At 36.2% G+C, this 144,179-nt stretch overlaps 5 protein-coding genes across 10 annotated transcripts; 2 read left to right on the forward strand and 3 right to left on the reverse strand.

Moving 5' to 3' along the window:
* Positions 1 to 3,816: 3,816 nt before the first annotated feature.
* LOC140148565 (protein O-mannose kinase-like) lies at positions 3,817 to 15,787 on the reverse strand. The gene is made up of 4 exons (XM_072170560.1): positions 15,669 to 15,787; positions 6,380 to 6,569; positions 5,868 to 6,028; positions 3,817 to 5,022 (listed from the first exon to the last, which is right to left on the reverse strand). Exons 2-4 carry the CDS (start codon positions 6,552 to 6,554, stop codon positions 4,291 to 4,293), a joined length of 1,068 nt encoding a protein of 355 aa, XP_072026661.1. The 5' UTR covers positions 6,555 to 6,569; positions 15,669 to 15,787; the 3' UTR covers positions 3,817 to 4,290.
* A 36-nt stretch (positions 15,788 to 15,823) lies between these two features.
* LOC140148566 (glutamine amidotransferase-like class 1 domain-containing protein 3, mitochondrial) lies at positions 15,824 to 23,602 on the forward strand. The gene is made up of 7 exons (XM_072170561.1): positions 15,824 to 15,994; positions 18,627 to 18,679; positions 19,541 to 19,651; positions 19,838 to 19,957; positions 21,117 to 21,209; positions 21,595 to 21,751; positions 22,639 to 23,602. Exons 1-7 carry the CDS (start codon positions 15,896 to 15,898, stop codon positions 22,762 to 22,764), a joined length of 759 nt encoding a protein of 252 aa, XP_072026662.1. The 5' UTR covers positions 15,824 to 15,895; the 3' UTR covers positions 22,765 to 23,602.
* An 11,309-nt stretch (positions 23,603 to 34,911) lies between these two features.
* On the forward strand, positions 34,912 to 53,623 carry LOC140148567 (ciliary-associated calcium-binding coiled-coil protein 1-like). 5 transcript variants are annotated; one of them, XM_072170562.1, is made up of 11 exons: positions 34,912 to 35,018; positions 36,280 to 36,348; positions 37,391 to 37,426; positions 44,855 to 44,961; positions 45,716 to 45,885; positions 47,512 to 47,656; positions 48,179 to 48,251; positions 49,793 to 49,810; positions 51,502 to 51,703; positions 52,386 to 52,477; positions 53,162 to 53,623. In XM_072170562.1, the coding sequence occupies exons 1-11, from the start codon at positions 34,947 to 34,949 to the stop codon at positions 53,243 to 53,245; spliced, it is 1,068 nt and encodes a 355-aa protein (XP_072026663.1). In that variant the 5' UTR covers positions 34,912 to 34,946; the 3' UTR covers positions 53,246 to 53,623. The 5 variants fall into 5 exon arrangements, with proteins under 5 accessions (XP_072026663.1, XP_072026664.1, XP_072026666.1 ...); XM_072170563.1 differs by lacking the exon at positions 49,793 to 49,810; XM_072170565.1 differs by lacking the exon at positions 37,391 to 37,426.
* A 6,970-nt stretch (positions 53,624 to 60,593) lies between these two features.
* LOC140148568 (solute carrier family 49 member A3-like) lies at positions 60,594 to 74,339 on the reverse strand. 2 transcript variants are annotated; one of them, XM_072170569.1, is made up of 9 exons: positions 73,944 to 74,339; positions 70,291 to 70,446; positions 67,054 to 67,350; positions 66,256 to 66,390; positions 65,364 to 65,480; positions 64,793 to 64,945; positions 63,663 to 63,820; positions 62,871 to 63,073; positions 60,594 to 61,821 (listed from the first exon to the last, which is right to left on the reverse strand). In XM_072170569.1, exons 1-9 carry the CDS (start codon positions 74,115 to 74,117, stop codon positions 61,652 to 61,654), a joined length of 1,563 nt encoding a protein of 520 aa, XP_072026670.1. In that variant the 5' UTR covers positions 74,118 to 74,339; the 3' UTR covers positions 60,594 to 61,651. The 2 variants fall into 2 exon arrangements, with proteins under 2 accessions (XP_072026670.1, XP_072026669.1); XM_072170568.1 differs by lacking the exon at positions 70,291 to 70,446 and adding an exon at positions 70,519 to 70,677 and having other exon boundaries at positions 73,944 to 74,330.
* Positions 74,340 to 85,558: 11,219 nt separating this feature from the next.
* Positions 85,559 to 96,762, reverse strand: LOC140148569 (mannosyl-oligosaccharide glucosidase-like). The gene is made up of 3 exons (XM_072170570.1): positions 96,131 to 96,762; positions 91,573 to 91,838; positions 85,559 to 87,812 (listed from the first exon to the last, which is right to left on the reverse strand). The coding sequence occupies exons 1-3, from the start codon at positions 96,687 to 96,689 to the stop codon at positions 85,896 to 85,898; spliced, it is 2,742 nt and encodes a 913-aa protein (XP_072026671.1). The 5' UTR covers positions 96,690 to 96,762; the 3' UTR covers positions 85,559 to 85,895.
* Positions 96,763 to 144,179: the final 47,417 nt, after the last annotated feature.

Raw genomic sequence — 144,179 nt, forward strand, 5'->3', positions numbered from 1 at the left:
AAGATGTATGACAGGACCGTTTTGGATGAAAAAAATGGGAATGAAGCTTTCGTGTCAATTTGCGATTATGTGGGGTGGGGAAAAATTCAGTTTTTGGGAACTATTATAGTGAGGATATTGCTTTGGATATTGAATATTGTTGAATTTCGTTATGCAGGGGTATATGATGAATAGTATAGAAGACACAAATAAGTAAGCTCCCCTGGCAAAATAGGGGGGTTATCCCCACCCGGGATCTACGCCTATGTTGACCAATAGAAAACGTTAAGTTTTTATAAATGTATAACGTCTGTGATACATATACATCATCTACTTGCTAATACACTGAAAATCAAATAGAGATGAAGGATAAAGAGGAAGAGTCTTTCAAAATGACGCAGTTCACGAATCAGGTGTATAGTCATTTGTTGTAACTTTCCATTTTCATATCTAACCTACTCTGCACTAAATCTTACAATAATTTGTGATTTGAGGCATAATGATACCTACATCCTGACTCTGACATATCATATAGGCCTATAACTCCCCAGCAAACAAACTTTCCAAGTCAATTATACCATGCAAATAATAACATTTGGCCTACTAGAGCTCTAATTAAGATAACATCTAATTAAGCAAACATTACTGGGTAGCATCAAGGTTTAAGAACTGTTCCCATGATAGATAAGCATGTTGTGGATCCTAGTGTATGGTCAAAGTATATGCCGTGTTGTTTCCATACAGTTTGCCGCCCAATTGTGCCACCATATTACAACTCTGGCAATAACCGCTGTATAGATTTGTTTATGGTAATTGGCAAACAAAGGCCATTGATCTTATGGTCAAATGTCATCGTCTATCGGGTTTTAAGACAAACGGTGGTCAGGTTGAAGGCATACAAAGGTCGCGGATTATTTGGTGTTTTTACAAATCCATTAATTTTGTCTTTTAAACAAAGAATATACACACACCATTTTATCCTGTGCATAACAGAAAACAATAATAAAATAAAATCCAAACATATTGTGGTTTTATTTCTGAGCAAGGGCATAATTTTAGCAAAACAATTGCGGAGTAAATCTAGTAAGAGTGAAATTAGAAGCTTCTCACAAACACATGCCTATATTGTGGGACACCTCCGTAGAGGGCGCCCCAAAAACAGGCAAGGTAAAGACCTAGCAAACACAAGACGTTTTAAAGAAACTGTTTAAACAGCGGGGTATATAAAGGGTATAAAACTTCAGAAACTGTTTTTGAAAACTTATAGTGCAAAACATTTCAAACCCAAGTGTTGACAAAGTACATGTATTTTTTTTAAATGTTTGCCAAAAATATTTTGTAATAACATTTTGACAACTTGCATTTTGAAAGGTTGTTGCAGTGTTTTGTTTTGTTTTATGTAATCCGACATTTAAAGTCATAATGTACGATCTTATAATATGAATTTGGTTCATTTTTTTCAAACCTGATTTTTTGGCATATTTGTCATGTTTACACATGTCACAACTTGCATCTAAATGGAATCAGCCAAATTTGTTGTGTTTGTAGGTAAACAGAGCAAAGTTCGACATAAAGTCATAATTCAAGAAATTATGACTTTATGTCCGCCCATGGAACTGCGTGTTAAACAGCCAAAATAACAAACAGTGTTTCTTTCACGTTACCTCGTTATTTCAGCTCAAAATGGACAGAAACCATTCCCGATCATTATTACTAATATTATTTCAGCATTTTGAGTATATAATGACAAATTTAAAATTTGGAAAGGAAATCGTACATTAAGCCTTTAAGTGTAATTGTTATTAAAATGTTTTTAACAAAACTACAACGCATTCATACTTTATAATACATTTATAACATTAGCATAGGCATACTGGGGAGTATGTCACCGATGCCTGGTGGATGCCTGACTGAAATAAGCTTGGAATGGTTGACAGAGTCAAAAGCCTTTGAGAAGTCAAGGAGACATACCACATCACTGACACAACCCGTCATAATTTGGACTAAGATCACAGGTAAGAACAGAGAAATCAAATCTTCACAAGCTTTTATCTACAGAAATTAACAATATCCAGCTCTGAGCAATATCTTGAGTAAGTGAAAATATTAACCAACTCTTTGACAGACCCATCTGACAGGCAGTGGAAAATAATAAATAATAGAGAATAATATACATTTAGTAAAAGAGCTGCAATGTCTACAGACAAACCACTTCATTGCCATTGGTGGAGTTTGGCTTTGCTAACTCCAATTTAGCGGAGCAGAAAACTGAAAGTGAGGCCAAAGATTTAATTACATACTCCCAATTATGCAAAATTAATTTGCTAAATAACTATAAGAACTATCTAGCTGAGACTTGGTACATATGTAGTACAAGTAAAATAGAAGTATATTACGTTTAGCATTTGCTAATTTTAATCTGCATAATTAATTTTAGTTCATTTTATTTTGTCAAGAAATTAACCCTAATTAATTATGCAGATTAAAATGAACAAAATGCTAAACACAATATACTTCTATTGCAGAGCCAAACACCGCCAACGGCGACGAAGTGGTCAATTACAAAAATTGTCTATAAATTTGACATCACGTTTCAATTTAGCCTCTTATCCACATCACATTGGTTTCACTTTCAGCATGTGTTGTAGCTCTACCTGACATTGATAAGCTTGTGCAAGTTATTGCTCACAGAATCAACTAATTTACATTTAATAAAAATGAATTCTATGCCTACTCCCAATTCAAGAAACTTATGCAACTACTTTCCAAGTGACAAAACAACAACACGATGCTGTCTGCACACACAAGAGGAAATCACATAAACAAATAAATAAATATCTAAAAAATTATGGCAATAGCATGTTATTTACCCCAATCTTTAATTTGGATTTGACAGGGAATACAACAATAAACGTGAACCATGCCCAGATTTCCAAGTGCCAAAGGAAGGCCTGTTACATGCAGATTCCTAATCACAGTTACACATTTTGCAAATGCTAGATTCTGTCCATACTACTTTGGTTACGAATATTAATGCATATATTGCATACAAATTAAACAAAACTTTCATTTTGCATACAACAAGGCCTTCAAATTAGCCCCTTGCATATTATGCAGGTGTAATGCCTTTGTCTATTAAAAGATATATACAAAGATGGGTCGATCCTTCATGCAATTATTTGGTGTCAGCTAATCCCGGCTAATCCTAATCCTAATTTTCTGTATAATTACATAAGGAGTAACCCAAACATGACTTTTGGAACTATCCAAAACAGCTGCGAATTCATGAAAAATTACATACCATCCCAGTTATGGGTAGATGCGGTATTGTTGGTCGAAGCTAAGGGTGTCTACGTTTAAACATTTCACGTGTAACCGCCCATTTAAACCAGTGCCCTTACCCCCATAAGGGAATTAGGGGAGAAATTTATTTCACCTGAAAATCTGACCTATATTTAATGTTTTTAAACGCATGAATGTGTTAATAATGTTTTAATTACTTTATTTTCCCTCATTTCATCGAAATTGTTATTTTTATTGCTAACAAAATAAAAGAGAAACCTCTCACATAATTTTGGAAATTTAAAAAAAAATGTCTAAAATTCTAAAAATACCAAAAAAATACATTAGAGTGCAAAAGCTTTTTTTGATTTTTTTTTACATACGTTTACACGGTTAACCGACCTGATTATGGTCCGTTTAAACAGTTAGACAAATAACCGTGAATTTACACCCCTAGTCGAAGCACCCAAAATATTGATTTTCATTATCTAAATCAATATATTATTGAAAAATTATACTTTGATGCTTTGTAAAAGTTCATTCTACAAATCATACACTTTGAAAACTTGCATGATTTATTGTTTTTAATGAGTTATGTACGTTTTACAAAAGTGTTGTTGTTCAGCCCTCTTTACAACATAACTCAAGAACCACAGGACATACAAAAGAATATCTGTGAAAGAATCCTTCTACACACTTGCTATGAAATGATCAATGCAATTTTTGTGAAAGCTCACTACCAAATCGCAACAGTTTAAAATAGTTGTAACCTTAAATCACACTGTATGATTATGATTGTGTATGTCATCCCAATACAACGTAAAAGAACATTAAGTTCCAATCCATAATCTGAAATTGGCATCTAGCCAATTACTATGCAATCACACAAACGTATGTCATTGCTATACATAATTATTGCTATACAAATAAAACTTTGTCACAATTTTGCTATGCAAAATGCCCTACTTTTATGTAATGTCAAATGTTAGTATAAATAAATAAAAATAATTAAGCTGGAGACATATTTTGTTATAACTTCAATGTTTGTTGTACATCTAGGTATCCTTTTAAAACTTCAGCTGCAGTAGGTCTTAGTGTTGGATCCTTAATACTACACTTCTGGTGAAGTTTGAACAAATTGAACCTAACCACGTCTCCATGGACGTCTTCTCCTAACAAATAATCCACTACTGCTGGAATCTTCCAGATGTCTGTCTTCTCATCATAACCTGGCATCTGTGCATCATTGAATTCAACCCCAGAGTAAGGCCACAACTGTTCTGGAGCAACAAAATCTCCAACTATTTCTCTGTGTCCGCATTTGATTGAACTTCCCTTGGACGAATCGACCACAGGAAGTGCATCTAGATCATTAATAACTAGATGTAGATCAGATGTTACTAAAAACTGTGAGAGTGTTTTAGTTAAGTCATTGCTATCGCACATGACATGAGTACCAGTTGGACTAGAATGAAGAAAATTAATTATTTTGACATAATCAAGACAAAGTTTGAATCTAGTCACCACATTGTCTTCATCTTTTTCCTTTAAGATGCTGTTGATGTTTTCTAACGACCCAAAACTGTGATACTCTGTGACTATGGCAGGTATTGACAAACAAAAGCCAAGAAGTCGAGTTACAAAAGGATTTGGTTGAAACTGTTGCAGCATTTCAGCACCATATAAAAAGTCATCGGTGAAAGACGGATGAGACAAATTGGACAGAATTACTTGGTATTTCTTCCATCTGGCAAGATAAACCTGAGTAAAAAGCAAAGAACAACATTATGTTTCATAAAATTTCAATATATAAATTTAATATCAATAAAGAAAGTGAAAATGATATTGTGAACCTGTTTACTTGATAAACCTGAGTAAAACAAAGAATAAAATTGTGTTTCATAAAAGAAATCATAAAATAATTATGCACATTTTAAGACTTTAAGATTAATTAGAGTGAAGCAAGAAGCGAAACAAAACTTTCGAAAAAAGAAGTTATAGACCCTAAATTACTTGTTATTCAAGGTTGGAAAAAGTTTAAATTTTTTTTTTTTTAATTAAATTTTTTTTTTCTAATAATTAAAAAAAAAAAGTTATTGGCAACTTTAGAGAACCACTGGACCTATTCTGAAGTGCTAAGATCAGGTAATTTGAAAAAATTTGAAAAAAAAATTACGAAAAAATTACAGTTTGTTATCCTTAATATGTAAACCATTAACTAGTGTTTACCTCTTCATGTATCACATATTATAGATGCATTGGTATTCCATGCATTTATAATATGTGCTACATGAAGAGGTAAATATTGGTTTAATGGTTTTCGTATTAAAAATAACAAACTGTAATTTGTTCGTAATTTTTTCCAATTTTTGTAAAAATTAACTGTGAATGATCCTTATGATCCTAACACATCAGAATAGGTCCAGTGCTTCTCAAAAGTCGCCAAAAACAAATATTAAAAAAAAAAAAAAAATTCCCCGATTTTTATTACATTTGACCTCAAAAAGGAACGGTTGACAGGCGTGTTTATGCAGTGAAGTAAACATTTGGCACCTGATTTGAATAAAAAATACCAAGCAAAAATAGTAGGAAAATTACCAACTTACTTGCTTGACTGCTCCACCACCAATGTGTTGAATGGCATTGACATTATCCTGAATGTCCTTACAGGTTAACATGGGATGACAAATACCATCATTATTCAGTTGAAAACTTCCTGGACTGCAATGTTTGTTGGCATCATCAAATTGGTGTTTATCCCTGGCTCCTGCACATAAATATTTAGATTGTAAATCTAATCTATTGTACCTAGAATTGGATCAAAACCAAACTGGCTTTTTAAAACAAGTTAACAAAGACAATGCTCCTGATGCCAGAAAAATACACAACAACATTTGTTGCACTAAAAAATGATATTCTGTTTTTCATATAAGTATATATTTTGGCACACTGATGACATTTTTAAGGGAATCTGCAGCTTTTCATGATTATGATGATAGCACTAGCAACCAAAGCACACACCAATTTATCATGGTTATTCTCAGTTTGTTTTGAAGTATATCGGACTAAGTTCAAATAATTACCTATATTGTACCTGACCAGGAAAATTTTTCCTTACCTGAATCCAATGGTTGGTCACTCTGACCACCTGTAGTCAAACTGTGGAAGATATCAATTTCATCCAAAATATCACTTGTCTTCATCAGTAATGACATAAGCAGTTGAGAGCCAAGGAATGCTAGTGATATTATCAAGACGAAATACAAATATGTTGGTGTTCTTTGTCGAGGCATTTTGAATCATCACATCTGTGGAGTATAAAAACATACAAAGAAGTTAAAATGCATGTCAACTTTGGTTTTGGGTACCGGTACAAGCCCCATCCCCCTAAAGTTTTGGGCTTATGCACATATGCACCCAATCCCCAGGAGTGCCAATCTACGATTAACTCTTTGAAAAACTATACACTTTTTAAGAGTCATCAACTTTCAAACATAGTAAAGACCTCCGCATTTCATACATGCAAGAATTTAGTCACAAAGGTTGCTCCAAAATTAGTTTTCCCTGGCTTGAAAAGGTCACTTTTTGTGTAAAAAAAATAGGTGATGCATAATGGCCATTTCATTAGGGCAAGACAACCCCTTGTTCCTGTTTATGAACTCTGGAAGTTGTTGTCTGTAGTATTTAACCTATAAAAATGTTTGTGGATTTGTTCAGCTTGAGATTTTGTGCGTTTCTGAAAGCTTGACATACCAGTATTAGTATACATCTTGTCAAAGATTGACTTTCATCAAAAAGATTCAGCTAACAAAACAGCATTTCTGTGGTGTTTTTAGATCTTAGTCTCATGATGATAGCAGCTTTTCTATGTGGACCTGCCATCAAAATCCCTCCAAAATTCCATGTGCGAGTGTCTCATCACCATAAAAAATCATATATTTGGGTCAAGTGAAGTATAGACAACATATTTATGTAGGTTTCCTTGACCTACCTGTTCTTTTAAATTTCTATGTAAATATGTATTGTGTTCTAGGCGAATTTGGCTGACTAGCAAATGTATTAATTAAGGTTTGCCTGGCATACCTAACTACTACAGTAGTGAGTAGAATTTTATTTTAGAAAAGCTTAAAGTATAAAATATTCCCAATCAATCAATCAATCAATCAATCTTTATTTCATTCAAAATACAACAATACAATAACAGCAAAACAACACATTTGAATGAGGAGATGCTCAGAAGGCCAAAAAGGCCTGAACAAGCACCCCCTTAACCTTAGCCTAAGTTTCTTAATTACTAATAAAATACAATTACATACATACAAACACCCCCACCCTCTTTTATACATTCATGTAGAACGAACTTAGCAGGAAAAAAAATGATGAATAAAGAACATGCAGAATATAAGTGTAAGACAAATTAGGATTTCATAACATTTGCTCACGTATATCGCACAAGAAAGCTGACATTTAGTGAATATAGTATAAACTAGACTTAGCTGTGGTCTAAGACCACGAACACAGCTGTGTTGTTACCCCTCAATGACCCTTGACCCCAAAACATATGAAAACCCCACAGACATCGGCCAATGTCAATATACGTGTGCACGTGGCATCACTCCGCCACGTTACCTGTGGCAGAAGGGGCATTTTGAAGGTTTTTTGTCTCAGACCGGAAGCGACCCCCCAATGACCTTTTACCCTAAATAAAAAAAATACCATGTATATACTGAGTAACATCAATTCATGTGTGAATGTACCGTCTCTGTGCTACATTTTTCTTGGCTGATAAAGTTTTTTGAAGTTATTTCGTCTCATACCGGAAGTGACCCCCCAATGACCCCCGACCCCAAATCCGTGCACACCCCACAGACACCGGGCAACAACAATGCATGTGTGTAAGTGGCATCGCTGTCCCACGCAATTTGTGGGAGAAGATGCATTTTAAAGGCATTTCGTTTTATACCGGAAATGACCCCTTAATGACCCCTGACCCCAAATAAAAAAATATCACATACACACTGGGTAAACACAATTCATGTGTAAACATACCATCACTCTCCTATGTTTCCCCCAGCTAACGAAATTTTTGAAGATACTTCGACTCATACCGGAAGTGACCCCCCAATGACCCCCGACCCCAAATCTGTGTACACCCCATAGACACTAGTTAATAACAATGCATGTGTGAAAGTGGCGTCACCGTCCCACACAATCTGTGGAAGAAGACACATTTCAAAGGTATTTCGCCCTATACCGGAAGTGACCCCCCAACGAGATCCGACCCCAAACAAAAAAAACACCACACACACATTGGGTGACCGAAGATCACATGTGAACATACCGTCACTGTCCCACGTCTTACTTAGCTAATAAAAATTTTTAAAGGTTTTCCGTCCCATACCGGAAGTGACCCTCAATGACCCCTGACCCCAAATCTGTGTACACCACACAGACACTGGGCAATAACAATCCATGTGCGCAAGCGGCGTCGCCGTCATACGCAAGTCGCGGGAGAAGATGCATCTCCAGCCGAAACCACGCCCTTGACCCCTATGACCCCTGCGCGACCTTTGACCCCACAAGCCTCACGCGACATGTAGGGGCACGGTCAATGACCATTGTGACCAAGTCAGGCCAAAGCCGATGCAAGCGTGTGAGTGCTAGAGCAAATGTAATGGTTGACAGAAGAAGAAAGAACTAGACTTAGCTGTGGTCTAAGACCACGAACACAGCCGTGTTGTGGCCCCTTAATGACCTTTGACCCCAAAATATATGAAAACCCCATAGACATTGGCTAATGTCAATGTATGTGTGCACATGGCATCACTTTGCCATGTTATTTGTGGCAGAAGGGGCATTTTGAAGTGTTTTTTTTGTCTCAGACCGGAAATAACCTTTCACCGCAAATAAAAAAAATACCACGTATACACTGAGTAACATCAATTCATGTGTGAATGTACCGTATCTGTGCTATATTTTTCTTGGCTGATAATTTTTTTGAAGTTATTTCGTTTTATACCGGAAGTGACCCTTAATGACCTTTGACCCCAAATCTGTGTACACCCCATAGACACTGGGTAATAACAATGCATGTGTGCAAGTGGCATCACTGTCCTACGTAATTTGTGGGAGAAGATGCATTTTAAAGGTATTTCGTTTTATACTGGAAATGACCCCTTAATGACCTTTGACCCCAAATAAAAAAATATCATATATACATTGGGTAAACACAATTCATGTGTGAGCACACCATCACTCTCCTATGTATTTCTTAGCTAATAAAATTTTTTGAAGTTATTTCGTTTTATACCGGAAGTGACCCCTTAATGACCTTTGACCCCAAATCTGTGTACACCCCATAGACACTGGGTAATAACAATGCATGTGTGCAAGTGGCGTCACTGTCCTACAGAATCTGTGGAAGAAGATGCATTTTAAAGGTATTTCGTTTTATACCGGAAGTGACCCCTTAATGAGCTTTGACCCCAAATAAAAAAATACCACATATACATTGGGTGAATGCAGATCATATGTGAACATACCGTTACTGTGCTATGTTTTATTTAGCTAATAAAAATTTTGAAGGTTTTTCGTTTTATACCGGAAGTGACCCTTAATGACCTTTGACCACAAATCTGTGTACACCACATAGACACTGGGTAATAACAATGCATGTGTGCAAGTGGGGTCGCTGTCCTACGTAAGTTGTAGGAGAAGATGCATTTTAGTTGAAATCACGTTTGTGACCCCTGCGTGACCTTTGACCCCGCGAGTTTCATATGACATGTAGGGGCATGGTCAATGATCATTGTGACCAAGTTAGGTCAAAATCGATGTAAGCATGTGAGTGCTAGAGCAAATGTAATGGTTGACAGAAGAAGAAGAAGATCCTGTAAGAAAAAAGACACAGCCGTGACTAACGTCACGGCTGTGTAACTAGACTTAGCTGTGGTCTAAGACCACGAACACAGCCGTGTTGTGACCCCTTATTGACCTTTGACCCCAAAATATATGAAAGTCCCATAGACATTGGCTAGTGTCAATGTATATTTGCATGTGGCATCACTATGCCATGTTACTTGTGGCAGAAGGGGCATTTTGAAGGTTTTTCGTCTCAGACTGGAAGTGACCTCTTGATGACCTTTGACCCAAAATAAAAAAATACCACATATACACTGGGTAACCACAATTCATATATGAACATACCTTTACTGTCCTTTGTTTTTCTTAGCTAATAACAAATTTTTGAAGGTATTTCATTTTATACCGGAAGTGACCCCTTAATGACCTTTGACCCCAAATCTGTGTACACCCCATATACACTGGGTAACACCAATGCATGTGTGCAAGTGGTATCACTGTCCTACGTAATTTGTGGAAGAAGATGCATTTTATAAGTATTTCGTTTTATACCGAAAGTGACCCCTTAATGACCTTTGACCCCAAATTAAAAAATACCACATATACACTGGGCAACCACAATTTATGTGTGCATATACCCTTACTGTCCTACGTTTTTCTTAGCTAATAAAAATTTTTGAAGATATTTCGTTTTATACCGGAAGTGACCCCTTAATGACCTTTGACCCCAAATCTGTGTACACCCTATAGACACTAGGTAATTACAATACATGTGTGCAAGTGGCGTCACTGTCCTACGTAATTTGTGGGAGAAGATGCATTTTAAAGGTTATTTCGTTTTATACCGGAAGTGACCCCTTAATGACCTTTGACCCATATAAAAAAATATCACATATACACTAGGTAACTGCAAATCAGATGTGAACATTCCGTTACTGCCCTATATTTGGTTTAGCTAATAAAAATTTTTGAAGGTATTTCGTTTTATACCGGAAGTGACCCCTTAATGACCTTTGACCCCAAATCTGTGTACACCATATAGACACTGGATAATAACAATGCATGTGTGCTAGTGGCGTCACTGTCCTACGTAAGTTGTGGGAGAAGATGCATTTTTAGTTGAAATCACGTTTTTTTTTTTTATGACCCCTGCGTGACCTTTGACCCCACAAGTTTCATGTGACATGTAGGGGCATGGTCAATGATCATTGTGACCAAGTTAGGTCAAAATAGATGTAAGTGTGTGAGTGCTAGAGCAAATGTAATGGTTGACAGAAGAAGAAAGAAGAAAGAACTAGAGCTACTGTGGCTCACGAGCCACGAATGTCAGGCGATGACTTCTGATTGACCTCATTTGACCTTTGACCTCGGGTAAACGTGAGTTGACTACTCATGCTATCTCAAATCAAGGATAATTTGCATCACATTTAAGCCCAATCGGGCCTATTTTAACATTTGACCTCATTTGACCTTTCCTGTCCTGTAACCTTGGATGACCTTTACGGTTTTATACTCCCCAAGTGTCAGGGATCATTTCCGCAAGTTGTTACAGCCTGATCGGAGCAATATTTATTTTGACCTGACCTTTGACCTCAGATGACCTTTATGGTTTCATACTCCCCAAGTGTCCGGGATCATTTTCCCTAAGTTACAGCCCAATCGGAGCAACTTTAAATTTGACCTGACCTTTGACCTTGCATGACCTTTTTAGTTTTATACTCATGAAGTGTCAGAAATTGGTTTCCCTGAGTTACAGGCCAATCGGAGCAACTTTAAATTTGACCTGACCTTTGACCTCAGTTGACCTTTTGCGGTTTTATACTCCTCAAGTGTCAGGGATCATTTACCCCGAGTTACAGCCCAATCGAAGCAACTTTAAATTTGACCTGACCTTTGACCTCACATGACCTTTGCGGTTTTATACTCCCCAATTGTCAGGGATCATTTTTCCAAGTTACAGCCCGATCGGAGCAACTTTAAATTTGACCTGACCTTTGACCTCACATGACCTTTGCGGTTTCATACTCCCCAATTGCCAGGGATCATTTTTTCCAAGTTACAGCCCGATCAGAGCAACTTTAAATTTGACCTGACCTTTGACCTCGCATGACCTTTGTGGTTTCATACTCACCAATTGTCAGGGATCATTTTCCCGAAGTTACAGCACTATCGGAGCAACTTAAAATTTGACCTGACCTTTGACCTCACATGACCTTTGCGGTTACATACTCATTTCCCCAGAGTTACTGCCCCATTGGAGCAGCTGTAACATTTGACCTTGGATGACCATAGCTGATGTTTCATGATCCCCTTATGATTATTATATATATCTTCAAATTTCAAAATTTGCCCCCCCCCACAAACCCGAGTACTGGTATTCACCATTATTGCTATATAGCATTTACCATATAGCCTTAGTGTGTATGTATTGATTTTCATAAATGCATCATGGGAAGGAATATAATTTGACCACCATCCCCACCGCACAATTTATCACATACCTTTAGTGTGTATTTTCATAAATGCAACATGGGATAGCATCATTTCCAAACCTTTAGTGTGTATTTTCATAAATGCATCATGGGATAGCATAATTTCCAAACCTAACAACTCTTACCTCTTATTATCAAAATAGCAGCACAATATTTACTGTTAATTTTCCTGGAAACTTAAAACCACACCAGTAGACATGCCCAAGCATGCAACGAAACTATATGCTTATCTCTTGTTATCAAATAGCTGTTTCCCTGCACAAGGTTGCTGCCTCTAATGATAGCTGCTTCATTACATTTCACGCAAATATTTTCACAAAATGACCCTATTAAGCCTTACATGAACTTTGACCCCAATCTGTGGTACAACTTATTTGAAGCTTGGGCCAGCGGTTCTTGCTGACCATGTTTGGTGGTCATAGCATGTCATTTAAAGGAGCAGTAGCATTTTTAAGATTTTCACAAAATGACCCCTAATAACCCTTACATGACCTTTGACCCCTATCTGTGTAGAAGTTATATTAAGCTTGGGTCAGTGCTTCTTGTGGCCAAGTTTGGTCAACATTGGTCAAAGCGTCTGGCACTAGTAGCAATTTTTGGTTCTACTAAAGAAGAAAGAAAGAAGAAGATTTAGGAGCTTCACAGTATATCAGGCGGATAAATCCGCCTGACATAAAGAACCTGTAAGAAAAAAGACACAGCCGTGACTAACGTCACGGCTGTGTAAGAACCTGTAAGAAAAAAGACACAGCCGTGACTAACGTCACGGCTGTGTAATGCTAAGAGATCAGTTAACTTTAATCGATTTTTTGTTTTAAAAGGAGAAAAATAAAAATAAGTAAATCCAAACTAAGAGGTATTAAGTGTACATTTCTATAAGGTTTGTTTTAATTTGGGATCTAAAGAGTTTTACTGATGTAGCCGTTTTGGCGCATCTGTCAATCGAATGCCATTTTCTTGGCCCGGCGGTTCTTATTGTTTTGTTAGCAAACTCTGTTTTTGTAAGACAGATCTTGTAATCTTCAGCGTTTCTTGTGTGATACCTGATGTGATTCCTCTGCTCAACAAAATAACTATTGAAGGCCTTTGGTAACTGATTGGTATTATACTTGTACATAAAAGTGCTTAGTTCGAGATCATAACTATCATAAACATTAAGCAAATTGTAATTCTTGAAAATAGGGGCTGAGTGACTTAAAAAGTGACTATTCGATATCATTCTAAGGGCTTTTTTTTGATGTTTGAAAATCTTTTCCAAATATTTTTGACAAGTATTTCCCCATGCTAAGATACCATAGTTTATGTAAGGAAGTATTAAAGTACAATATAGTGAATACATTATTCGCTCGGGACAAAATGTTTCAGTTGGTTTATTACACCAACACCTCTAGATATATTCTTTGAGATGTTGGTAATATGAAATTTCCAAGTTAAATTCTCATCAATTGTCACTCCAAGAAATTTGGTCTTATTCAACCTTTCCAGGATTACATTATCTAATATAATATTTTTAGTAACATTGTAGGCCTACAATACGCGTGATGTTTTGTGATTTGTACCAAGCACCATATAATTAGTCTTGCTTGCATTCACTGATAGCTTATTAGCCTTAAACCAATTGTTTACTTCTTTTAATTCATTGTTGATAAGATTGTATTTGGACACAATGTCCTTATGTGAATAAGTTATAGTAGTATCATCGGCAAACAAGACAAATTTTAGAATGGTGGAAGTATTTATAATATCATTAACATACAAAATGAACAATAATGGGCCTAGGATGGAGCCTTGAGGTACTCCACATATTATCTATATAATAATACTGGTAGTCTGTGACTCTGTGCCTCTGTCTGTGCCTCTGTCTGTCTGTCTGTCCGCCTATTTTCTCGGAGACTGGGGGTCGCACGTTCCCCTAACTTGGTGGGTGGGTGCAGCTTGACCCCATACAGAACAAGTTTGCATTGGTTAGTGGGTCAAGGTCACCCAAGGTCATCCAGGGGTCAAATTAGTAAAAACTGTTTTTCTCATAGACTGGGGGTCGCACGTTCCTCAAACTTGAAGGGTGGTTGCGTCTTGACCCAGGACAGAACAAGTTTGTATTGGTTAGTGGGTCAAGGTCACCAGAGGTCATCTAGGGGTCAAATTAGTAAAATTGTCATATGGGCATGCAAATTGGTGGGTAGGTGCATCTTGACATAAGACGGAACAAGTTTGTATTGGTTAGTGGGTCAAGGTCACCCAGGGGTCATCTGAGGTCAAATTAGTAAAAACTGTCGTACGGGCATGACACTTGGTGGGTACAGTCACCTTTTAGAGTCAAATTTTTGGAAGGTCATTTTGGGGTCATCCAGGGTCACCCAGGGGTCAGCTGAGGTCAAATTAGTAAAAAATGTTGTATGGGCATGAAACTTGGTGGGTACAGTCAACTTTTAGAGTCAAATTTTTGGACGGTCATTTTGGGGTCATCCAAGGTCAAATTCCTAAAAACTGTCTTATGGGCATGAAACATGGTGGGTACAGTCAACATTTAGAGCCAAATTTTGGAATGTCATTTTGAGGTCACAAGGGGTAATCTGAGGTCAAATTAGTAAAAACTGTCCTATGGGCATAAAACTTAACCAGGTAATCGCGACAGCTGAGAACCGCCAAATACGGGTACCGCCTAGTATCTTTATATTCAGATTTACAAGAATTGTAATACACATACTGTTTTCTATTATGTAAGTAATCTTTAAACCATTTTAAAACGTTTCCTCTAAAACCATAATGTTCCAGTTTATGTAATAAAATACTATGGTCGATAGTGTCAAAGGCTTTTGACAAATCTAAGAAAATCCCAACAGTTGTCTCATTGTTTTCGACAGCATTACTAATTTTGTCAATAAATTCCAAGATAGCCATATAGGTAGAATGTTTAGATCTAAAGCCAAATTGCTTATCATTTAGAATTTCATATTTATCAATGATCCCAAATCCAATCCTTACCACATGTTTAATTACTAAAAAAGTACGCTATAACCATCTTCATACAAAAATTTAATTATTCAAGCTTACATTTTCAGAAAATCTCAACTGGAAACCTGTGGAAACACAACAACAAATAGTGATCCAAACCCACAGAATTAAATTTCTGTGTCCAAACCAGATCAAAACAGACCCAACATGACCCAGTAAAAGCAGCTCGTAGTCCATTACGCATGCGCGCTTAATTCAGTGTGTTTCGCGAAAAACACTACAAAACACTACAACTTTCGTTCCTTGTTTCTTCATAGGCTAGTACCATGTTTAGTTTTCGAGTTATAAGGACGAGGTGCTTGCACAATTTAGGATCTCGGTTTTTTCACACTACAAACTATGCAGGGAGTAGCAAAGTAGCTGTGGTAAGTTCAATGTTTGACATTGTGACAATCCATGAATCATGTCATTGCATTGCGTGGCCATGCATGCATGATGATTGTCACAATGACAATCTTTACTTTAGATTTTGAATATTATTGGAGTATATACGTACACAGGGCGGCTTTACAGGGGGTAGGAGCGATTCCCTATGTTTTGCTAAAAGAGATCAAAAGGAGGAAAAAGAGCAAGAGAAGAGGGAGCTGGCTGCATGGAGGCATAGCCTTGATCAAGGCTTCCTCCTTACTTTTTCTCTATTCATGCTCTTCATAGGACCCATGTATAATCAGTGGTAGAAGTAGGCCTATCATATACTGGACTCTCTAACATTTTTAGCAGGACGCTGGCAACATGAACTAGGGAGGAAGTGTGCCTTGTGGGGTGGGCGTGGTGGGCATTTTGCTCAAACACTACCCCTGCAGTGCACAGTATGCCTGGAGTAAAGTAAGGTTAGTAAGATAAGAAAGTCCACTTTCTGGCATCAACAATTCAAATGTCAAATAAATTTTTACAAAGTTATGATGGTAAATAATTATTTCGAAAGAATAACTTTTGAAACATAAATTTTTGGAAGATGTTGCAAAGCTTCCATTAATTTTACATTCACTAACTATGGACACCAAAGGACTTGAAGCAAGTCTAATGGAGGCAGTGAGAGGAGAGCAAAAAAGACACCGAGAGAAAGTAGGGTATATTGCTCGAGAAGTCAAGCCAAGAATTTGCTCACCGATAGCTTCACATTCTAGGCTAGAGACCGCGCATTCAAAATCTAGTCGGAATCACTGCAGCATGACACTGTATAAAGCAATGGAAGTTCAGAAGTAAACACAGTCGATCACGACAGGCGATTGCCGGGACGATTGCATCAAAAATGTTGCTAAAATTACACTTCAGCGAAATTTTAGACTGTCCAAAATAGGCAAATCTTGCTCAAAAGATACAGTTGACTCATCGAAATAACTTTCATCCAAATTTCAATATTAACAGAATAAATAACCTTTGGTGCAAAAATTGCACCACTGTCCGACCGAAAAACAATAGCAAAGCATTCTAGCATCGAATGCGTAACTATCGTGTGCAAATTCGAAGCTAGAGTTTTCGAGTAAAGGGTAAAGTAATTAGGCAAATTCAAATTTGTCATCAATCCATCAAATTAAAGCCATTGAGTAAAGAAAGCCAACACTGAAAACAGTTTTGTCCTAGCGCTTTCCGTTTTACAGAACTGCATCTTGCCCGTTTTGTCAAAGATTGACTTCCGTCAAAAATGTTCAGCAAACAAAATGCGTCAATTGCAAACAAAACAGCATTGTCTCATTGATAGACCAAAGTTCTGCTATTAAAATCCCTCTAAAATTATGTGCAATTCTCTCATCACAAAAATAAATCATATATTTGGTTCAAGTGAAGTTTTGACAACATATTTAAATGTAGGTTTCCTTGATCTAATTTTTTTTTTTTAATTTCTATGCAAAATATAAAGTATTGTGTTTGAGCGAATTTGGCTGATTAGCAAATGTGCTAAGGTTTGCCTTTTGTACCGAGAGAGAGAGAGAGAGAGAGAGATGGGAAGACTAAAAGGAAGCCATTCCCCTCCCTGGCCATGGATAGCTGAAGGGGTAGAGCTCCCCATCTCTTTCCCCCACTGTGGAATGCTGACGGACACAGTTTTAATTTTTTTTTGTATTTTGGGCCCATTATGTTACGTACCTTGCCTCGCCAGCCTTTTCTCCCAACCCTTTGGAAAAATTCTGGCTATGCCACTGTACTGACGCAACAACAATCGCAAGAGTATGCCAGCAATTTAATCATTAAGGGGGTACTACACCCCTGCCCAAATTTGTACCTATATTTGCATTTTTCTTTAAAATTATAGCGCATTGGGGACAAGTAAGATATGTATATTATAGGGGCAAGGACTACAACTACTGCACTGTAAATTTTATTTCAGCACAGACAACAGTTGTGGGGTTACAGTCAAAAATGAGGGAAAACCAGTATTTGATCAATAAATCAATAACTACTTGCCTTTAAGTGCTGAATTTTCAGTGCAGTAGTTGTAGTCTTTGCCCCTTTAATATACATATCTTACTTGTCCCAAATGCGCTATAATTTTTGAGAAAAATGCAAAATTGGCATAAAATTGACCAGGGTGTAGTACCCCTAAGTAAGTACCGTAAGTTTACTTTCAGTCGGATATCTATTCAGAACAAAATAAATCGATTATTTTTTATTTTTAAGTAAAATATTGCCCAAGCCTGATGTCATGATGCATTGGCATTTGTTATCCCCTGCCCATTTGTTTAGTTTTGTTTTGTTTTTCCTTCATTGTCAAGCAGCCCTGAGATGCAGTGAACCATTTGTTGATTGGCCCATCAGATCAGAGAGCTCATCCTAAAGGTTATTAGTTCCGATTCCATATCATTCTGTTTGTTCATTGGCCTTGTCAATGTATGTCTGGTGTTCACAGTGCACTTTATATACACAATATGTCACTCTCATATCATTGGTTTGTAAAGTTGATATTGACTCCCAATCTGTAACTTATAGTCACAGTGAATAGCAATACAACTTCCAAAAGACTAAAACTTCTGAATCTTTTTGCATCCATGCTTCCAGGTACTTTCAGGTTCTGGAGTTTATGATGGGTCCGAAATACATGAAGCATCAGCGTAAGTACATGTGATAATTTAATAGTTTTGAGCATCAAGCTAAATTGTTTGTAAATCATCAAATTTATAAATTGTGATTCTGCAAAATTTCATCGCTACAGTCTTACTTGCATTGTTCCAACAGTACTTAAAAATAAACACAGTGGCGTAGCTGCCGGAGGGCAGGGGGGGGGCAATTTCCCCCCAGCAATGCCTATTTAGCGCAGGGCAAAATAATAAAGGAGTGAGAGAGGTGGAAAAAGGGGAAAAGAAAGAGAAAGAGAGAATCCATAGGCCAACGATATTAGAATTTGAACAATTTTAAAATTTTGTTAAAAAATGGAACTATATTATATCAAAATGAAGTCGCTATCCCTTGTATTTGTTTTCTTTTTTTTTGTGCTCTTCACTTTTTCAAACCACCGGAAAAAAATTGGGTCAACCTTTTTGAGGAAGGGGCGGCAAAATTTTTGTTTGGTGGATTTGAGCCCCCGCCCCATACAGGCTTGCCCCCCTGGACAAAAATCCCAGCTACGCCACTGAATAAACATTATATTCAGGTGCAGGTAGGGGTGTATCTCGTGGATCAGTTGTCATAGGGGCTCAGATAAAATGTTTTCAGTGTGCATTATGTTGACCTGTTGTGGTTAGTAGGGTATACAGACCTACTGAACTGCTCCAAAAATAACCTGACCAGGAGAGTATTGGGCACAAAGCATGCAAACATTTACAATTTAACATTTAGACTTAGATTGTCAGGTTTGGAATCACATGCAAACTATAAATGATTTCATCAAGCTGAAATGTTTGGAGAAAACACTTATTGTTTTTCAAACATCCTTTTAATTTATTACATCTCTCTCTGTCTTCCCCACCACACAGAATCTTGGTAAATCTAAGCAGAGGAGGTGCTGATGTATCCATATATGCACCTGATGTAGAGCAAATGCATGTTATTGATCACACAAAAGGAGAGCCTATGGAACAAACAAGGTAAGCTAGAACATAAGGAAGTGGTTGTAAAAAGTATACAAATCCAAGTACATAATTCCGTTTGAATGTTTTTAATCCCATGTGACACTTCACACATGGGAATTCCCATAACATATCTCTGCTTCACCCACTAACATAGTCTCTTTCCCATCTGAATCATGTTATATTTGTTTGATATTTTACTAGGAATGTTTTGGTAGAATCAGCCCGGATAGCAAGAGGCAAAATTGCTGCACTCTCAACTCTAAATTCAAGCAATTATGATGCTGTGGTGTTCCCTGGTGGCTTTGGAGCTGCCAAAAATTTGTAAGTGCTATTTTATTCTGTGTGAGAAAGGATGAAAGCTATTTTTTTGTGTAAATTTCAAAATGATTTTGTGGTTCTTCAAACTGTTATTTTTTTCTGTCATATGGATATCAAATTTGCAAGTTACAGTATCAACTTTATTGTGATTTTGGTTTTGCAATATTTGAGATTCTTTGCTTTTGAATCTCTTCTCGAATAGTGTATTTGTTACTTTTCACTACATGAAAGACCCAATCAGTGATCTCAGTGAAAGTGTAAATGTGTAATTATAATTGTGTATAGATTATTTCAAAGAGAAGGACAAGTCATTAAAATTGTAATTGGGTATTTTTGAAATGTAAAAATCGACAAAAAACAATGAAAACACAGTATTGATACAGTTGAAACCCTCTTCAAATACATGTAGCTAATTTCTTTACTTAACAGGGGTGTGAAATCTCCTTTTTTAAGCTGAATTCCTCTTTTTTGGAAATTTCTTTGAGGCAAAATTTGATCTGTTTCTTTCATTTTCAGCCCATTTTGAGCATATTTCAGTTCTTTTTTTCCTCTTTTTTTTACAAAGTTCCTCTTTTTTCAATAGAGGTCACTCACACCCCAGACTTAAGTAGAGTTATTATAGTTTTATGTAAAATGTCCTATTTTGTCTCCCGGTTTTGCCTTTAATATATGGTTTTCAGCGTAACCAGTAGCAGGCTGTATTAATAGCACATCTAGACTACTAAGGGCTCATATTGAAATTCCCTTACACAGGAAGGTGTGCGCCATCCTGCAGCTTTCCTGTGCTAGCCTTCTTTTGTTAAAATCCTGGGCAGGGTGTATCACTGATGTATATAATCCATCCGTTTCATGACCGAGCTTTCCTGAGGCGTGCGCTTAGCGAGGGGAATCCTGCCTTCTTTCTGTGTGAAAACGTGGTAGGGTATTTCAATATGAGCCCTAACAAAGATGCAAAAACAGAATATTGATGATTTTTCTGAATGCGCAAATGGGCCTTTAATGTTAATTAATTAAATTAATGTTGGTTTTGGGAGGAATTTCAATTCATGCATGACAGTTACATACAAAACCAATAACTTATGTATCATCACCTGTAACTTGATTATTCCTGTCAATAGACACAGCACATTGTATTTTACAATATCTTTTATCTTTTGTGCAGATCTAGTTTTGCAGTTGATGGAGTGAATTGCAAAGTGAACGGTGATGTTGAAAGGGTATTAAAGGAATTCCATCAGGCCAAGAAGCCAATTGGGTAAGAAAGGCAATACGTTTGTGACCAATTATAGTTAAAAAGTTAAACAAAATTGTGGGATTTTTTTTTCATTCAATCTATCTTTATTCTGGTAAGCTCTTTCAATACATAAGTACTGATCTCCCAAGAGGTCCAGATAAAAGTGTTGAATTTGTAAAGTGCAGTATTTAGTGTGCCAAAATAATGTAATGACAATTTCATTGTGAATGCGATACCACCTAACAGTGGGGTAAAAAGCTGGGGCCAGGAATTTTATGTAAGAGTAATATAAATGCATTTTCATGTAATCCTACTAAACTCAACTTTAATACACACACAAAGGTAAGATAATCTTTTCAGATCGTCCCTCATTAAGACCTCTCATTTTTTTTTTTTTTTTTTTTAGATTATGCTGCATATCACCAGTCTTGGCAGCAAAGGTCATACCAGGATGTGAGGTCACTGTGGGTCAAGACAAAGAAGAAGGGGGCAAATACCCGTATAGTGGCACTGCTGGAGCTATTCAAGAGATGGGAGCCAAACATATCAACAAGACAGTCGCTATATCCTTTTCAATATTATATACATGTATACATTTCAGGGGTATGTCCAGAAACTTTCAAATCAGAGTTATTTTAGCTCACCCACAGGGAATGAATGGCTAAAATGTGTCCAATATTGCCTGAATTTGTTGTCATGCTTGGGGTGGGGGTCAGCCCCAAAGCTTTCCAGTATGTAATCCAATGTGATGCAGGATAAATTGCAACACTGGAATACATTTTGGCAATAGGGTATTCTTATCATGAGGACTGAGTGACTAAAATTTGTCCAATATTGCTTGTTTTAGGTGTCAAACTGGGGGGGGGGGGTGGGTATTCAGATTGCCAAAGCTTGGCAACAGGGTACTCTTACCAAGGTTTGTAAATTAAAGGCATCTTTAAGACTGCTACATAAAGTGGTCTTTTGTTTTAGTGCATTATGATAACTGAAATGTGAGATGTGTACCTTGCTTTCCTTTTAGTTGTTCACATATTCAAGGTACCCTCTTGTATCATATACTGATCCTTTATTTATTTTTTGTGTGTGTATAGCCAGAACTTTTTCAGAGGAGGGGGATGATACGCCACTCTTCATCATTACCTACTTTTTGCATTATGACAGTTTAATATAAAAAATTTATACCAAAGATATTATGTATTCATGTTTAATATCCATTTAACTCCTGAATGGAATTATTGTTGCATGATCTTGTTGTTTTTATTTATTTGTTTGTTTGCATGTTTTTCTTTAGTTAAAATTTCAGGTCTGGTGTATTGATAATCTTCACATAACCTTTCTATAATTTATTAATAAAAAGATATGTTTAGGAAAAATCTTTATTGTTTTGTTCAATATTATTGATACCAACCAGCATCATGATCATGACATATTCCTTAACTATCTGTTATACGAAACCCATGTTGATGAAGCCAACCTGATTGTGACCACACCAGCATTCATGTGTGAAACAAGACTACATGAGATATTTGATGGCGTTCAGAAGATGATAAACCAAGTTTTAGCAATGACAAAGTAAATGACATCACAGATGTTGGAATATCTGTGATGACTACAAATATTTCAATTGTGTTTTTATCAAATTTTAGAACAGCAACAACACACAAACACATTCATTAGGGTGTGAAATGATGTTTGTTGTGAATTATGCAAGATAATCATGTTTCTTAGATTTTCTAGAAACAGTGTTGGCAATGACAAACTAAAGAACATAACAATATTATATAAATATTTGTGCTTTTTCAAACCAAGCACACTAGTAGACAAAAATTATACAACTATATAAAATTGCAGTGTGCAGTGTTCTCTTGTCACTTTATGCAAGCTAATCATAATCATGTTTCTTAAGATTCTCTTTGAACAAAATCACTGTTCAAGTTAATGTAGACCGTATATATTTCAGTTTGAACAAGGGATTCTTGCCTTGGTGTAAAATTCTTTACCCATACTTTGTACAAGGTATCCCAAAGTGACCCCCTATGAAATATCCCCAAATTCCGTGCACCCCAACACAAAGGGTAAACCCAAAAAGGAGTCAAAATGACCCTCATTTCTTAATCTGTCAAATGAGGTCTGAAGAAAACAAAATATGAATTACATGTGCATGAATTTTACCTAGATTATCATAGATGGATATGATTATAATTACACATACTGGGATTTTGCAAAGTAGGCCTATAAAATTATTAGAATATACATTAAGTATGCTCTCTTTCCCAGAGTTTTCAAGAACAAGTTACCGATGGGAAATTTTCTCATTACAAATTTCCACACTTATGTTTGCTTTTAGACCACTTTGGGACATGACCCTGTTTCTTTTCTTTTCTTTTTTTCTTCTAAATTTGAAAATTCCAAAAGGCGCATAGCAAAATCAAGGTTAAGCGCTTCAGACTCCGGTATTGTATTACAATATTGTATGTACAATATGTACGTTATTTAATCTATTGCCATTCTATTTCCAGTAATGTTTAAGTTCTAACGAATGTTTGATGACGAAAAATCGATAATATGTTACATACAATACCTAGCAGAAATATATTATCGATTTTACATCATCAAACATTCGTTAGAACTTAAACAGTACTGGAAATAGAATGGCAATAGATTAAATAACGTACATATTGTACATACAATATTGTACGTACAATAAAAAGTCTGTATACTGCTTTAATAAGTTACTGATTTGTGCATTTTTGCTTCAAATAAAAGGATTTCGATTCAATTGTAACACAACGCTTTCTTTGTTCATTCAAGTTCAAATGGATTTGGCAATGACTTCTTACAATATGCATTTTTCATTTTTGGTTGATTATAACATATCATCATACAGGGAAATCTTTTCACTTAAATTTCAAAGTTTTTAACTTTGAAATCGCTTGACTTTTATGTAATAAGTAAAACAAAAATTAAAGATGTTCAAAGAACATAATATATATTTTATGATGTTGTTTCTTTTAATATGGAAATGTATAGATAAGAACATTGGTTTAGTTCTAATAAATACAATGATGTCTACATTTAATGCATGGTTCATCCGTATTTGTTTTTGTCGACCCCTGCAATTGTTTTCTTTTGAAGGGGAAATATGTTTTCTTTCTGCTTCGTTTGCATGGAGTCGAAAACGCAAATTGATAAACATATATTCCATATAATTATATTATTAAATAGACATAGTTACACAGGGCAGCAAAATTTAATTAAGAATAGTTTTCCCAAGTAAAGTGTGGGATACGTGCCGTTAGACCATTAGGCCTAAAATAAATGCCGTGTCGGACAAAAGTCTTTCTGATGGTATCAAAATCTCAACTTTTTTTTAGAAAAGTAGAGGGATGAGACTGGATCACGAAATACCCCTATAGCGAGCCGTCAGTATGCAGAGTTATGTAGTCTACCCCACCCCACTCATCAAGACAGAATTTGAATTACCTGGCCTATTTAACTCAAGACCCCAAACACGGTTGCGTAAAAGTTTCAACACCTCGCGTCTCCTCAAATACCTATGCCCTGCCACACCCTTCCAGTATAGTCGGCCCACAACTTCAGAAGTTCTGCCTTTCAGAATTAGGTTCTACTCCTGTGCAATAATACTGCAGGTACACAGCAAAAAAATAATTGCTCAAAGTTGATCAAAATCTTACTCTTTCTGATAGTAAAAAGGGGAAAGCGCCATTTTTGAGTAAATTGTACTCCATCAAGGTTGAGTAACCAATTACTCAACTTGCTGATTAGAAATTTACTCAGAATTGGGTAAGACTTTTACTCAACTTATTTTACTCAATAATTACTCTGGGAAAGCGCTTTCCCCTTTTTGACTCAACAGAAGAGTAAAACTGTACTCAACTAAGGTTGAGTAAGATTTACCACAAGATTGAGCAATTATTTTACTCAATATTTACTCTGCATGGAGTATAATATTTTGACTCATTATGGATTGAGTAAAAGTTACTACTAAAGGTGAGTAAATATTTTGCTCAAATTAGATGCAAAAATACCGTCTTACTCAGTTTAATGAGTAGATTGAAACTGACATCTGTAATATCCAGAATCAATGAAGCTGTTGTCATTCAATTTCACTCTCTGTTCTAATAAAAACATGACATTATTTACACATCACACCAATTAATCAAACAATGACTGGCAAGAAAATTATTTTTTGAACAGTATTATTCAAACTTCAAACTTCAAAAAAAAAAAAAAAAAAAAGGTTTTAACAGCAATTAACTCTATAACAGTACAATCAATCCACAAAATCAGTACAGTGTTACATCAGCAAAGCAAATGTAAAGTTGCCTTTGCTTACCCAACAAAAATCATCCAGAACAAACCTGGTGTAAAGTAGGGCCTTTTAAGTGATAAAGCCCTATCTAATCTAACCCAAAGAAATATGACTCAAAATATGATACAAGTTGAGTGAAGACCCATAAAGGTCCCTCCCTAAAGGATATTATAAGAAAACTATAAAAACAGATACATAAAATTTGTTAAATGTAGCAATTTTGCACCAGGTTTGTAGTGGATGGTCAGAAATGCAGCATACCTCTCAGAGTTTTAAATTAAACTACAGGTGGTATAAACCACTGCTTTTAGTTTTATGTCAACTATTTCTCAATGTTCTCCATTACATGTTTGTTGTCTGATGCCACAATATTTCACAAATCAGAAGTCCTCTGACAGTCTGATGTTTATTGTCAAGGGTACAAAATAAAATTGCTCCAAAACGGTCTTACAAATGGTTACGAATATTTCTTCATCATATATCAGAATTAAGGTAGGAAAGTAGTTAGCACTATTATTTGCAATATTAAGTTACCAGAATATGAAATGATAAAGATCAATTAGCCATTGGCTCTCATGTGACATTTAGATCATAAAGCACACTAAGAACCAGGCATCATCGATAGTTCAAAATTTTCCTTCTTTCTTTTTCCTCTTGGGAAGAGAACGATTTGCATCATTTTCTATTCAAATCACAGCAATTTTATTTTCTGACCTTTGTACAATTTGGTTATTTACTTTTCATTTAAGTATATACAATTGATAATGTTCATCATGTCCTTTACACCACAGATACCAGGCAGTTCACTTGGTCCCCTCAGATCCCATGTCCAACTTGAGTATCTCTCATCCAAGCTATAGTTGTAAAACTCTCTGCCTGTATCAAAAAGGATAAAACAAAAAACTCATTGTGAGAACATGGCTCTTGAGAGAAATTACTTGCCCTCCCCTTTGACTGGTCAAAAAATGCTTGCCCCTCCCCCTCCTTGTTGGTTAGCCAAAAAAATCAAAACCCCTCCATTTCTCAGCCCCTGTAATTATTGCACAACCCAACACATGTAGGTACTACATGGGCATAATTGGCTTGCCAAAGAATCAAAGCATGGGGGAGGGGGGCAACACAGCCCCTTGCCACATGTGCATGGCCTATATAGAGGGTATGCAGTATGACGTCACTCATCATAACAGAGTCATCATCATTTAAATAAAATTCTGTCCTCCATAACTTGATGTACCATTTTGCATAATAAATAAACACAATAAAACAGGTGATAGGTTGGTTTATTGCATATATATCAGCATGATCGTTTGCAGGGCAGGATACTACATTCAGAGCATAAGCATACTCATGATACTGAACCGAGTAAGCTTAAATTCATTTGCATTACGTTTACCAACTTCATGCCCCGCTTCATGCCAAACATGAAATGTTTATTGCATCACACAATGACACAATTATTGCATAACCTGCGGGTCAAAATAATCAGCTCTTACCTTCAAGAATGGGGAAAATTTCCACTAAACCTCAGGCAGTCGCCACTCAACACCACACATATTTTTCCAGGGGTACTTCTTCTATCTTCCGCAACACACTTATAGGCTTGCAATGGCGTCGCGTCGTCGAACTCCGCACTTGTACCGACTAAACTTTACTCCAATGCAACCTAAATCGGTAGCGAACTCCGAACTTGTAGCATATATTACTACGCTGCCGAGTAAACTTTACTCAAGTAAAACTTATCAGATTTTACTTTAGGGAGGAGTAATCAAAATTTCGCGGTTCGCACTTTCTTTAGTAAATTATTACTCGTTTTTTACTCAAAATGTTTTACTCGGGAGCAAATTACTCCCATTTTTTGCTGTGTATTAATTATTTTCTTCGTAGGCCCTACATACTTCGTAGGCCCTAAATACTATCTTCAAAAGATAGCTAGCAAAGCAAGAACATGAAAAATAATAATGTTCTAAGAACATTGCCTAACACGCGTTTTAGATGATGATTCAGTACGCAACGTAGATGATGATTCAGTACGCAAAGAAAAGATGATTCAGTTCGGCGCAAGAAATTATCCGTTGCCTTATATAAACCCGCCGTAATTGCTATCTTCAGTAGATACCGTAGTCAAAATTAAACAAAAAATAAACATAAAGAAAAAGATATATTCGAAAAGATTTTTAATAACAGATTTCGGCTGGAGGTATTAATTATTTTCTTCGTAGGACCTAAATGCTAGCTTCAGAAGATAGCAAGCAAAGACAAAATATGAAACTCATAATGTCAGTTCCAAAAACATTGCCTAGCACGCGTTTAGATGATGATTTAGTGCGCTACGTAGATAATGATTCAGGGGCTATTAATAATTGACCGCGTTCTTAGGGTAAAATAGCATAGAAATCTGTAAGCGCTCTTTAGCAAAGTCATAGTTCATTGAATTTACAACCGTATGACAAAACAGGCGAAAATAGTAACTTTTTGCACAAGATTTGCAATTTATAGAGAATTGGCCATTGCTCATACCAGTGACGCTAGTATATGGACAATATAAGTGTGCTTATTCATTTAATGACATAAAATTTGAAAAATATTGTAAGGAACACTTGAGGTTTTGACTTTAAAACCTACATTTCTGTCAAAAAATGTGCTTGGATAGGTAGTTTTCAACAGATTTTTCACATTCGCCTTGCTATGACATTGAATTGCGTTATCTGATGACCTAGTGACGAAAATTGTTTTTTGGGGGAAGTGTTAGCGTTTGTTTGATATAAAAAATTCTGATTGGATGAAGGGAACACTTGAGGATTCGACAGAAACCAAGCAAAAAGGCAAATTTTTCAGCTAGAAGCTCCATAGCTCTTACATTGCTATCACGCAACAGTGTAATCAAAGACTGTGCGGAGACAATTCACTTCTTGCTTGAGAGCTCTTGGACGAAAATGTGTGCTCAGGTGTATCGAGGTGGAAACTGTACGCATGATGGTTTATAAGATAATTGTTTTTGTATAGAAACCTTTCCATGCCAATATAGGCCGAATGCAAAGCTACGAAGAAATGCCAAAATTACGAAGCTGACCAAAATTTAAAACGGCACTTATACGCGTAGGCTATTAGCAGAGATTATCAGGAACATGAAGCAAAACAATTGAGAAACAAAAATGCAAAACATGAATGATATTCAATTAAAAAAATGATGATTCAGTATGGCGCAAGAAATTATCCGTTGTCTTAAACCCGCCATAATCTGATAATAGTTATCTTCAGTAGATAGTCGAAATTTAAAAAAAATCATTAAACATGAACAAAAAATACCAAAAAAAAAATATATAGGCTTGTATACGAAATGATTTTTTAACAGATTCCGCTGGAGGTATTAATTATTTTCTTCGTATGCCCTAAATGCTATCTTTAGAAGATAGCAAGCAAAGCAAAAACATGAAACTCATAATGTTCCAAAATACATTGCCTAGCACGCGTTTTAGATGATGATTCAGTACGCAACGTAGATGATGATTCAGTACGCATCGGGCTATTGACCGCACTCTTAGTCTTAGGACAAAGAAATGCTAAAATGACGAAGCTGACCAAAATTTAAAACGGGACTTGTATAGCAGAGATTATCAGGAACATGAAGGAAAAAAATTAAGAAACAAAAATGCAAAACATGGCTGATTAAAAAAAAAGATGATTCAGCATTGTTCAGTACGGCGCAAGAAATTATCCGTTGTCTTTAGTAAAAGCTTATCCGTTGTCTTACGAAACTTATAATAATTATGCAAATATTGCTCCACTTGGGTCCCCTAGCATCAGATGTTGGCACGGGGAGGAGGGCGGATTTATGAAAATCGAGGGGTGGGGGATCAGCCAGACAGACCATAGCAAAAAATCACCCACGATGGCCATGCACAATTGTTGGCAACTCCTTACAGAACATCGATTGGTTAAACATCGGACTTCACACCTGTTTTTCAAAGATGCCTTTGTTGGTTGCTTAACTGAACATCGGCCAAATATACAGCTAAGGAAGAGCTTGCCAACAACAGAAAAGAATATGCCACTAAATCAATGGAAATAGTAACGTTAAGTCAATACCTTATTATGAATTATATTTAGACACTCTTAATAGATCCACTTTCAAGTGTGTCTGATATGTCATTCTGATTTCGATTGGTTGAAGAGTGAGTACATGAGTTAGTTGACTTGAATTATTTTGGACTGATGTATAATCGTAAAGGTGCAGCTGTTAAAACGCCAGTAAGAAGCGACTGAATTTTACAGGCAAGTAATATTTTTCTTGTTGCTAATGCTGTACATAACAATTTTGTAGTATAACTAATCAGTATATATAGGTGTGTGTGTATAATTTTTAAATTAAGACAAAGAGGTTGCGATTCAATCTCTCACCTATGACGTGACTTTGAATGCGGTCCGGCGTAAGTACCAAGACGTAATGAATCGCATCTACTCAAAATGTCAGATTTATGAACGCATTGACTTCCGATTCCGTTTGTCTGTTTAAAAAGCTTGTACCGTATCCAATATTTCACTTCACTGATAGGCCTATATTTTTTGGCAGTCAGACTGACAAAGCAAATTTTTTCATCAAAAATATGAATTTAAAAATAAAATACTAACACGAACGGATCTAGTGTATGTTATTTCACAGTGTTGAACCCATGGTTGTAACAAGTCAAACCTTTTCTCGAGTCAAGTCATATTTGGCATATTTTTTAGCTCAAGTCAAGTCGTCACTGTACAAAGTCAATGGATCAAGTCAGCTGAATATCATTTGAGTCAGTCGCCTCATTTTACCTCAATCACAAGTGAAGTCATGACACATCAGCTTAGTATGGTGACATCCCGCTATCTCTAAGGTTCGCTATCTCTAAGGTTCGCTATCACTAACGTGTAAAGTCTATGGAGACAAAATCCCGCTATCTCTAATAGAGAAAAAGGTTCGCTATACCTAAAAAAAGGTCCGCTACTTCTAAGGTTCGATATCACTAATTTAAAATAAGGTTCGCTAGTTCTAAGGTTCGATATCACTAATTTTAAATAAGGTTCGCTATCACTAATTTAAAATAAGGTTCGCTATCACTAATTTTGAATAAGGTCCGCTATCACTAATTTATTGAAGGTTCGCTATCTCTAAGGTTCGTTATCACTAATTCAAATAAAGGTTCGCTATACCTAAGGTTCGCTATCACTAATTTTAAATAAGGTTCGCTATCACTAATTAATTAAGGTTCGCTATCTCTAAGGTTCGTTATCACTAATTTCGATTAGAGTTCGCTATACCTAAGGTTCGTTATCACTAATTTTAAATAAGGTCCGCTATCTCTAATTTTAAAAAAGGTCCGCTATCTCTAATGTTAAAAAAGGTCCGCTATCTCTAATTTTAAAAAAGGTCCGCTATCTCTAATTTCAAATAAGGTCCGCTATCTCTAATTTTAAATAAGGTCCGCTATCTCTAATTTCAAACAAGGTCCGCTATCTCTAATTTCAAATAAGGTCCGCTATCTCTAATTTTAAATAGCGCCCGCTATTCCTAATTTTATATAAAGCCCACTATACATCTCTAATTTTCAATAAAGTTCGCTCTTTCTAATTTAAATTAGCCCACTATCTCTGACTTAAAAGTTATTTTAAATAAAGCGGAAAGGCGCCCTCGAGTTGAATAGTTTATACGGGTGAAAATATACACATAAAGTACACGAACTCTTAAAAAAAAAGCCGTTTCTTAAACACACTAAAACTAAATTACAAGATAAAGTAGTCAATAGATAGAGAATTTTGTCATGCATATTTTCATGGCCTGCTACTATAAACTTGATGTGGGAGTTACCACCTGTTGATGGAAGCAGGAGGCTGCGGTCTTCGGATGGCTGGTAAAACTGCCGATCTGAAGCCTGATGTGTTATTGATGTAACTGCTTTATGGTAGGATGTTCCAAATGACACTGACCCCAAAGTGACCCCTTTTGTTGGGAAACAATCCTTGTTTTCCTTTCCATCACATGTTGTTTGGAAGATATAAATTGCATAAAGGACCCCCTGTTCTAATTTTGATGATATCAATGATATATTTAAAGATGGAAGTAACTCGACGTATGGCCTAAAAATGCGACGACCCCTATTTAGCACCTAAAGTCTGTGGAAAGTTTTTTTTTGGGTGGTATGTACATTTAAGGAGCATTTCCATGCGTTTTCGTGTCTTTATCTATTTAAAATGCACGTGAAAAAATGAGGACATCCACAAGCGCGTGCATGGACGCCACCAAGTTTTTCGCTGTACGTGCGTTTGCCGGGAATAGGCCTACATTCATTTCCAATTTAATAACAGCTCCGATTTTGGAAGAAGCTAGAAACCTTTTAATATGAGTAAAGAAGGGTTTAAAAATATAGAAAACAATGTTTATTGGTGTTTAAATTACAAAGAGACTTTTCAATGTTATTGTTAGCTGTTTTAACTATTTTTTTTGTAATTTAAACTCAAGTTTTGGCCTTCAATTTTGATTAAATTGCATAAAAATTAAGGTTTTTTTAAATAATTCATATAGGTTTCTAGTTTGCTCTATCTATACCAATGTTTAGTGTGTTCCAAATTATTACTAATAATCAAAGTTGAATTTATATTAAAAATTTAATTTCAAATAGTCAATCATCACATTTGCTTATTGGGTTAAATCCGATGCTGGATGGGTGGGATAGGCCTGTTTGTGTTTCAATTTTTGATGATAGTACTTGTAAAAGATGTTCAAACGACTTTTATTCCTAACATCTATTGATATCTTCATGAAAATTGCAAATCAGCAACTATAATGCGTTGAATTCGCCAGCGTGTCTAAAGTATATATAAAAGAAAATAACCCAAAAATTAATGATTGTGAAGCAGTTTCCGGCAAAAGTTTATCACGCCTATAGTCCCAACTTTGCATAAAATCGTGTTTTACAGCTCTTGTGAATGTGATCTCTATAAATTTGAAAATAAAATGCGAAAATTTGAGCAATGTTTACGATTATGTGCGCATGAACATACGAGTTCAAAACGTGGTTAGCAGTCAGATGTAGGGTCTAAATACGGGAAAATCTGTCGCTAATTTTCTTAAAAAGTAGGCCTAAACCTAAAAATGTGGTGTCATTTTCAGATATGCGGAATTTTGTTCTGATTTATGATATCAACAATATTATTATAAAGTTGGAGGTAACTCGACTAATGTCCTAAAACGCGACCCCCTATTTAGCACGTAGATTTAGGGAAAACAGTCTGAAATTAATTGGCAACTTCTGTAGATTAAATTCAGACTTCCACTCTCCCCATGGTTCATTTAGAATTGGTAAATGAATCATGAAAGTACTCCGTCCTTCGGAGGGGACGTTAAGCCGTCAGTCCCGTGTGCAGAGAGCCATACCTGTATATGTATTTCGCAGCCAGTTTCGAAAAGAGTAGGGTGTTAACCCCTGACTGTTCCCAACCCGTCCCGGTGTTCAAATGGAACCCAATGGAAATAAGCTTCAATAGAGGCTTTCTTGGGTTATCCAGGGTTGTCAAAAACCCGAACAAATCAAATCAAATAAAAAAATTAGCATAGATTATCGTAGAGGGCAGTACACAGCCCACTGTTTTTGCCAGGCTTATTGACAATAATCGTATGGTATTGCATATCGTATGGATTCCCCATCTCTTTTCCCCTCCTCTCCCTATCTCCCCCGCGCTCTCCGCCATCTCTTCTCTCCCCCCACACGACGCTCTTCGACCTTCCGGTGTGGGGCGGGGCCCAAATAGCGCTAGGGGCGCAGGGTCTGAGGGGCGGGGGCCCAAATAGGCAATTTTGTCAGGGGGGGGCAATTGCCCCACCTGCCCCCCCCCACCGCCCCCACCACCCGCCAGGCAGCTACGCCACTGGATCAGAGAAGATATTCTCTGGTTTGATCAAGTAAAATAGGGTGAATAAATTATGATGCATCAAATGGCTTCAATTGGAATTAATTTCCTTAATTTTGGAAAATTTTCCAATTTCCAACTTCCTCAGACACCTCCCCCTGCATAGACAATAGTGGATAAACAAGTCGCCGATTTCGTTTTTGTCACCCGGTACTTTATGTTTAACACAATTATTTTATAGGCCTACAATTATAACAGAAAAAGACCTTATTTAAAATTAGTGATAACGAACCTTAGGTATAGCGAACCCTAATCGAAATTAGTGATAACGAACCTTAGAGATAGCGGACCTTTTTCGTAATTAGTGATAACGAACCTTAGAGATAGCGAACCTTAGAGATAGCGAACCTTAGAGATAGCGAACCGTAACCAATAGGCCTATAGCAACAACTTTCATACTTCTATATGTATAGTCAGCATTTTGCTCTGAGTTTGATGTGGTTTTAACGCTTATGAACTTATGTCATCAGTTTCCCTTCCTTTCGATCGCCTTTTAAAGGCCCATTCAGTGATTTGCTCATTCGGACGATCGTAAAAATCATCAAAATTCAGATTTTGGTACCTTTGTCATTGTCATAGATGTGCTAACATAGCCTGCGAGTGGTTCAGCCAAAAGCTGTGTATTTAAGACAAAATAAGACATACGAATCTGTAATTTAGATATTAGCTATGCATTTGAATGGGGCTTCAACTTTGTCAGTACTGTGGCTGTTTTCTTCGTTTTTTGCCAAATTTGTCATTTCAAAAATACCAAAGGACAATTTGAATGACTTATCCTTCACTTTTAAGCAATTTATAAACTATTTTAATTTTTTTACACTTGCCATGCTTGCGCTGAGATCACTAATGGGTCTTTAATATTGAATAATTCTAAAATAATGTAAGTAATTTTCATGCATATCAAAATGATTATAAATTAATGAAAAGTCGCGCACGTTTTTTAAAAAATATCACCTCATTATCACTCGTCTTTATCGAATATCCGTGTGTGGTGGTTCTGATTAACATTGATCAAACTACGGTAGCATTTGAACAGTTTTCTCTATCTCTTTATACAAATAGCTATACAAATACATCCCTGGCAGCGTTTTTGCATCTTTAGTATCAGAAATACTACACAAAAGAATCCCAGTCCTCGGTCTTCTAGCTTTATCAAATGTCTTTGAATTAGATAGGATGCCTTTTCTATGGCAACATTTCCGTTGTCTTTAATCATAACCAAGGCGTTTCAAATGAGTTTAATTGTTCATCTTACAGGGTTGAAAAAAAGAAACAGTGTTGATCACTCGGATAGTTGGAGGCATAAAAACACCTGCTACTGTGCTACGACGAATCATTGCAGAATTATTGTCTTATAAAAGACTTATAAACTCTATTCTCCCGGTTCATACCTGATCCGTAAATTTTGAAAGAAAAACAACACGTGAGTAAGTTGTTTAAAATTAAAGCTTTTGGAGGAGGAACCAGATTTATCACTTCAAACTCAAATGGCTGACAGACGAGCACAGTTAAGCAGACGTTCTTCATCTATTAATATTTCTAAATCACCAGCAGCAGCGGTAAGTTGGGTTTTTCTTTATTTTGATCTGAAGGTGGGGGTGGGTGCATGTGCACTTATAACTTTAGATACATTGTTAATGTTGCCGGATAATTTGCTACACCATTGTGAAATTAGGGGAATTTTCAGTGTTCTCGTCATGGAAGAAATTGCTTGTTTATAACGGCCTGAATAATATTATGCATGTACCCAATATTTAATTGAGTCTTATGATGATGACGAATGATTAGTAGGCCTACGGTTTTGTATATATTAAGACCCCTTTAACTTCTTCGTAGATTCAGTTGGTATATACATACAGTAAGTATATAGCCAGAAAAATTCATGCGTTCATCGGCAAATTGCAATTCGACTGCTCAGTGCCAGAAATGTGTAAGTGCAATAGCTGCTTTGTGTAGCTGCCATGTGTATATGAGTACAATAATACTGTGCAAATGGCTTGCTATTGCACTTAACCCACTTCTGGCACTGAGCAGAATTATTAGTAGTTGAAATGTGCGTTCTTGGGCGCATGAGACATAATTGCAGTAGCAATTTGGATAAACATTTAAGTTACAAATTGTGTCTCCCCTTTAAAAAGTTCTCTATGCCCAAGTAGGCCTATATAGGTAGTTGTAATTATCTCAAAAACGAACGTAATTTAATTAATTGCTTTCAGTTTCCGTCATATTTTGTTAATTTCTGAAAAGAAAGTGGTTTAAAAAGAAGTGGGACAACAGAAGCCATTTATGTTTTTCAAAAGCCGCGGTATATTTTTTAATATTAATACATTGATATGAAATGAGTCACGAAACCAATATCAGCATTTCCATGGGGTTCTTGAGTTAATATATTAAAACAAAGTTTTGGACGTTTTCGCGCCCCTTCCAAGAAAGATCATGCACATGGGGCGGAAATGACACCCCTTATATTAACTTAAGCCTTGTGATCTCCTTTATAGAACCCGTACCATTCCTCTTGTGTGTCAGCTTTAGTGTTTCAATATTTGAGTGCAAACACCGTTATTAGGTCATGCTCCTCTCCAAACTGCCTTGAGTGTATATTTTCACAATTTATAAACCATTTTAAGCGAAATCAGACAAGTTTATAGAAATTACTGTATAGTCCTCGTCAGATCTCCGAAGTCTCTATAAAGGACGTCATTTTGTCAGTGAGATGATCTAGGCTATATATTATAGTCATTTTAGTGATTAGTAGGGCCTACTAGTTTGAAACCTTTTTATACTTTTTGTCATCAAAATAATTAATCTCTATTCTCATAGAGTCCGGCCTCATCCAATCCAGGTAGTCGAAGATCATCCATTGCCAGTCTTCCTACAGCTCAACAAAGGGTAAGCGTTCATTCTGGTTTTATCACCTTCTTAAATCTTATCATGCTTATTGGATGATGATTTGATGCCGAATAACCCGCGAACTATACTATTTAAGACCTAAAGATTCGACCACCATATGTATACCGATAAAAGATCTTGACAATACTATAGGCCAAAATTCGTTCAAATCTGTTTCAACAACTCCTCGGTGTGTAGTGCGTCGAGTTTATCGTGCACTTAATTGTCTGTTTATAATAACTATTATATAAATCGGGCTTATTATTTTGATTGTTTTCAAGCACTTTTATTATAAAATTAAAAGGCGATGAAAAAACTGTTCTACGGACGAGTGGATTTGTTGTATAGTGTCGGTGGTCATGGTGATCGGGATTTTGATTTTGTTTTGATTTTATTTTCTGCAAGTCTCTAAAAAGTCACCGAAAGCTTACACATTTTTGGCATATACATTTTGAAAAATGTCAGAATTGTTTTCGTAAAATTTCAGTCAAAACCAATCTACTTCGGTTTAAAAAAAAAACCAGCTGTTTTTAATTTCATAGGCCTACAGCTAAAAATAACGCCGAAATGAAGAACAGGGTTTTATTTCGTCGCTTTATATTCATGTTTATTTTTAATTTTGGACTCTTTGCCTTGTTATTACGAAATTCTTTATTTTGCCAATTAATGGATTTTGAGTTCAATTTTTCAAGTTAATTACACTGCAAAAACAGTGTTTAGAAATCGGAGACAGATTGGTGTTTATTAAATGTTTAGCATTTAAAAACTTTTAATGTTTAGACATCTAAACACATAATAATTAATATGAAGTGTGTTTAGGATCTAAACATTAAAATGTTTAACATGAATGCTAACCATTTAATTTTCTGAGCACCAATCTGTGCCCGATTTCTAAACATTGTTTTTACACCGTAGCCTTACACCTGCATGTTCTTTCCCCAGCTTTATTTACGTTTATTATTTAATATTTGCTATTTTTATATTTTGCTTTTACCGTGCATGCTTCATGTGCTTCCCACCGCTTTGTTTTGCTGTCTTTTAGTTGCAAGTCCCAGCACCAAAATTTCTACGACGAAAGGTACGTCTATATTATGACTGGTTTTTTTTTTTCAAATATCTATACTTTTTACAGAAATTTAAATGTCAGGTTAAAGGTAAACTTTTTAATAACATTCATAAAACATTTGGGAATGGTCACTTGCAAATTTTAACGGAAGGAATTGTTGAAATTTGAACACGTTAAACTAGTGTAGAACAGTAGAAGTATAACATGAGTGTTAAAAGCCCGGGGTTAAAAAGTTAAAGTTTGACATGTTAACAGTTAAAAGTAGTGTTAAAGTACAGGGGAAAGAAGAATTACGCATCGCACACTAGCACAATTAAACATGAATTTACAAATGGAAACATAACATGCATAGGCAGATATACCAGAGTAAAAACTCCGGACATATATACCTGCCTGTGCGGGGACACGAACCCCAGACCTCTCGCTTGTCGGGCGAGCGCTCTACCACTGAGCTACACAGACTGTCCCTGATAAACAGGACTCAAGTCTGGTACTTATGGGTAGTGTTAAAGTGTTAACATATTTTGTTTTAATATATAATTAGGGCCTAGGTGTTAATAACGTAATATAAGCCTTTACGTGTTTTTGTTTGGGTTAGGCCTACATGCAAACTTTAGCAGATTAATTGTCGGCCCATAATCCTAAAAACGGATTTTCAACGGATTTTTTTCAATATGAAAGGAAATGTCAAAGTTACCACAACCAAGTTTAGAGCTTATAGAGTCTACAATCCTTTGTCCATAAGAATAATTATTTCACAAGAACTGAAAAATAAATAAGGCATGGAAGTCTCGATGATCTGCGATCTCGCCCAACCGTACACAATCATGACAAATGCTAGGGCTATAAGTCATGACAAGCATTATTATTATCATAAAAAATTGTTACAAACTCAACCCCTGATCTCTTCGTATGACGAGAGTCATTATCCTACTCTTTAACTAGCCGTCTGCTCAGGAAGAACCTGAGGGTACTGAATGCTGGACGGTTCGCACCCTTTCAATTTCGGACCCGTGCACTATCGCCCCCTTTCTATTTCGCACCCATGCACTTTCGCCCCCTTTTTATACCGCGGGTATTGTGCTGCTGTTGATTGATGCACGATCGATTGCTTGAACTCCCGGCGGTGCGGCGTAGTATGTTTATAGTGCTGGGGCCGTCGGGCATGCACTTATTAAGTCATGATAAACCCGTGAAGGAAGGAAAGAAAGGATATTTTATAACAAAATAGAGGAACGATTTTTTTTTCTCAGTATATATTACATGCCAGATATTTTAGCAGCAGGCTTACCCAAAATAATGAAATAATTAGAATTCAATGATAAAAATAGTTATAATAATAAATAGTAATAATAATAATAAATTTATATTTAATTATTAATTATAATATGTATAAAAACAGTGAAAATTTGTTCCAACTGACGACCAAAGGATGGATCCAAAAGGATACAAGTGTCAACAAGCAATGGATAAAATTAAAAACAATGAAAGTATGACACAACATCCAATGGAGGAGTAACACAAAACATATAAACAAAGTTAATTTAATAATATAATATGATGATAATAATAATAATATGATAATAATAATAATAATAACAATGTTAATAATATAAACAAAGTTTATTTAATAATATAATATAATGATAATAATATGATAATAATAATAAGAAGAAGAAGAATAACAATGATATGAGGATGAATGCAGATTATTTTTATCATATTCATTTATTATAAATTTTTTTCTCTTAGTGAAATATTGTATTAGTCTATGTACATTTTTGCATTATAATTATCTTTTAATAAACTTTTATATTTTAGTAATGTTTTAATATCCACACGGACATGTGGAAGATCAATATTGTAATGAACATGTTTTACCGTGTATAAATAAAGTTATTATTATTATTATTATTATTATTATCCCCTCACTTTTCTCCAAAAAATTGAGATTTTTATACCACTGGAAACCTCTGGCTACATAATGTTTATGTCCAAAAATAATTCTTGCAGATTTAATTCGTCTAGCAAAAATATCGTCAATTTTGAATTACGTTCTGGTGTACCAGAACGAAATTACAACAGTGGCCTATGGAGCAGTGTAATACACATAGTCATTAGTCATGCATAACTCGCATAATGCAAAATCGGAATCAACTGAAATTTTGGGAATAAGATTTTTTCAAGCATATCTACCATGTCTACTAAAAAATGTCATAAAAAGATGACTAGGATCACGAAATACTCCTTTAAGATAGATGTCATTTATGCGTCGGACCCCTATAGCCTGATCATGCAAACGAAAAAAGAAAGAAAGGGAAAGAAAAAACGAAATCCAAAGAAATTAAGATGAACTGAACAAATCTAATTGATAGAAATAAATTGATTGTTTAAACCTGTTTATTATGTGCAGCAACATCCAAAAACAAAACAGGGTTCAAAAGACAAAGCAGCTTTCTTGATTAAAAAAAAGAAGAAAAAAGGCACTATAAAAACGAAATAGATGCTATATTACATTATTGACATCTTCGAGTTCAAACATCCCGCCTTAAAATTGTCGGCATATTTAGCAGATTAAGATATAAGATGTGCCGTGGTGTTAATAAAGCATCGTCATAATGAGTCCGTGATTGACAGGCCAGTAAACAAAATGAATCATGAACACATAAATGTCAATCATTTACAATGCAGAATTGGATAGCATTTTTTCCACAAATTTGTTTATTTACTTTATGTTATTTATTAAAACCATATTTATACAGGGCTACCTTTCAGATAAATCTGCTATTACAGGGGCTCTGTGTCATAAAAACAATATACATAACAATTTGTAGAATTATACATAAGCATATATGTAAGAATTTTTTTAAAACATAAAAATGCATAAACATCAAAAAATCATACATCAAATATATCAAAATTCATTAAAAGTATTTACATTTCTTTGTTTTGTACAATTTACGTAACACTTGTAGAAATATATATTAAATTAATTAAGAACACAGACAAAATACATCATTCATTAAAAGACATAAAAGTTAAAACATTTGGTTCATTATTTACATTTCTCATTAAAACGAACAGAAAACTTTCCTGATTAATAATATTTTACGATCGTACGTCAAGAGGCATATGGCACTTTTGCGTGTCTGTTTACGGTACCCTACCATTGATTGGACCCACACCATACCCGGCGCTTTCGCGTAAGTCATTCATTACATAATGGGTTGAAGGAGTCACACTTTATACAATCACGCGGCCGCGTGGCCCGGAGACTTGTCAAGCAATCGATCCGGTACGGGTGTGTTCTGGGACGAATATATGCGTGCTACTGCATAGTCACCGTAGGCTACCATTGCATTGATTGAACCCATGTCACGCCCGGCGCTTTCGCGTACTAGTGGCAGCTAATACTCGCGGTGAAGAAAGGTGGTGAAAGTCGGCCATAAATAATTGAATACTAAATTATATAGCCTATTATAAAGTACTAATAAGGTAACATAATTCTAATAACAATAATATAATAATAATTAATATAATAATAATAATAATAATAATAATATAATAAAAATAATTAATAGGCTTAAAATAAAATAAAATAAAAATGAAATAAAATAAAATAGGCCTAAGTAAAACAAAATAACAAATCAAAAACATAATGAATACCAATCTTTAGTCGAAGCACATTTAATATATCGTAATAATATAGGCCTATTAAATTCAATCGAACCGGAGAGTTCATCAACATACTATTTGCTTTTGTACACGCTGGACCCAGTACCGGTACTGCAAACACAGACAATCAACACTCAAAAGTCAACCAATACTATACACATACAACACCCCACTGTACCACCGGGAGTTGAAGCGATCGATCGTGCATCATCAATCAACAGCAGCACATTACCCGCGGTTTAAAAAGGGGGCGAAAGTGCACGGGTCCGAAATTGAAAGGGTGCGAACCGTCCTGTTTCCAGGGTACTATATAGGGGCCTACATTCATACACCTACTAAACCCGGAGGCTAGAAGTTCTTTAATAAAAAGGTGATGGCTTATTTTGCTACTATAGGCCTAAATGCCGCATAGGGTACCTGCAGGGAATATGGGACCATTAAGGACGTTTAGCTTATTTGCATAAAAACTAAAGAAGATATTGTTATGATGAACAACCTGTCCTTTAAGATTAATAAAACAGGCAATGTTACCTTGTTTTTATGTTTGTTTGGACGCTATGACGTCAAAATGACGTCATCGTCAAAGTGTCCCATATTACCTGCATGTGCAGGTAATATGGGACACTGTGTTATCTCTATGGTGAAAATCAAAAGTTCAGAAAATCACTCTTTTGTTCTAAAAACATTTTTGTTACATGATTTTGAATGTTAAATGCAAATTTCTACAAGAAAATTCAATTTTCTAAATAGTTTTGCTTTTCGCATTGACAATGCACACAATTTCCTATGTGTCCCATATTACCTGCACCCATTCAGTTGAAAATCAGAGAAAATAATCATTTATAAAAGGAAAGTGCCACTTGTCAGTGGAATTTTACCTGCTGATAAGCTTAACCCATCACCTAAAGATCATAAAAAATGACAAATGCCCCTACCAGAGTTTTTGGATACACAATCATAAAATGTGACGTCATTGATTTTATATCAGGCCAAAAAAACGACATAATTTTTTGGGCAATTTCACTCTTTTGGCATTGATTTCCAAGAGTTTGATACACAGACTCCAAAACTGCATTTCTAGAAGCACAATTGATGTCTCTAAACACTTAACAAATCAACTTAAAGTGTTTACCTTCTCTAAGCTACTTTTTGTTAAAATGAAAACAGGTGTCCCATATTACCTGCTGTCCCATATTACCTGCAGCTACCCTATTAGTATAGTAGGCCTATATATAATAACAATTTCCGCGCAAAATTTCAGGGGGAAACTTGATTTTTGTAGACCCAATACACGAACTTGATTTATGATTTCCTGATCAACGGTTTGTTAAGTTCTCGGGCGGATTCAGCCTCGAGTTAGGAATACCTCTCTTGTCTCTTCACTCCATAGAGAGCAAAAATCCATAAAATCATTACTACAAACCCCGGCTATAAAACAAAAAGTTTCTGTACACAAGTACCCGCTCATAACTTTTCTAGGTGTATGGCCCGTCTGGTACTGTCTGGGGGTCTACAAAATGTTAGGGCGTCATCTATTGGTAGGCGTCTGAGTGCTTAGCAACAAAAATGGCGACGAAGAGGGGAAAAGGAAAACTTTCCCAAATAGCTGTTCAAATAACAGGAAAAGGACCAGATGCTTACAAAGACGTTGACTGGAAAGCACTTAGTGTAAGGAATAATTAGGAAGTAATAAATAAAATAATGTGCTTTTGTGTTATGTTGTCAAATATGCTTAAGCTTATCAGAGAACTTCAAAAGTTGCCGAATTTTGAAGTCTTGCATAGCCATAAGTTTCAATAGATCATGAGATCATGAGATGGAGGAATGCCAGACAACTCGCCCCAAATACAACTCGCCCCAACGGACAACTCGCCCCAACGGACAACTCGCCCCACGTGATACAAACTGGTCCCACGCATAACTCGCCCCAATTATAAGTGTACGCAGAGAATATCTTCTCTAGCATTCGTAACTTAGTCTTAGAAGAAGGTTTTATCAAACTGCTACACAGGGATAGAACAACTATATGAACATAATAATTGGCAATATTTTGTGATTATTGCTGAAAATTTCGGTCAAATTTGACAACTTGTTAGTATACGTGATAGCACACGATTAATTACTACTCGAGTTGATGAGTGTGTGTATTCTACTGATGTTACTGAATGCCGATGTGCGAATTGCCGTTCGTGCCAAAGTATAAGTTGTCAAATATTGACCGAAATTTCAAGCAATTATCACAAAATTTTGCCAATTAGGCCTAACGATGTTCATCGTAGTTGTTGATATAGGCCTACCATTGTTCTATCCCTAGCCGAGTGATAAAACCTTCTTACGTATGCTAGAGAAGATATTCTCTCAATTTCTCTGCATACACTTATCACTGGTGCGAGTTTGTATGTGGGGCCAGTGTGTTACTGAGTTTTTACTGCTGGGGCGAATTGTCCGTTGGGGCGAGTTGTCTGCGGGGCGAGTTGTCCAGCGTTGGGGCGAGTTGTATTTGGGGCGAGTTGTCTGGTTTCCAGATGAATTACGCATTTTTATACGTGTAAGCGGCGATCCTGACTTTTAGACCACCCTCGCTAATTTTATATATATAGGGACTAAATTTTTACTTTTGCAATTGCATCAAGTTTTAGTTTTGCATCAATTCACGGTTAAAAAGTTGCCAAACACTTCTTTGCTGGAGTCAAGCCCAAAGTTTAATGTAAGGAGGGCAGGGCTTTCGACAAATGAGGGAAATTATGGGGTAAAGGTCAAAACAACTTTTTGGAAAAAAGTGAAAATGGCCATTTTTCTAGGTAATTTTTGTTTCGAAATACAACTTATGAATATGATTTTAAAATAACCGTAATTAAGCAAGAAACATATGATATGTTTATAAAATAAGCATCACTTCCGTCACATGAAAAGATGATCAGATGAGTGAAAGGCTGCAGAAAATGTGAGAAATATGGGAATTTTCTCAGAAAAATACATAACGTTTTTTGACAAATTCACCATCTTGACAGGCCGCGACAAATCGCCTGTGTCTTCTCTTTTTTTTTCTTTTTTTTTCATTTGCCTGAAGACATTTTTTATTTTTAAATAAATGCCTGCAAAATTTTTTTCAAAATGGTTACTTTTATAAGAATGTGTTTACAAGGCATGAAAGGGAGATGGAATCAATCTTATTTCAGTAAGCTAAAAAAATTGAGGAAGGAGAGAGAGGGAGAACTAAGGGAGATGGTCAATCCAGGGTTCGATTTAGAGGGATTTTACATGCCATAGATGCATCACTTCTTCTCTTCTTCTTTTTCTTCTTCCAAATTAGTGTCAACTGCATTGATGAAGGCTCAGACTTGTTTAGGGCTTCATGCATTATTATGTAATATTGGTTCTGACCAGTGTCCGAAATAAGGAAAATATGGAGGTTATCCCGAGGATAACTAAAGCATGAATTCTGCTTGTCCTCAATACATTTTGGTTGTCCCCAAAATGTGTAATACTTTTGGAGGTAAAATATAGTGGTTGTCCAGGGGATAAGTACATAGCTCAATATGGTTGTCCCCAGTGATTTTTGTACAAGAGTATAAGCTCTTATTTCGAACACTGGTTCTGACTTCTTTGCATGTAAAATTTTGCCTGTGCATGTAATATTTTGTGATATTCAGCCCATATTCAAGGAAAAACTGCAGTGGCGCATGTAACCATTTTTTTTCTAAATCGACCCTGGGTGGGTCAATCTTATATGTAGTAACATTAAATTTGTATTTGTTAAATCAGGATGAAGAAGCCAGAAATCTTGAGAAGAAAAACTCACTTGCTTGGAAAGTCCTCTCCAATACCCAGACACAAGCTTTACAAGACTTGACGGTTGAAGAACTGGAAATGTAAGTGATGCTGATAATATCGCACATTGATCATTTATGGCATATTTTCTAAATTGATCAGAAAGAAAGATATATGCGATCATTTATTTTACAGGGACCTTTTTAATACTATAGTGTGACAAGTTGACAGCTGAGGTCTGATTCTGTAAATAGAGCTATATTTTCTCCTCTATTTTACACAAGGTTGAACCAATTATCGGATCGGGTTTCACACCGATATATGCATAATAATCAATAATTGGAACGGATGGGCAAAAGTCATTTAAATTCAGCTCAATTTTCATTTTAGTTTGCACACTTTTTATCATTTCAAAACAATTTTGCTGGAATCAAGAGTCAAAAGGAAATGTATGGGTTTGTCATAGCAGAACTTTGTATATCAAGGAGTCATTGTGAACAACTGAATTAACATAAAACTTCTCATTTTTGTAACTGAGCAAGTTTTGGCTGTTTGTTACTGAGCATGTTATTGTGCACAGTCATCATGATACCGTACTTTAATAGCTGCTATATGGGATTGATTAGAAAGCATTTTAAAATATCTCAAACATATTTAAAGCCATGGACATCAGGTAGTGTGTTCTGAAGCCACATAATAATAATATTGGTTTACGGTACTTTTTATTTTTAAAAGGGCCAAGATACAATCTGCACTAAATTGGGTAATTTTTTTTTTTTTAAACTTTGTCATCAGGCCTTGAAATCCCATTTTGAAATAATGTTTACTGTCTCTTGTCTTCGTAATCACATTTAGAAAACTTGCAGAGATCATGGAGCTTCCCAGACCAGATATAGAATTGTCACAAGCGTCTCTCTTGGATTATTATGTGTCTGGGTTTTGGTGGGCAAAGGAACAAGGTTTTAATGTACAACAGCTATCAGGGTTCTTCACATTACTACACACATTATTAGAAAATATAAAAGGTAAGATATTAAGCAGATTTTTTAAATTATTATTTTCCCATGTGTCATCTTTGAAACATTTTCCAAAAAAATCAACTATCCCCTGGAAAATAATGGATGCCTGAAATTTAAAACCTTTCTTCACAACTTTAATGATATGTATTATGTAATCAAACTGCAGAACGCAACAGGGCCAGAGCCAAAATTCCCGTTTGTGGTGGGACGGAATTTTGATAGGCCTTTTAAATTGTAGCTCTGTGCCTGTTTATTTTATGGATTCTTTATGTTCTTAATATAAACAAGTAAGTTACAGACTACATTCACACACAAGACAAATAGTCTTAAGAATCAACACGTTGCCACGGTAACACAAATTCATTGATGTGGCGGGACGGAATGATAAACTTCATGTATTTGTGAACACAGTACATTTGTTGAATTTTTATCAAAAGTACTGGGATAAAACATTTGTTTCTAACATTGGTATTAACTTCAACTATCCTTCTTTTGTTGTGAGAGGAATTATAAAATTCACCCCCTTCTTAATAGTACGTACATTAATTTTTAAAAATCATGTCAATGTGGCGGGACGGAATGTGGCGGGACGGAATTTTGTCCACCATGTCAAAATCAAGAAAAAAAGCAATTGATTCACTTTAAAACTGACAAAATTGTTTTTTCTTTCACTTCCAACGAAAAATTATTGCAAAATATTGACTGAGAATGAAATTTTTCATAGATTCCTGAACTTAAAAAAATCATCTCAAAATGTGGCGGCGCCGTGTTTTACACCAAAGACCCTGAAAATAGAATTATTGCTGGCATCCTACCACAAAAGGCCTGAAATAGAAGAAGTTAAAATGGTTTTGAGCCTAGCAAAATTGATATTCAATTTTTATGTACTCAGGAATGTTTATTACCATAATAGTTGATATTTTGGAAAGTTTTGACTAAAATTTTTTTTTTCGTCCCTTCCGGAACGTAAAAAAATCACCTCAAAATGTGGCGGGACAGAATTTTACACATATTTTAATTTATTTCTTTATTTTTGCAAAGTCCACTGACATTTTTTTTAGTGCTGAAATTGTCTATACAGAAGACCTTTAAAATACCATAAACAAAAAAATCACTATCTTTTTTAAATATGCAGTAACATCAAATTTAACAATTCCGTCCCGCCACACCGAGAGGGCGCTACGTGTGTGTTTTATTGCTTGTATTCCAAAATTGACGGGCAAATTTTCCTTTTTTTTTTTGCCGATTCATAATCTTTGGTAAGTGGTCTATTAAACCAGAGGATAAATTCACTCCTGTAACAATTTCTAAATTTTAGGTTGAGTGATGACCATTTTTGGCCCTGGCCCAACATCATCCAACATTTTTTTCAAAACATCTTTAATATCCTAAATTGATTGTACAGTTAAATTAGACTGCATTATGTAAAGGGTTTTATGAGACATTCCGTGCATTTTTGAAATGAAATAACAAATTTGACTACACTAACCACTAATTTTTAGGGCTTGGATTACCCCTGTAAGTATTGTATTACCTCTATAAAGTTAGAATATTACCAGACCTCATTTTGTAACAGTTTATGCACAGGTGTGCTGTATTGCTTTATAGTTATTCAAAACTCTTCTTTTACAGAGCATAAGATGCCACTAGCTGATAATCTTACCGAATACAAGAAATTGTTAGCTGGAGTAGGTACAGAAGATAATGAAGTCAATGGAGGACTGGATTTCTTTGACATCAAACAAGCAAAACTAATCACAGATTTTCTGCAAATGACGTAAGTAAATTTCAGATTGTGTCTGATATCAATAGCTAAGTTTTGACTATTTTCTTTCTTCTTCAAATTTGAAAATGGTAAGACACATCAGGATATTTTAAGTCAGGTCATTTTTTCACCATTTGCTTTTTAAGTTGTAATGCTGAGTCTGCATTTAAAGTTTTATGGAAAAAATAATTTATTTTGGAGGTTATTTGTCAAGTAAATCTCCCAAATTTGAAAAACTTTAAATTGATCTTTTTTGTAATCTGTAACCTGGCTTTGTTTTACAGGAATTTAAGGAATTGTTTTAATTTCCCTGTAGTGAAAACCACCATTTATTTATTTTGAGTCCACACAGCACTTCCAAGGTGCGTCTTCACACAAAGGAGAAAAAGATATATACTTTCATTTGTCCTTATTTTTCTGCCATTGTCCTTATTTTTATGCCAATTAATGTCAGTGTCATGAATTACCTCAATGAGTTACTGTAGTGTAAGATTGTATTTAGGACTTATTGTTCATATTTCTCTTGCCACACAGGTTGTTTCAGCATCATAAAATGTATGAATTTCTGTTTCATCATGAAAGAAAGGAAGAAATTGTTGGTGTGGAGGTAAGAGTATGACATAGCATTACTTGAAAGATCTGAAAAACTCAAGAAGAGTTCCATTCTAAAATTTTGTCAGATTCAAAGTTTTTGACACATCCCTTTTGTGTGCATCAGGTGACAGTTTGTCCTTTTGTAATATCCCCTATCATGATTCAAATTTTGGGATGTCATTCCTCAGTGTTTAAGGGTGCGGTTAACCACTTTTGCACAGTATTTTTTGTGGGACCTAAGAACACATCAGACACCAAATTGCATTCTGATTACTGAGGAATGTTCTTCTGATATCAAATAATTTTGATTATTTTTTAATTTGCTATATAATATAAATTTTATGTCAAATTACTAAAAATTGATATTTTTGACATTTAAAGCTATTTAACAGTCCTTGAAGTTAAATATATAAATCTAATGATACCGGTATGTACTTAACATGTATGTATCTGCATGGGAGCCAACCATTATGAAATATTTGACCTTTATTATTGAAGATATATATGAAGTTTCCAAAAAAATTACTTTGCAAAGGTGGCTGACCAAGCCCTTAAATTTAAGAAGCCACAATGAACCACCCATTTCACGAAATGTGTGTACCTTGTAAATACATCGTAATAATATGTTAGCCTGGTTAGATTGAATTATATTCAAGTCACTGTCAAATCAATGAGGGCTTGATTACTGTGACTGATCAGTACTAGTAGTTTGGTATCTATAAAATAACATCATTACTCTATGTGATCACTAAAAACCAATTGCTTATCACTACATGTAGCTATTATAAAGTGTATATTTTCTTTTAAAATCACAGTTATAATCCTTTCCATGGACAAAAGGGAAAAGTGAGCACTGAGCACACTACCTTGAATTGACTTATGGTAGAACTATGTACAACTATGACATGAGTACTGTAATGATGAATGGCACCAATAATTCACTTTTCTGTTTCTTAATTTACAGCCTGTTCACTTCGGTCCTGATATGCAGGTTATAATCAAAACTTATCAATTTACTTAAATTAGCTCCACAACACATTCACAAGTCATAAATGTAGAGATCCAAAATTAAAGTGTATGTTCCTTCATTGGTTCATGTTTTGAAATAATGCCATGATCATTGATTCACTGTATTCCATTTTCACAGCCATCATCTGCACTCAATCACTGGATTTACATTTAAGAAAATTGCTAAATCTAAAAGGTTGATCAGTTATATCTTTCCTTACATTTGGATGAGCATCAATTGTTTTCAAATCCCATCATACAGTTTCAATTTTGTGAACTTTTTTATTTATTTACATACATTATCTGGAGGTACACAAATAGAAAAGTGCAGAAATCTGAGCTGCCAAAAATAAATCTGACAACATGGCAAATGAACTATATCGTCACCATACCGTCACCATACCATGAGATTTGAAATCAAAATATCAAGACACCGTCCTGTTCAGATCAGAAAATTAAGTGTATCTACAAGACTCTGCTGTGAAACTCTTAGTCTTTATTAAAGAAAACTAATTTCAAACTTTGTTTTATTTGTTCTTCATGAAGAACTCTGATATATGCAATGTGAGTATATCATGTAGATTGTCTGCATGGGAAAGCACTAGCTCTTCTGAGGTGTTTGCAATAATTAGAAGTAAAATGCTTTGTAATCTATTGTGCACAAAAATGCTGCTAAAGTTAAAGCGCTAATTGCACCACACCCACCAATACGCATGTGCCTGTGCCCATTGCCCAAACATATGCACCGACACACAATGGAAAACACGTGCACCTCAATGGGGACCATAGCACATGATCACATCACCAAGTGCAACCATCAGGGCTCAAATTTCAGGGAGGCCACTAAGGTGACGTGCCTATTTTCAGTTTTGGCCTTGGTGCTTCAGATCTTTGTCAACTTCACGGCATTCTTCATCTCTTGTTGGCCTTTCGTGTCTTTGCCCAATGGCTTTGCAAATGGATGCCCCAAAAACTTAAAATTCAAGGCCTGACAACCATATAGCATTTGCATCATGTAAAAATATCTATACAGGAATAACAGGCAGTTTCATGTCATTACATATAGCCACTGCATTTGTAAAATTGTCAAAAGCCTGCAAAATCCTGCCATTGCATTAATCATTGGTACCTTTTATTCACTTCTTGCATATCCAGTGGCATAGCTAGTAGCAAGGGAGGACACATACCCTGTGTGCCATTTAGAGGGGTGCCAAGGACCCTAATCTACCAATTCAGCGCCCCCGAGAACAATAATATTCTGCTCCCCTTCCAAGCGGTGAAAGTCAAAATGTTTATGTTCTTCACATGCATTTTCAACATAAATAATAATTTTTGAAGGACCATTTTAAGACCAAAATGCAACAAATAACCAAATCAAAAATATTTGTGCAAATTTTGTATCCATCCTCCTGGGCGCCACAACCCCTAGCTATGCCACTGTACATATCTGCTTGCTGACACAATATTTTGCTTTGTCTCGAGATAAGGGGACAAGGACATTCAGAGTTTGCAGTTTTCAATCATGCATGTAGCCAGAATTATCCTTAACTTCAGCTATACACTCTGAAGTAAATAATTGTCACCATGCAACTCCACATTGAAATGACCAACACAGTGCAAGCCTCAGACATAGACAGCAATGTAGACTTTTAGATTATTTTTAGCTTCACTTGTGCTGTACATGATTTAAGTGTCACATCTGCTTAAATACACCTCACCATTATCACAATTTATTTCCAATGATTCTTTTGAATTTTAAGCACTCTTTCATTTTGCTCTTCTTTATCTTCAATGGTACTGGTAGTGCATTATTCATGTGCTGTTCCAGTGTCCCTGTACTGTTTTTTAGCAAAATAAGTGGTTAGGTATATAAGTATTTTCATGATAAAACCATTCACCATTATACAGGATAGATCTATCATTTATTGGAATGCTAGCTCCATATGTTAGAGCAACTTTGGGTTAATTTAACTTCATTATTTCTTTATCTGTGTCAGGCTGAAGTAAAGAAGTATGCATCATAGCTGCCACGCTCATTCGTTTTGTGGCGCAAGAAATTGCCTTTAAGAAATTGGTCAGTTTTGTTGAAAGTTTTTTGAACATCTCAAGCTTATTTTGACTAAATTTGAGTCAGGGGAGTAAAACCTGCATTCCATGTGTGATTGAAATATCTTTGTCAGCTTTGAGACATAGATTAGTATTGTTAATATGTTTAACTTAATCACATTCATTATAATATACCTTGATCTACACAGCTTGTAGTAGAGACACTCCCTGCTGCAGATGTACCGCATCCACCACCATTGGAAGAAGGTTTGGAGGAAGCCATATACCTCCGTCACCTAGCAACCCCTCCCAGCTCACCTACACCAGATATGGATGGTAATGAAGAGGAGAAGAAAGGTGAAACAGAAGGTGAAGGAGTGACGCGGGCAGAAGATGAAGAGAAGGCATCAGGTATGGAATTGAGAGTTAGTCAGTACTATGGCATTTTGCTTGTTTGGGTATTCACAGAAGGTAACAAGTGACATCAACCAACAGCTGTTGGAACAGGATTGATCCTTCTTGCTGCCACTATATGAAAGTAGGTCTGTATAATGTTTTGCAGAGTCCTTTTTAAGCGTTAGTCCTCACGTGTACACGTGCAACGTCAAGCATAGGCATGGGACCTTGTGCAAAATAATATGTGGTGGATGGTGTGCTGTACACTTAATTTGTTAAAGGAATTAAGTAAAACATAGGCCAGATTTGCATGAAATAAAATCAGTAAACCTATATTTCAATCACTTCCTGAAAATCTTTTTGCTGCTATGCCATGATATAAAGCATAAGTCACATTTTCATATCAAGGGTCCATTTCAATAAACTTTTTAAAACCCTTCGTAACTCAAGTAACCATTCGCAAAGTTACAAATACCCAATACTAGATGTAACTTTAAGAAGGGTCTCTGTAATAAAACCTTATTACTTACGAAGGGTAGCGTTCGTAAGTAAGTTTAGTGAAATAGAACTTACGACTCGTCGTAAGTTACGAACAATTTTGAGACTTACGAAGCTTTGTAAAGTTTAGTGAAATGGACCCCAGTGTACATGTATATTATTGATTCTCAAACAAGGATGTTCTTATCTTCATATACAGGTGATCCAGTAGATCTATTGGCAGAAGTTACAGCTGAAGATGTGAAGACTGTTTTTAGTCAAGTTTCCAAGGAACTCTTTGCAGGATTACAGGTCTGTGTAATACTTTTACTAAATTGGTACCCATGTGTTCCCATTATGGTCAAGTGGGAGTTTTAGCCTGCCCAAAACTTGCCCGGGAAAACTTGACCCTGAAAACAAAAACCAGACCTCTGTCCCTGCTGGGGGTTCAGTCAGTTTAAATAACAATAGCTATAACCTTGATTTGTTTGTCTGGTCTTGTTTTAGTTCATAGAACTTAAATATTAAAGCATTATTTTTATAATTTAGCATATGTCACAGCCATTAATTTTGCCTGTCCCAGGAGCAAACTGTAGGTCCAAAATGACAGGTGGACAGGTGGCTGGCTAACATCCTATGGGCAAGACTGCCACATCCAAGGCAACATTAGATTCACACTCCTTGACATGATCTGTACCTTAATGTAATAAACCATAAACATGCCGGTCATATTCAATTTTATCCAATTGTACTGAAAGAAGCAGGTCTTTTTAATTAACATGGAAAACTGGTGGGTGCCAATTGTTTTCATATAGAGCCCATCAAATAATTATAGCTAAATATTACACCTGTGAAAAAAGTACCATTTCTCAAGCTACACTCTACAGAAGTACAAATGTTAGTCTATTCTTTACCATGATTATTTTTTGTATATCTGTTGAAACTCAAGCAAATATCATTCAAAACTAAAATTCTTATTCATTTTGTACTTTTCAGACTGATGTGCAACGGAAATTAAAAGAAAGAGAATCAGAAATCATCTCAAGGATAAACAAAATACACAGAATAGCAGATACATAGCGACAATATGATGGTTTGAACTCAATTGTAAACCATCAGTTGGTGTTGACATTTCTCATGTGATGAACACTGATTAGTCTGTGTGTGAACCAAGACCATTGAGTGAATCTCTGAAACCATATCATGATATCGAGATAAGGCTGACTAAGGCGATGAAAGAAAAACCTGTTTTACAGGCAGACAGACTTTTCAAGTATATACTTTTTTTTTCTCTGGAACCTAAAATATCACTGGCAGGATCACTGGAAGTTTGAAAAATCTATGATTTTTTTGTGCAAATATTTTGAAAATAGCCTGATTTTTTTCCCTAAAATATTCAGCCAAAATTGATCAAGTTTGGCCAAAAAATGACTGATTTTACATGATTTTAGCAAAATTGTTGAAAAAATTTGTTGTTTTTTTCAAAAATGCAAAATCTGTGTCAGTCAGGCCCATAAAACAGGTGTTTTTTTAGTCCCCTAACACACAGCTATTCAACTTTTCAGACAACTGTTTAGGATAAAAACATAATAATGGTTGCAAGAAACTACCATGTATGTTGGACTTGGTTGATGATGTCTAGAGAAGCAAGGCATTTTGAGTTGTCAATTGTATTAACAAGATTCATTTCGTCATACAAGCCTTTTGTGAACTGTAAGGCTTCAGGCCCAGGAAATCAGAGAGCTTGTTATTTATGTATTGCATGTATAATGCTATAGGAAATTGTGGTCAAATGTCGGTTTTACTATTACACATTTGAAGTGTAACTACCTTACAAAGACCAATATAAAATACATCTGTTGTCAGAACAAATTGTACCATATAGTGTATATAAAATGTACATAATATACAATACATTGACTTATTTTCCATTCTGAATTGTATCTATATGTCAAATAAATGTTGATATCTTTAATATAATATTCCAAAGAGTATGTTTGTGAAGATTATCATTCATCCAGGTAGTATATGATATTAATATTTGAATTTAAGACTGCACAAAAAGTAACACGGCTGTTACAGATATTGCTCTAGCTTCAGAACTACAACCTTGGACAAAGGGTTGAAATGAAATTAGTATGGACGTACGGTATTGCAAATGAGCCCGTTCCCCCGATCAGTGTTGAATCCTTACATTTTGTTCATGTGCGCTCAGTAGCACTCAACGTTGATTGGTGGGGCAGGGGGAGGTATTGGGGATGAGAGTAATATTTAGACTTGACACTAAAGGAAGCGCCATTTCATCACTCTAAAAATAACAAAAATGTGGCCATTACAAGGTGCACATTCTATTTTTTATTCCAACCAATTTTGTCCAGCATTGTAGTACTACTTTCACAATATTTTAACCTAGAAAGAAAGATCATTTATATATACGCATGTTGATACCACATTCCTCCAATTGCGTTCAATATTAACAACACATCAGTGTTTTTAGAGAAAAACTGTGAGTTTAAAAGTTGTAGCTATTTGTATTGATTTGAAGTCAGCACAAAGATAATGGTGGGTTTTACGTGCCACAATGCTTGCGTAGTGACCATTGATTGCTGTAAACTGGAGCAACTAAGGTATTTTTTCTTTTAAAGCACTACTGTGTTGTTAATATTGAACGACATTGGACAAATGGGTTATCAAAATGTGTGTAAATAAGTCATCCTTTGTATGTTGAAATATGAAAACAATTATTAGTTCTGAAACTATAGGTGTATTTATAACAGCTGCGTTACTTTTTGTACAGTCTTTATATTCTAATCAACTTGACTTACTATTTGCAAGTGTGGGAATTTTCATGTTGAATTCTGAACACATCATCAGCCTTATAGAGGCCCTGCATGAAATTATCGATTGGCTCCAAACAAAGGATTTGAGCCGGTGTCCTTCACCGTAGTTATGGCGGAGTGCAGTCTATTCAATCAAATGTTGTCATCAACCTATTTGATCGTAGTGCATGATTGCAATCATGCTTTTGTTGAATGCATTTGAGTAGTCCGCCATATTTACGGAATGATACGTCACATGCAAGGCCTCTATTACTGCTTTTCTGGCGGTAAAAGTTCATTGGCCCATGAAACGGATGTTGTTGTATCGCATGTCACAGTTGAATTCAACCCGAGAGGCTCCGGCCAAGTCATGACACAGGCCACCTCCCCCTATTGCAAAGAGGTTTGGATCTTCTAAAATTCATTTTGCATTTTGTAGGTCTGTAGAATATGAAATTTTGATTTCAAGATTTGTCAATATTTGTTTGTAAAGTTTTGCTCCTCAGATCATAAATAAGCAAGTTCTGCATAATTAGGTCAAATTTTGCGGGCAAATTTTAATCAAGTTTGATCACAAAATGCTGAAAAACCTTAATCTGACTGCTTGTCTTTCCCACTCACCCAAAAAACAGTCCCAATAAATGATACTAATTACGCTTCAGCAATAGTTCAATTCCACAACTGTGATAGACAATCATTAATAATTAGGCAATTCAAATTGACATAAATATGGTAATAAAAAAGATATTGTATTATTTTATTACATTGACATAATCTTTGCAAGTATTTTACACATTTCTCAGTGCTAAATTTATATACTCTTATCATATCTGTCTTTGATTTCGTACATCAGTAATTCTATATAATTTGCTTTTTACCAAGATCTATTTCACATGCTTCATAAGTTGCAAAAACCATGGCAAGATACGACACCACTAAACCAAAAGATTGTTGAAATCCTATGACCTAGTTTCTGTTAAACAACGGGTATTCATTGGGTCAAAATGAGAGCAGAGGAGAAATGTAATCAACAAATCCTTAAGAAAACTAGTATCATTTGTAGGACTTCATCAATCTTGTCATTTATTCACATCTACAGATTTATAACAGCAACCTATCAAAGTAATAGTATTACTACAATCATCAAACTTGTGATACAATGGGTTACAAAGTTTGTGAAATGGACACCAGAACAGGTGACCCACCATAAACAAAAATATTACAGGTCTGAAAATGCACAATTAGCAATTTTGGCATGTGTAATTTGCCATTATTCTACCCCAAAGCAAATATGCATTCATTTTCAGAACCCTCTCTGGGCTCTGTAAAAATTCTACAAAACATACATTTAGAATGTATTACAAATTAAGGCTTTGAGATTGTTGTCTCAGGGGTATGTAACTTGGTACATGTATATATGAAATTATTTCAGCATTTGTTGACAAATACAAACACAAACAGCTATACCTGATTTTAACCAGCCTTCTCAGCAGCACATGATTCAAGCTACTGCTATCACAGATTAGTAATATTCCAAGTTGGTCAATTATTTTATATTTCTTAATTGTTCATAATTTTATGATGTACAATTTGCAGCCAGGCAAATACTGGTAATTTATGCTTGCACTTATTTTTAAATTCATGAAAGATACCTGATTGACAATTAATATACATGTACATCAAACATTTTTCAAATAACATGAGCAACAGAATTTTCTCTCCTGTTTCTCATTCAATCCCTTTTTCATATAATTTATATACAAAATTGTTGAACATAAAAAACTGTTGAACATAAAAAAACATAAAAAATTGTTGAACATAAAAAATTGTTGAACATAAAAAATGGTTGAACATAAAAAATAGTTGATGCATCCATAAAATAAAGAGTTTTCTTTTTGGTACAAATTACTACAAAAATAACAAAATGCATCATAATTATTTCAACTTTTCACATTACAAAGAGAAACTGCTGTAAGTTGCAAACTGATACTCCAGATATGGAATATGGTGAAAGTATGGTTGATGAAACAAACCAACAGTTGCAGATATTGGAGTATTCCAGTTGAAATCCATACACCCACATGTATTTAATCTCCCAAACAGCGGTGCAGAATTCAAATGGTGTCGCCCATTCAGGTAACCCCATTTGAAATGCACACTCCCTGTGTGGAAGGACATGGGGGGTGCATGGATTTCAAGTGGAATAGCCCATTGAGATCATTCACATGTAGTGACTGATCCGATGGATGGTCTTCTAAGTTCTACATCATTCATTGCTGATGACTACAATCACAAGGTTTAATAGATCAAGCCAGTTAAGCGAATGCCCTGGTGCCGTGTGTCATTACCGCTCAATGCGCTCATGCACTGATCAACCACACGATAAAAAGTTCGGGAAGCACCGTAAGAAAACTTGGCAAGTGGTGGCAAGAAAGTTTCGCACCACGTACGGCGAAGTTCACTTTTCAAAGGGCGAACTGTTGTTACGAAAATCAAAACGACTGGTAAACATTTCTACTAAATGACCTCAAAGGTCAAATCTTCTCATTTCGTCTGTGAAAAATAAAATGACGAAATTGCAACAGTGACAGTCACCCTTACGAGTGAAAATACAGCTTATTTAGCCAGTATCAACATGGTGTCCTCGGTTTGAATATTTTCCTAACATATTGGACTAACTCCACAGCTATATGGTTTTCCCAATATAACAGTAATGGAAAAAAAACTGAAATTGTTCGTCATTTTTCGCACAAAATTTTTGGAAAAAAATGACGCCACGGACATAAACAACAATCTCCTAATTAGCACATGGTCGCCATTCCGCCAGCTAGCTCGTCCTGTGATTGGTCCTTTAGTTATCTAGTTATTATTCTATATCGATGTAATAGATACCTTTACTGGTGAGCAATAGCTACTTTTTTAAATGGCATGACAAGCCAGACCAGTCCGATGCAGGTGCAAAATATTAAAAAATGGCTAAGCAACCGGATAATTTTGCGGAACTTGCAGTCTTGAAATTGATTTCAAGAGAGGTCATTTAATTCAGCAGTTACCCTGATTACTGAATACTATAGGCAAAATATCTAATTCTCGATCATGAGAGCCAACTTGGGTAGGCTGCGTCGAGCGTACTATGAAAAGACCACATGCTTACATAGCAAGCGCAACATTTGAGAATTGACCAATCACGGTCTTTGCATAAGGTCCTTGATAGGCAAGGTCAAGGTTCAGGCATGTAGGTTGTGCAATTGTGTTATTCCATGAAAGGTACGCTGTTGCAACAGTGCACAGAAGGTACATCCTCTCAACATCGAGAATTAAATATTTGCCAAAAGAGAACAATATACACTATTCTATTCTCCATTATAATGTTGATTTTGCTGCACATTATGCAACAGCAATAATCACACATACATACGCAGAATGAATAGCTTTGTTGAAACTGCCTGAAAAAGTGTGTGCATTCAGCCTTAAAAGGCCCAACAGGCTGAAAAAAAAGGTACAATTACCGAATAGGGTGCAACTTGCTCGACTTGAGTCCAATCCTCGTTTACAGAGGTTAGGGTTTATGGTTGGGTAGGGCAGTCTTGTAATAAGAATAATAGAGTTGCACCCTATTTGGCAATCGCTCCGAAAGATATACAAATTTGTCAGTTCGGATAACAAAAATCCCTGAATTCAAGCCTGAAAATTCTCATGCCTGCATACGAGAGCATTTCTCTTCTATAGTGCTCTTACAACAAAAAGAAATATCACAGCACTTTACAAAAAGAAAAAAATGCTCATTACATTACATAATCACATTATGCAGTGATTCTTTGTCATGATTATATAAATTATACATGCCTGTAGCATGTAACATCATCAAGTCTACTTCAACTGAATATTTGAAATTATATATTCCAAATGTAACAATAACAAAAATATATTACAATATGTTTACAATACATGCAATAAGTTGCTGCTTTGGTGTAGCATCATAGGGGCACATCCCCCATCAATATTAAAATTTAGAAAATCCCAAAGGAAAATTGCTGAATAAAGGCCTATGCCCCCCCCCCCATCAGACCTAGTTCCCCCCATCATGATTGGTGCCCCCTCATAGGATCACTCATGCTACGCCACTAAGTTGCTGCCACATAACAAGCAACTCTAAAAACAATGTAAAACTTGAAAATCCTGGGTTATTTTGTCCATGCAAAATGACTCAAGTTATAAGTGTGTTTTATAGTAAATATTTTGAGCACATCGTTTACAACAGTTCTGATATATATACTGCATTTGGTGCTGTTTATAGATATCAAATTGCACATATGATTCCTTGAGGTGTTGAATGACCGCCACCATATATATCCTCGCTTGTTTATGGTGTGCCAATATCCATGTCTTTAGAAGGATATTGATGTTCAGTACATCCCAATACAGCTGGTGTTTATAGTCCAGAGCTTCCGGACAATTTCTGCCCGGACAGAATTTATACTTTGGTATAAGCAATGTCAAAAGGAGACAGTTTTAGGCAGGTTATCAATTTTGAGGTTTTTACTTATCTTAAATATAGAGATATTTTGCTACACACCGCCATTTTCCCAAATGAAATCGGACATTCCTAAGCGAAGATATCGAGTTCCTAAATTATGGTATTGTGAAATTGAGATATCGGCCTTTAAAAATATTATTGACAATGTTGAGAGTACGAATTACCTTAAAAAATGTCTCAAAAAATACAACAAGATGCCAGTTATATTCCGATCTGAAACTATCAGACAATATTTTAAACATTAATAACATCACAAATTCGCAACATTCCCAAATTGTGAAAAAAATCACCCCCTGGCAGATTTTTGGTTATTTCTCCATTTACGATCCTGCCCAAAAGTGTCTGCTTTTGATGTGAGACGTCACATTATGCTCCCACTATATAAAACATGCTTAATGTGATCCACTCAGGCCAACATAGTAATTTTGGATAATTGATTTATCATGGTAGTATCATCGGGAGCTTTGCGATTTACTAAAACCCTGTGTCTCTACCATACATGGTGGCGAAGTTTATATTTTCAATTATTTGTGGGTGTGTGTGTGTGTCAGCTACTCAAATTCAAAATACCCAGCATTAGCCTGATATTGGCTGAGTGGAGTATATTGTGTCACATTCTGTTATTACCGTAACCACCCGGGTATAAGCCCACCTTTGGCTATAAGCCCACCCCCTATTTTTCAAAACATTCTGGGAACAAGGGTGCACTCAGGTATAAGCCCAGTACTAAATTTTGGCTAAGTTCTTAAATCAAGTCAATGCTTTGCTCTCATATTTAAGAACAACTATAAAAAATATCAGTTGATAATTAACATTTCACACTTATAATTTTAAGAAATTGACATAGAAGATAGAAATTACTGGTACATTGGGCATATACAAATGGGGGTGATTGTTCTTATTTTTAAATTCAAGCATTAGCCCTTCCCCGTTTATAAGCCCACCCACATTTTTGAAGTGAAATCTGCCATCTAGGGGGGTGGGCTTATACCCGAGTGGTTACGGTACATAAATCTGAATGTCCTCCTTTTGCATAGCCAATATTTACAAATTATTCCTGAGATATTATATCGCAATTAAATCGGATTATAATACAGCATATTGCTGATCACATGATTGCATAAATATGAGTGATCATCTTGTTTTCTATCTTAAATTGAGGCCTACTATTAAAACAATATGTTTCCAAGTTTTGAGAGTTCTATTACTCCAGCAGTTAAGATATATGTATACCAGGTTTACGGGGTAGTGAGAAAAATATGAGCTTTCTTCTAATACCAAAATCTTGCATTGTGATGATGGTCAAACACCTGTCATAAACTCCATAAATTATCCACATTCAGTGGTATTCCTAAAAGGGTACAGCACCCTAATTAGCCTACATCTAGAATAAACTTTGCAACCAGATCAGTTCATCAAGAACATTCAATAGTATACTTCCAGCGTTCGAAATTTTGGTTGTCCGGTTGCCCGGGACAACTAAAAAAGTCGCAGGACAACCAAAAATACTGATTCGGTTGTCCGCCGGACAACCATAAATCTAGCCAAAAGTCACATTTGTAGGCCTACAGACAACCAAAAACTTAGACGGACAACCAGAAATTGTAATCTGGTTGTCCGTGGGACAACCATTTATTTTTCCTAAATTCGAACACTGTATACTTCTATTGGGACACCTCTATAAAAGTGGCAGCACCCAAATCAGCCTTCATCTTGAATAAACTTTGCAGCCAGGTTCAGATGCCAAAATATATCCATTTTTCTTGATTGAGATATAAAGAACATAATCAGAAAATAATAAATATGTTTCTTATTTTTGATCAGTTTCAAAAATAGATTTTTTACAGTAGGGTGTCTGTTAAACGCTAGCATAATATTAATATTAGGCAGACGTTGGTAGCCTGCTACAAGTTGATGCAAAAAGTTTTAAAATGGCGTTTATCAGCTTTTGCATTTGAATCTTAACTTGTTAACTATGGTCCATTTGGTTGACCTCTTTGAGACAGTGATGTCAGTGCCTGATCCAGTGTGCGTAGTACTAAATCGTGTGTGTTGACTCAAAGAATTGCGGCTTTGCATTGAACTGGCAGTGTTTATTTCTTACCAAGATTTACCACATCAAATATACTGCTATGAATATATACTTCTATTTTGTTGTATAATATTTCTTGAGCTGTAGTTGAGTACATGGTCTGCAGCAGAAAAGTGCTCTGCTCTCATACGCTTGTATTCCGTACGGAAGAATAGAATAAATATCACAGTAGCTAACACAAGGTAGCCTGCATACACCAGTACTGTCACTGTAATATAAAAAAGAGAAGAGGCACATACCGTAATTTAAGTAAATGAAAAATGCATTGGTAACAAAAGCAAACCATACATACAACATTGGCCTGAGTGGATCATAATTATGTGACATGATCTGGCCCATGTGGAGGTCAAATCCTGACCTTTGACCTTTTTGCTTATAACTCCAGAAGGGTATGTCACAGATAGGTGAAAGTATACTTTTTCTAGATCGCCATGACAAGAGGAATAATTTGGGGAACTTTTCAACAGCATTTGAGCAGTTTGAACTTTGACCTCTGTGTGAACTTTGAACAACCATATCTCAAAATGCTCAATGCTGACAGAGTTCCAGTAAACTTTTTTTTTTGAAGTTGGGGGTCTTGAGAAGCAATATCCATCAAAAACAAAACTATGGACACAAAAACAAGCTTTTGTGGCAAAATTGAGTTTGGCAGCCGGACTAATATGTCACAATTATGAGTTACAGCAGACAGCAGCTTGTCTGATTTTGTGCATCTTATTAACATGCATAAGTTGAAAGGATGTGACTTTGGATTAGACCATAGAACGAAGAATCCAGGTTCAAGCTCCTTGAATGCACAAAAACTTGAAATAAATGTCACAAATGTCTGAATTGTACTAACAACATTCTGTACCGGTACTCTTGTAACTATGACTAATCACCAACGATATGGAAGAGTTCAGGTGCCAAATGTGATATGCAAAGGCTGCCTTGTAACCGCCCTGTGCACTACAAAATATATACTACAGCACAAAGCGACAACAAGCCCAAGCAACCATATCATGTGATCCAATTGCGCAATCATCACAGCACACATATACATACACATGAAAAAGCTGGCTGTGAAGCATAAACAGTCATGGCTTGCTATGCCCGGTATTGTGCTCCACATCTAATGGGTCTGTGGTTCAAAACTGGGCCAAGGAAAACAATTTTTCTCTTCATCTTCTTTCTTCCCAAGACAGCCTTTAACTATATCCTATTTTAAATCTGCACTTTTCATTTTCACATGAGTTACTGCATGCATTAATTACTCACCTGTAGTATCCATTGGCTGTGTACTTGAGGATGTCTGCATAAATTTTGAATACATGCTGTGGTTTGAATACATACTATGAGAGAATGAGTTGGTCCCATTAGTTGATGATGTCCCATTGCACTGTTGATATTGCATTTCAGCCGGAGATAGCTTGGTTGACAACCCATTATAGACAAATATTAATAACATGCCTTGTACTTGCCTACAACAAAAGAATAAAAAGATAATATATATTTGAGGTAGAAGTATTGGGGAGGCATACCTGTATATAAACAGTGAACTTAGTGCCCATCCGTTTTTCATTGGCGATTGGGCTAGATTCCTCCATATAATGTTGCTGTAAGGGGATCGGTACACCTCCACAGTGAGTCTGTTACCTTCACAGCATTAAAGAATGCCAGTACCCATTATACACCTGGGGTCCATTTCACTAAACTTTACGAAGCTTCGTAAGTCTCGAAATCATTTGTAACTTACGACGAGTAAGTTCCATTTCACTAAACTTACTAACATAACTAATAGGGATTTACAGGGACCATTATGTATTCGTAACTTTGAGAATGGTTACTTGAGTTACGATGGGTAAAACGTTTAGTGACATGGACCCCAGGGTAGAGAGGAGTAATTGAGGTGAAGCACCTTAATCAAGGTGCAACACGCATACAGGTCCAATTATACATGTAATTATACATATATTACTGCTTTAATACATGTACATCATACCTCTTAAGATATAATTCAAGATAAATTTCTTTGCACTGTTTTTATTTTTAAAGGAGTACATTTCTTACCCTGACATGGCCATAAAACCAGCTGATGTTCCCTCTGATACTGGATATACACACTCAACGCCAAGCTCAAGACACACTGGATATATACCAAAGCCAAATAAACCTAACAATGACAGACTGGTAATGATGTACGGCTCTTTATCTCTCATATGTGAAAACTGGAAGACATAACAAAAATATATCTTGTCAAATTATCATGTCTCATCAAAATTATTATAGTTTGATCAGCTCGTAATCTGCGGGAAATGGTAGGCTTTTACCACTATGCCGAAGAGTAGACCCACGTTAAGAGTGCTAATCAGCTCGTAATCGGCGGAAATGGTAGGCTTTTACCACTATGCCGAAAAGTAGACCCACGTTAAGAGTGCTATAGTTGACCTGCCTGGTCTATATTTTGTGTGTTAAAGAAAGTAAACGAAGTATAGGACTAGGTTTGATAATTCATAATGCTTCTAGTGAGATGTTACAAGACAATTGATAAAATGTATCAATATTAATCCATGATGTTATAATGCCCATCGATTTCAAGCTGATCAAACTTTATACCCAAAGAATATACCCTGTGTGTAACACTACAGTAAATCTGCCATTATTGGTTTGTCAATCATAGAGGGCAAATAGAGTACCTCCAACATTTTTTTGTAAATAGCCAAAATGGTACTATAATATGCATCTTTAAGCTTGAGCATAACTAAGGTTTGCGCACTCAGCGCTTAGTGCACATTTTATGGTACACCAGGATCATAGTGAAATTATCTGAGGTTTGCAATAACACACAAACATGGCAGAGTCAGTACTGTTTGGTTCTACCTCTTTTAGTCTTAAACTAAGAATGAAGAAAGTAGACAGCACTAGATGAATGAATGAGGTACGTATTATGTCAACTTGGTGCCATTCAAGAGTACTGATTGGTTACGACTGAATCACATGACATTATGTGTTTACGTACCATGTTTAAAATTCGCTCACCTTTTGCCGTCTATTGACTTGTATAAGTCATATTTTGATCTCTCTCAATATTCCAGTGCTTAATCAATTGTTACTCTTAATCTCAGGTGATTTTATCTTTCTCTCACATCATACTGATGTTGAGAGTATACATAATTTTACCCAATGTTAATAATACTCACCACTGCAAAGACTATGAAGCTCAGGGAAGTCATAGCAAACCCAATTTTGGCCATCTCTTCAAAATTTCTGTATTTGTCCACTAAAAGTCCAGCTATTAAAGCACCGACCATACCACAGCCAATCATTAATGCACCACATAAATCTGAAAAGGACTGTAAGAAAATCAAATGGAGAGTAAAGGTCGATTGATTGATTGATTGGTTCCTTGACCACCATACAACTGTACCCCCATCGATTTGATTGATTAATGATATAGCCTGGTCATAATTTGCTGACAGATTTACATGACTTGCAGTCATCCAATTATGATACTAGAATAGTTTGCAACAATTATTTACTCATGTGTCTACACCTCTTCAAACATCTATGCACAATAGCATGTTATAGATGAAGCCTGGAAGACACTGTATGCATCTGGTGAAGAGTGATCCATGAAAACCACTTGTGTTGATATGTTTATAAGGTCTTGCCATTCATAAGCAAAGATCTATAATACTAAAAGAAAAACACCTTTTTAAGTAAGCCTTTTCATATTTCAAACTCAAAACACAACATTTAAATCAGACTTACATCATTATAGCCCCGTGCGCATAGTATTTCTTCTACGATTGATGTCACTGTGGAAAATAGAGCAAATCCAGCTCCAAAACATATCACAAGAAGTATGAATGGCCCACTCCTAATGATCTGATGAAGACAGAATAACAGATATAACAACATCAAAGTTTTGTAGAAAACATTTTTCACATCATTTCTTTTTTCATCATCAATATAACAACAACAATAATAAACACTATAGTAAAAATTTCATTTGAATGAACAGTTGCCAAAAGACGCATATGATCCGACCGTGATCGTATGTCGCATATTTCAAAATACAACACTAACACGTGCCTTTGGAGACAATAATGAAAATACCAACCAATCGCAAATTATGTTACGCATATGTATGCATTCATCACACAGTGTACATGGACAATCATCACGCTGTTGGCAGCTGTGTTCATTCAAATGAAATTTTTACTATATATAATAGCTTGCGAGGCATCACTTGCAGATAATTTTGTTTTTTGCAAATCTTATTTGTATTTAATTTGACACAAAGTGCATTTTTAGGACATCCACTGATGTAAATGTTGATAATAAATTCATTATTCGGTAATTGCTCAATTTCCTGAACATCAAATTGGCCCTTGGTCAATGCTTGTGCTTGGACATTTGATTTACAGAAGCTTGTCTGGTGAATAGGATAGGGGTATCGCCCCTTCCTTAAAAAATGCTTTAGCTCTTTTTATGATGAAATGTCATAATCCAATTCTGGAGATGTAAAGATTTTTTTTTTTCACATTTCTAGATTTTTCTTCATATGCCCACATTTCTGTTCAAAATTTGCTCAATACTCTTAAAACAGCAGAAATAAATATTAAAGAACAAGCATTTTCCCCAAGATTTGAGATTGTACCTTTTTTAATCCTTGGAAGAAAGACTCATGTCTGTCAGCAGCACTAGCACTTGGAGGTGTGGGAGGAATTGAACTCCACATACCCAATGTGACCATTAATGCACCAACAGCACCAGGAATTGTAAAGTATAATAACTGGAAATAAACAAGAAAGAGATAATAGAGAAAATGTTACATTAACCCATGTCATGGATCTGAGGAAATCTAGATATTATTTCTGAGGAAAATTGCTATTTGGAGGGACACTTTCTTTCCTCAGCTATAAGGAAAAACACAATTAATTGTGGGAAAATGTTGCTCCATTATGATACATTTACTTTATTTTCATATCCACACATATTTTTAGCACTTCAAATGAGATTTGGTCTATAGTCTGTATGCCTTCCTCATGGCAGTAAAGTGAAATACATTTGTTGCTCATTTTTGCAGGAAACTGTTAGGCTAGTTGGATTCCTTGCATCATTTCCTTTCTGAAAATGTACACTTTTATATACTTATCATCATTACATTTAGAGAAACAATAAAAAACTATATCTAAATTACTGCCTCGAAGAAGCCATATAGACTACAGTTGTTATGTATACCTCCACAGACTTGCAACAAACATTATTTAGATAAGGTCAATTTAGTGATGAAAGAATCGAAATAAAATGTCTTTTACAATAAGCAATTGAATTTCCTCTGACACACTTCACCATTTTTTTTTGTAAATGAGACCAGAAGTCCAAATGGATTGATTATAGGAACAAATTTGCTTGCAATGTCCCTGTGGTTATCTGGAAACCATGATGTACTTACCAAATTTGGAATATCACCATCATTTTTCACTATCACTGAACATAAAGCAAATGCTACCAGAAGTCCAAATGGATTGGATGTAGAGCCAATTGTGTTTGCAATGGCCCTGTGGTTATCTGGAAACCACTGTGCAGCAAGTTTGGTTGGTGCAAACAGAAGGAACGGTTGTGCTATGGCGCAGATACTCTGTCCTACAATTACCACTGAAAAACTGTAATCACTTGGTATAATTTTGTGAACAGAACTAATGTAGCGTATAACAAGACCAATAATGTTTAACCAGGCTCCTAGTAATAACTGAAAGAGAAAGAGAGATTTTTTTATACAAAATGTTGACCAAGTTCAGTATTCAAGCTGATATCTTCATCCAATTATTATAAACTCCTCAACAAAAGTTTGGATTTGTATCTCAGATTACATGTATTTGTGACAAATTCAGAATGTGTTGCATATCAATGGATAGCTATTTTATTCCCCTTTATAATGACACCACAATGGAACAATCACCTTTCTCACAGCTGAGTACACATCTTGTGAATGCAGTGGGTTCTCAAACAGAATATGCCAAACTGACATCAATATAGCAGGTGGAAAAACCATACGGAACCACAACAGCCACAGGCACCTCCTCATGCTGCTCAAAAGCCTGGTCACACATTGCTTGGGATGGCATTCCATTCTTCAACCAGGATTTGTCGCAGATCATTCACTGTGGCTATTGTGGCACGTACAGCACAACCAAGCTGGTCCCACAAATGTTCAATCAGGTTGAGGTGTGGGCTGTGGCAGGCCATTCTATTCTCTCTACTCACATATTCTGTAGTCGTTGACTACACTTGCTCTGTGGGGGCAAGCGTTGTCATATCTTGGAGGATTGCATTAGAAGATATGGGATGTACAGCTTTAATATTGCACAGAATGGTCAATTTGGCACATTCTGTTTGAGACCCCACTACATTCACAAGACATCTACTCAGGCGTGAAAAAGGTGATTGTTTCAAATGTGGAGTCATTGTAAAGGGGAATGAAGTAGCTATCCATTGATATGCAACACAATATGTACATATCACAAATGATCTTTTGTTGAGGAATTTAGTATTCGACGAGGTCCTTCAGTAGTGTCCAACTGCTCTTCCAGATATCACATAAAAAGAACTATAACGGTAACACGTTTTATCGCTGAATGAGGCGCCTATATAATGCTGACCCGGAATCAAGCCTGCCCAGCCAAGCTTTCTGTGACCAAATGACTGTTCGCTTGATGACACAATCACTTCACATGGGATACCTGCCCGTGCATATGTTTTGTGAATTGTGGTTTTGTGTGGTTTAGTACAGTTAGGGTCAAGATACACATATACAGGCATGAGACTGCACTTTCCTAAAAAAACCTGAAAAAACTGAAAATGCGCGTGAAATTGGGCAAAAAGTACCAAAAACAGGCTGAAATTAAATAAAGTTGCGGAAATTTTGACTATAAAAAACTGAATTCAGTTTTTAAACTGAAAATTCTCATGCCTGCATATAGGAGGAAAATTAAGGTGTTCTTAACCCTAACGCCTCACTGGGCGGGGAGGAAAAGAAGGAAGGAAGAAAGAAAGAAGAAGAGTTTTTCTCGGGTGCAGTTTTGGCCAAGCTTTCCGCGACCATATGACTGTTCGCTTGACGACACAATCACACCACGTGGGATACCTGCCCGTGCCTATGTCTTGTGCATTGTGGTTTTGTGTGGTTTAGTACGTTAAGGTTAATCATACAAACAAACATTCAAATTTTAACACTAATTAACTTTAAGGTTAGTGTTAGCAGAAGTGAACAGATGTGGACTGATTTGTCTTCATGGGTTAAGTCAAGACCTTGTGGAAGTACAAGAGTGTGAAAGAGCAATCATTGGGTGGAATATAGAGATGGTTTAACCCAGGACCTTCTATTGCAGTTGGAAGTGTTTCAGTGGCGTAGCTGGGATTTTTTCCAGGGGGGGGCAAGGCTGTATGGGGCGGAGGCCCAAATCCACCAAACAAAAATTTTGCTGCCCCTTCCTCAACAGCCCGAAAAGGTGACCAAATTTTTTTTTCGGTGGTTTGAAAAAGTGAAGAGCAAAAAAAAAAAAAAAAAAAAAGGATTATAAGCGCTAGCTAGCCCCCTAAACATGCTAAAAGCCTCTCTCCTCCCTTTTTTCCTCTCTCTCCTTTTTCCTATTTTTTCCTTGCGCTAGGGGGCGGGGGCCCAAATAGCGCTAGGGGTGGGGGCCCAAATAGCCAATTTATGCCAGGGGGGAATTTCCCCCCTGCCCCCCCCCCCCCTGCAGCTACGCCACTGAAGTGTTTGTATTTAATGTCTATATGTAGAATGATATACTGAATGTTAAGTTTTGATAATAATGATATTTAAGTCTCTTGGATGATCAGTTATACATGTACATGTGTAGTGACCAAACACAAGATGGTGGCAAAGGTCAACTCAAATAATTTAAAATAAACATAAATCTCCACTTAGTACTGAGTGAATGATTAGGAATGAGCTATATTTCATTTGGCAGAACTTGATAATATTTTTTAATACCAAAAAATTAGTGCTGGAATAGGGAGTAAGTATGTTTTAATTTATTTTGTACAAGAACATCTAATGAAGTATTACTTGACTTGACTTGACAATGTGGTACATGAAAGTAGCTTGCATGTATTAGTATGACTATATGAATGATTTAGTTAACATTTGTATCCCTGCTGCTTTAGTGAATAGATTCATCAGGTTTACATTTCAAATCAATCATCAAATTTTGCTTGACAAAACAAGTTTTTACTTACTAATATTTTGTCCACTCCATCTCATTGGAGGATTTCATCAGATTTGAGCATCTGAACCAGTTTCCCGGGAAACTGATTTCTGGTTGTGTGTATATAGTCTCTTTTCAAAGTGGATCAGATGCTCAGATATGATGAAGTCCTATGATGAGATGGATGAAATATTAATAAGTAAATCTTACTGGTTTTGTGAAGTAAAATTTGCCGATTGAATTGCCCTGCTACATAAATGTATTCCGACTTTTCCGAAAAAAATAACAATTCAAATTGTTTATAAAAAAATCAATTCCTGTAACGAAGTTGAGGAAAAAGTACTTATAAATGGTCATAGATTTGAAAATGTAGCATGTAACACTATAACAATGCAAGAAGCAGCAGAGATACTCCAAGTTATTTTTCCATCCATCCCATGATGATGCAAGCTACTACTTACCCCTGTTCTTAAACCATAAGTGTCTAGAACCCAGGAGGCAATGAAACCTACAGGTATCCCTAAGCCAAAAATAATCGATAACCAGTTGATTTGCTCCAGGGATACACCAAAGTATGCGGCTGCTTTATCTGCCACTGGAGCAACAGTAATCCAAGCCTGAAACATGCACAGTAGGTAATATACAGCACATATTAGAAATACCAATGCAAATGCTGATGGTACACTTACCCCTGCTCTAAGACCAACTGTATCTAGCATCCATGCTGCTAGAAACCCAAATGGGATGCTGGCTATCATAAAGACAACGGACAGCCAGTTGATGTTCTCTAAGGTGGTGTGGTAGTATGCAGCAGAAGAATCAGCAACAGCAGCAAAAGTTATCCATGCCTAGTATTTAAAAGGGATTTCATACATGTAGATTTTACATTAATTGTGTAAACATTTATATGGGCCATGACACACATCCACCCACCCCTACCTACGCATGATACACTATACTCTAATGGCCTGACACTTATTAGGACAAATGTGACCATCCACCACGAAGTGGTAGTAAAGTCGGCTCTAGATCATTTTCTGTTTAATGCAGATTTTTGAAAGAATGCACTTTCAGCTTTAAAATGAAACCTCAACCAGCTTCATCGGACATCTGGAAGTGAAGTTATAGTTGATCAAAGGTCAACTTTCTTATATATTTTACATAGGAATCCATATACTGTTTTTGATTGTATCTCAAAATGGAATATGCCAACTTTCCTCATTTTCTAGAATTTTGATGCACCAAATGAAATGGGTTTTTTTCTCAGAAATTTTGGCCAAAACTACAATATCTCAATACAAAATGGTGATTCAATCTGATTTTTATTGTCTTAAAAAATATAACATGACCTCAAAGTGAACACTGAATGGCTACGGTGACCTCTCCTCTTTCAATCAGAAATGTGTGTGAAACATACATCAAGGGCAGGCTAAAAAAAAAAGACAGTAAATTGGAATTGCTGAAATGAATGAGCTCAACTGTGACAGGGAGTATTAAACAAACTAAAATATCCTATCTTGAAAGGCCCCTCTTCCTTTGTACAAACTAATGAAAACCTGTATAGTCATAATGGTTCATCCATGTGTGATAATAATACTAGACTTAAAACCCATGTGCATATTTATCACATGCAAGATCAAGGTACTTGTATATCTTGACCTTTGAACCCTAGCTTTGTCTTAAAAGTTTGATTACCCATGAAAGTTTGACTACCTTTACCTTCTGTGTATTGTTGTTTTTGATTACATAATTTGACAGCCATCACCAAAGGTACAATGGATTATACTGGCCACTTGATAAGGCAAAAAAAAGGGTTTGTCTAAAAGCTCGCACACATATTTGTGAAATCACAAGATTTGAAAAAAATAGAAATTTGCAGAATTTTTTTTGTAAGTTCATCCCGAAAATAACATAAAAAAAGTCAGGAATACAAATTTTTTTTTATTGCATTTGTTTTCAAACTACATGTGAGCTTTGAGACAAACCTTTATTTTTTGGCCTAAAGTCCTTGAAAAAGTCTGGTACGGTATTCTAATTAACATTAGTTAACATAAACATTATTGATCTCTTAAATTATCAGCTGATCATGAACCTGGTTTGGCATTACATGTACATTCTTTTTGCAGCAACCATGTGACTTTCTCAATGCTAAATGCAAAATTACAAGTTCTAGAACAACAAGCTGCTTGTGAACCCTTTATTTAATAATCGGCACCTCTAACATGTCTAGGGCCTCCCAAGTATTAGATCATATCCGTATTCCGCTATAGCTCTTCGATCTGTGCACTCGTCAACAAAAACATTGCAGACAAAGCCTACCTAATGAAAAATGGCTGCATGTGATTTGAAAAAGTACATGTAAGATGCAAATCTAAAACTTTCATTCCCATAGCCTGATGGAATTATTGATGGTCCATTCTTAGTCAGTGGGATTGGTGTATTACGTAGACACATAATCTGATTTGACAATCGCATGATTTTGCGTGTCGTCTATCAGCCTGTAAATGACCCCAACTTCCCATGTCATCATGAGTGTTAGAGGTGTGCATATGTATCACATTGTATGTACGTAGACGCAGTGCGGAATACTCGCACATATGCTAGCAGTATGCGCAACAAAAGATGTGAAGTTATAAACAAGTTTTTATGACAGTAACTTAATTTTTGCTTTAAAAATTAGTTTACAGTTATTAAAACAATTAACTGACTATGAATGTGCCGGCATCCACTACTCAAGATATCAGACCTGCCTGTCGTCTATCACACGGTAGAGGATAGTAAAAACAAATATTACTATCGTTTACAGCCTTTTTTAAGCAACAACAACGTGCAGTGCCAGTGATGTGATGTTCACCCGCAGTGTGCAGCAGACACAAGCCCATCCCGTCTAAAGTGGGTTTTCTTATTTCTATAGATTAGTTGCGCATTCATGAGACTACAACTACAATGCTAATTTCTATTAATTTCTGTTGTGACGAATATATGCATCTATTCAACTCTTTCTCACTTCAATATATGGACATGGTGAATAAAAATGATGACCATCCAGGTCACGTCACTAAATTCATGAAAAGATTACTTGTTTGTATTGTTCTCAGAAAAACCTGAGTTTTCTATGACTATGGCACTCTAGCTGAAATACAGAAAGATAATATAAAATGGTTAAATGTAAACCTGTATTTTAGCTAGAGTATCTCGAGCTATAGCTGTAATAATTTATATTTCTCGATCATGAGCTTGGTTACTTTATACTGTGTGCAGCGTGCACTGCGTATGTCGCATTTTTCATGGAATAACACGCTAGCGTGACATGCCCTTGACCCCAAGTCAGCTGCCTAGCGACACTGTGCCCCGAAGGTTGCTCGAGAAGTCTAGCCAAGAATTTGCTCACCGATAGCTTCACATATTCTACAGGCTAGAGACCATTGCATTCAAAATCTAGTCGGATTCGCTGAAGCATGACACTGTGTAAAGCAATCAGAAGTAAACACAGCCGAACATGACAGGCGATCGCATCAAAAATCTTGCTAAAATTACACTTCAGCAAAATTTTAAACTGTCCAAAATAGGCAAATCTTGCTCCTTTAAAGTTGACTCATCGAAATAACTTTCATCCAACTTTCAACATTAACAGCTAGAATAAATAACCTCTGGTGCAAAAAATTGCGCCGCTATCCCCGAAAAAGATAGCAATGCACTCTAGCATCGAATGCGTAACTATCGTGTGCAAATAAGCTGGAGTTCTCAAGTAACCCAAGGTCGTGGCCGTGATTGGTTAGTTCGGAATGTTACCGTCGATCGCGTTATGACTTATGGTACAAGCATGAGCATGATGAGTGGCAAGCATTGTGTGCTTACTATTCATTGCGTACAAATTGAACACTCAGTCTCATGATCGAGAATCTATTACTAGTATTTTAGCTAATAAAGTCTTATTCAAATTCCCTTTTACAAATTAAGCGTACTGCTAGCCATCCAGCGCGTATTATTTGCACAAGGTCCAATGCACACGCTTGACGTCGCGCACGTATACGCGATGGTTAAGCTGTCAAATGAAATCTGAATAAGACTTAGTGTGCAGTATGTTCACTCATTTACTTTCCCTTTTCCTTACCATAGCATTTGATATGTTGAGTACACAGAGAACCGCCAGGACATACCATCTTCGTTTGTACACACGATAGTGAATACGGCTGCCCGATTCTTCTGTACTAGTGTTCACTGATGTGTTCAGTACACTACGGTTTGCTGGCTCTCCTCCGCCTAACCGCTGGTAATTTGTCGCCATTTTCTTCCACTGATCTAACAACTTGTACTAAAAACAAAATGTCTTGCTCTCGACTATGTTTCAGGCATACAATCAGACCTTGTTGCTACCACTAAAACTACAGAAATTTAAAGTCAGTTACACGATAAACATTGTAAGCTTACTCATCACCACCACATGACTGGTTGATTGCATGACTCGCGTTGTATTGGTGTTTATGGTCTCCGGGCAAGATTCCTGTCCCATGTCAAAGAGCGTTAGGATTGACAGGAAACTCACCCTATACGAAATTCGTAAAATGGGTTGGTGGGAGGGGCACCGCGGGCGCCAAGGTCAACCAGTGGGTGGGTGGGTTAACTCCCAGGGGGTTAACTTTGGGGCTGTGCAATAATTATGAGCCCTGATGGGAGAGTAACAGTTTGAGTGGGTGGGGTGGGGGGGAATATTTTGGCCAGCCGCAAGGGGTGGGGAATCAATTTTGGCAAGCCAAAAGGGGAGCAATAAGCCTAATCGCCATAGTGACATCCGGTTTTTGAGAGCACTTTTAGGACACTTTGACCTCTGACATTTCGGAAAAATTACTCTAATTATTATTTACTTTTTTATTATTCTAATAATGTTACAATTAAAAATATTTAGATAATTAACTTATATAATAAATATATTTTTTGGATTTGTTTTTATTCAAGTAAAACTTTTTTGATTATATTTTGTATGTACAAAAAACAATTTCCGTGAAAGGTCAAAGGACAAAGTGTCCTAAAAATGCAAAAACTGTCCCACAATGCATTGCAAACTTCTAATGCCGATTTGGCTTATTCATGGGGCACCTTTTAAATAATAGGCTACGCTCTAAGGAAAACAGTACGATAGGCCCTAATGCTTAAATATGCAAATTTTCCTGCCGCTGCGCTCGCAGTAATCTAGACCGTTTTAGGTTTGTAATGTGCAAAGGGGACGGGGGAGGGAAGGCATTTTTCGCAGGCCGAGGGGGGGGGAAGCGATTTTGGTGGGCCAAGAGGGGGCAAGCAATTTTGGCAGACCGTTTGACCGTCAACTTAGGGGTGGTGCAATAAAGGGGCTGTGCAATAATTATGAGCCTCCTGGGGGGAATAAAATTTTCAAACGACTTGCCAAAAATCGCTTGCCCCCCCTCGCCCGCCAAAAATCGCCAAAAATTTGCCCCCCCTTGAACATGCCAAATGTTTGGGATCCCAATTTGCAAACCTTAAATGGTTTAGGGGCTGTGCAATAATTATGAGCCCCCCAAAACAATTTCCAAAATGGCTCGCCAAAAATCGCTGCCCCCCCTCAGCCCGCCAAAATCGCTGTGCACCCTCCCCTCTCGCCCGCCAAAAATTCTTTGCCCCCCCCCCCTTGAACATGCCAAATTTTTGGGATCCCAAATTACAAACCTTATAAAATGGTCTAGATGTAGGCCTACATGTATGTTGCGAGCGCAATGTGCGGGAAAATTTGCATATTTAAGCGTTTCTGTACTGTTATCCTTAGCCTTTTTAGAGCGTTTTATTAAGGCGGCCCATAAATGTGTGCCAAAAATTGCTTGCCCCCACCCCCATTCGGCTCACCAAAAATTTCTTACCCCCACCCCCCAATTTTACCCTCCCCAGGGCTCATAATTATTGCACAGCCCCTAATTAGGCCTATGCGTAGGCAGAGTGAAAGAGGGGGACTGGTGTCAGAGTGAATGAGGATGTGAGCAGTGGCAGCGCCACGCCCCCACTTTTGAGGCAAAACCCCAAAATCACGTAAATTTCCACTTTTTGTGGCAATTTTGGCCCCCCTGAAATTCACTTTTCCCCAATGCCCCGAAAAACAATCCTGGCGCTGCCACTGGATGCGAGGTGGTGAGTGGGGGAAGAGCGAGTAAGTGGGGAGCAAGTGAGCGGGCAGGCAGGCGCAGCCGGCATAAAATGAATGAAAGTGAGTACATTAATTAATTAATTAATTAAACCCCATCAACAAACTACTTTCAGGGGTAAAAAATCAGTTAAACCCAGTAAAGCTCCAAATTAGACAAATACATCATTGGGGTAGTTTGGCAAATTTGGCATGTATAGCTTTGGGGGTCCTTTTTTACTGTTTACAAACTAAAAAAAGCCATCTCACATCACATGTAGACCACCTTCAGTTTGAAATATGTGTTCTTTTGGCATGTGTGAAGAGAAAATGGGTAAGGATTTTTGCACATTGAGAGTAGTCTTTGTCAAAGACCCCCACAATCCATGCCAAGGGGGAACCCGCCAAACCGTGAGCGGACCGCCGAAACCGTGACAGAGCGCCAAAGCCACCACACCAAGCACAAAGTGCTGGGGCGCTCCCCTGGGGGCGCTCCCATCCCAGGGCTCCAGGCAAAGCCTTGTTGAAAGGCTACATACATTGAGAGGGAAAATAATCTTTTGACATGCTGTGAGCATCCTGGGTGATAATGGGCCAAAAACATGCAATTTTGCATAGTTTTCTTACAATTTTGTAGTCAAAATTCTAAGACTAGGCACAAGTCTACGCATTCAAAATCTGGAGCATAGGCTAAAAGTTAGCAAATAAATTTAATATTTTATGTTGCCCAACTCAAAATTAGTCTTGGGCTTGACTGTCATAGCATATGAAAAAGGCCCTAAAGATGCATTTTAAGTAACAGCCTTGTTTATCAGTCAGGTGCCTGATTCATTCATATTGATTTTCTTTTTTTAAGTTTGATTGAAGATGACAACAACAAATTATTCTTTCAACACAATAGATATATTCTCAATGATCATATCACCATGGTCGTATTTTATTTACACGAGAGTAAAAAGAAAATAACACTGACACATAAATTTCATTAAATGAACAAATAATCTTAAAATACTTTTGATTTTCAGAAAACAATGAACCAATTTATAACAATGTAATATATTATGATATCAATATTATATCGAAAGCTTTGTGTATAACCTGTGGCCTGTTATTTTTGTTGGAACCCTTATAATTGTATCTCACACAAGATCCAGGCCCTTTTTCTGGCTTGCTGCCATTGGTGGTATTATTTATAATAGCTGTTGCTTGCCAATGTACACTTGCCATATTATAGATACTTGTCTATACAATACCCAATACAATGCACAATAGCAACAAATTGGTTCAGTTCTTGTCTTGGAATGTTTCAAATGAAGTATCAATGCTACACTAGAAACCATTCATTCAATAAAAATGGCTGCTATCTTTGTTTTACTGTTTGTTAAATAAGAATGTTTTTTAATTATCTGGTCTGGATCCAGGTTCAAGAACAAAGCTCATGCATGGCATCCCTGTTTCATTTAATGTGACCTGCTCTGACAACACAAGGAAAAAGTCATATTTTTGACATTTCATGATTTGAATAAAATTGTTAAGTACTCGACAATAAGCTTTAAAATGATACCAAAATCACATAAATAGCATCAATAATTTTCAAGATATGGATAATTTTGTAAATGATACCTTGATATTTTTGCAATTGCTATTGTAAGTAATGAGCCAAGTAGTTTTCTGCACGCCTTACACAGGATTGAATAGGGATTATCATAGTTCAACTGTTATTTATTGATTAAATAACCCTCTTTTTAATATGTGCTTTCAAGGATTTGAAAGTTAACTTAGCCCCACAGTCAAATACCGTGAAATTAAGAATTCCAAAATTTTGATTTTTTTTTTTTTTATGGCAATGTCATCTTTAAAGGCCTATAACTCAAAAACATGTCTGGCGACTTGTTCCGGGTTTTGTTGGGGCTGGTTACATATACAACCATACAGTCAAATAGGCTCAAACAGTAAGATATTAGACTCCAGTGCAGTGAATTGTGGTGTGTACAGCGCAGTCCCAGTTTGTTTAATTGAGCCAACTTGGAATTCCCCTGAGCAAGGAACTAAACCACTTAATTGTGCCAGTTACCTATACGAGAACTTAAAGAGCTGATCCTGACAGTGGCTGTGATGGTTTATTATAGTATGTGAAGTGTGTACGCTTCTATAGCCACAAGTCCCTGGCTGGTGCTTAATTAGAGGTTAATAACTGCGCATCGGTTATTTGGAGGCATTGTGAAAAATCTAAACATTTTGCCTTTGAACCGAGGAATATCCCGAGGGCGAGCCCCGAGGGATATTCCGAGGTCCAAAGCAAAATGTTTAGATTTTTCACAATGCCCCATATATTACCGATGCAAAGTTATTAACCTCATTCATAACCGCTACTTTAATCTCTTCACCTTACAAAATAACACAAAATTTTGCTCAAAAGTTTATAAAAATAGATGATTTTTACATCTTCCCTTGCTAAAAATCGATCAGGCTAAAACAGAACGACCAATAACAAAAGTGCGATCACAATCTGTGCAAATATGGTAGCGCCGCAATCCAAATACGCAGCCAGCGCACAAGAGTTTGTTGGACGCACAATACCGCAGCGCGCAGAAGTCAATTGTGTGCGACATTGGAACAATTACGCATTTTGCGGTCAATTGTGAGATATTAATGACCTCGATTTGCGTTCGCGTTTTCGCAAATAATAAAATATGATTGGATCGCACGCATCGCGTTTATTTATGAGGTTATGAATGGTTTATGATGTGTCTTGGATCACAGTCTTTATTAAGTGTGCCAAGACATTGTGGGTTTATGCCAGTGTCTAGTGCACTATAAATCACTGAACTTTTTTCCATTTCATATCCTTGTAAATTTACCAGGCTACAAATTAATAAGCTGAAACCCCCACTGAAATTAGAAATTTTATTAATGGTTTCTGAGATAATGAGTATTTTTATGTTGCAGACAGCCAATTAAATTCAAAACTTCTTGGAATGCATCTCTGAAAATAATTTTTTCGGAAGAACACCTGCCCTTGATTGATCAATGCATACATAAATATAATCAAAAACTCTTCAAATAAGGTAAAATTCAACAAACTATACCAGACACCAAATCAATGCTAATTTACATACAATGATAATAATCCATCCAATAAATGTTCACGTTTCACAAAGTCATGATACATCATACACAGCTGTCTTTAGAAGTGGTGCAATACCTATGTATACCGGAAGAAAGAACATTAAGGTGAAGCAGTATGAACATCCATTTAGCAGGTCATAAAAAGGAGGAGACAAGTACTTAATTTAAGGGACACCTTATTTTAAACAAATGACTTAAAAGGAAAATAGCCTTGTATTGAAACATTCAAAAATGCACAATTATCTGCGTGCAACACTTGCGGACCACAGCAGCCATGGGCCATTTGGGGCTTGACATGATAGTTCACCAAATTTGGTATACATGTGCAGAGGAAAAGGGTTATTTGGCACCTTGTGAAGGGACACACAAATGATGCAGAGCAAATACTTATGCTGTGTGCTCTTCATACTGACCATTATCATGCTCACAAGTAATCTACAACATTCAGTTTTTGTACACCAAGCATCCTTAACCAACCCATTTCCCTTATCGTCACTAAATGCAGTTTAAACGATGACAGAATATTGTTTACAACATATCTCTATAGGCTAAAGCCAGTGGGATGAAAAAACAAGCAGTTCACAAATTATACTGACAAAATTTGAGGGTACTTTTGAATATCCACTCAGTGGAACCTCTTTAACACAAAATCTATGGGCCACATTTTTCAGTTTGTGTTATCACTATGCAAACGCAATGCCAGGGACTTCAAATTCACTTTGTGTTATCAGTTCTTTTGTGTTAACAGATGTTGTGTTAACGAGGTTCCGCTGTACTCTGGTTTATGAAATTCTTCATTACTTTTGTTGAAACGTTGTTCTATGTCCACTCATCAGCCAGCTGTGATTTTATCACTTTTATGTCAACAATTATGTAATCAAGACTGAAAATTAATATCAAGTTGGATATGTATATGTTTTTGGAATTCAAAATGAGCAACAAAAATTATTTACAAGAACTGGCAGCATAAAATTATTAACATTTAAATACCAAATATACCTATACAAGTCATGTATATAAAGCTAAACATTCAGACAATATTTAGAATTCATCTTTTCATTTTCAAGCACAATATTTCAAATATGATCTATTTGATACAAATATGTAATACAAGAAATTATAGAAAATATAACTTTTCCCCCAAGAAAATCATAATATATTTCATAGATTTTAGCAAAAAAATAAAATTTAAGTGAATACAATTACATGTTCATTTCATATCCATGTATATTTCAAACCTAGATTTACAGGTACCGTACACATAATCAAATTTGTTTAAAAAGAAATAAAATGTATAAAGGTATTTCATACCAATTAAAATTCATCAACACAACCTGTAAGATTCCTCAAAAAAAAAGAAAGCTATGTTGATTTTGTTCTCTTTTTGAACGTAAAGAATCCCTCACCTCAAGAAACAACTTTTACACTACTGATCTACACCATTTTACCTGCACACAAATTAACAAGATCACTTCACCCCAGCATACATAGACTAGAGCTAATACAAGCACTTTTATGAGCAAACCAAATAGTTTTGTTTCATTGATAACAACCTTTCTCAACATTCTGTAATTAAACTGTAAGTAGATGAAAATAACATTAGTTTTTTACGAGCATCCAAGAAACATGATAGACATGTTAACCCCATCCATCTCGAACAAAACTAACTCACATGACTTCATTGTTCATTTGGTTTTTACATAACTATGTGCAATTAGAGAATGTAACTTTCATTGATGTCTGCATAAAAGCCTTTTACTGTACCAGTAATTTATTCATTCTTGACTTTCTGTCAAATCAATAAACTTTTTTGTCTTAACTCTTAAAAGACAAGACAGTAATACAACCATGAATGCCAGTAACCAAATATCACAAAAGCAAAATACCCAGCAACACAAAAGTGACACTGACTTCAATGTAACATTGTAATCAATGTATTTAAATTTACAGCAACATTCAGTGAATTTGAGCCTCAATTACAAGTAACATCCGTCTCATCTTTCACCAAAAACTTTTATAGATCATATTTATGTACCACAATTGCAAATATAATGCCTTACATGTACATGTATGTTGAGAATTTTCAACTACTGAGTCTACCAGCACAATCATGTAAATGTATACGATCTTCCGGGATGAATTTGATGTGTCTCAATATTGTTTCTAATTAATGATAACCATCCTTTTAGCGACAATGTCACATTGACAAATATATGAGATGTTCCATTAGTAAAACAGCAAAAAGCAGCATAAATTTATTATTAATACATGTACATGTATAACATGGCATTGACTGCAAATACGAAAACAATATCCCAGATGAAATTCCCACTATATTTACAAAATAAATAGAATACACAATGGCATACAAATGGCATACATTGCACTGGTTTTTGTACACATTTATACACAGCAAGACTCAGGACTTTTAAAAGACTAATAGGGGTACAATGAGTCAATTACTTCCAAGTTCCAGTGTTGCTCCACGTGTACATCATACATTTGAATATTAACCACCTCATATCTTTGGTACTTTATGTGCAATGAAAAGTGGAGTCTGGTGGTGTAATCTTGTTTTGCATCTGATCCAAAAGACCAGGAAATTATAATCCTATACATAGCACTATTATAATCAGTATGCCTTCGTCAAAGTAGTAATTTATATAGACACATCCGAAATTTATATAATTGGTAGATGTAGCTGTAGGAATTTTAATATTTCTAGTAATATTCATAAATTTACTGATTCTTACACTACTTTTTTAAAGCTTGAAGGAACTGGAATTTAACGCAATTTCCATACCCTCCAGTAGCCGGACTCCAAAACTGCCAGGTAGAATTCTAGGCCTGCTCTCAATTCCGACTGGAATTATTCTTTTTTCACCTGTTGTATAAAATATGCAAGTCTGACTACAGTGGAATTTTAAATAGTTGTTTTGTTGTTCCTGTTTTTTTTTTTTGGAAGGGGGTCTTTTTTAATTTGTATTGTATGTAAGAAATGGCAACACTATATAATATCCAATAAAATGCAATGTAGTAAATTTTTGTCTGCAGCCAAGTTTAATATTACAAATGTATACTCTGCCAAATTCATACTGCCTGAATGCAGGATGAAACATCACTCATTGGATATTGTACACAACTGATGTGTTATTCACAAGGATGCTTAACATTGAATACCTGAGTGGAAGAAGCACAATCATTTGACTGTTTGCCACACTCACTGTCTGTCTGATACCACATATTTTCAGTGCAATATCTTTCCCATAAATACAGTGAATATGCAATGCCATGTGTGTTTTGCTTGCATAAGCAACAGAACATTAATCGACTCTTGTGAATATGTAAACATTTCAGCTCCATACAAACCATGTTGCAAATTTGTTTGTTACCTACACTTCAAGATCCTATTGGGTTCACCTGCAGAGATACACCGTTGCTAAGTTATAAATCCAAAATTTATTTATTATTATTATTTAAGTTACTTGGCTGGTACTGCGCATTACCAAGGGAGTACCAGTGTAGTACCAGTATAGTATGGGTCCTGTGCAGTAGCAGCATTGGTACTGACTCTGTTTGTATCATCAGGTACCTTAGCAATGGTGTACCTGTACACAGCAGACACAATATATATAGGAATCTTGTAGAGCACATGTCATGTAGTTACATGTATCATTCATCTGTGATTATTAGTTTTCCAAGTTCAACAAAACAAAATGTATAACGGTTACAAAGAATTACTTGACAAGTTGAACAAATTCACATGTGACTACACTTTGAAAAATGTACATATATATTTTTTCTTGCAGTACTATTACATAGCAGTGCATCTATATATAATTGTACACTACACTTTATTTGTTCGATAATTTGTTAATACTTCCTTATATACTGTGTCTCATCTCAAGTTGAGAGTAAAACGCCATGTTGGCTTTCGTAGTGGCAGATTCAAATCATGCATGCTAATCTAACCCCATGGGGCATATACACACATGTAGAAGGGCGATTTGTCCGTACGCTGGCGACGCAAGGTCCATAAACACACTGATTCAAGTCTGCCACTACAAAATCCAACATGGCGTATGAGACAGAGTATAGTTACTTACAAGTTTGACATAGTTTGTAGATCCCAGTCAGGCGGCGGATGACATGATCGAGCCGGCAACTTGTGAAACCACCCGGCCGTATGGCATTTTCCAATATAGTCGGTTAGTTTTGTGGGGTTCATTATCGAACCCCAACGGTTTTAGCTTGTATTTATATTATTTATCAACATAGGCCTATTTGTTTGTGATATTTCAAGCGTTTTAAAATTTCAAAATAATCCCATTCAATTACACGGTTGATGATGAAAATTTACTGAATTTAGAGAATGCAATGCGGCCACCACCTGATCCCAGTATGCTTTGTGGTACCATAATAAAATTGCACTTGCAAGAGAAAGTGTACACAAAACCCCTCAATTCTATTTTCAATTACTCGCTAAAATCAAGGGTGCTTAGACTCTTGTTTGAAAAAACATCACCCCGTAATGTGAATCTATCCATACCTATCATATTTAAGCACCTCTTACTTATTTGTTGTATACATTTACTATGGAGCCAGTAGATACACTGCAAAGCATGATGGGATGTTCCTTTCCACTGCTGTGATATAGAATAGGTGTGCAATGTATTGAAATATGGGTACAATTACCGAATAGGGTGCAACTTGTTAGACTTAAGTCCAGTCCTCGTTTACGGAGTTTCGGGTTAGGGTTTGGGGTTGGGGTAGGGCAGTCTTGTAATAAGACTAGTAGAGTTGCACCCTATTCGGCAATCGCTCCGAAATATGACAGTGGAATTATACAAGGCTGCAAGAAATATTGGCATTTCATGATTATTCAAGCAACATTATATTACACACCCAAAACACAATAATCAGAGTTCACATGATTCCATGCAAAAGGTTTGTGACAAAGATTCTTCTTCTAGTAATATTTTTACATACATTGTAACATCACTGCAGTGACAAAACCTCATAATGGAAGAAAAACACTGTTGTTTTAACATTTTAGCACAAATGACTGCCTTCCTTTGTCAAGAAACAGTGTTTGTGTGTGCTTTCCTACAAGTACAATCATGTCAGTAATAACTCCAAACACAAAATGAAAGCAGTGGTGTGTGCATGTTTATAGAAGTGGGGGCCACAGGTCTCAATTCCACCAACAGCTTTGGCTCACTTCATTTGCTGTTTAAATTGGTAGTCCCATAATCTTCTGACTGACAAAGTGGGGGAAGGGGGCTGTGGCTTCCTGGTATCTACCTTTGTGCACTATGTCCACTGAATGAAAGACACAAAAATGGAGTTATATTTTGAGATACATTGTACAAAGTTTCTGCACACAATACTTTTAACCGTCATTATGCTATTGGCTGAAACATGTACTGATAAAACCTAATAACCTTACTATTTTGTACATGCACAAGATACAAGGCTTTGTCAGTACTTACAATTTGGAAAAGATGGTGACTGTGGATTTATCATTGCAGATAGATGAAAAAAGTTTTTGCCAGCTGCAAAATAAGTAACAATCTCATTTTTAACAAAAAGTGAGGTTTGTCACTCCAGCGATGATAAAACATTTTCACAACATTCTGAATATATACATACTGCCCTGAGCATGTTGCCTCTATTCTATGAGATGTTTAGTGGCATTACTCGGTTGTAATTGTCTCCACCTTCATCTAAGGAAAGATATTGCCACTCTTAAAATGTAGTATCATTGATAGGACTGGAAAAAGTTGGGACATCAGGAAAATCCTTCCAAAGGAATTGTTGCATTCGTTAGAAAATTGTACTTTTACCAAATAAAGAAGTACAAAGAAATGTGAAAAATGTTGCTATCTTTATGGGGGTTTTGGTTTAAGTACCGTAACCACCCAGGTATAAGCCCACCTTCGGCTATAAGCCCACCCGCTATTTTTCAAAACATTCTGGCAACAAGGGTGCACTCAGGTATAAGCCCAGTACTAAATTTTGGCCAAGTTCGATCTTAAATCAAATCAATGCTTTGCTCTCATATAAAAGAACAAATATTTAAAAATATCAGTTGAAAATTAACATTCCACACTTATAATTTTAAGAAATTGACATACCGTATTTAGTCAAATAAACGCCCGGGCGTTACATTTTCCAAACGGGGGCGTTTATTCAAGGTCAATTTTAGAACGATAATTCCGTTAAAATCATTAGGTAAACTTAAAACTCACGCTAAAATGACGAACTATGAACTAGAAACACTGACTTCTGGTTCACTTCTGGGTTTCCATTCACCAAAAAGTGATGCTATTATCGACCATGTGTGCAACTTGGTAAGCTTACTACACAAGATAGCATGGAAATATCGGCATTGGTGAAACATCTTGGTTGAAGAAAAGTGGTAGGGGCGTTTATTTGAGGGGGGGCAACTATTTGACGAAATACGGTAGATGACAGAAATTACTGGTACATTGGGCATATACAAATGGGGGTGATTGTTCTTAGTTTTAGATTCAAGCACTAGCCCTTCCCCGGTTATAAGCCCACCCCATTTTGAAGTGAAATCTGCCATCTAGGGGGATGGGCTTATACCCGAGTGGTTACGGTATATTCTCCAGAAAATAACATTATTTTCTAAGGCAGTGACCACAAACCAGGAAGCAACGGGTACACAAATACATAGTTACCTGTTACATGTAGGTCACAACCCTATTATTTTCCAGGCCTAATCAAGATCACAATAGTATTCTTCAAATCAATTAATGGTAAAACATTTATAACTAATAAGAGCTAGTAATTCTCTGCCATCATTAGTAAAAGTAGCGAAGACCAACCTGTAAATGGATGTGACCCTTGACCTTTGCCTGTAATATCATTATAATTTTCCCATATATACCCAGTCTTTTCATACTGCAGCACTATATTCTTGATTAAATTCTGCCTTAACTCTGTATACCTTAACAAGGCCACCTTTTTATAGGGCCCTTCTACATTTGCATAATGATGAAGCGCCCTCACTGTTAGGTAGTTCATATTAATCCATATTGCCCCTCGCCAATACGGGGGATCATGTTCAGTGTTGTATTTCATATAGAGTGGATCAGATTTTGATAGTGATCGCAGGCCATATTTGGTCCACAATAGTTTTGCATTGTTTAAATCTGACAAGATTTGTCCTAGATACGGAGAATCTGGTTCCAAAATCTCCAGCACAAAGGGAAACAGACTCATATATCCAAAAGTGTCCACAAACTTGTAGGAAGGACCACTCTTTGATGTGAGGACTCTCACCATTGGCAATTTTGGAGGCCTGACAGGACGTTTTCCTGGTTGGGGTTTTGGCATTGGAGGAGGAGCAGGGTGCTGTAACGCAACATTTTGTGTGTGGTTACCATAATCGCTGAACATTTTCCCACGTTCTGACCAGTGAAGTTCCCCGAGCAGTTTGTTATCTGAAAGTTTTTCATACATTGTCTGATAATCTGCAAAAGGCTCTCCAATAGCTTGGGCTATTTCTGACATTACACCTGATGCAAGAGTCATCCAGCAGCGCAAATCAATGTGGCGTTCTAGATCCGATGGATGTGATGCGCGAGGGTAATCATCCAATCCTGATGTTAGTGTTTTAGGATTTAGTTCATTATTGATAGTAGGGTCGCGACCTCGCCACCTGTAACTCCAGTTTACAGGTCCAGTTTGGGTAGTGTTGAACCAATTGTACCACACTTGTAAGCGAGGGTATATGTGACGCAAATAATCCATAAATAGTTTGTTGCGCTTTGATTTGGTATCTCTGAGCAAAGATTGTATCGGGAGGAAGAGCGTTGGAGGATTGGCATTTTCATTTCGTTGGACAACAAACTCGTTTGGAACTTTGACCCTTGCTTCAGATCCTAGAATCTGTTCCCGTGGAATCCATCCTTCAGCATTCATCAAGTCAAGCCAATGCCCAATAATCTCTTCGCTCAATTCCTGATCCCATTTGCTTATCAATAGATTGTGAAAACCTTCGTCCCATAAGAATCCGCGAGGAAAGAAGGATCGTGATGGAACAGCGGTCAAAAGTGGAGATGCCCAATACTGTACCGGATCTGAATTGTACTGCGACTTCACTATTGACTTTCCATAAAAATATCCAATTCCACCCAACAAATTACTCATGGCAGCTTTGGCAACTCTGATTTGATTTGCTGTGAATCCTTTCTTGGTCAAACCAAATTTGCTTTCAAATTTCTTTTCAAAGTCTACCTTATGCTTATCCAGCTCTTTGGTTAGTTCTTTCCCGTTAAGTCCAACCTTGCGCTTTCGAAAACTACTTGATTCAAACATTACTTCAATTTCAAAGGGCAAAGATACTGTCACCTGTTGCACCAAAAAGTTTGGTTCCTCATCTGGAAAGTATTGCTTGTAGCGAATGTCCTCCCCTTCTAAACCTAACAAGAACTGACGATTGGCACCATACGGGAACATGCGTAGGTTACGTGCCACAGTGTCCTTCAGCATATGCAACCCTGGAGAATATGTACGTAGGTAGTGAGACTGCTTTGTACTTGCGGAGCGAGGGAACTTGATGATGAAGTGACCAAGTTCTTCTGTTTCACCATGGATTTCAATAATGCGGTTTTCTCTGAGGGTAGGTTCTAGGACACCTTGACCATCCAGAGCAGCGTAAAACATCAGGCTCACTAGAGTTTGATTGGAGGATTTCTGGAGACGGAAAAAGACCAAGAGATTAAAGAAAATGTTTATTATAAACAGCATCAAATGTGACATGATCTGATGAATCCATGCCAATGTTTGACATTTGGAATTTGAAATACATCTACAATGTAAGCAAAAATAACAAGCAAAAACAACAGAAAACATAGGAAAATGGGAATTATAAAATTTCAAAGCTTATCCTACAGTAGCAAGGATTTTGCAACTATAATAACTCCATTTCCGCATTAGCTTGAGTCCCGGTGTCGTCACTTAACATTGACTATGTGTACGCATGATCGTTCCCAATTTCGCGAAAAAAGAGGTTATTTTTAAACTATGTTCGCGAACATAAAATGTTCGCGATGTTTAAAAAATAGGGTTGTTTTTGACGACGTGTACTCGAAATTAAAAAATAGGGTATATTTTTGTGAATCATGATAATGTTGAAATCACAAGAAATCTTACCATTTCTCGCTCAATTTACTCCCGGATTTCACTTTTGTGAAACTTTTTTGCCTTCCTAATATCCCGGCCTAAATATTCAGCAACACGCTCAACTCGGTTTTATTTGTTTCATGGTTTGTTTACACCGATTACGCCACTGGGGACTTACCCAGTTTGGCCGCTGATTCCATGGGACTTTTTCATCGGCTTTATTAATGACGCTACTGCCTCCGGAGCCTTGACAAAATGGATACCCACAAACCGGGCCACAACCTCTTCGAAATGGTACCTGATCATAAAGGAATTGTTCCTTCTGAACCTTCTGAAGTTGTAGGGCGAAAACCGCAAATTGCTAACTATTTGGTGCCCCGGCAAGCTAGAGGTTTTTCTTGAAAATATCTAAAGATGGGACTGATATAGTGGTTTGAGTGAGGGAATTCGTGGCAAATGCCAGAGTTCGTAATTTTTGTCAGTCAGTTTATGTATTGGTCATATTTAAGCTTTATTTTGCAAAAAAAACCCAAAAAACGGGAGGAAAGATTACATTGTTTATAACTCTATCATAAAAAACACATGATGCATCCTATTGGATGTATTTGTATATATTTTTCTGTTATTTTCCTCATTTATGTATTAAAAGGACAACAGAGTTCTCCTCAGAAAAGACAATGAATCAGAACAAGTGTTTTTGTGTGTGTTCTTGAAATGTTAAAAAAGGGGTACTTTTGTAAAAGTGTACCTGAAATGCAAAAAATAGGGTTATTTTTAAGGCTAATTTGTACCCGTTTTAGTGTAAAATAGGGGTAAAAATGACTAAAATGTTCTTGAAACCGCTGAAAAATAGGGGGTATTTTTGACTTAGGGAACGATCATGTGTTACGCCTTTGAATGTTAAGTGACGACACCGGGGCTTGAGTATATCAGATCATGTCACAAATTATCTTATTAAATCAAAAGGCAGAGTACTGTGATTTTTTTAATGATGTATTTTCTTTCCAACATATGAAATGGAATGAAATTACCAACCACCAAAAAGGGGCTGTAATGTCAACAGAACTAGTTCTGATATATATCCATTGAACCTTTCAATGAACAGTAGAAAACAAAAGATTTCTCAACCATACTGATTTTTGAGTACCTTCCTATTCCTAACAAGCAATATGGGTGTGAAAAATGTCATTGTAAAAACTTATTTTGAGGATAATTTGCCTGTCCAATAGGCTAATGAAATGAATTGATTAGTTTTCTGTCACATTTTTTTTCAGTGAAATACATGATTTCATTATTCATTATTTTGGAAAATTTCATTATTGTCAAAACTTTCATTTATATATACCTATATTGTTGATGAAAGACCATCTCAAAACAGGTATTAATGCTTTTTCATCATTACAGACATTTTGCAACAGATTGAGAAAGGATTTGAATTTGTTTATGAAAAGAAATTAGCAATTTTTGTAATCACTAGAAAGTTAGAAACATGATGAGGTAATCCTTAAATTTCCATTATTTACCCCTACAACTAAGAAAAAACACTGATTATGATCAGCAGGGGATGTCAGACATTTTGAGAGTTTAAATTTTGATTATTTCCATCTAAATTTTCAGATAATTGACTTTTTTATGAAAATAATGAAAGTTTTGGTCAAATTGAAAAGGCGATGTGGACAGGTGATGGGAAACTAATAATTTCATGCAATATGGTCGCATGTCATGAATTGGTCATCTTTTGTAATGTAAAATCTTTTCATAGTAAAATGAGGGATATATCACCAATTTTGATTCACTTCAACACAAATTTACATTTTAGACCATTACAATGTAGAAGTATATATTTCTGGAAAGCTTATATTACAAAGATGCCAAATCAACAAAGTAGGCCCTATAACATCATAATACAGGGTGGGTAAGAAATATACAGGGTGGAACATCAACAAAGTTAGCATCTTTCTTGTCACAGTGAACCCCATATTTTCCTTTTCTGAAAGTTATGTAGCCTAAAATAAATATGGATTCAGAAAGACATTTCATGGGCCCTTGAAACAAATTAGGAAGCAAGAGTTTGGTATCCCTTGTGTTAAACATACAGGGTGGTCAAAAATTGTAAAATAATTTTACAATTTTTATGACATTATCAATCAAAACTTTCTCCTCCATTTCTGGCACTAAAACTAATACCATGATTGAATTCCTCATCAAATTTCCTTTAAAATATGTACACTTTTGAATAAGCAGGATGACTCGGGCAAGAGATGGGCCATTTAGAAATGTCAGAGCATTACATGTACGTGCACACTTTGTACAGTCACATAGGAAAAACCGTCATAATTAGCATTTAATTAGGCAATTAATTGGTTACATCTGTTGTTACAGTTGATCTACTATGAGGTAGATCTACAATCCAGGATGATATATGTGCAATTTGTGGTCCATGCTAGTTGTACTTTTGAAGATACAAAGGTTTGAAGTTTGCCATATTTTCACAATTTTGTGTACAACCCTATGGGGCTCCCCCATTGACACATCTTACGTATTGAAGTATAAATCTCTAAGTACCGGTAGTTGTCCAATTGACTTGGGTTTTTTGTATTTGACAAAGAACAATAATTATATACAAAATGACACCAATAGGTACTATACATTTAGAATAAACCAAACTTGAAGTGCGATTAATGTTCAACATGCAAAATTGCATCAATATCCAAAATGTTACTTGCCTCAGACTGATACTGCCCGCACGATGTATGGATCACATGCACTCACAAATCAGTTTTAGGTCAACCAACCTTGGTAATTGGGTAGCACATACTATAGAAAACCAGTTATGTTCAAAGACAAATATGTCAAAATTAAAACAAGCAGCCACTATCTGTACTCTTTAGCTATGATTTAAGACTGTATTTGCTGAAATTGGTTGAGAATTAAAGAAACAGTTATCTAAAACCTAAGGAAGAAAAGAAATCAAAAGTTGCAATTTTGTGTTCTAATCAATGAAAGCATGATGCTAGTTTTAACGTGCTAATCAAGTCAAGTCAAGTAAAATCAATGGAAGCACAGCGTTTGTTCTCTTGTTCGAGAACACTTTTGACTACAAATCAATTGGGCTTGCAATGGATCAAACTGCAACTTTTAAATTAGCATCTTCCTTGGGTTTATGTGTCTTTATTTCTTGAACGATTTCAAAAAATGAGCTCTTAAATTGACTGCTGGTTCAAATTATGACATATCTGTCTTTGTTTAGGATATACAGGGGTGAACATAACTGGTACCTTAATTTTTTGGCTTACTATATTATTTTAATATAGATTTACCATACATGTACCTTGTTTGGTTTGCCAGTAAACCTAGCAGTCCAATCTCCACCATTTTTACCTCCTGGTCGCTTCACAAATTCTGTTGTCAAAGTAAAATTCTTGTCCACTATTTCTTGGCTACCAAAGTCCTTCCCATTGTGCATCAACCAACCGTAGCGTGGCAAATGGTCACCTTGCTCACAGGTGTGACGAATTGGAAGAGGGCGCTCTTTTGAGAATTGTGTAAACCACATCAAACCTGTGACCAGGGATTGAGGACTTTTGGTCTTCATTCCTTTTAAACAAACAGAAACAAATGTAGTTTTTATGTTTATGTATCATAATTGATTGATTCAACAAAGGTCAGTATTCAGTTTTTCATTGAAAATATCTTAACACATGGGTCCCTGTTTCCACAGGAAGATCCGTACATAAATATATTACCTGCAGGGCTGTCAACTCTTACGTGTCTTAGGACTGGCATTTTCGGGTAATTTTGTACCTGGATACACAGAGCATTTTTCGTGCGGTTAACCGGGTACCAGAAATTGCAAAAAAAAAACTGGACCTAGACCTAAATGCTAGGATCATTCATGGTTGACCTAAAAAAATATATAAAAAAATTCAAGATATTTTGTATTTTAATTTTAATATGAAAATTGATACTTTGTATTTTTAATATGAAAATTGATACTTTGTATTCATGTCATACTCTATTAATGATTTCAAAATGCATTCAAATTCAATGCATTTTGAAATCATTAATAGACTATGACATGAATACAAATTATCAATTTTCATATTAAAATATAAAAACATCTTGAAATTTTTTTTTTTTTTTTTTTAGGTCAACCATGAATGATCCTAGCATTTTAGTCTAGGTCCAGGGACACTACAAAACCGAAAAAATAAAAAACTTTTTTTTTTTTGGTTTCGGTACCGGGAGGGTATTTCCTACCGGGTAATGTAATCTCGGCGGGTACCCGCTAGCCCGCCTCGAAAATGCCAGCCTTAACGTGTCTGTATTTGAAATATCTTTCCAATTATACACATTATACTCAGAGGAGGCACTATGATTGGGAAATTTGATCAATATAACCTAGTTTTAAAGGCAAAGTTGCCATTGCCACACACACAAAATTGCAATTTTTAAACTACAGCCAACGAGCTTAAATAGTTGAGAGTTATAACTTATATTTGACTTTCTTACAGGAAACATTCATATTGTCCGTGCTGCATTAATTTTATTCATAAGTCTCAATGTTTTGAATGTTAAATAAAAGGATGAAACACCACATATTTGCACACAATCCCAATGCAAGGTATGGTCAACTGTGCCACATGTGTACAAAAGCCAGACATACATGTACCAAGGTCAGAAACCCCATTGGGTTATGGGAATGTCTTTAAACATCCTCTGCATTATACTTTTCAATTCCCCCCTCCCCCATCCACCCCTTTCTTTGAACACATTTCAAGTAGAAATTTAGACAATCCCACTTTCCCAGGGAAAAATACTTGATTTGGGGATTTAAAAAAATCTTTGTACAATGTATTACCGGTACCGGTAATAGACTTCTCCGTAGTCCACTCGCCCATTGTGCATACTCTGGCTATCAAATTTATGCATAAAACTCTGATTTGTATTTTAAAATTTGTGTACAATTGATAGCTTCTCACATTATGATCTTTTCAGTCACCGTACTCCCTCTGTTTGTTAGCTTCCCAAGTGGACTACTTACTTTGCATTGCGGTTAACATGCTTAAGGGCGTACTACACCCATATATTGGTTTGATTGGTCTAAAAAAATATTTTTTCATTTATAGCGAGGCGATATATGCACGGATCATGTGAAATAAAAAAAAATTAAAAAAATAAATAAAAAAGGTGTTTTTAAACCATTGTATAGCAAGTCATTTTAGCCCTATATATTTTTTGTTTACCGTATCCTGGTAACTCAGATGCGTGTTTCATAACAAACCATAATTTATTCTTTTCAACATGTTCAAGTAGGGTACATGAATAGAATACATTAAATCCTTTGTTATACTCTCTATAGAAAATCTAGTGGTGCTTGCAAAATATATAACACTGAATAAATTAAATAAACACTTACACAATAGATGCATAGTCATTAGTCAATTTGATATTGATGTTGTTATTGATGTGTTGTTAGGAGAAGAAAAGGCTATTAGGTCACCGTATGTCAGGTTATAGGTCAATTGGTTCAGGTCAAATTTAAGCATCAATTTTGAATACACATGTGAGAGTCTGTGATACAAAATGTATCATAATGAGGAATAATTTTGATATTCTGTCTTTAACTGGATATATATCGAGAAGTGCAAGGTGGATATACTAATATACCTTGGGATGTAAATGGTGAGTACAATTAAGAATGCCTAGTTGAGATGGATTTCACAAATAAATATAAAATAGTTACCAAAATCACAAAAGCTAAGCTTACGGAAAACTACCCAATATGGTGGTATAGGTGACAAGAAATACAATTTTTTCAACATTGCTGTAGTATGGTTGTGGTAACCTGTTACCTATGGCTTAATTAAGTTTCAGTGAAATAATGTCGCAAGTTAAAAATACAAAATATAGCTCAACACTGAAAATAGAAGCATTTTAACCAGTTCCTTTTTTGATAGTTGTGGAGCACCAAGTTCATGAAGTCATAAAAGAAATCAGGAACCACTTATTCCCATTTTACATATCAACTTTATTTCCCTAACGTGTTAGCAACACATATCCAAAATTTTAACGAAATCCGTTGATATTAAGCTTTCCAAAATGAAGTGAATTTAAATCATCAGTGATGTACCACCTTTTGGCTTCTACTTTTAAAAGCATGTAAGCTACGTTGATACCGATGCCACCAATAAAAGCGAGAAGATTTGCCCTTCATTTTGCATACCACTTTGTCCAATTTTTTTTGTAATTTCTTCACAAAATGCAAAAAATGCAAAAAAAATCAATGGGTGTAGTACCCTCTTAATGGCTCTGGTATGAACATTTCAACAGTATTTTTTGTGGGACATCAGATATTTCGAATTGCATTCTGAATACGAGGAATGTCCTTCTGATATCAATTTGAGATATAATACAAATTTTATGAAAAACATTTTTGAACAGTCTTCAAAGTAAACTTTCTAAATCTAATGAAGTGTATGTAGCTGGCATGAATTGAAAATTTCAAAGATATACATTTTTCCCAAAAAGACCTAATTTTTTTTTTGGTGTTTTGGTGGAAAAATCCATATCTCCAATACAAAAGGTCAAACTTTTGATGTCGGTGACCTGAGTCAAACTGCTTGATTGAAAACTAATAAAAATTTTGGGCAATTTCAAGGGGGGTCTATTTTAAAGATGAACAATCTCTTGATGCTCAATCTATGCTGAGTGCAAAGTTGGTGGTATGAAGTACTTTAGTCTTTTGGCCATATGGAGCAAGTTTAGGGGTCTATAAAAAGAGGACCCTTGTTGATCAACTCTTCAGATAAGGCCGTGTAAAATTAATATTTTGGTTCTCGCCCCTCCTCCTCAATTTCTGGGATTTGTCAGATTTTTTTTTTTTTTTTTAGATTTTTCAATTTTTTTACACTTTGGAATGATTTATGAAATCTTCATACATATAAATAAGTTTATTAGAGAACAAGCAACACAACCAGATCTTACTATGGTACCCTGCGGGGGTTAACCCCCAGAACCTCACATTTGAAAAAAAAAAAAAGGCCTCATCGCTTCCTCGAGCACTGTTGGAGAAGACCGAAAACTACTGACAATGCTAATTTTACATTGAAAAAAAAAAAAAAAAAACCTCCCTCCTCATCAATTCATGAAAATCCTCTGGGCGAGAACCAAAACATTAATTTTATACGGCCTAACAAACAAAGGGGGATGTCATTTTCTTCGGAAGAGGGGATCATGAATGTCGGTGACCTGAGTCAATTTTATATGCCCCCCCCCCCATCACTGGCTAAAATGTTTTGACCCCCCTATACAGGCTGAAAACTTGTATGACCCCCCCCTCCCTCTAGCAAGTCTAGTGCACAGACTCAATCAATTGTTGGAACTATTATTAAAGGTGCAAAGTGTGCAAAAACTGTAAAGAAATGGCGCAGAGAGCACCAAAATCTTGATTGTAAAGAATCTGTGGGCAACACACAAAAATTTTGCACAATTTATGTAAAAGATTGTGCACATATTTAAATAATATGCACACAAAATCCGGGGCAAAATGGTGCCTTATTTTGTCAAAGATTGTGCACACATTCTGATTGCAATTTAGAAGAATGTGTGTGTAGCGCATTCAATTTTGAGTCACCAGCACTCAATAGTTTAACCCCCCCCCCCCCTATTTTGGGTGCAAAAAAATTATGACAACCCCTATTTTTGGCACAACAGTCCCTATAGTACTAGTATACCCCCAATTCGGCCTTCCAAAGAAAATGACAGCCCCAAATTTGGAGTCCTTTTAATGTTTTATTTATTTTATAATCTGTCAAATATAGGCATGTAGCACACTATACTCAAATTTGTGACCGTGGACGGTGGGTGATCGATTTAGTTAAGCTTACCAAAATAAACTCCTGGACGATATGTTCCCCAAAATCTATCAGGGTCTTGTTGTATGCTTCCTTCATCAGAGGCAATAACTCTTGGCACATCTAGTGGTGTATTAACCATGTTAGCAAGCGTTTGTTGCCAATACAACCACACCATCACTAAAGATGCCACAACAAAACCTAACCCAGCGATGATCTTGATGCCAAGTGGGGTGGATTTGCCCCGGGACTTCGCCCGGCTGCCACGACGACTGTTCATGGCTGATGATGTTGGAGTCGGTTGTCCATTCGTTTCATTGCTGTCACGGCTTGCATCCGATTCTCTCCCTCCTCCTTTCTTCTTGTTACTTCTCTGACGAACCATGATTTCGTTTTCTTCAGCAGGGCTAGTGATTTCCGTGTCAATTTGAGCTATATTGCCATCATTACACGTGTAATCAACAACCACTGCATCAAATTTACTGCCCTGAGAATCTCGGTCGTTTTCATTACATTCGCTGACCCGTGAAACATCTACCGGGTCACTTTCACTGCTCTCCATTGCGCCTGCGTAATTGATTCCACCTGTCATTGGAGGAAAAAGTTTAGAATCTTCATCCCGATCGTCAATTTTCTTGGCTATATTAGCCGCGACACTTTCCGTGTCTTCCATGACTGTAGCCATATTTTCAATTATGCAATAAAATTGAACCTATGAACCAGGGAAGTGATTAAACAAACAATTAAACCGTGTCCCAGAAAACTTTATCACCATCATGTGTTTGATTTGACAAAATCAGGGCATTCAGGGGGAATACAAATCGTAATTTTTCGGTCAAATTTGATATTTAAAGCAGTTTCTCATGTTTGTCAAAACCACAGTTTGTCAAAACCACAGTTTGTCAAAACCACAGTTTGTCAAAACCAAAAAAAAATGAATTTCTAAAATATGTATGGGCTTGATATAGGCCTACATGGTAGACACACTTTTTCTTCAAAGTCAAAAAATGCAGTAATGCAAGATATAATTTTGTTATTCAAGAAAAATAATGTTGAAATGATGTATTTGTAATATTTCACAATAATTTTGCATCATATTTCACATATTTTCGAATTCATGAAATATTCAATTCAAAGAACTTGGGAAATTCGCCATTTACATGAATTACTAATTGATTACTAATTAAATGACTAATTATTAATCAAAAATCTGTTTTCGATTAATAATTAGTCATAATTAGTCATTTGATTAGTCAGTTAATCATTCAATTAAATTAGTAATCAATTAGTAACTCATGTAAATGACTAATTAAATCACGATAAATCACAAAGTCATCAATTCACAATTAGTCATGATTTCCTATTCTTCAGCATTATTTTTCTTGAATAACAAAATTATATCTTGACTAATTTTAATTAGTCAAGATATAATTTTTTGACTACTTAAGTTTTCAAAGCACTGTTTTGTTGATGTGAATCTATTTATTGTGCAAACTTTGCGGAGAAATTAAACAATCATGAACGAGTGGGGGCCAAGTTGCCCTCTTCTAGCTCTCCCTTGGACCTCATCTGAAAAATTTCTGGCATAATGGCATAGCCAAGGCTCACCCACATCTTAACCACCCCTTCCATTTGCATTTTGAAAGAAATGGTAACGCGACTACCCCCACACCCCACCCCCCAGCATACATCTCCCTCCGACATCCACTCCCATGCACATCAAATACATGACAAATATATACTATATGAATTATATGAAGTCACTCACCATACTCTATCACCCTACCAAGTTTGAAGTTGGTCGGTTATTGAATTTAAACTGCGGAATGGATTAATTTGAGGTAAAATATGAAAATAAGTCCATAAATAACATGATACAAAAGAATACAGCAGTCAGCACATGATGCCAACATACCCTATCACCTTACCAAGTTTGAAGTTGATTGGTTATTGCCCGGGGTTATTGCGTTGAAGCTGCAGAGTGGATTAATGATTTTGCTTCCACCAACGCGACTAGCGGACATAATAAGCCCCACACAACGTTGTGAAAAAGTAGAGTTGGAAGACAACTATTGAAACGAGAACTTGTCAAAAGAAGTTACTAAAAAGCGAATTGCGACTTTTCTAGGACACACTCTAAATTACCACCCAGTATAAATTTGGGCGCAATAGCGCTTGATCACAACGACCTTTCAACATTTGTCATTATGCAAACGAAAACTACAAATAAAAAGTGCAGTACGACCGTACTAGTTCAGAACAATTAAAGAACACCGATTCCAAAGTTAAACACATTCGCTACATGTACTCCAATTCTTCAACCATTCTCTCGTTCTGACCTTGCTAACAAGCATTTAAAGGCGTTTTCCAAAAATAAGAACTCATCAAATTGGTCTTTTTGCTAGTTTTTAGGCTGAAAGTTAGATTGCCACCCTATAAAACACAGCAAACGGAACACACATTTAACAGCAATATCATCAGCAGTAGATGATTTAACTCTTATTGGCAGTTAGTTCTAACTAAAGGATTAGGATAACTTTAGCTAACTGTGAAATTTCAGGGTTCAAAGATATTTAGTTTGAATGTTATGAATGAAAAGGTACACGTTTTTGTCAACCAATTAATTAATACACAGTGTTCCCACATTGTACAGTGTTCCTATGGGGCTACAAAATCAAATTTTTAGCTCTCATATCAAAATGAATTGAAACACCGGCGTAAAACTTCACAGATGGGAATTGGTGGTAAAGGTCATAAAATCAAGAAGAAAACTTTATATAGTTAAATCGGGCCATGCCCCTTTAAATAATATTATGTCTTTGCTATAATATTATAAACCTTGGTTGCAAAATAGACATTTTTAAAACAGTTTAACTTCAATTTATGGATTTGTTTAAAAGTATTCTGGATTATAACTTCAATCTAATGTTGATACTGGAATATCTTTGAAAAGCTTGTATGGCCTTGTACTCGATAGTATTATTTTTTAGATACCCTGTAGCTCCTTCCGGTATTATCTTCATATCAGGAAGTATATAACAGTTTACATCTTCGACATGCATTCTGTATACCTTCTTAATTCCTACTACCATATAAACACAGCCAAATTAAAAAGTAGTTCCGTCCCCATTTAATCAGAGTCTGATGAGTTTATGGCAAGATAATTTGTATAATAATTTTCTATACACTTTCCTTCGAAGGTTGATACCAAATTTGATATCAGAAGTTTAATCATCGTGAGCAGTGGCGGCGCCAGGAATTTTTTTCGGGGGGCAAAGTGAATTTCAGGGGGGCAAAATTGGCAAATTTTGCGCAAAATTGCCGCAAAAAAATTGACATTTACGTGATTTTGGGGGTTTTGCCACTGATCGTGAGCATAGGAGCCGTTGTTTGGAAATTCGTGCAATTTCAAAAATGACAAATTACGAATTGACCACGCAAAAGTCAATGCATGGTATCAGCTTACTAGTATTATGTGGCCTGAAGCAACCCGTACAGGAATCATTGTACACTTGCCTGCGCACAATTGAAAGAGCGGGGTATTTGATTTGCATTTTGGCATGTATGGGTAAACCTTTAACCTGCCGGCCTATTCAGGCGACGTAATTCTTGGCACTCACGCCAGTTCCGCTATGTGATACAATTCCTAGATGTCATTTTTAAAATTGCACGAATTTCCAAACAAAGGTTCCTCTGCTCACGATGATTAAACTTTTGATATCAAATTTGGTATCAACCTTCGGAGGAAAGTGTATAGAAAATTATTATTATTTACTCAGACTCTGAGTAAATGGGGATGGAACTACTGGAGACTTTTTAATTTGGCTGTGTTTATATACCTTGCTGGGTTGCTTGCTTGCTTGATTTGCTTGCTTGTTTGTTTGTTTACTTGCTTGCTTGCTTGCTTGCTTGCTTGCTTGCTTGCTTGCTTGCTTGCTCAGTGGCAATAGTTTCCCATACAGTTCTGTATTGGTGGTGTGTGTTTGCCATGAGACATCTAGTGCTTTCCACAAGAGACGGGTTTATCAACCATCCATAGCTCTTCTTAATTTGGAGGTGATTGTCCGTTTCATACGGTGTCTGATCTCCGCCAAACTCCCCCTTTTATAATTCATCTCCCCAAATTTTCAGTTTTCCCCCTTTTTGCGAAATGCTTTCCCCCTTTTTCAAATATTTCCCCTTTAACTTTCCCCTTTTCAAATAGTTCCCCCTTTTCGACTTTCCCCTTTTCAAATAGTTCCCCCTTTTCGACTTTCCCCTTTTCAAATAGTTCCCCTTTTCGAATTTCCCCCTTTTCATATAGTTTCCCCATTTTCGAATTTCCCCTTTTCATATAGTTCCCCTTTTCGAATTTCCCCTTTTCATATAGTTCCCCCTTTTCGAATTTCCCCCTTTTCATATAGTTTCCCCCTTTCGAATTTCCCCCTTTTCATATAGTTTCCCCCTTTTCGAATTTCCCCCTTTTCATATAGTTTCCCCCTTTTCGAATTTCCCCTTTTCATATAGTTTCCCCTTTTCGAATTTCCCCCTTTTCATATAGTTTCCCCTTTCGAATTTCCCCTTTTCATATAGTTCCCCCTTTTCGAATTTCCCCTTTTCATATAGTATCCCCTTTTCGAATTTCCCCCTTTTCATATAGTTTCCCCCTTTTCATATAGTTTCCCCTTTTCGAATTTTCTTTTCACCTTTTACATAATACCATTTTACAGATTTTCCCCCATTAAAATAGTTTCTCCCTTATTTTTTTTTTTTTTTTTTTACTCCTTTTTTTTATTCCCTTTTCACGATGCGTAGGCTTTACCAGTAGGCACGGACCATCTATAGTACCGTGCATTCACGTCCCATGTACTTCGATATTGAAATAGGTCCGGCCTACACGTTGAAAGCACGTGATTGTCTGATACAAATTCTTGAGCTAAATAAAATGAATAAAATGATACTTATTATGTAATTTATGATTTCTATAGGATATAGATCTACATTTAAGAAAAATCATAATCTGAATTATATCATGCAACTAAATAAAGACCCAGGAAAAGGCCAGGAGATTGGAATTCGAATCAATTAGATTGGCTTATTAATCGTTATTATTTTGGACTTGTCTCGACTTTTAAAAAAGACTAGGCTTAAGGGGTACTACACCCTGTCCAATTTTGCGCCTATTTTTGCAATTTTCTCTAAAATTATAGCACATTGGTGACAAGTAAGATATGTATATTATAGGGGCAAGGACTACAACTACCGTTTTGAAAATACAGCAACACAAAGCAAGTAGTTATTGATTTATTGATCAAATATTGGTTTTCCCTCATTTTTGACTGTAACTCCACAACTGTTGGCTGTGCTGAAATAAAATTTCCAGTGCAGTAGTTGTAGTCCTTGCCCCTATAATATACATATCTTACTTGTCCCCAATGCGCCATAATTTTTGAGAAAAATGCAAAAATAGGCACACTAATTGGGCAGGGTGTAGTACCTTAATTGCTACTTAATTCTTCATCTAACATATAGGGCCTACTAATTCTTTTTGGATTTTTGAGGCGTGCACCACTGACCGAAGTCCCTGGTTCATTTGTCTGGTCAATTGAATATACGCCATAGAGCCTTTGATTAGAAAGCACATTTTTATTGTTAACGGGATTGTTGACAAACAAAGAATAGAGAAATTACTCGGAACTGGCTTAAAAATAAAGTTGCATAAAATCACACAGCCACACTTGTCATAAATATGCAATGCCCATTTTGTCCAGGCCCGTTTTATAAATGTATGCTTTTATTGTCATTTCACTGTTAAGACCGCTTGTTTTAAACTTTGGTGCTAACTTTTAAAAAAAACTTTTGAATAATTATATAGCACAAACAATTCTTATTATCTAGGCTTCTGTAACAATGGCATGGCAGCCAGTTGTTTGTTGTCTCTGACATATCCCTGTTTATAGACAAGTTCTTCACAGACTTTCAAACATCATTGCTATGAATTTGACCAGCATAAATATTTATGCATGCCATTTCACCCGTTTAACATTCTGAACATCATTTGGTTTATCAATCATATCGGATTTGCTCTTTGTACAGCCCCTCTATAAACGTGCATAAAAGTTGACGGATCCCTAACCCATTGAATTTAGCGGCGCTTGCACAACAGGCTATAAATCTACCTACGTTGGTATCCAAATTCATGTAGAACGCCTTTCCAATAATGGATGTAGCGAAATGAGCTCTAGTGAGTGCACGGTACTCTCCAGGGTCCAGGCTTACTGGTAAAGCCTACGCACGGAAAACGGTGACATCCCGCTATCTCTAAGGTCCGCTATCTCTAAGGTTCGCTATCTCTAAGGTTCGCTATCACTAACGTGTAAAGTCTATGGAGATCAGAATCCCGCTATCTCTAATAGAGAAAAGGGTTCGCTATACCTAAAAAAGGTCCGCTACTTCTAAGGTTCGATATCACTAATTTAGAATAAGGTTCGCTAGTTCTAAGGTTCGATATCACTAATTATAAATAAGGTTCGCTATCACTAATTTAAAATAAGGTTCGCTATCACTAATTTTGAATAAGGTCCGCTATCACTAATTTATTGAAGGTTCGCTATCTCTAAGGTTCGTTATCACTAATTCCAATAAAGGTCCGCTATACCTAAGGTTCGCTATCACTAATTTTGTTTCAGGTTCGCTATCCCTAATTAATTAAGGTTCGCTATCTCTAAGGTTCGTTATCACTAATTTCGATTAAGGTTCGCTATACCTAAGGTTCGTTATCACTAATCTTAAATAAGGTCCACTATCTCTAATTTTAAATAGGTCCGCTATCTCTAATTTCAAATAAGGTCCGCTATCTCTAATTTTAAATAAGGACCGCTATAGCGAACCTTATTTGAAATTAGAGATAGCGAACCTTATTTAAAATTAGAGATAGCGAACCTTATTTAAAATTAGAGGTAGCGAACCTTAGAGATAGCGAACCTTAGAGATAGCGGACCTTATTTAAAATTAGAGATTGCGAACCTTAGGGATACCGGGATTGTTAAAATTAGAGATAGCGGACCTTTTTTTAAATTAGTAATAGCGAACCTTAGAGATAGCGAACCTTCAATAAATTAGTGATAGCGGACCTTATTTAAAATTAGAGATAGCGAACCTTATTTAAAATTAGTGATATCGAACCTTAGAAATACCGAACCTTTTTCAAAATTAGTGATATCGAACCTTAGGTATAGCGAACCTTTTTCGTAATTAGTGATAACGAACCTTAGAGATAGCGAACCTTAGAGATAGCGAACCTTAGAGATAGCGAACCGTAACCCGGAAAACGGGGAGTACCCAAACAAAAAGGGAGTATTAAAAACAAAAAGGGAGTATTATTTAAAAAGGGAGAAACTATTTAAAATGGGAACCTATTTGTGAAAAGCGGGAGGAAAGTTAAAAGGGGATTATTTGTAAAAAGGGGGAACTATTAATTTTACAAAATGGGTGAAAATAAAAAGGGGTATTATTTGTAAAGGGGGTAATTTGAAAACGGGGAAACTATTTGAAAAGGGAAATTAAAAAAGGGGGAAACTATTTGAAAAGGGGGGGATTCGAAAAGGGGGAACTATATGAAAAGGGGGAAAGTCGAAAAGGGGAAACTATTTGAAAAGGGGGAAAGTCGAAAAGGAGAAACTATTTGAAAAGGGGCCAAGTCGAAAAGGGGGAAAGTCGAAAAGGGGGAAACTATTTGAAAAGGGGGTAAGTCGAAAAGGGGGGAAACTATTTGAAAAGGGGAAAGTCGAAAAGGAGAAACTATTTGAAAAGGGGCAAGTCGAAAAGGGGAAAGTCGAAAAGGGGGAAACTATTTGAAAAGGGGGTAAGTCGAAAAGGGGGAAAGTCGAAAAGGGGGAAACGATTTGAAAACGGGGAAAGTTAAAAAGGGGGAAATATTTGAAAAAGGGGGAAAGCATTTCGCAAAAAGGGGGAAAACTAAAAATTTGGGGATATGAATTATAAAAGGGGGAGTTTGGCGGAGATCAGACACCGTAGTTTCAGCACCGTATGTTAGTACAGATTCTACAGTGGTAAATAACTTGATCTTTATGTCTCTTGGCAGATTACTTTTCCAGATCTTGTTCATGTTGTTGCATGCTTTCCAAGCAAGCACTTTTCTGATATTAAAATCCGTCTCACTAGTGGCATGGCAGTCCATGCACTTAGATGTTTGAAGTCATGCATTATTTCCAATTCACTTCCGACCAGTGTTTTTATGAAGACGGGGTTTCCTTGTACAGCATTACCTTCTTGGCATTTATTCCTAGTCCAACTTTCTGTGCAGCAGCTTCAACAAAATGTAACAATTCTTTTGCGTCTGTGAGGTTGTCGGCTAGAAGAGCATCGTCTCAAAATACAGGTCTGTGATTGTGCGCGGGCCTATTCGCCTACCTTTCCTGGGCTCAAAAGGGAAGCCAAGACGCTCTTCATTGCCTTTCATAGCCTTCCTCCGAACATAATCAACATCATCAAGGATTATGATAAACAAGGAATGGTTCCAGAGTGTCTTCCTGTATGAACTCCAGAAGTCCTTGATATTCAACAGTAACAAAATTGTTCAATGATAAAAATTGTTCAATGAGTTCAATGATATAAGTGCTGGTACAGTGGCATTGATAATGAATAAAGAGCCAAACAAGACAGATGAGATAGCCACAAAATAAGGCAACTCTGATGAAAGTGTTTTCAACATAAATCTATTAACATTTGGGTATTCCAGGGTATCTTCTAGATGGGTCCCAGAATCTTCGTACGTAACAAATTGATAAAAGTTGACATAATCAGGATCACCTTCTATACACTTAGAATAAGGACCGAGACAAGTTTCATCATTATTTTGCTAAAGGTGATATAGGACCTACAGTAATCACTGGAATTATGAGTCCATTCAGTGGAAGCACCTGGATCTCCCGCTCATTAAGAAGATCATCACTCGGTCACCATAGTAGAAGATCTTCATCGCTGTTTTCTGAGATTTGGAGATTCAGGGAGAGTCTTGAGGAATGATGACGGGAATGATGACAGATTATTTGCCAAATTAAAGTACAATCATAGGCATATATCATACAACTTTGATAGCAATATTGAGGCTAGACTGCGCTGCATTCCTTTTTTTTTTTTTTTTGATAAACAATTCATACGTTTCCATGCATAAAACCATTTAAAATCTATGACGAAACACATCACATCTCCAGTGACTGCCCTGCTCAGAGAAGTTTTCTCATGGATATCTGAGCTGTTGAATCAGAACAGGAATGATGACTTTTCCATGGTCAGGTCAGAGAGATTAATTTAGGGAATGATAAATTAAACTGGTCTACTACAGTAGACTATATTGAGGCAAGTCATCAAGTAAAGAAGGTTGGTCAGTTGGTGGTAGGAATTCTCGGATTGTGTCCGATGTACTCTATTCTCAGTTTGTCAAGCTGCCATTCGCGACAGAGGATTCGGTTAACTAAAGCAACCGTATTGTGGTCCAGGCATGGCCTCCAGTTAGTGAAACCTATTTTAGAATTTTAAGTCCTACCTTCATATCAGGCTTGTCGGTGATCAATGCTGGTGAGCCTTCACTGAAGTTGCGACGGGTGCATATGCACTGCATATTATGCAGTGACCATGTTCAAGAGTGAGATAGAAATAATTTGGCTATTACTATTTCAAGTATACCCTTTTTCTACGAACTTATTGACCGCCCTCGTTGTGAAAATTAACAAAATGGCGAATTAAATGTTAAATTTGTAGATTTAATATTAGATTTGTAGATTTAATATTAAATTCGCAGATTTAATATTAAAGCCATATTATAACATTTGCTGAGTAGAGCGCCTTCAAAATAATTTTAAATTCTGTTTTTTACACGATTGTAATGTACTTAAGTCAATAAAGATACTCTGCAAAAATCTGAGAATTTAGGTGCTGTAGTTTTGTCAAAATCCGAGATTTTGAATAAAACGATGGAACCGGCGTTTTATTATTACGATGGAAATATTACTGGTCGAACACGTATGCACAGTACGTACACGGCGTGCGAGATACACATACACACACACCAGAGGATCGTACCGTATTACAACCGCAGGAGTAACATGCGCACTAGTAGTAAATTCCAATTTTCTATGCTTTACCTGACTTGTTCGGCTCGTGAATTAAAAGGGGACATATCTGACAGTAAAAGCTAACATTTTATGGAAAATAAATACTATATATTTTTTACAGAAATGTATAATATGGCTTTAAATTCGCAGATTTAATATTTCATTTGCGAATTTTATATTTAATTCGGTGGGTATACTCCCCGGAAGTTCGAGGTGATGGGTCTTTGGGAGCTGACGGCGTAACGGTACAAGAGGGTCTAAGAGCTGCGAACAAGGGTATTTTTCTTGGCCGTCTGTTTGAAATATTGCCTGAAAAACAGAAATTTAAGTAATAAGCAATCAGGGATCTTTAAGAGCTGAAATCATCAAAATCAATTTAGGGTGTCTTTCAGTGCTGCGAAATCCAAAAAGGAGGGTCTTAAGTGCAACCCCATCCACACACACCCACATACACCCCCCCCCCCCCCCCACCCCCACACACACACACACACACTCCGTCAGACAAAAGAGGGTATACGGAAGTGGTCAGAAACAATAGGCCTACTCACCAATATTTAAATAATAATTGATGTAAAGTGCAATTGGATGATGTTTTTCTGCCTCCTCCGCAGGAGGTAGTATGCTTTGAAATTTACACCTAAAATGCCGCGCATTGCGCGGCATGTAGGCCGATTGTACAAATTTATATTCTGACAAGTACTCTAATTTCCGCCCAATATCGAGAGCCCAATATAATCCCCCACCTCTTTGCGCCATACATAAATTCGCCTATCGCCATTTCCGAATGTTCAAAAAGGTAATCACGCTTCCTCAGCATGTGCAATAAATTAGCATTAAAATTAATCTTATTCTATAGGGATTCTAGAAACGCCTAGCACGTGGCGCCAATGGCGTGGGTCTATCAAGTTAATGAATTATGCATTAGAATATTTTCAAACTCATATGTTGTATAATTGAAGACCGAATTAAAAAGACTAGCTTGCGTATGCCGTCCTGTAAACCAGACCAAAAATGCCATACTGCGCAGGTCAGCAACCAATCACGGCGCGCCTTTGTCATGACGTCAGACGCAAACTAGTCTTTTTTAATTCGGTCTTTAATTATAGGTTGTAGCCTCAGCGCTCATCAGCAGCCACACCACCTCAATGCCTTCGGTGTGATCAGCAGCTTTATCGTTGAAGACAAGTTGGAAAACCGTTATGCTGTGGCAATGGGAATACACCTCAAACAAGGTTTAATTTCATGATTACATGAAACCTGATTATTAATGCAAAAACTTTGGCTGGAGAAGTTGAAGCTGACGTTCATGGCGACACTTTGGATGTGATAATTTGACATCATGGATTGTTTTGTGCAAAATTGGAGGTATTTTTGTGCCACGGCGAGTCAGCAGACCGACTGGCATGCATGCTAGGCTCGACTAGGCCACAATCATGATCCGATGCATTTGAACTGCAATGTATGGTATGATACGCCTAGCCGCGCCTATGGCCGGCTTCATTGCTGCCCGGGCATTGCTGTTCAAATACATGTACTAAAGTATTGCAATTTTATTGCGTTGATATAATTCGGAATAATTCGTTTTAAAGTATTTGCTTCCCCAATTCCCATGCGTGGTTGTGTTTTATGTTCTACTGAGTACTGTTGCAATATTTTTACATGCATACCCATGACCGTTTCAAGACTTTGACTGAGAAATTTGCTTTTTGTTTGATAAGATAAAAATAAAAATAAAATGCAAGAATCATCTTTCCCCACACAATACTTCTTACAAACAAGGTGTTGATATTGGCCCTTTCGATGCAAGACAAAGCACAAATGAAGGAAACAAAACAAAACAATAATGTTTTTGATTTTTATTCAATTACACATACAAAAGAGTAATGACCTATAAAAAGACCCCCTAAATATAATAATATTAATATTATTTTAGTCCTGAATACAAAATATAATAAACAAGCATTAAAAAATCTGAAACGTTACAATCGTAATTTTCAGTCAAAAAATCCACGAGAAATGACTCTTGATACAACTTATATACCGTAAACGTTCGCCTAATGGCGCTTTTGGATTCTTAGAAATGTGAGAGCGCCATCCTGGTAAAATCTCAACAGCATTAAGGATACGTGTATGTTAAATTGAGCAACCTGGACATAATGCCTCAGAAAAAAATATCGTGACATGACCCAATACTTTAGGTCACTAGGTTAGTTGCTAGAGCAGCAAATGTTTTGGGTTTCTTCAGGTATTCTTTCTCAAAGTGCCATTGGACTTAATTTGTAAATCGCTTCATACGTTATACCTAACTCATTTTGGTAAATCTTTTTATAACATTGTAATTTTTCATTAATATTCTTCAGTTCAAAATTACACCCTTCTATTGTCTGACCCGTTAGCTCAGTCGGTAGAGGGTGCGCCTTGAATGGTGAATGGTACTTGTTCGAATCTTGATTTCTGACCCCACTTTTATGTGAAGAAGGGTCAAGAAATGTTTTTGGATTTTGTCCCCATTTTACGAACGAATATTGTGATTTTTTTTAAATTTAATTTTAATTTTCTTATTTTTTTTAGATAAATAGGCACTGCGAACAAACGGCAACAAAAACCGCTGACAAAATTTGCTCCACCTGCTACCTATCAATGCGTGATATATTCCACTACATTTAACAGTTAAATGACCTTTGAAAAATAGAACGGCCTCAATGTTTCAAATTGTGTAACTACATTACTTTATTCATTTATGCATTATAAATGATCAGCTATTTTTTCTTTTCTTAAAAGGATCGAACCCAAGTAGATCAGACCATTGATCATATAATTATCAGACCACGAAGTAGTTACGTAACTGCGTGATGGTATCGGAACCAAGCACTGTTCGTATGGCGATCATTACGATCACGCTATTTTGGTATGCCTTTTGTGTACTGATTGTTTCGATCGTGGTTCATTACTTAAGCGCATGATCCCGTTGACATAGTAACATTACGTAACTTCGATACCGGGCTTCGATACTGAATAGTTGTTGAGTGCACATAATATGGAAAGCCATTGAGGTATTGTGTGCCTTCCAAAGTGCCTTATAACATGTTCCCATTGTGTTGTGGAATCCTAGCCAGTATTCAATTATAGCTATAGAGGCCTTGCGTTTATCGATTGGCTCCAAACAAAGGATTTGAACCGTGTTTCTTCCCCGTAATCATGGTGCAGTGCAGTCCATTCAATCAAATGTTGTCATCAACCTATTTGATCGTAGTGCATTTTGTTATGTGTGAGACGAACTGTCGCGGTAGATGCAATCATGCATGCTTTTGTTGAATGCATTTGAGTAGTCCGCCATATTTACGGGATGATACGTCATATGCACAGCCTCTATTCAGTTGGTCGTTGTATGATTTTGTTCGTTCACTCATTCAAATTTATTTATATCATTTGAAGACTGAGCCTATTATGATACATCATCCGTGGAACAGTTTCAAACAAATATAGCTAGGGATTATTGGGGCAGAGGTTATCTTTTGAATCCTCTTAGAGGGCTATCATTTTTTTCGGAAGGGGGGTCCCAAATTTACAAAACGTCTGCGTCAATAAAATTGCGCACCCCCTATTTCGGCAACAAAAATTTTATGATCCCAAACCCCAAAACTGTATTGAAATCAGTCTTTTTGAATAAAATAACACACTTTCTGTGGTCATCGTGTGACTCCCTACATTTTGGTCATAAAACATTTTATGACCCCCTCCTATTATTCTTTCCAAGACTTTATGACCCCCGTATATTTGGGACCCCCCCCTCCCCTTTCGAATAAAATGGTATACCTCTTATGACCACTGATGCATATGCAAGGACACTCGCGCGAAAGACTTGTCGCACGCGACAGTTCGTCTCACACACATAACAAATGCCTATATTACAACATTTGATTGAATGGATTGAGTTACTCTAAAATGAAACGATAAAAACAAAGAACCATGAAAAAAGACACATACAAGATAAAATAATAAAATTATATAAACAATGTTAAAGATAAAATCAAGAAAATAGAGAATAAAACTAGATGCCACAGTAATGTGTTTTACCAAACACGAATATCTATGCCCGTGACCACACCTAACCCCCTTCCCCTATTCACAAACGAAAACTTGGTGAGCACCATGTGAAAGCACTTGTTTTAAGCTTTCATTTGATATACATGTAATGCTCATAACACTGGACTGGCCCACACGCTCTCTAATACCCTACCAAGCCTTCACTCTCTTTTATACCCCCATCAGACCATCACTCTCTCTATAAAAAAAAACATCACCAGACTGACCCATACTCTCTCTAATACCCCACCAAGCCTTCACTCTCTCTTATACTCCACTATACACACACTCTCTAAAATACCACCAGACTGGACCACACTCTCTCTAATACCCCACCAGACCCTCACTCTCTCTTATACTCCACCAGACACTCACTCGCTCTAAAACACCACCAGACTGGCACGCACTCTCTCTAGTACCCTACCAAGCCTTCACTATCTCTTATACCCTATCAGACCCTCACTCTCTCTCAAACACCACCAGACTGGACCACACTCTCTCTAATATCATACCCCTTAACCAACCACACCCCTTGTCCCATCATGACAACCTTTTGAGGTGGTCCAAAATCAAAAATCAAAATGCCTACACATTTCTTTTTGAGGGAGTTTTGTCAAGTGATTAGTTTCCTTGACGTACGATTCAGACCTTATCATTGCAAACACAGGGAGCTAACAAAATACTACCTATTGCGCTACACTGTGTTAATATGTCGTACCTAGTTTGCTTTTTAAAGCCTTTAGACTTTGACCTCTGGGGATGCGGCTAACGTAGTATACATCTAGGGTCATGGGCCATCATTGTACCAAGTATGAACCCTGAGGGCGATGTAGTTCCTGAGCTAGAGCTGTTTGAAATTTTACACATATTGCCCCCTGTAGCCCATGACCTTTGACCTCTGGGGTCGATGTTACTGCAGAAAATATCTAAGGGTCATGGGTCATCATTATTCTAAGTATGAACCCTGAGGGCACTATAGTTCTTGAGCTAGAGCTGTTTGAAATTTTACACATATTGCCCCCTGTAGCCCATGACCTTTGACCTCTGGGGTTGGGGGTACCCTAGGAAATTTTTAGGAGTCATGGGTGCCATCATTATACCAAGTATGGGCCCCGAGGCTACTTTAGTTCTTGAGCTAGAGGAGTGCAAAGAAGTGGTCTTAAGGAGAAGAAGGCGAAGACGAAGGAGAAGACTAAACACTAGATGCCACAGTAATGTGTTTTACCAAACACGAATATCTATGCCCGTGACCAAACATAAACCCCTTCCCCTATTCACAAACGAAAACCTTAAGAATTTGACCTCTGGGGATGCGGCTAATATCGAATACATCAAGGGTCATGGGTCATCATTGTACCAAGTATGAACTCTGAGGGTGCTGTAGTTCTTGAGCTAGAGCTGTTTGAAATTTTACACATTTTGCTCACTGTAGCCCATGACCTTTGACCTCTGGGGTCGATGTTACTGCAGGAAATATCTAAGGGTCATATGCCATCATTATGCCAAGCATGAACTCTGAGGGCGCTATAGTTCTTGAGTTAAAGTGGTTTTAAAAATTTACACATATTGCCCCTGTAGTCTGTGACCTTTGACCTCTGGGGTCGTGGCTACCATAAGTTACTTCTAGGGGTCATGGGCCATCATTATACTAAGTATGAACCCTGAAGGCGCTATAGTTCTTGGATTAGAGATGCTTCAAATTTTACACATATTGCCCCCTGTAGCCCATGACCTTTGACCTCTGGAGTCAGGGCCACCCTAGGAAATTTCTAGGGGTCATGGGCCATCATTATACCAAGTATGGGCCCCGAGGCTACTTTGGTTCTTGAGCTAGAGGAGTGCAAAGGTAAGCGTGAGAAGAAGAAGGAGGAGAACTAGAAACCACAGTTGTGTTTGACCAAACACGAATATCTATGCCCGTGATGACCACACCTAACCCCCTTCCCCTATTTACAAACGAAAACTTGGTGAGCACCATGTGAAACCCCTTGTTTTAAACTTTTATTTGATACATGTAATGCTCATAACACTAGACTGGCCCACACTCTCTCTAATACCCTTCCAAGCCTTCACTCTCATTTATACCCCACCAAACCTTCACTCTCTCTTATGCTCCACTATACACATACTCTCTCTAAAACACCACCAGACTGGACCACACTCTCTCTAATACCCACCAGATCCTCACTCTCTCTAATACACCAGACTCTCTCTTATACTCCACCAGACACTCACTCGCTCTAAAACACCACCACACTGGCCCACAGTCTCTCTAATACCCTACCAAGCCTTAACTCTCTTATACCCCATCAGACCCTCACTCTCTCTAAAACACAACCAGACTGGACCACACTCTCTCTAATATCCCACCCCTTAACCAACCACACCACTTGTCCCATCCTGACAACCTTTTGAGGTGGTCCAAAATCAAAAATCAAAATGCCTACACATTCCCTTTTAAGGGAGTTTTTGTCAAGTGATCAGTTTCCTTGACGTACGATTCAGACCTTTATCATTGCAAACACAGGAAGCTAACAAAATACTACCTATTGCGCTACACTGTGTTAATAGGTCGTACCTATTTTGCTTTTTAAAGCCTTTAGACTTTGACCTCTGGGGATGCGGCTAATATAGAATACATCAAGGGTCATGGGTCATCATTGTACCAAGTGAGAACCCTGAGGGCGCTGTAGTTCTTGAGCTAGAGCTGTTTGAAATTTTACACATATTGCTCATTGTAGCTCATGACCTTTGACCTCTGGGGTCGATGTTACTGCATGAAATATCTAAGGGTCATAGGTCATCATTGTACCAAGCAAGAACCCCGAGGGCGCTATAGTTCTTGAGCTAAAGTGGTTTTAAAAATTTACACATATTGCCCCCTGTAGCCTGTGACCTTTGACCTCTGGGGTCGTGGCTACCATAAGTTACTTTTTGGGGTCATGGGCCATCATTATACTAAGTATGAACCCTGAGGGCGCTATAGTTCTTGGACTAGAGGTGCTTCAAATTTTACACATATTGCCCCCTACAGCCCATGACCTTTGACCTCTGGGGTCAGGGCTACCCTAGGAAATTTCTAGGGGTCATGGGCCATCATTATACTAAGTATGGGCCCCGAGGCTACTTTAGTTCTTGAGCTAGAGGAGTGCAAAGAAGCGTGAGAAGAAGAAGGAGAAGTCGAAGACTAAACACAACAAATACAATATCTATGCCCCGTTACACGGGCATAGATAATATGCCCCGTTACACGGGCATAGATAAGGAGAAGTCGAAGACTAAACACAACAAATACAATATCTATGCCCCGTTGCACGGGCATAGATAACAACAAATACAATATCTATGCCCCGTTTACACGGGCATAGATAATTTCCTCAAATCAGAAAAAAACACATTGACAGACATCATTACTGCATGAGATTCGAACCATCAATCTTCTCCACAAGTTCTATTTATCCTCGCACTATAGTCTAATGCTCTGCTCACTGGGCCACAACGTACCAGGTGAATGATTACCGCATTATCATGAACAAGTTTGTTCGATCTTGTTCATAATTGTATGTGTCGATAGGTTTCACCCTTTAACTACACGTACCCTTAATGATCAGTGATAATAGTCGGCTTTTACAGGGATGGCGCTCTCTCATTTCCATGAGCTCCATAGCGCCATTAGACGAACGTTTACGGTATGCATTTAAAAAACAGAAACGGCTGCCTGCATCTGGAACTCTTCATATCTGAAAGTTTGAAGGTCTTATTTCATACATCAGAATTATCTGCAAGATGGCAAGATGGCTTTAGGTGACCGTGGCCCTATTGGCTAATGCACAAATTTAGATTTTCTTTCTATTTAAATAATATGTTAAAGCTTATGCCCTGTAGATTACATTCGGTTCTTGAGATATGGCCTGTCAAAATGGTGCGAACCCAAAACAAAAAATTGGCAACAACTTTCTTTTTATTTTCTATATTTTTTACAAGTCCAGTTGCCAGATGATTTTCTAATTACATGTATGAATTTTGCAAAGTAAAGATTTCAGATACAATTAAAAGAGCTATAGTAGGCCTACTGAGGCATGGTACATGGGTAGAACACACACTGTAGACCTACTACAAAATTACGGTTGCGTTTTGGCAAATTTCAATTTGCATAATTAATTTGGGCCACTTATTAGAAAAGTTGATTAGGGCCCTAATTAATTATGCAAATGGAAATTTGCATGGAAAAAAGGCATTCATGGGTTTTATATCTTATTTTGTAGCCGATCTGAACATTCTACTTTGTACAATTCTTGCATATATAATTAGAAAATAAGGCCTACCTGACATCATTGCATATCAAAAATAAAAGAAATTTGTTGCCAACTTCTTGGTTTCGCGCCATTTTGACAGGCCATATATTTTGGTAACCGAATATCCGATTAAAATAAAATTTTCAGTCTTGTAATCAGGAGAGAATGGACTCACATATTTCAATCAGACAAAAATCTATATCCAATAGCGTTACCTTAAAGCTAGCATTATAAGTGTCTCCTTAACTAATAACAAAAGGTGCCCACTGGTATCTTGGAGGCATTGTCTTTTTTAAAGACATTTCTTGTTTAAGATCATACCGATTACCTTATTATACACCGGAACAATATTAGCAGTCTTCCGTCATGAAGGAAGAGTAGTTGATGGGTGTTAACTTAAGTAGATATTCTGAAACAATTTAAGTGTTGTGAAGTGAAGTAGCTAGGGAATATGATAATACAGTATTGTGGAATACGTGTTGGCATTCTTATTGTCATAAAACATGCACTGGTTTGTTACCGCCAGGTATGAGTAGAATACAGGGATACCAATGAATCCCACAGGGATCGGTAGTAGGTCCTTCGGAAAACCAGTCGGGAGTTGCTTTGGTGTAGACAGTTGATAATGCCCATTTCCATGTTAAGTACAAGTGATACAGGGATATAAGGCAACACCTGCGGCACAAGTACTTAGTACGGAAAGAGCTAGACCACGCCCTACTCTCAAATGTCGCATTGCTGGTTTAGACCACACGCTGCTCTCAAATGTCACGTGATTGTTTTAGTCTTGTTTACACTATGAAGATCAAATAAAGTAATTAAATATCTGCAGACTTAATTCCTATGCTATTATGTTTAATGAAAACAAATTTGTGATATTCGTATTGATTTTTAATAGTAAGATAATTATCTTTGCTGGTATCTAATAATGCTGATATTTGTGTTGATGGACATGCTAAGTACTATTATCAATACTGAAGCATACTGATGATATTGGTGTTGATAAAGTTGCTATCTACTGCTGATACCTATTGCTGATATAAATTAGCGTTGAAGTAGCTATATCTATATCTGCAGTTGTATGTTTGTGTTTATGAAGTATACATAGCTGTTGAAGTAATTATCTATTGTTGATCTTCTGCAGGAATAAATGTCCTACATTCCATATTTAAGTAGCCATCTTTCTTCTGATGATGGTATTGATGAAGTATAGCTATCTACTGCTGTTATTGGTATTCAAAACGTAACTATATCGTAGTACTGCTCAAAGTAGCAGATAGCAACTTCATCAAACCAATATCAGCAGTAAATTCCTACTTCATCAACACCAATATCAGCAATAGATGGTTACTTCATCAGTTATCTACTGCTGATATTGGCATTGATGAAGTGACTATCTACCGTTAATGATGGTATTGATGAAGTAGCCATCTACTACTGAAATTGATGTTGATGAAGTATGAATATTGGTGTTGACGAGGTTCCTATCTACTGCTGATATTGGTACTGATGATGAAGCCATCTATTGCTGATTTTGGTGTTGATGAAGTAGTAATTTACTGCTGATATTGGTATTGATGAAGTAGTCATCTACTGCTGATGATATTGCTGTTAATAAAGTAGCAATCTACTGTTGAAATAAGTAGTGATGAGCTTTGAGCTATCTACTGCTGATATTGGTGTTGATGAAGTAAATATCTTCCGCTAATGATGGTATTGATGAAGTAGCCATCTACTACTGAAATTGATGTTGATGAATGAATGTTGATGTATGAATCTACGGTGGATATTGGTGTTGACGAGTTCCCCACCTGCTGATATTAGCACTGATGAAGTAGCTACCTAATGCTGAAATAAGTGTTGATGAACTTTGAGCTATCTACTGCTGATATTGGTATTGATGAAGTTACTATCTACCGATAATGTTGGTATTGTTGAAGTATGAATATATACTACTGGGTGATATTGTTGTTGATGAAGAATGAGTCTACTACTGATATTGGTATTGATGAGGTATGATGTAAGCGTTGATGAAGTTGCTATATACTGCTGATATTGGTGTTGATAAAGAAGTCATCTACTGCTGATATTGGTGGACTGCTGTACTTGATTAAGTAGTTATCTGCTGATACAAGTTGTGAACGAGATTGAGTTCTCGCCATATTGATACACTCTTAGAAAAAAGAGGTCCTGTAGGACACCCGAATCGTTCATCGACTTAAATGTTCTTCAAAGACCATTAAAGGTTCTCCAAAGCGGTCTAAATGGATCTTTAGATCTTTGGATTCTTGAACTTATAAATCTGAACCCTTGTATAACCCTTTTTCTGAGGGTGCTTCCTGCGGCACAAAAAGGTTCTAAGTGTACTTTTTTTCTAAGAGTGTATCTTCTGCTGATATTGGTATTGATGAAGTAACTTCTTAAGCCGATCTACTGATGTTGATAACGTAAAAGTTGATGACCTCTACATGCTATATGACAAAGATATGTTAAGTTTCTACTAATGATACTGAAATAAAATAGCTGTGCACTGCTGATAATGGTAATGAAATAGCTACGTTCTGCTGACATAATTGTTGATGAAGTCGTGTACTTGTGACTAGGATGTGGTCACGGTAAGTAGGCGTGTGCAGGTAAGAAGTCAAATGCCGTTACCTGCGGCACTACTACTTAGCGTCACCAAACCCTTATTAGGTACCACCATCTCTGCCTGGCTACCACTCTGATTTATCGGCTAAGGTACATAGCGTCCGGATCTTCAAAACGGATAAGTGGCTCTTCATGGATTTAAAAAGACGAGTCGTTTCACCCTGCATGGTAAAAAAAAAGATACGAGTCATTTTCGATTTTTTTTTTTTTGGTTAAAAAAGAAGAAAATATACATGTAGGCGGGAGGCCTTTATAGTGTGATGCAGTTAATTAGCTTTAATTTAGCTGAATAATTTTAAATTCGTTAAATGAATTGTGGATTTATCATGTACAAACATTGTACGAATAAATATGACATCTTCGGTCAAGGCTGCACAATTCCAACCCTTGTTTGATTTTCACCTTGAAATAAAACAAGTTCAGATAAAGCTGGTATGCGCATATCAAAAGCAATTTTACTGACATACAGACTGTAAACCTCGTGCCTTAGCAACTAGTGTTTTCAATCATTATGTCTTCAACAATTAATAATGAACACATAATATATAGAAGCAGAAGCATGTGTTTTGTCTGTAAATGCAACATATCATGAGAAGCAAGTTCTGGCACACATGCATCCATGCAAGACAAATTAAAAATGCAACACGTGTCACATGAGATCAGATTTGAGACATGTCTGTGTCTTAGTAGTAAGACCCGAACTGGTGCACGGCATGTCTCAATTCGATTGTGTAATCAACAAAGATGCGTCTTTCTATTTAAAGCTATTTATTGTTGAAGATATGTATATTTGTAAGACGCTTGCAAGGCACTTACCAAAAGCTTGCCTAAAGACCCTTTATAAGATAAGGCTATAAACAACAGCACAAAGAAAACCAGGGAGTTCGCTATTTAAGCCGTACATGTATAGATTCCTTAATCTGTTTGTATGAGCATTATTGTTTTAATATAATACCACAACAACAACAAAAAACATGTCCATGTTACCTTAGTTATGAATAGCATTTAACTTTTGTTATACCTTGATACATGGACGAATACCTTCGTCATAAACACCATCAAAATGACAACTTTGGTCTGGAGCTGCTGGGAACTATAGAGAGAGAGTGATAGAAAGAGGAAGAGACGATGATGAATAACAATGTCAAATTAGAATGCGATATTTAGGTTAGAAATAATTTCATAACATCATGTATTACACTCATTTTTATAAGATATGTAGTTCCATTCATGAAGAGGGTTGGTGCTGGTGTACATTGTGACATTGTCATCGCATGATAACGACACGTCTGGACAAGGATGTTATACAATGATGTGCAAATCATGTTCAATTTGCTTGATTGCTTGGACTTTCTTAAACACAAACAATAATGTTCCAGCTGGTGTTCCCGAGGTCAAAAGGGTTCAGAGGATGCTCGAAGTTGAAATGGTCTCCAATTATATGATAAATCAGAAAAATAATAGTTTGCACTATGTACATGTATCCCTATTGTGGCCGCCAGGACAGGTTCATCATCCCCAAGGTACCTGACTGGTACACACAGAGTACCTACACATTACAATGCTGTACTGCAAAAGTCAAGTACCGATGGTGAACCTGTGCAGTATAGGATGTTTTGTTACCTTGGTAACACATCAAAAATTCAAAAAAGGACAATACACATCGAGTCTTATTGAGTTCTATAATTTAGTCAATTTGAAATTGATATCAAATTGGATAAGAAAGCACCCTAGATAATTAAAAGAACTATTCTCTTCTGATTTCTTGCAAGAAGACCAATAAGGGGCTGAGCAATAATTATCAGCTCCCCCGGGGGGCGGGTAAAATATCCGAACGGCTCGCCAAAAATTGCTTGCCCCCCCCTCGGCCCACCAAAATCGCTTGCCCCCCCCCCTTTCGGCTCGCCAAAAATTTCTTGCCCCCCAATTTTACCCTCCCCCCAGGGCTCATAATTATTGCACAGCCCCTAATTTGAGATCATTTTCATCAAAATCAGAACAAATTTCATTTTCATTAGACCTATGACGTCACAATGTTACTCTTTTGCTCGTAACTCTATGAAGGTCTAAACAAATTGTTTGATTGGCATAACGTAAAAAAAAATTAGGGTAGGTCGGTCAGTAATTTTTATTTTGCACACATTTTAAGCTGTAAATTGCGTATGATAAAGGTCGTGGAATTTTTTTAATTAATTAAAATTTCTTTGCAAAAAAGTATTACGCCAATCAAACAATTTTTTAGGCCTAACCGTACATCATAGGTATGTCAAAGTATACTTTTTCTGAATCTTTATTGCCAGAGGAGGATTACGATAGTGTAGGTTTTGAACAGGATTTGTGTAATTTTAAAATTGACCCTATGTGGAAAGTTCAACGACCTGTTTCTTTTCTTATGACAAAAGCTTTCACCATCCAAATATGCAGTTCAAATTGATGTAGAATACACTATGCATGAAGAAAATTAAATATGTTATGAAAGTGTAACAAACCTCTGGTGAATCCTTACTTTGTCACACTCTGCATCACCACTCTGATCAATCATAAACATACACAACCATATTCATTCATATGGCCAGTTATTGGGTAGCCATGGATAGCAGAGTTCAATACTGCAGGACTATTCCAAGCTGGAGAAGCTGTGCAATAACTTAAAAGTAACTCCACTATAATACAGTAGCTTGTGATGGAGTAGCTGTGGAGTAATTCTGAAGTTATGGCATGGAAGTTACCAGCTTGTAGCCCTGCAGTAACTCTGCTATATATGGGCCACTAAAAAAACTTGGGTAGTACTACTGTCTGTTCAATTAGCTTAGATTCTTGTATTTTTAAGATATTTGAAAAAATAAAAATTTGTGGTCAAAGTCATCAAAAAAATGTGTTAGTATTGTTAGTGTGAGATGCTCATCGCCCCACTTTTCTACGGTCCAAAATCATTCCATAAACCATTTCACAATTCAGGGACTTTGCTGCTTCATGAGACATTCCACAAATAAAGTTCGCAACCAGGATCAGCCCCAGAGTTTAGTACGTTTTTCCACAAGAGCATACTAGGCACCGCCAGGGTTCGAATCCGCAGCCTCTCGTACCATAGTCGAACGCCTTATCGATTGAGCTAACTTGACTGCTCCAGACCAGACATATTAATTAATAATTAATTTTGGATTATATTGCAAATATAATGCCTTTTTTTCTCATTGGTACGTCGTAGAACTTACCACAGTCTATGCATGCAAGAGTCAAATTACACGCACAGTGAGTTGAAAGTGACCAAGCACACAGGCAACGCACACTGGAATACCAAAGTCGATCTAATTCAGAAATTTAACTTTTGCTTCTCCTAAATGATGATTGATCACCAAAGTTCTGTGTTATTCCCAAAGCTAACATCTTATATCTGTAAATACAAACCGAACCAGGTCAATACCCCATTTCTTTGCCAAGTTCTGACCTTGTAAAGAGTGAAAAATGAGAAAAATTATGACTTTTGACTCCTTCCTCCATAGAAAGTATTTCACACATGTTGTGTTTAAATCCAAATTTGCTACTCTTGAACTTTTGAGTATTTTTATCTAGCTAAAAGTACGGAATGTAAACATAACAAATTATCATTTATCGAGCAAACCAGATTGTTACCTCAAGATTTAAGAAAGATACGGCAGTTTTGGCACAGTATGAACGCATTTTGGAGTGTCTGGTACCGTGCTAAGTAGGCGCTGGAAAAAGTCTAAGAGGCAAATGAGAAGGTATTTGCAATATGTTCGGGAGTGAGTTGAAAGCGCCTTTCTCCAGAACTTAGAGGACTCAAAGCGCTGTAATTTCGCTGCAATGGTGAATCATCACAATCAGATCGCATCAACTAGGTTGCTGCCGAACGGCGCACAGCCGCACACCTATCCGCATTTAGATTGTAACATTCACCAATTATCTGTGCAGCTCCCCAAATTCCATTGGGTGAAGGAAGTTTTTGATAACCAAACAACTAATCACCGATTTTTGTGATACAGGAGGAAACCGGAGATCCCGGAGAAAACCTGCGAGAGCGAGCATGGAATCGGGATAAACCAAGTGCACATGAGTCCTTGGGCCGCGCTGGGGCTTGAACCCGAGACGTCAGTGGTGCAAAGTGATTTTGTGGAAGTGGAAGTGATTTTGGCAGACCTTTTTGACAATTGACGACCCTGGGGGTAGACATGATTATGGCACCACCCCTAAACTTTATCAATAAGCCTACTCAGTGCTGCCGACAAGGGGGTTATGGGGGTGCCTGTAAAAAATAAAGAAAACATACCTTAATGGGCAAGGTTAATGGGGCCATAAGGGACTGTTCACAAACATTTGTTATGGGAAAAAAAAAAAAAAAGGGGTCCCTGAAAATTTTTGACCCTCCTAAGGGGCCCTGAAAAAATGACAAATTTTCCTAGAAAAATGAGTTAAAATGCTTTTCTATGGGGTTGACCCATAATTTTTATGCCAAAAAGGGGGGGGGGGCCCGAAATTTTCGAGGTCTGTAAAGGGGGCCCCAGAAATTTTTCGCGATGAATTTTTTTTTTTGCATCAGGCCCCCCTTACAATTGCTTGTGAACGGTCCCTAAAAGCACAGAAATTGGCCCGGGCATTCATTTTACCCCGCAGTGGCTCTCGGCAGCATGACTGGGCCTACTAGGCCTATCCCGCATGTAGGCCTACATCATGCATCATTCATGAAAATCATTTTCATGAAATTATGTTGATGAAGGCCTACATGAGGCCTATCCCGCATGTAGGCCTACATCATTACATCAACATCATTTCATGAAAATTATTTTCATGAAATGATGTTGATGTAGGCCTACATGCGGGATAGGCCTAGAGTAGGCCTAGTCATGCTGCCGAGAAATGCTTCAGTTTTCAGCAGGGGTCAGTGTTTTCCTTAATCAATAAATCATTTTTAATATACTTTATTATTTATTTATTTATTAAAATTTAATTATGAAGGTTTTACGTATTCCCCATATACCTGCCATGCCGCCGGCCGTAGTTTCTTCGTGATTAAACAACAGCCTGCATTTTTAATGCTGTTCCGCCGTGTCGCGGGCGTGTATTTAAATGCCATAATAAACTGGATCTAGCTCTGTAATATTTAGAGTTCAGTATCTCATGCAGATATTTTTTTAAATAATACTCAATCTCTATTTTGGCATCTGAAAATGTACACATTTCTGTTCCATATACACGACTCTGGTTCCATACTGCTCTTCCTCGATTTAGCTAGCCAGGTACGTGTCACAGTCATGTCATGCTGACTTGTTTGTAAACAAACCACCTCAGAAGGGGCTAGTTACAGATAGGCCGGCCTACCTGTGACGGATTTATAATATAATAGTATTAAAGTTCATACATTTCAATGAAATGATTTCATTTCAAATTTAATGGAGTGGATCTGAGACGAATATAGGCCTACCTAAGGTATATTCGCCCGGGTATATTCGTCTCAGGAGTGGATGAGGTGGAAATATATCAACATAGACTTATTAATATTGAATTCCGAGAAGTTAGAGAAAATCATGGTAGAAAAAACCGGTAAATTCAATTTTCCTTTAAAATACGAAATCGACCTATTGAGAAAGAAACTAAAGGTTCAGTGTATTTATCAAAGGCCGTTGTTTCATAATAAAATATTCCAATCAGTGGGAGAAATGCTTCAGTTTTCAGCAGGGGTCAGTGTTTTCCTTAATCAATAAATCATTTTTAATATACTTTATTATTTATTTATTTATTAAAATTTAATTATGAAGGTTTTACGTATTCCCCATATACCTGCCATGCCGCCGGCCGTAGTTTCTTCGTGATTAAACAACAGCCTGCATTTTTAATGCTGTTCCGCCGTGTCGCGGGCGTGTATTTAAATGCCATAATAAACTGGATCTAGCTCTGTAATATTTAGAGTTCAGTATCTCATGCAGATATTTTTTTAAATAATACTCAATCTCTATTTTGGCATCTGAAAATGTACACATTTCTGTTCCATATACACGACTCTGGTTCCATACTGCTCTTCCTCGATTTAGCTAGCCAGGTACGTGTCACAGTCATGTCATGCTGACTTGTTTGTAAACAAACCACCTCAGAAGGGGCTAGTTACAGATAGGCCGGCCTACCTGTGACGGATTTATAATATAATAGTATTAAAGTTCATACATTTCAATGAAATGATTTCATTTCAAATTTAATGGAGTGGATCTGAGACGAATATAGGCCTACCTAAGGTATATTCGCCCGGGTATATTCGTCTCAGGAGTGGATGAGGTGGAAATATATCAACATAGACTTATTAATATTGAATTCCGAGAAGTTAGAGAAAATCATGGTAGAAAAAACCGGTAAATTCAATTTTCCTTTAAAATACGAAATCGACCTATTGAGAAAGAAACTAAAGGTTCAGTGTATTTATCAAAGGCCGTTGTTTCATAATAAAATATTCCAATCAGTGGGATAACCTCAGAAAAATGTAAAATTGTGATCATAAAAGGTGATTTTTATCTTATAATCAGTGTTGACATGATAAAATGTTGCATATTTTAACCCTTTTGAATGAAGTGAATTTAATATTTTGAAGAGCCTAAGCAAGGAAAAATCATTTCTAACTTCTAGGAATAACGTTTTTAAACAAAAATAATATCGGGTTCAAGTAATTGGACACAAGAAATTGAAGCTTTGGAAGGAACTGTGACCAGGTGCGTCTTGTACGGTATCGCGAAAATGGTTGAAATTTCCCGCCATTTCCTGCTGTAAATGCCGTGCCCATGCGCGAGTGCGTACAACTAAAATGTCATGCATAAACAGCGGTGCGTGAATATATATTTGTGGTAATGTGATAATGCTACACACTCTGCTGGAGGCGATAAATGATTATGTTATTATACATTTTATGAAAATCAGTTTATGTATTAAACTTTCCTGAGCTCACATTACAACCTATTTTAATAAAAAGGTTTTAAAATGAGAAAGAAACAATGGCCTATACATGTACTTTGGCAGTTGAAAGGACTTACCGAGAAAGACTTCGTTCACCGAGCCATTATTAAAGATATCTTAAGTTATGGCAAGCTAACGGGGTCATGTCGTGCAGCTAGCGGCTTACAGCTTATTTAAAACCACGAATCTTGATTGGTCAATAAGCTGCTCGCCCGGGGCTGCTCGTAACTGGAAAGAAACTGCACGTATAGCTTGCCGTACGTTGTGACACCGAAGGCTTGCCATATGGTTGATGAGCATTGTCCCAATTGCAGAGAAAAGGTCCAGTCTGTGAGTATACAGGCTGTATAAAAATGACTGGTACCCATCAGATTTATAATGGCCTGTTGCAAATAAAACGTTCGATCATCTTGAAATGGCCAGAAATAATCATACAGTAGTTGCATGACCTTTAATAACTTTGCTCTATACCAATTACGCCCGGAAAATAGATGGATTTTACGGTCTTGTTTATAATCATTGGATTATGTTGGACATGAGTCGAGTATATATACCAATCGTTTTGATGCAGCCTGTAGGGCTATCTATATAACGCACCTGGTTTGATAATGATATCTACTAAATATTACATTCAATTATTTGGCATATTATGTTTAATGTTATCCGTTAGATATGAGGAAATATATATATATATTTAGAGCCCGATTTAGAGACGGAAATATAACCATAATGACTTTGCACTTAACATGCTTAAGAGTTATTGACTGATTAACTACTATACAACATAATGTATTTTTAGGTAGGCCTTACCTTGATTCACCAGTGCTTATCATTCATTTTCTCTTGCCCTCTGATTACTGTTTATGACTCTCTCGTAAAAGAGTGAAATTTCACTTTTTTATGGATTGCCTACAGTGATCATTCCAATGAAGTGGCATTTCACTCGTTTGAGAGTGAGTTGCATTTCATATCCACTCTTTTTAGAATGAATTTCACTCTTTTTCCATTGCATTTCCACTCTTTTCTATCACTTTATTGGCGTGATCACTGTAGGTAGGCCTACTCTTTACTAAAATGATCTCTTTTTCACTTTTACATTAAGAGAGGAAACCAACTGACTATGAATATATTATTGCAATGTAATTTTTGCCAACATATTTTGTCAAATAGTTAATTTTCAAAAAATGTTTTTGAATGTTATAATATGAAAACGTTTTATACCCTTTATATATAGGCCTACCCTTTATATAACCCGACATTTAAACATGTTCTGGGAACCTTTTCTAACCTTAATGTCGAAAACGTTTAGTGTTTGCTGGGGTATTACAAGCCTTGATTATTACTACAAACGTTTCCTTTTATTACCAAACAAAATTGTTCAATTAATATTTAACATAATTCTCATTATTCTGTGTCAGGTCAGGGTAAAAGTTAAAATTAATCATCGTAGTCATCCTGACATGACATAAATAGCTTTGCATAATGTACCATTGTTCTAAATCAACCCGCATAATTATTCGTTTCCAGATATTTTTACTCGACTGTGTCATTATGACTATAATAATATTGAATATGCATGCTCAAGCATTGCTACACTTGCCAGTATGATGATATTTTCTCACCATCATAGCATTCAGGCCCTCTGATAATTGTTTTAAAATTTTGTGACTAATTTGGCATTTTTCTCAAAAAATAACTACACACTGGTAACAAAAGTTAGGGGCAAGGAATCCAATTACTTCACTGAAATTTCAGTGATTCGAGACAAGTGGTTCATTATAGGCCTATATGTTAAAGAAATGAGGTACATTCTAGCGGTACCTCTTTTCTTATCATAAATAATGTACCGCTTGTCTTGAGTCACTGAAATTCCAGTGTGGTAACTAGATTCCTTGCCCCTATAATATAGGCATACATAACTTTTGTTACCAGTGTGTTATTATTTTTTGAGAAAAATGCAAAAATAGTCACAAATTTATCAAGGGGTGTAATACCACCTTAAGATCACTCAAAGTGGGAATTTCTAGACATTGTTTGTATTGTATCTTCAAAAGTAATAAGTACATAAAAGTATACATCTTCAGAAAGCAAAGGATGCAAGGAATCAAACTAGCAGGCAGATTTCTGCAAAAATGAGCAGTTTTTGAGAAAAACACAAAATTTGGTTGCCAATTTCTTTTCGTCCACCATAACAACCCGGGATAACAACTTACCCTATTTTTTTTAATCGACGAAAATTGCATATTTATGTTTGAAAGAGAAAGAACAATAGAAAAGCTTCTCTCAAATTTTAGAAGTTTTTCTTTTGTTTGAAAATATACCTTAAAATTTGAAGAAAAAAACAAGAGTCAAATTTTGATCCTTTTTGACCCATATTTTTAAAACGAAGTTTGTGTCTTTAGAACATTATGCAATTTTCATCGATTGCAAAATTTAGGGTAAGTAATGGTGGACGAAAACAAATTGTAATGGGAAATCAAATTTTGCGCTTTTCTCAAAAACAGCTCAGTTTTGCAGACCTAAATCTTTGAGGTCTTTTGGGGAAAATGTGTATTTTTCAATACGGAAGGTCAAAATTTTTAAATGATCGCTGGCTTTTCCTCCCAGCTACATACATTTTACTTTTGGGCCTCATAACTGCTAAATTATTGGTCTAAAGAATATAAACGTATACCTTAGAATGGCAAAGACTTGATGAATTCATCTGTGAGGTCAAAAATTTAGGCCAAAATGCTCATTTTTGGAGAAAATCCAAAAAAAAGTTTTTTTTAATTCATTTTTAAAGACTAGATAAATGTATGTTTTTGTTTGTTTGTTTGTTTTTTAATTTTGACAAAATTTGGGCCAAACTATTGGGATTTTCTCCAAAAATGAGCATTTTGGCCACACAGATGAATTTATCAAGTCTTTGCCATTCTAAATATGTATACTTTTATGTACTTTAGATCAACAATTTAGCAGTTATGCGGCCCAAAAGTTTCCATAATTCCAAGGTTAAGACCACCCTAAATGAAGTGACATATCATTAGATTTATAAAGTTTACTTAAAGTTTAATAATTTGCCATAAAATGTGTATTATATCGCGAATTTCAAAAACTCTAAATTATTTGATATCAGTAGGACAACCCTTGTATTCAGAATGCAATTCGATATGTCTGATGTGCTCTCATGTTCCAGAAAAAATACTGTACAAACGTTGTATTCGAATGTTGCTTCAACTTTGTCAATACCGGTACTGCTGTTTTCCTCGTTTTTGCCAAATTTTCCACTTCAAAAATATCTAATGACAATTTTATCCTTTACTTTTAAGTAATTTATACACAATTTCATTTTTTTCACATTTTCGCTCGGATCACTGAATAAGCCTTTAAAACACTTCAAAAAGCGGGTACGCTTTATAAATGCATGAAAAGATATAATTATAAATCATGCCAATTTTATTCTTTAAAAAAAAACCAATTAAACACCCGGTGACAATTAATCATATACAACAATTACTGTTATTGTTAATATATTTATTAAGACAAAATCTTAATGAAATTGTTGCATGCATCAAATTCAGATACGCTTACTTTTTTTTTTAATTTTTTTTTATTTTAATGCGTACTGTTATTAATTGAATAGAAAATATGCATATTGCATATCATAAAAAAGCCATATGGTATATTGTGGTAAAGTACTAGCTCGGTTTATTCACGTGTGTATGGATATTTTATTCATTGCTCATAATAATGACATGAATTTCTTTAGCAGTTGGTAAATTAATATTTTTTCTTTGAATAAAATGGAATGAATTGTTCGCTTATATGTAATGTGATGTGTATTAAAATTGGTTATGTTTAAAAAAAATCAATATTTTCATAAACATTATTGAAGACGCTATTTGCTAAATCAGGCAATCTAAAATTGAAAAACAGTGCCATGATCGACGGAAATTAAATATTAAACAAATTTAAACAAATTATGTTTATTAAATCTTTAAAAAAATCAGATTTGTGCATTCTTGTTTAAATGTGCTAACATCCCATGCAAATTATGAGACCAAAGGTAAAAGGTCACATTTTAGTCAAAAGTCATTCATTTTTTTTAGACTTGGAATGATTTATGAAATCTTCATACATAATATGTTTATTATAGAACAAGGAGCTCTTCCAAGTCTTTTTGTGGTACTCTAGGGGTTTATCTATCAGAATCTCACATCCTCATCCTTTCCTCGAGCACTGTTGGAAAAGACCGAAAACTACTGACAATGCTCATTTTACATTAAAAGCGGGGGAGACATATCCCTCCTAATTTTTTCCATGGGGACACCCCCCTAAGAAAATCATAAGAGAAGAAACAACAAATGCCCTGTGCGTCTTCCTTTTTAGCTTGATAAACAGCATGTTTTGAGCCAAAATAGGGTGGAAATTAGTTAAACAATTTTACGCGCTTTGCAAATACCATATAATTCACCTTTATTATTGGTGAAAATAGTCTGAAATTGAAAAAAAATTGCGCGCTTTTCGCGAAAATTGTCCCCGTAAGAGCGGCCCAAAATATGGTCGTTCAACTAAATTTAAATTCTTCCGCCGCCATTGTGCAAATTATGAATTCCATCACAACATATTGTTTATCGTATACTTAAGGGAACAAACCAAAAGTTCAATGGAGCCCCATAAATAGCTCCGTTCGAAATCCCTCCTGTAACGAAGCCAGAAGTTTGCGTGTATCGGTCTTTCTATGTGGGCTTTATCGTTTGGCTTAGTCCTTTAAACAATTATTTATCAATTATTTTAATTATTATTATCTTAATTTGTTTTTAAAAAATGAATGAAATAACTTTGTATGATGTGAACAATACTCATTTCTTTCAATTGATTAAAAACCAATTCATCTGTAACAATTGCCAATCAGTTAGGCCTAAGTAATAGGCATTTGGTATAGACCTGAAACAAGTTCAAATCCATAAAGCTATTTTTTGCACAAAACCGAGCCGTTTCATGCAACCTGAACATTATGCTTTCTCGCATGAAAGACATTTATTATTTGGCATACCATAATACATGCATAGCCCTGCGGGGCAAGCGACATTTTTATTAATCATATTTATAAAACAGTGATAAAGTTAGCATATGCACACTGAGGTACATGGTAAATTTTGCTGTAATAGAAAATAGACACACTTACCCAACGCAACAGGTTGACAGGCTTGAATTTACTCCCAAGAACAGTCCTGGCAGAATCCGTAATCATACATTATCATCTAAAATGGATTGATGATCTTTCATCAGCTACCAAATATATTTTTCAACTTGGTGGTGTTTGTATGAGAGAACACGCGTGGTCATCCATCCAGCACCGTTCATCATATCCCTAGCTCGCTCATCTGACTTTATCTTCCGCCTGTACTCTGTCCTTGCACCTGGGAAGCTCAGCAATGCGCGATTTACTATTTTATAACTGCCTATGCCACGCACGTGTATAAATGATGATATTATAAATACATGAAGCCAGAACTAAAAACGATAAAAATTTCAACCAGATTTTATTGCTTGATGACAGTGAATATTCAATATTGTATATATCTGTGCGTGTTTTCGTATCAAATAGCTCAAATGTGCCAGATGTATACTGTGAGATCGCGTGAGTGTGACTGGCAGAGTGGATATATTTTAAGCAGCTCATAATTCAAAATGAACACCGTTTGAACAAATATTTTTTGCGATGTGGCAATTTATTTATGCAGGTAGTTAGTCATATTTATGAATAAAACCAAATTGTCTGTTTTTCAAAAACATACGAGCACACATGCCTACAAACAATCATTCCAACGAAGGAGTTGCGCACAATGAGTTGGTCCTAGACAAAAAAAGATAAATGCATGTCCCTAAAGCTCTTTAAGTTTAGATTTTAATTTGTCTCATTTTCTACAATAAGTCCCCAATCATCAGTACCGTCCTTATATTATACACATTTATGAATTTTTCAAAATTAAAATACCGGTACAGGGACTTTATCGTTATCAATAGCAATATCATGAACGATAAAATAAATTATCATAGTCTAAAATATTGATACCAATTTCGCAAATAGGTAACTTCTTTATCAATTGATACTAAAATATCAATAGAAGTTGTCCATTTCGTCGACACCAAAAACAGAAGTAGATTGGTACTTCATCATTACCAATATCAACAGTAGATATAGCTACTTTATAAATATACCAATATCACCAATAGATAGCTACTTCATCAATACCAATATCAGCAGTAGATAGCTACTTCATCAATGCAAATATCAGAAGTAGATTGTTACATCATCAATAAAAATTTGTCACCAGTAGATAACTACATTATCAATAACATATCAGTAGTAGATAACTTTATCATTAACAATATCAGTAGTAGATAACTACTTCATCATTAACAATTGGTTAGAGCGACGTGTAAGTATATTACGAAGGTTGCCGGTTCGAAATCCGGCAAGATGCACTGGGTTTTTTTATCAACGTTTTTTTATCAACGTTTATCAATGTGCGCTGACTGCTTTAAGATTTATATAATTATGTTCAATATCAGCAGTAGATAACTACTTTATCAATGACAATATCATCAGTAGATAGCTACTTCATCAATAACAATATAGATATCTACTCTATCAATACCAATATCAGCAGTAGGTAGCTACTTCAACAATACCAGTATCAGCAGTAGATATAGCTACTCCATCAATACCATGCAATATCAGCAGTAGATAGCTACTTCATCAATAACAATATCAGAAATAGATATCTGCTTTATCAATACCAATATTAGCAGTAGATAGCTACTTCATCAATACAATGTCAGCAGTATAGATAACTACTTTATCAATGACAATATCACCAATAGATAGCTACTTCATCAATACCATGCAATATCAGCAGTAGATATAGCTACTTCATCAATAACAATATCAGTAGTAGATAGCTATTTCATCAATACCAATATCAGCAGTAGATAGCTACTTCGTCAATAATTATTATCAACAGTAGATAGCTGTCAATATCAGCAGTAGATACCAATATGAGTAGTAGAGAGAGACAAAGCTCTTCATCAATACCAATATAATGTCTGCTTTACCGATACTACGATCATGGTCATAATAATATACACCGAATCAATATCAGTAGTACTTTATCAGATGAGTTTAAATGCCAGGAATACCTTCATCAATAATCATCACCAGCAGTAAACAGGGTATAGTAAACAGGGTACCGTACAATGTATATTGCTAATATTATCAACATCAGCAGTACAGATGCATTATTTCATCAAAATCATGTACCACTTTTAGACTTTTAGGTAGGCTATATACAACACCAATATTAGCAGTAGATGGCAAATTCATCAATACAGATATCAGCAGTAGATAGCAATACCTGTTCAATACTGATATTACCAGCAAGGGACCGTTCATATTGACGCCAGGGGGAGTGGGAGTTTTAAGGGGGTATTCGATTTTTTGGGGTGTTGAGATGGGAATCTGAATTTTTTTTCTTGAACCATGAGGGGGGATGTTTTAAATGGAAAAAAGGGGAAAGCACAGGGGCATGCAAAATTTTTTATTGTCGATTAACTCCTCTGGCGTAAATATTGAACGGTCCCTAAATGGCCACTTCGTCAACAGTACGCAGGCGTCGCATCTTGTTACCTTTGTCCAACATTAGACCAATTTATGTGACAAAAAGCTCCACTAATTTCTATAATCATTATCCCTTATACGATTTTATTGGTATGCAATTATGTACATCGATGTTTGACGATGGACTAGGAAAAGGACAGCAGTTAACTCAAAAAGTGCAGTTGGACGATTCTTTTCTTTTATTCACTTTGTCCAATTCAAATTGACCAACTCTTTAAGCTTTATTGCTCTTTGGCAATAACGTAACTTGCATACTTTGCGGGATTGAATAAAACTATATGACATTTATTTTTATGTGTTCAATATGGTGCTTATTGGGTATTTTTGTTAATTAAATTTTATTTGAATTTATATGGAACTGGTTATAATAACGAGGGTCATTCAATAGGTTCAGCCTCAAATCTGATAACTTCATTTCTGCGCTTGTTTCCTCTTGCAACTGCGCACAATAGTACATACGTCACTTACAAAAAGTAAACTATTTCGAATTTTTTCTTGAATTTTGCTTGTAGAAACAGCAGATTACTTCAAAACTAAACAGGATTTGGTAAGCCTAACAGGAAAATAAAAGAACACGACAAAACTTCAGACGATATTTCGTATCGGCTACCAGTAACGAAAACAGAGATATGAGGGTTGTGGCAGATCTTTTTGAATAGCCCTCCTAATCTTGCTATATATATTAACTCGACAGATACCCAATTATAACTATGCCTATTTAACTACTGTTTGATACAACATAATAATACACAATTACAATATGTGTGGGAGCAGTGACGAAGCCAGGATTTTTGTAAGAAAAGACCTACAAATTTTAGATAGCGACTTCATCAATACCAGCAATAGATAGCTACCTCATCAATGCAAATATCTGCAGGAGATTGTAACTTAATAAATAAAAATATCAACATTAAATATCCAATTCATCAATATGAATATCAGTAGGACATAACTACTTTATCCATTTCAACAGTAGATAGCTACTTCATCAATGCCAATATCAGCGGAAGATAGCTAATTCATCAATACCAATATCAGCAGTAGATAGCTACTTCATCAATGCCAATATCAGCAGTAGATAGCTACTTCATCAATACCAATACAAGTGGTAGATAGCTACTTCATCAATGCCAATATCAGCATGATATCCAATTCATCAATATAAATATCAGTAGGACATAACTACTTTATCAATTTCAACAGTAGATAGCTACTTCATCAATACCAATATCAGTGGTGTATAGCTACTTCATCAATACCAATATCAGCGGTAGATAGCTATTTCATCAATGCCAATATCAGCAGTAGATAGCTACCTCGTCAATACCAATATCAGTGGTAGATAGCTACTTCATCAATACCAATATCAGCGGTAGATATCTACTTCATCAATACCAATATCAGAAGTAGATAGCTACTTCATCAATGCCAATATCAGCAGTAGATAGCTACTTCATCAATGCCAATATCAGCGGTAGATAGCTATTTCATCAATACCAATATCAGCAGTAGATAGCTACTTCATCAATGCCAATATCAGCGGTAGATAGCTACTTCATCAATGCCAATATCAGCAGTAGATAGCTACTTCATCAATGCCAATATCAGCGGTAGATAGCTACTTCATCAATGCCAATATCAGCAGTAGATAACTACTTCATCAATGTCAATATCAGCGGTAGATAGCTACTTCATCAATGCCAATATCAGCGGTAAATAGCTACTTCATCAATGCCAATATCAGCAGTAGATAGCTACTTCATCAATACCAATATCAGCAGTAGATAGCTACTTCATCAATACCAATATCAGAAGTAGATAGCTACTTCATCAATACCAATATCAGCAGTAGATAGCTACTTTATTAATACCAATATCAGCAGTAGATAGCTACTTCATCAATACCAATATCAGCAGTAGATAGCTACTTCATCAATACCAATATCAGCAGTAGGTAGATACTTCATCAATACCAATATCAGCAGTAGATAGCTACTTCATCAATACCAATATCAGCAGTAGATAGCTACTTCATCAATGCCAATATCAGCAGTAGATAGCTACTTCATTAATACCAATATCAGTAGTAGGTAGCTACTTCATTAATACCAATATCAGCAGTAGATAGCTACTTCATCAATACCAATATCAGCAGTAGATAGCTACTTCATTAATACCAATATCAGTAGTAGGTAGCTACTTCATTAATACCAATATCAGCAGTAGATAGCTACTTCATCAATACCAATATCAGCAGTAGATAGCTACTCCATCAATAGTAATTAGCAGTTGATAGTTATATCATGGAGGTATATAAATATACCTCCATGGTTATATACTTCAGCAGTATGTAACTACTTCATCGAGACGAGTACATAACTGTGGGCAATTCTCTTCTCATATTGTTTTTTCTATTTAAATATTTTACCAAGTCTTCTCCACTTCAACATCTAAATCTTTATTTCTTTCTGTTGTGTAAATTGTGTATAACTTACCTGCCTAAAAGTGAAGGAGAAGTCATTAAAATTGTCAATAGGTATTTTGAAATGAAACGTTTTGGCAAAAAAATGAGGAAAACAGTATCGACAAAGTTGAAGCCCCGTTCAAATACATGTAGCTAATTTCTCTACTTCAGTAGATTCACATAAAATGTTTTATTTTGTCTTTAATACAAGGCTTTTGGCTTAACCACTAGCAGGTTATGTTAACACATCTATGACACTATCAAAGGTGCCCAAATCTGAATTTTGATGATTTTTTACAATTCTCCGGATGACCAAATCATTGAATAGGCCTTAAACGTCAATGCGTAAAGATCAAATTAATTTTCATACTTTGCGGGAATAACTAAAAACATATGGCATTTTATTTGTTCAGTATGGTACTCATTGGGTATTTTTGTTAATTAAATTTGATTTCATTTTATTTTATAACTTCGAGGGTCATTCAAAAGGTTTTGCCTCGAATTTCATAACTTCATTCCTAGATCCTGCACTTGGTGATCTCTTGCAACTGTGCATGATGGTACATATCACTAAGCTAGAAAAGTAGACTACTTCGATTTTGTTTCTTGAATTTTCTTGATTACCTTAGAATCGAAACAGGATTTGGTAAACCGAAGACAGTAAATCAAAAGAACAAGGCAACACTTTAGAGGAGACCCCAATTTATTATTAGCTATCAGTAACAAAAACAGAGATATGAGGTTTGTGGCAGAACCTTTTGGGCAACCCTCGTAATTAATATTGGAAAGGAAGACTGAATATTCAGTCAAAAAGATTGAATATTCAATCTTTTGAATCGATTCCCTAATAATTATTGCACTCGCCAAAGATCAACATCTCAATTCTTCAAATCAAGACTTGCCAAAAAATCATTCGTCTCTTATTGTGTCACTGATTTATTGGGCAAATAAATGAATGAGCACAACATTTTGAACTTCAAAGTTGATTCGAATGAACAAAATAATAATAATAATAATAATAATAATAATAATAATAATAATAATAATAATAATAATAATAATAATAATAATAATAATAATAATATATAATAATAATAATAATAATAATAATAATAATAATAATAATAATAATAATAATAATAATAATAGGCCTAATAATAATAATAATAAAATCAAAGACAAACAACAGCTGCATTATTTACGAGATTAGAATAGGATTGAGCTTGGTCGTTGACTCATGTATACAGGGTGTCCCAGAAAGAACTGTATCGTCGGGAACTGATATTTGTGGGTAGGTCCTACTTTAACGCATAAACCAAACGTATGGTCAATTGTAATAATTCAAAAAGTATGTGATAGCTGATTTATTCCTCAACCACACCAAATATTTAGTTATGGTTAGTTATGACGTTAAATTACCCAAACAATTACGTTTCCGACGATACGGTTCTTTTAGGGACACCCTGTATAACGATACCTGAAATTATTAACAAAATAGCCATTTTGTTTCATCTATTGAAATATTTCTGCAATTTACTTCAGAGTTAGAAATATAGGCCTACTGAAGCAATGTCTATCATCAAGTTATTATTCAGGAATACTCGTGTGTGGCTGATAAAAATGTGGGCCATCTACGTTTTAGATCCCACCTTTTGGTACATCAAGGGCATGAGACAATATATAATAGTCTTTTCACGTAAGTTGAATTTGTTCCAATTTTTATTTTGAGATATGTATGGTAAATCAAAATCGTCTTTATTCATGCCGTGCTGTGAAAACAGTAAAGGAAACTTACATTTTATGCATTTAAAGCAGGATTTCGTGATCCTAGCATCCTCTTTTTATGACATGTTTCAGTAGATAAGCTTATTCCCAAAATTTCAGTTGATTCCGATTTTGCGTTTGCGAGTTATGCATGATTATGTGTAGGCCCTACTGTATTACACAATACCAGAACGAAATTCAAATTTGACGATTTGCTAAACGAATTAATCTGCAAGAAATGTTTGGTGCATAAACATTATGAAGCCAGAGGTTTCCAGTGGTATAAAAATCTCAACTTTTTTGGAAAAAAGTGGGGGATGAGGCTGTGGACCATGAAATGCCCTTTTAACTTATAATTGTGTCTAAGGAAGAGTGTTTATAAGGTAGTCGTATAATAATCGACGCTTCATTTTTTCTTGCGATCGGGAAACAAATTTCACTGACAGGCCTTACTTTACTTTCATGAAATGTGAAAAATATGTTGTAGTTGAGTCGATGGAATATTGCATTCACTTACATGACTTAAGTTAATATACATCCTGGACCAGGTCGTACGATTCTTGATCTTGACAGTTATCATGAACTAAAATCGGGACTAAAATATAAACAATGTTAGTGCTCAAAACATATTGTAATACGCCTAACGTTTAGGATGTAATTGACGTCCAAGTTTAAGCGTATAAGTATGACTATGTTGACCTGTCAATCCAACTAACGTTCAATTTCATTTCAAGTTTTTTAAATAATATGTAAACTTACTTGTGTCCAGTCATACCTTCTTCAATTTCAGGGCAGCTAAGAATAAAGCCTAGTTTAAACTCAGTCGTTTTGCTCATCGCAACAGATACGGTGTCATTATGTATACGTAGCGTGATTCGACAACGATCCCTCACTGACGTCCACGATCTAAGGCAACTTGTCTAAGACGTCATTAGGAGCTATCGGGCAGAGATTCCAGAACGAGTTTTATGGAACTCGAAATTGCCACTCATGCATGTATACATATAGCGACATTTTGTCCGACAAAGTAAACTTACCGAAAGCCATCTTAGACGTTCATGGTAAAACAAGTTCAGCAAAAGCAACAACAACGTAACAACAACTTCGGAGTATTTATTTCAGAAAGCTTTAATTCCGCTTCAATGCCCCGGCTTCGAGGGTGTCATGACGAAGACGTGAAGCCATCTGTACCGAAAATGATTCTCTAATTTCCGAGTTTCTGGTCGTGGTCCATCGCAGGAGGTCGTTTGAACTCTGTATTTCTGCATGGTGATATCATCGCAGGCACATTTGTAAGCGTTACAATGGGCACGATTAGTTGTTCAAGACACATGCCCATTTTAACGGTCACATAGGCGACTGTGATGCAGCTGTGTTCACCGTTGGTGTTGGATTCCATCATCAGCTGACATGTCACCACCCATCAATTTCTGCGCCGAAACTGGCTTTGTGGTCCTAAATGATGCTGCAAGTAAAACGATGTCTACAATGTTGTTGGTTTTGAACATATTTCTTAATACAAAGACACGTGTTTGTTTATCATTTTACCAAAATTACTTATGCCATCACAATGCATGACTGTAAAAGCTTGCAAACACAAGTTGTAAAGAGTAGAATTTTAAAGTTATGCTGTATAGACAGGCCCTGTTGTTGACTCCTAGTCATTTGGCTAAATTTCTAGAGAAATAAGATGTCACCAGATTTTCCAAAAGCATGTCTAGAATCAGGTCAAATCTGACTCGGAAAGTCAAATCGCCTAGATTGTTTTAAGAGTGATAACTTAAAAATTCTAGTCTTTACGACTAAATTTGTACTGTAAGGATTCATAGAAGGTCTTAGCAACAGTTTGGTCCGAGTTTTCTGATATCCGCCAATAAACACTGTCAAAGAGTTGTACAACTTACAAGTATAGGCCGCGCCAACAGCTCCTGGGCATTCCCTCAACCCTAAATTCGATGAAGGTTTAAGTGTTAATAAAGTTTCAATTGTATACCTACTTGCTTCTAATACTGATCCTGAATGACCAAACGTATATGTGTATATCCAGATGTTTCAACCCATGCTCCTATCAAGCCGACATCCAGCCGAAGTGTGATTTATTGCTTGTTAAAACACTCAATTTATTGAGTTTTTACCCCCATTATTTCATTAAAATACTGAAAATCCAATTTTGTCTCTGTTTTAGTTGAGTGATTTAATTATGCAAATTGGTAACTAATTTATCACACCAAATAGTAGAACAAATAGCATTCAAGGGGTAAATCACGTACATCTCGTTTTTATTTTGTGAAATATTTTGTCGTTAACACCCTTTTCATTTGCATATAGGTTATCTTTTCAACCAAACACCCCCATCACATACCCACATGCGCAATGCTGATGTAGTTTATTTGAACGGAATGTTGTTTTATTACACCAATGGTCTTAATTAGTTTCAAATGGTGAGGATAATTTAATTAAATATCTGTAATGGTAATTGTATAATGGTTTAATTACCCATATATTAGATTTTCATATTAATAATTTAATAGACAATTCCGACGGGTTTCAATTATCAAATCACCTGAAACATGCAATCTTTCCTCACTAAAATATACAAAAAGTTGAACTTCCCAAGTAGCTATCTTCTGCTGATATTGGCATTGATGAAGTATCTATCTTCTACTGATATTGGCATTGATGAGTTAGCTATCTTCTACTGATATTGGCATTGATGATATAGCCATCTTCTAGTTCTACTGATATTGACATTGATGAAGTAGCTATCTTCTGCTGATATTGGCATCGACGAGGTAGCTATCTTCTGCTGATATTGGCATTGATGAAGTATCTATCTTCTGTTGATATTGGTATTGCCCTGCAATATATATTAACATTGATGAAGTAGCTATCTGCTACTGATATTGACATTGATGAAGTAGCTATCTTCTGCTGATATTGACATTGATGAGGTAGCTATCTGCTATCCTGATATTTACATTGATGAATAAGCTATCTTCTGCTGATATTGGCATTGATGAGGTAGCTATATTGGCATTGATGAGTTAGCTATCTTCTACTGATATCGGCATTGATGAAGTAGACATCTTCTACTGATATTGACATTGATGAAGTAGCTATTTTCTACTGAAATTGGCATTGATGAGGTAGTTATATTCTATTGACATTGGTATTGATGAAGTAGTTATCTTCTACTGATATTGACATTGATGAAGCAGCTATCGTCTACTGATATTGGCATTGATGAAGTAGCCATCTACTGCTGATATGATATTGACATTGATGAAGTAGCTATCTTCTACTGATATTGGTATTGATAAAGTAGCCATCTTTTCCTGATACCGGTATTGGCATTGATGAAGTAGCTATCTTCTACTGATATTGGCATTGATGAAGTAGCCATCTTTTCCTGATACCGGTATTGGCATTGATGAAGTAGTTATCTTCTACTGGTATTGGTATTGATGAGTTAGCTATCTTCTAATGATATTGGCATTGATGAAGTAGCTATCTTCTACTGATATTGGCATTGATGAGTTAGCCATTTTCTAATGATATTGGCATTGAATGATGAAGTAGCTATCTTCTACTGATATTGGCATTGATGAGTTAGCTATCTTCTACTGATATTGGCATTGATGAAGTAGCCATCTTCTACTGATATTGGCATTGATAAAGTAGCTATCTTCTGCTGATATTGGCATTGATGAAGTAGCTATCGTCTACTGATATTGACATTGATGAAGTATAGCTATCTTTTACTAATATTGGCATTGACTGAGTAGCTATCTCCTGCTAGCGATATATTAACATTGTTGAATTAGCTATCTTCTGCTGAAAAAAGTGCTATATGGTCATTGATGAAGTAGCTATCTTCTCATGTTCTGCTGATGTTGGCATTGATGAAGACATGCCATTACAACTGAGATATATATATAATATCGATGGAATGGATATGCATTGAAACCTCGTTAAAATGGTCAAAATTGCCTCGGATTTTAGTTTTTGTTAACAGGATTTTGTGTTATCATTTTTTGGTAATGTATAAAATAATATATGCTTGGGACTTGAAAAACATTTCATTTTATCAAGAATGTTGTGTTCGTAGATTTGTGTTAACTATTTTCCACTGAATTCTAAAGCATCTTCTAAAGATATCGGTTATATTTATTTATTTATTTATTTATTTATTTATTTATTTATTTATTTATTTATTTATTTATTTATTTATTTATTTATTTATTTATTTATTTATTTATTTATTTATTTATTTATTTATTTATTTATTTATTTATTTATTAATTATTTGAACAGTGGCACACACCTGTGTTACTGATATAAACTACTTTGATTGGTTAGTACTGCTATCCACTGCTGATATTGGTATCTGATGAAAAATTGCATCTTGACAAGCACAAATAATGTAGGGTAGGCCTATTCAGTAATTTTCTGTGCAAAGTATTTTGTCTAACTGCACTACCCACCAATCATATGTCAATTGTATAAACCATCCCGCTCTGAAAGAGTAAATTGCTATCCTCGGTCCGAATTCGACACTGAACCTTGCTCGCGCGATAGGCGCGAGTCATAAAAGTACAAACGTATCTTTTGATGTCCAATTTTGTCTTCATCGGATTGCTTTCACGTTCGACATTTTTTCCAAACATCTATGATAGTTCCAAAAATGCAAAAATCTGAATTTTGATGAATTTTAGGGTGTTCTGGTTTAGCAAGTCGCTGAATAGGCCTTTACAGTAAAGTAGGCTATGCAGCCAACGGGCTCTATTTAACGATTTCGTGGACAGCATTTTGAAATGGACAAGTTATATAATCAAAATGTCAATGAAGAGTCTCGGAAAGTTTTTCTGATATGTTGGCAACTGATTTTCTAACTCGTCCGTTAGGTTATATTCCATTTCTATATGGCAACAGTCTCGCTTTGGCATTTTTTACCCAAAAATGTCACATTTTAACTAGCTATTTCTTTGAAAGTAAATGGAGTAGAAAATTTATATTTGGCGTGGAGAATACAATGTCATAATGGCTGTTTAATATCTATTTATGTAAAGATTATTTAACCAAAATTGCCGTTGCACGGTATATGCATGCCCAAAAAGCATAAATATCGTGGTTACGTGCGGAACGCGCTAAGTTTAAGAAGCTTTAAAATCTTCTCAATTTTATTATGATTGTTATCTTGTTGAATGTTCTATTCAATCATTTTGTTGTTACTTTTTGTTTGCTTGTTTGCGCGTGATTGTGTTTGAATTTTCGTTTTATTTCTTCGAACTAGGCCTCTTATACGTCAGATCTTAACAAAATGAAACACTAACTTACCTTTTGAACTATGATATGTATCACACCAGTGTACTCAAGTAACCCAGGTTTGGTCGATATATATTTCACTGTATATATATATATATCATCCGCTCCCATCCATCCATTTTGTAATTTTGAAACGTAACTTGCCCTTTGCCCTAGCTTCTATCGTTCCGTCGAATTGCAAATGCACATTTTTGTTCACAACTATACAATATCGCTTAATATTCCAGAATTTTAGCAGGGTTCTACCGGAATAGCATACCAAATGGATCATTAAAGTCACCAATAATCCATATCGGTACACAATTTCGCTCAGAACGTTAATCAAAGCTTCTTTTTTTTCAATCGATTATACTAAAGAAACGTCTTTTTCCCTCTGGATATAAGTACCCAACGAATTCAGCTGCTATTTTGTACGAATCAAAATTAATATAAAAATCACAGGATGAACAGAAACTCGTTAATTTTACGAGTTTTATTCATTATCGCATTGACTGCACCTGGTTTAAGCTCAATTGTTTGTGTTTTATGTTTATGCAATATTTCCTCCATATTTTACCGTGATGCGTCGTCCATTAATAACGTGATCTTTCCGTCTATCAATTTAGGCGTGGTTTTAACGGGGGTTTACTGTCACCAGCAAAAAACTCGGATCTTACAAATATTTCTTACCACACTGCAAAAATTCAATTAACTTTCTCTTCTCCTTTTCTTCTTTCCGTTTCTTTCTTTTTGTCGGGGAGGCGAAAAAACGGGGAGGCATTCAAGAGCCTTCCTTGCCTCAACGTAGCTACGCCCCTGCACTGCCAAAACTCGAGTGTTAAAAGTAACACCGGTTGGAGTCAATAGAGGACCGCATCCAGGGGTGTTATTTTTTTTACACTTTTGGGTGTTATTTTTACACTCTTGGTGTCATTTTTGACACCTGGAAGGTATAACAATAACACCAAAAGTGTTAAAAAACAACACCCCTGGATGCGGTCCTTAATTGACTCCAACCGGTGTTACTTTTAACACTCGAGTTTTGGCAGTGCAGGGGCATAGCTACGTTGAGGCAAGGAAGGCTCTTGAATGCCTCCCCGTTTTTTCGCCTCCCCGACAAAAAGAAAGAAACGGAAAGAAGAAAAGGAGAAGAGAAAGTGAAATTGCACGAATTTTAGTATAGGCCCGTGCCTTACATGCCTAAAAAACATGAAAAAGGTTGTTAGTTTAAAAAAGAAAAAGGCAAAACGCAAAGCCGGGCCAACATTAATTTGTTTTAAAGCAATAATAGTGTAAAATTATGCACTAAATGGCTTCAATTGCTTCTTCATTTTCAAAAAAAAAAAATCAAAATTTTAGGGGGAACATCCTCCTCATATGCACCAGTGGCCGTTTTGGCGTCTGTTTTTTGGCAGTGACGGATCTAGAGCAGTCAGGCAGTCAGGGGGGGGGGGGTAATTGAAACAAATTTATAAAATTAAATCATCGCGTCGGGCTTGCGCGACGCGGGTGTCTGTTTGAGGGGGAAGTGAGAAACTTGTGCAAAATAAAGACCTAATTGAAGCCATTTGGTGGTCCATTTTGACTCTGATTTTGACACTACTGTTGTGCAAAATTTTAGTTTGGAAAAATAGACAATTTGTGAAAAGACGACCCAATTGAAACCATGAATTCGATATTCGTGGACATATTTTCACTGTTATTGTATAAGTTATTGCTCTATAAACATAAAGTGTCTGGTGTCCAAAAGCAGAAGAGAACAGGGCAACTTCTTTATGGATGTCTGTTTCCCCTGAGAAGTTTTTACCTTAATTTTGGACAAAACCCCTAAAATAGTCTGAAATCAATCAAAACAATTTCGCGCGCTTCGCGTGTAGATGTCCAAATAAAACTGACATAAAATAAGCAGCACCCCCAGGATTTTGGTGTGAGGGGGCACTGAGCCAATTTTTCGTGGAAATTTGTCCCATTTTAAGGACACTTTACTCTTTACCGCCCCCATTTTATCCCATAAAAAATCTGGGGGGAAGCTCCCCCTGGCTACCCCCCTGCCGACGCCCCCCTAAATTTAAATGCTTCCTCCACCACTGCAACCTGAATCTTACCGTTCCTTTTCTATTTCAGAGATCGGTTGCATTACTATACAGTAGTCCGGTCTCAGTAAACAAGCCTTTCTAAATACAATCTGACAGAAGCCTGTCTCATATTTACAGTGTGCAAAGGGTCTCTAGAGTCAACCCGTGAAGTTTTGTCAGAACATCTTAGTATGATCTTATTTAGTATTTTCGCAACTTTTAGGTACAAAATAAACAGTTTTAAGCGGGAGTAACCAGATCGACAGCCTCATTATCGCCTTTATCCATCAAAAGGAAGATTTTGGTATCAGAACAAAGCTCATATTTTTCTCATATTCCCAGTGAAACTTTGGGCCTGAAATGTGTTTTGTTGAGATGTTATGATAACAAAAATTTATATTCTCATCCCAATGTTTTTAGTTGTGAAACACATATCAATTTAACTAAAAACTTGGAACCACCTACCTTTTCATAATCTCAGACCTCTGAATGCTGTTGCAGCAACTTCTAGCGTCATCCTCTGACCACGTCCATGCTCCTCTTCATACAGTACCTTTTCCCTGACATTTCCATCATAACATCCAACATTATGTCTCAGTATCAAACTCACTGAGTGTGTGTCACAGGATTGCCCATCGAATGGAACATCGCAAAGCAACATTTACTGATGCCACTTCTATTTTTGAGCTCTTAAGGCGGGTCGGAAGAGA

This window comes from Amphiura filiformis, chromosome 3 (genome assembly GCF_039555335.1).
Source record: "Amphiura filiformis chromosome 3, Afil_fr2py, whole genome shotgun sequence".
NCBI classification, from domain to species: domain Eukaryota; kingdom Metazoa; phylum Echinodermata; class Ophiuroidea; order Amphilepidida; family Amphiuridae; genus Amphiura; species Amphiura filiformis.

Coding starts and splice junctions, on each gene's coding strand:
- LOC140148567 (XM_072170562.1), top strand. CDS start 34,947: ATGGCTGACAGACGAGCACAGTTAAGCAGACGTTCTTCATCTATTAAT. Junction 37,427..44,854: donor CAAAATTTCTACGACGAAAG/GTACGTCTATAT, acceptor TTGTTAAATCAG/GATGAAGAAGCCAGAAATCT. Junction 51,704..52,385: donor AGATGAAGAGAAGGCATCAG/GTATGGAATTGA, acceptor CTTCATATACAG/GTGATCCAGTAGATCTATTG.
- LOC140148565 (XM_072170560.1), bottom strand. CDS start 6,554: ATGCCTCGACAAAGAACACCAACATATTTGTATTTCGTCTTGATAATA. Junction 6,029..6,379: donor TGACCAACCATTGGATTCAG/GTAAGGAAAAAT, acceptor ATTTATGTGCAG/GAGCCAGGGATAAACACCAA. Junction 5,023..5,867: donor GTGGTGGAGCAGTCAAGCAA/GTAAGTTGGTAA, acceptor CTTTTTACTCAG/GTTTATCTTGCCAGATGGAA.
- LOC140148568 (XM_072170568.1), bottom strand. CDS start 74,117: ATGGCGACAAATTACCAGCGGTTAGGCGGAGGAGAGCCAGCAAACCGT. Junction 63,821..64,792: donor GCTTCATAGTCTTTGCAGTG/GTGAGTATTATT, acceptor TATGTCTTCCAG/TTTTCACATATGAGAGATAA. Junction 63,074..63,662: donor GGTTTTATGGCCATGTCAGG/GTAAGAAATGTA, acceptor CTTTTGTTGTAG/GCAAGTACAAGGCATGTTAT.
- LOC140148569 (XM_072170570.1), bottom strand. CDS start 96,689: ATGACAGGTGGAATCAATTACGCAGGCGCAATGGAGAGCAGTGAAAGT. Junction 91,839..96,130: donor TCGTCCAGGAGTTTATTTTG/GTAAGCTTAACT, acceptor TTTGTTTAAAAG/GAATGAAGACCAAAAGTCCT. Junction 87,813..91,572: donor TTACTGGCAAACCAAACAAG/GTACATGTATGG, acceptor TTCCGTCTCCAG/AAATCCTCCAATCAAACTCT.
- LOC140148566 (XM_072170561.1), top strand. CDS start 15,896: ATGTTTAGTTTTCGAGTTATAAGGACGAGGTGCTTGCACAATTTAGGA. Junction 19,652..19,837: donor GAGCCTATGGAACAAACAAG/GTAAGCTAGAAC, acceptor ATATTTTACTAG/GAATGTTTTGGTAGAATCAG. Junction 21,752..22,638: donor ATATCAACAAGACAGTCGCT/ATATCCTTTTCA, acceptor TATCTGTTATAC/GAAACCCATGTTGATGAAGC.